This window comes from Nuphar pumila, chromosome 15, assembly GCF_984573655.1.
Source record: "Nuphar pumila chromosome 15, dmNupPumi1.hap1.1, whole genome shotgun sequence".
Classification (NCBI taxonomy): domain Eukaryota; kingdom Viridiplantae; phylum Streptophyta; class Magnoliopsida; order Nymphaeales; family Nymphaeaceae; genus Nuphar; species Nuphar pumila.
The window spans coordinates 89,169,441-89,313,619 of NC_143263.1; the positions used below are offsets into that span (position 1 = coordinate 89,169,441).

The window sequence follows — 144,179 nt, forward strand, 5'->3', positions numbered from 1 at the left end:
TCTAGGGTAACTTACCACACTGCCCTTTAGACATGAGCATCATACTACATATCCGAGTAGTTTTATAGTTCATTACATAACTCATTCAACATGCTCATGTTCTTCAAACCATTCAAGCATCTTGCCTATAAAAGCCATCCTATATTATTATGTAAACATGGTGTATTCATCTGCATATCTTGATGCACATCAGCACCCATTGGGTTATCGCCAAACCCCTTGCTCACTCATGAGCGATCTCGTGCACACACATGTTTTTACATGTGTATGGCCACTTCATTGGTTTCTTGAACTACACATCATCAATTGGCATGTGCAAGCATATCTCTCTATGTCTAATTGTACATCCACACATGCATATGCAACATTCACAAGCTTCTTAGCACAAATTGGTTCTTTGAACCCAAAAGTTAATTTGGCAGCCTTCTCTTGTAGAACATGCAATTCATGTGATATAGCGCATAACCATATCAATTAACATTATGATGCATGAATTAACATCATTTCATATACGTATGTTTCGTATTATTTTCATTAAACATATAGACATTGCAAGCATTCAATTATCCTTATAATTGCAATTAACAACATAAATATATATAATTACATGTTCCTAATCAAACGTCAGCATGATAAATATCACTAGGACCACATACTGTACTCAAATAAGGTATGTATCTAATTGGTCCAGCTCTAAAACCCCTTTATGTCAAAATGGGGAACCATGACACAACATGAACATGCTTTTCCAATTCAAGACAACATGGCAGACATTATAATTTCTTTCATGGTACAAATATAAGTCAAAAAATTTTAAAATTTTAACAATAAATGCTCTAATGTGTCCGCCAACCATAGCCATTAACCTTACCTCATTTGAATTCTAAATCAAGTCGAAACAATTATTTTTTCAAAACTGGTTTTTTGTTCTCTAAACAGACTTGTCTGGTTTGGTCATACCAAAGATGCATCAACCAACATCAATCCAGAATGAGTTAAATTCTACCATTTTTACTGGAGTTAGCCTTGCATGTTTGTCAAATTCTTTCATAGAAACAAAGTCTAAACTATATCCCATCTGTGAATTAAAATTCATGCAGCACAACCGATTCTTGTTTTTGGATAAGTTGTGTTCTAGAAATTTTCAGGTTTCAGAACTATCTTGCGTGATTTTAAATTCACATAATGTAATGAACTTGTAAACAAATTTTTTATTAGAGTTTCTTTAATGTATCATCTAACACATATAATTTTTTTAACTATAACATCAAAATTGGAGAAATAAAATTAACAAGTCTGGACAATCATTTACATAATTTCTATCAGGAGAGAAATTATATCCTCACTTTCAGAAGTCATATTTCTCAATCCAAACCTCAAATAGAGTCAAAAAAAATTATGAGACTTTTTCTATATGTCTAAAATAATTTCTTAAAATTTGGGTATTTTTTAATTCACCATTTAGGAGATCCAATAAATTTTTCATAACTGGACCAAATAAAATTTCAAGATAGAATGTGCATTTCAACTAAACACATTATTATATGCATGTTTTTTATAAAATAAATCATACAAGCATGTTTTTTTATGATTTTATTTCATATAACACATCATAAACATGATTGCATTCATTCAAGCATGCTGAAATCTTAGAGTTCATGTTCATAATATGAAACCACAAAGAATCAAGAACCCCACATAACTATTTTTTTCAAAAGAAGGCGTTTATGAACTGAAATTTGGTATTTTATAAAAACACATCATATTCATGAGTTTTTTACTACCACATGTTGTACATAATTAAACTAACACAAATCATGGATCAAGAATTAGAAAGTAGGATTTCCAGCCAAGAGGAATGGGCCCACCTAGGAGAGGGTGTCCCACTCCCTTGGGATTCCTTTTCATAATGTTTAAATAACTTAATTAATTATATTCCCTAAAATGCATATTTTGGAGTTCAAATCCAATCTTGATCAAATTTTTATTTTAGATTCTATATCCAATCCAAATCCACAATATTTTCAAATCCAATTTAGATACAAATCAAAATGCCAAATCCAAATTCGCCTGTAATTAAATCCAAATTCAAATTTATGTTTAATTTAAATCTAAATTCCAATTTGCATGAAATTAACTCTAATTAAATTAAAACTTTAAATTAACTTCAATTTAAAATTCAAATTTACTTGAGATTCAATTTTAAAACAAGCATGTACTTCACATATAAAGTTATTAATTTTAATTTTAATTTAAAAACAATTAAATCTAAAATTGAGATATAAAATTTATTTTTATTAATTTTAATTAAATGCCAAAAAATTGCAGGTATTCATATGAAATCAAGCATGTAATTCGCATTTGTATGATCAGATAAAAAAAAACTTTCAAAACTCAGTAGGCTGATGGTAGGCATCTACCAACTCTCTCTCTCTCTCTCTCTCTCTCTCTCTCTCTCTCTCTCTATATATATATATATATATATATATATATATATATATATATATATATATGAGTGGTAGGTTTGCAGCTACCTATGGGATCACGCTGGTGCAATGGATGGCTAGCATAAAAAACATGAAAAAAATACTGAAATTTGAGTTTTTTTTGTGTTGAAAAGGAATTAGCGGCGCTTTCTGAGTGTCACTAAAGGTCCCAGTTTCACTGGGACCTTTAGTGGTGCTCGAAACCACTGCTAAAGCCTATAAGGGATGCACTCATCCTTTTTTAAAAAGAACTTTAGCTGTGCTTTTGAGCACCACTAAAGCCAATTTTTGGCATTTTGACACTTTTTCGGTGTTTTTTCACCGAAAAAATATTGAGTGACCATCATGCTCGTGATGGACTCTCTGCAATGTCCCATAGATAGCATACACGTAAGGGTTGTGCAACTACAACTCTCTCTCTCTCTCTATATATATATATATATATATATACATATATATATATATATAGAGAGAGAGAGAGAGAGAGTATGAGAACTAACGAGTGAACCACAATTTTCATAGATTTTTTGTTCTTTTCTCTTGAATCCTACCGATGTGATCTACATGTTTGTTTTTATAAGAAACCACTACCCGATTTTGATGCATGAATGAGATTTTTTTAAGGCTTTAAAATCAATGGTTCATAATCTTCATAAATATTCAAGGAATCAAAACTCACATTTTTCATAAAATATACTCGATTCAATAGTTGATTCCTAGCAAATTCACCATGCCAAGCACATCCACATGGTTGGATTTGCAAAAAAAAAGTGTTGCAAATGCCAATACATCCTAAGGGTCTGACACCTAAAGTATCATGATGATTTTCGGACACTTATGTGCTGTTGATGGCGTGCACGATCAGTGGTGCACATTTTTCTAGCTTTTTGGCCTCTTTAGTGGTGGTTGAAAACTGCGCTAAAGACTCTTTTTGAGAAAAAAAAAAGAATGTGGTATGCATCTGCGCATCCAAGTATCATCAAATGTCTCCTTCATATATATATATATAACAGTGAGTCATCATCCACTAATTTAGTCTAATGATATCAGATAAAACGTATCAATGGCGCAGGCACATCTTTTTTTTCAAGTTCTAGCATTTTTAGCGGTGATCTTACCGCTAAAGATATATATGGGTTCCGCCCTGACTTTTAGTTCCAAGACCGCCTAAAAGTAAAAAAAAGTGGAAAAGGGGCATCTGATATATATTTATATATAGACAGTGAGTGATACGTAAGTGCTTAATCAATCGGTGCTTGAACACCTACTCGATGTTGCTGAGCATCCATCGCATGCACGATGAACACTCAACTTTTTTTATGCAAAAATATGTAAAAACGGATAAAAGTGGGTATTAGCGGCACTTCTACAGTGCCACTAAAGGTCCTAGTTCTGCTGGAACCTTTAGCTGCTTATAAAATGCCGCTAAAAACCTTTTTTTTAATGTTGTGTGTCCTTGTGGACCATTTAGAGGCACTTCAAAAGCACTCTAAAGCCTTATTTGGCACAAAAATCAAGTTTTTTTAGCATTTTTACCAGTTTTTTGTGTTGATCGTTCATCACATGCGTGCGATAGACGATTAGCATGATTAAGCACGGGTTAGGCACCTATTTATCAAGTACCTACACATTTTCCTATATATATTATATATATATATATATATATATATATATATATATATATATATATATATATATATATATATATGGGTAACTAAAATATGTTTACTGGTATTAACCAAGATTTTTATAGGTTTTTTTTTACTTTTTTTTCAAAAATTTCACCATATGGATGTGATCTAGATGCCTAATTTTTATAAAAATAAACTCTTGGATCATCCAGAAGGACCTTTTAAAGGTTGAAAATCAGTGACTTAGAAATTTCATAAATATTTAAGTATAAAATATTGTATTTTTTGATCTGATTATGATGATCCAATAGTCGATTCATAGCAAATGGACTACACTGATCAGTAGGGTTAAATTTGCAAAAAAACCTATAAAAATCTTATATATATATACTGCTACGCAAATCTGGTCTTGTTTCCACTCATGGTTTCTTCTATCTACAAAAGAAGGTCAACAGGGGGGAAAGGAACCCACGCCAGCTCTCACTAACACCATCTACGATAAGGTGAGGTCGTCTTTCTTTCTGGACGTCATATAGTTCGATCGAGAGGAACATAGACTTATCTATGTAATTACGTTGTTGGCCTTTCGATCGAGCACTCTCTTTTCTTTGTCCAAGACTTTCCGTCTTACCAACCAAGACGGACTTCTTACCAACCCGCGAAGGGTTTTATATATATATATATATATATATATATATATATATATATATATATATATATATATATATATATATATAAAGAGAGAGAGTAATGGGTCAATGCTAAATGAGTTTTTCAAGCTTTTTTCATTTTATTTTTAAATTCTGATCGTATAGATTTGATCTATGTACTTGATTTATAGGGATTTGACACATGGGTGAATTTTTATAACGTTCAAAAAATCAATGGTAAAAAATCTTTGTAAATTTTCAAGGCTCCAAATATCATTTTTTCATCAAAAACATGATCCAAGTGTGGATTCGTCGTAGATCGATCATGCCTAACACATTTATAAAGTCAAAACTGTAAAAATCCAAGAAATAACAGAAAACTCATTTAACACACACATATATATATACACACAAATTGGTAGTTGATCATTTGATAGGTGCTCAAACGAAGGTCACTCATTCTGTGTGTCCGTCACTAGGGTGATAGTATCATTTTGCGAAAAAAAAAAACTTTTGATGGTGTTAAAATAGAGACACTAAAAGTCACTGATGCTAAAACAGTACTACTAAAAATTTTCTCCATTTGAGCACCTCACACACACACTCTCTCTCTATGTATATATCCACAATGATTCATCAGAAGACCATAGGTAGACGTTAGGGTTAATGTTGTGGGGGATGGTGATGGTGCGTGTGTGTGATGATGATGACTGTCTGGCATGCCCACGCCGTTTGGATCGGCCAAACATGATGATGACCAGAGGCACGCCCCCTCGCTCCATCCAAGACCTACCCTCCCCGTCACCAACCCCCATCCATCATCATCATCATGATCTTTTTTCCCTTTACACGAAAAATCTGTATCCACCACCATCATCATCATGCTCTCATGCATGGCAACGTGCATGATGCCATCTATCGAATCACGAGGTGCGGGCCCCACCACGCCCCCCTCCCCATCCCACCACCACCCTCCAAAATGAGCTCGGGGATGTTTCTCAATTCCTCGCCCCGATTTTTTTTTCCCACGGCTAACACCGTACCAATCATGGCCCACCAACCAGGCACAACACAACACAATTTTGCCCCCCATAATGACACGTTTACGTGGCGTCTAACTATTGGTTTCACGCACTTCGGCGATTTTTTCTGTCTAAGCCTCAAAACTCCCAACTTAGGGTTCCATACGTAAATCTCGACAGTGCCACCAATCTGAGTATTGTTCAAAGATATATTATATACGTTTTTTTGTTCTTTAGGAAAATATTATAGTATATATAAGATTTGGAAAATACGTGCAACAAAAACGATCTTAGAATACGTTAGTATGAAGACAATTTATCTTTTTTTTTAAAGGCAGTTATACAACTATATCATTGGGTTTGGAACATGCAACCTCTCAACACAAGGTGACGTGCACTAGCTGCTCCTACCATACAAGCGGAGTCCCCATTAATGGTATCAAGACAATATCTCGATAAGACAACAATACTTCAAAAAATAAAGTATTTTTTTTTTAAATACCGTGATTTTGTGATGAGAAGTCTTTTTCTGAATATATCATGATAAAATCATGTTAGTTTTTCAAAAAGCATCACTGATATTTGTGACCTTGCTTTTGAGCCAAGCAGTGACTTTTGAGACCAATTTTTCAGTAGAAAAGCTAGATGTGGCAAGTTAGCCAATCCAAGCCCAAGATGACTTGATCGAGTCTTAACCAAATCTGTAAACAAGTGATCAAACAGGTAGTTTCAGGGTAAGTTTGACACAACATTCCTTTGAACTATCATAAGATTTTTGAAATCATCTGCTTTTTTAATTTCTTGTTAGAATATTTTGGACCAGTAGAAAAAATTGTAGATAATAAAATACTTGGTGCACGTTTTGATTGATATTAAGTTTAAATGAGATTTCCATTTTATATTATGTATATGTATTATGATTGTATGTGTTGACTGGACTGAACTTCCACTCATACAATAGGTCAAGGTCTCCATCGAATGAATAAGAACCAAGAACTGAGCAACAGGACTCTTTTCCTTGAACAACTCCAAGCGTGTCACTTTGTCAGGTCGTAATATTCTCTAAGGGCTCAAAAATTCTCTGAGTAATTAAACATTGGTTCTAGCAGCTCTAGTCAAGTCAAGATAGTGAACCAACCTGATTGGCCATCATAACTCATTGGTTCCAGCGAACTTGGCCAAGCAAAACCCCGTGAACCCACTTGCCTAACCATCTTGCCATATTGATCCAGAGGGCTCACCCAACTAAAGTGCTAGTAAAACTCGATCACCTTACCAACGGGGGCTCAGCTTGTCTGGCAGGAGCAGTTAGTGCTAGTCACCTTGTGTTGAGCCGTTGCAAGTTCGAACCCTGCCTAACGCCAGTTTTCTCTGTCGAAAAAGAAAAGAAAAAAAACTGTCACCTCACCAATCAATGCCATCTGATGCATCCACTTGGAATCTCAGGAGAGCATTGGCGAGTTTTTGCCAAGGAGTTCTGATGGGACGATTCGTATCTGCTAAGAAATCATGCCATTCATCCACGTGTCAGGATTTGATTGGCTAAGTTTGTGGGGGGTGGGGGTGTTTGAGGGGGCGGTTGGGAATGTGATGCTGCACTTTGCAGGCTGACTGAGCAGCACTCGAGTATGCCAAGCAGGGAAGGGACGATGATAATGAACAGAGACTCCTATCTTCCTGGCTGTCATCATCATCATGCACTCATCACCATCACACACCCATCCTTCTTTCGAGAAAAACCCATGCCGATTTCTCTCCTTTTCTTGCTGCACTCAAATTCCTTTGTGAAATCATCACCATTATCGATTTCTCTGCCACCACCCTCATTATAATACCCTTCACGCTCCCTCCTATTCTTCCCACTATCACTTCTTTCTTTTTCTCTTGTTTGCTTAAGAGTTGGAAATGGGCGATATGTCTGGTATTGTTGGCAATGGGATACATCATCAAAGCCTGGTTTTTGGTGAAGGGAGGAGGAGGAGTTGTTGGTATGAAGAAGAAATAGAGCAGGACCTGCGCTGGAGTTTTGCTTTGAATAGGTAGTCCTCACTCAATAGTTTTCACATTTTTCTCCATTTTCTTTTTCTTTATCTTGGTTAATTGGATCAAGGCATTAAAAAGGGAAAAACTAATCTTTTTCTTTCTTTCTTTTATTCTTGGTGGGTTTGCAGCATTTTGCATACAGGCTGCAGTCAATACCAGGACATTGCTCTGCTTGACACCAAGCCCTTTGGCAAGGTGCGTGTGTTAAGAGAGGGTGAGAGTAGTTTTTCTACTTATTGTTAAAGTACTCTTTTTCAATGAAGAAGAATTGGTATTGAATCTATTGATGCAGGCATTAGTTATCGATGGGAAGCTTCAGAGTGCAGAGATTGACGAATTTATCTACCATGAATCACTCGTACACCCTGCGCTCCTACATCAGCCAAAGTATCTCTCTCTCTCTCTCTCTCCCTCCCTCTCTCTCACATCTTGTATATGCTCATTATCTTTTTGGCAGTCCCAAGACGGTTTTCATAATGGGAGGTGGTGAAGGTTCAACTGCGAGAGAGATTCTCAAACACAAATCCATCCAAAGCGTAGTCATGTGTGATATAGACGAGGTATATTATATACGATCACGCATATGAATTCTTTCCCATTCTTCCATGGGCTTCTCTCCTATATATAGCCACTGAAAATATGGATGTGCTTGGCATGGTAGATGTGTGAGGAATCAACCATTGGATCTTGTATTTTCGATAAAAAAATGTGAATTTTTAATGCTTGAATATTTATAAAGATTATGAGTCATTGATTTTAAAGTCTTAAAAAAATCTAGCTTATGCATCAAAATTGAATGATTCAAGAACGGGTTCTTATAAAACCAAACATGTAGATGGCATCAGCATGGTTAGTTTCAAGAGGGAAAAAACAAAAAATCCATGAAAATCGCAGTTCTGACATTAGTTTTCGTATTCTAGTGATATATATATATATATATATATATATATATATATATATATATATATATATATATATATATATATATATATATATATATATATATATCACCCTTACCCTTGTTAACTTTCTCTCTCTTGTTCTTGAGTTAGGAAGTGGTGAATTTCTGCAAATCATACCTGGTTGCCAACAAAGAAACCTTCTGTGATCCCAGACTTCATCTAATCATCAATGACGCAAGGTGGTTTTATTTCTTTTTCCTTCAACTTTTCTTCTATTTATTTATATTTTGCTGTTCACTTTAAGACCTATATGTTCGATTCCTTATCCAAATTATGCAATAAATAAAGCTCTCCAAATTATGAAATAAAAAAAGCTCCTCCCACCCGGCGGTCTTTCTCTCTCTCTCTATCTATCTCTCTCTCTCTCTCTCTCTCTATATATATATATATATATATATTGATAATGCGTTCTCATATTATATATATAAGAGAGAAAGTGGTATCTGCTAAGGTTAATTGGGTTTTAAAAGGGTTTTCCTATGTATTATTTAAATCTGAGTCTTCAGTGATGTGTTCAGTGAGATCAATTTACTAGAAAATGACCCTTGGATCATGGTTTTTATGAAAAACATTATTTTGTAAGCCTTTACTATTTAGAAAGATCTTGGACCGTCAATTTTTAAATCTTATAAAAACTTATCTGTTTATCAGAATAGTATATGTACAATGCATCTGTACGATCAAATTTAAGAAAAACATTGAAAACTCCTTCAAAAGCCCGATTCTCTCTCTCTCTCTCTCTCTCTCTCTCTCTCTCTCTCTCTCTCTCTCTCTCTCTCTCTCTCTTCTGGGTTTGTTTTCAAGTCGTTTCACGCGTCTTGCTTCGTAAAATTTTAGAGGTGCCTCGCTTCCCACTCTCACTTCCCGAATTGCTTCTCAGTCCAACTTTCTCTACTAACAACTTTGGTTTCAATCTCATTGTTAAAACATAAAACTGCAAAGAACTATAAAACGAAAAAACTTGGTACTTGAAAAAGAATATATCAAATTTAAAAGAGGATTTTGTTGTTGCAGAGTGGAGCTAGAGAGCAGAAATGATCACTTCGATGTGATCATTGGAGATTTGGCAGATCCAATCGAAGGAGGACCATGCTATCAGTTGTACACAAAATCCTTCTACGAGAGCATAGTGAAACCAAAACTGAACCCTGATGGAATCTTTGTTACACAGGTAGGAGGCATCTGCAGTAGACAAATTTCTCATTTCTGTGACAATCTTATAACAATTTCACTTACATTTTCTGCTGTTTTTCAGGCTGGTCCGGCCGGAGCTTTGTCTCACACAGAGGTGTTTTCCTGCATCTACAACACCCTCAGACAAGTATTCAAATGTTAGTTAATTTTTCCCATTGATTTTTGTTCTTTTAGTTATTATGCTTTACCTGTTCTAGTGTTCTGTTTTATGGTAAAATTATCAAAATCTTCTTGGTTAATTAATTGATCCAGGGGCAAGTAAGTTTGGATTTTTCACCTCCCCATTTCCCTAATTTCCAAAATTAATATAAGCGACTTTTTGGGGTTAGTTGTTACTTCATTCAATAAATGGCAATACACCGTCTTCGAATGAATAAAAGGATGAGAAAACTACCATTGCAGTCTTATCTGAAATAGATTTAAAGAGCTTTCTTTATATTACTACCTCTGTCACATATTATTGTCGGAAAAGCAGAAAATCTCTCTCTCTCTCTCTCTCTCTCTCTCTCTCTCTCTATATATATATATATATATATATATATATATATATATATATATATATATATATATATATATATATATATATATATATGCAATCATTTTTTTAAGATAATTTGCTGAATCTAAGTTTCCTCTGCAGATGTTGTTCCTTATTCTGCCCATATTCCTTCCTATGCTGATATATGGGGGTGGGTCATGGTGAGTGAGTGTGTGTGTGTGTGTGTGTGTTACATGTTCTACTCCTTAAACAAAAAAATGGATATCTGCAGGCATCGGATAGCCCATTCACAGCTGATGCAAGTGAATTGGATAGGAGAATCAAACTGGGAATCAAAGGAGAGAACAGATATCTGGATGGAGAAACATTTGCTGCAGCTTCCACCCTAAGCAAAGTTGTCAGAAAATCGTAAGTTTTTTTCCCACTAATCCTAAGTTATTTTTACATCTCTAGTTTTGTTTAGTCTGCGTTCATGTTCTAGTATGCATGTACACCACATGCTAGAGTCACCATAGGTATGATAAGTTAATCTTTTCATGAAGACAATTGATGTATCATGAGAAATTCTTGAGCATCGACTGTCCAGTGGCAATTTTATAAAAAAGTATAGGGCGTGTGACATCAAATAACCCTGCATATATACGTGTACCAACTTGCAAGATGTAAATATTCTATTATGAATGAGTTGACCAACTCACGGCAAATTTTGTGGAGGGAAAGAACATGAAAAGACCCAAAATTTTTATGAAAAGCCCACATGGAAAGTCATTAAACTTTAATGTCACCAAACAAATCGAAGGAAAAGACCCGAAATTTTATGAAAGTATACATGGAAAGACAATCAGTATTCAACTTTACTGACTCCAAACAAATCAAAAGGTCATGTCATGTCAATCTTATTAACATGCTTGAATTTGGGTGCCTGTTCATGAATTTTTACTTTGTACATATTAACAGGTTGGCTAAAGAAACACAGGTGTACACAGAAGGAACAGCCAAATTTATCTATGGGCATGGAACAGTACATAAAGCCATCTAGTCTTAGCTGAGTTGGACGGGTTGGAGTTGGCGCCTCTATTTTGATAATGTTGGAGTTTAGGAAAAAAAGTAAAATATTTGAGTAAAACAGTATATTTATGATTATATTTATATAGATGTGAAATCATAGCATATGGACCAGGGGTGCCTTGTCATCAACAAAAGCATGAAAAAAAGTTACCTGATGGAGTGAAATGTACCACCAATGCGTGTACTAGAGCCCTAAAGTTTGGAAGGAAAAAAGGTAAAAGAAAGTTTGTGCAACACCATGCAGTTCATTGGTGTTTTGTTTATCCGCATCCACCCCAAAAGTGTCATGCCTTTTCCTTTTGTGCGTTTGTTTGTATGGGGATTTATTAGCATGCTTTTGCACAAAAGTGGTGGGCTGCCAGCACGCGGCTGTCATTGTGAAAAGCACAACCATAATTTTGAGGAAGCCCACCATGTCACTTGCCTGTTTATTCTTGACATGACTTGGGTGTTTATCCTTGGCATGAAGTCAGATATGTCTCTAGGAGAGAGAGAGAGAGAGACCTAAGACTCCTACATTGAGGGAAGAGGCATTCATTCCCTGCTCCAAGTGAATGCTTATAAGACTCTGTATGTGAATCTCTCATATGCCCCTCCCTTCGCTGTTTGGGGTCACAAATTGGGGAGATGAGACATGAAAGGGGAAGGGATTTGGTTTCCCATCTCTCAATTTCAACTACAACCTCCGATCCATCAGATCTTCAGATCTTATAACTAGTTGCCCCTGTGTAAAGGCATCTGATTGCATCTGAACCCGAAGGTGAGGTTTTAACTCTTAGGGTTGTTTGTTTCATGCCTACTTTTATGTGAAAGGCCCACTTTCACATGAAAGTGGTGCTCTTTCCCACCTGGCATGAAACAAACAACGGGCGAGAAAGAGCGAGTGGGACCCACCTTTGTTTTTTTTCTCCCGCAACAATGGGTTTCAAATGAAACCAGTCACACCTCCCCTCTTCCCCCCTCCCCCAGGAAGAATTTTCGGCCCAAGAAAGGGGCTTTGAAGTGATTTTCACTTCTGCTGATTGCTGCTTCTATGGCGTGAAACAGGCGAACCCTTATCATTAGGTAAAGGCAAATGCCTCGTTTCAAACTGCCTAGCCGTGGTCTGAAATGGAAGCTATCAACTCTTAAAAAAAAAAAAAAACTCTCACAGTCCATACCTACTTGAAAGCCTCCAAACTCTCACAAGTGTTTTCTAAATTTCTGGTCTAGACTAATTAGTCTAATTCGCCAAATCAAAGTTTCTGGAAATGTTGTATGGTTAAGTTCTAAAAACCTATACTTTTTTTATATTCATATGATGTTTAAAATCACAAATATCTGACATTGTTAGGACGCTTTTATCCATCACAACTATGAATTTATGCATTTTTGTGATAAAATTGTACTGCCTATTGAATATGTTCAACACCCACTTAAATCCAAAATCGCAATTTACGCCTTAAACTCACATAAATTTATTTGTGAAATCTCGATAAAACTGAAACTATCAAAATCATAAATATCATACCCTTTCACATATAATAAATATTTTTGCATAAAAGTCTCTCGCAAATAACATATTTTTACATATATCCTGAAATTGCATAAATTTATATGCAAAATATTTACTTTTAATTTTGCAAATAGCTTACATTTTTTCATATATTGCTCGCTCACAAATGAAGTTATTTGTGAATCTCTAGATATCGTAAATATCATACTTAAATATTTGCATAACTATGACAAATATGTGATATTTTTTATTTTTTGCGAATTTCTCAAATTATATAGAAACACGATGCGGTCCTCAATGTGCTTATTTTTTGCATAATGTAGGGCTTTTTTTTCTTTCCAACCAGTGGTCCACAACCTACTTTGCTTTCAACTATTAATTTTGGCAACTATTTTCAACTCATGCATGTATGTGTTTATATATCAATTGTTCACTAGTTTGAGAAGCTCGTTATAGTTAGTTGTTTACTAATAAAAAGTTATTAGGGTAAACAATATAATAAAAAAGGCAAAGACAGAGTATTCTACTGGTTGAGTTGTGGACAATTATGAATCTTTGTAATAGATCAAGTTAAACTTACATTTGTAATTAGATGAATCAAGTTATATTTTGTAATTGAATGAATCAAGTTAAACTTTTACTATAACTTTGTAATGAAGCTCATGTATTGAATGTAACTTTGTAATTGTTAAAATTCAAGTTATCTGATTTTGTGTAAACCAACTGTATTTAGATCTATTTTAATTATATTGACTATTCAATTTTTGCAATTGTTAATGGAGAAACAATTCTGCAAAACCATTTGATTTTTGCCGACCAATAAGATTTTTGCAAATATACTTCACGAGATTTTGAAACATATACGTAAACAAGTATGATATATGCAAATGAGTTAAAAATAGTCGTCGAAAGGAAAGCAGGTTATGGACCACAGTTGGAGAGAAAAGACAAATAAAAGCCCTAAATTATGAGAAAATAAGCAGGTTGAGAACCACAACAGGTTTCTATATAATTTGATAAATTCACAAAAACTAAAAAATATCATATATTTGTCATAGTTTCGCAAACATTTAAGTACGATATTTGCGATATCTAGAGATTTGCAAATAACTTCATGTGAGAGCGTGCAATATATAAAAAAAAAGTAACTTATTTGCGAAATTAGTGGCAAGTGTTTCGCACATAAATTTATGTAATTTCAGGATATATGTGAAAATATGTTATTCGTGGAAGATATTTCACAAATATTTTTATGCAAAAATATTTATTATATGCCAAAGAGTATGATATTTGTAAATTTGATCGTTTCAATTTTGCCGAGATCCGCAAATAAATTTATATGAGTTCATGATGTCTAAATTCACATAAAAAAATTATGATTCTGGATTTAAATGGTATTGAACATATTCGGCGGGTGAAATAATTGTACCCCAAAAATGCATAAATTCGCAATTACAAAAGGTAAAAGTGTCCTAATGATGTCAAATATTTGTGATTTTTGACATTAGGAGAATATCGAAAATTGTAAGGTTTTAAAGGAATCACATCAAATTAGCCGTATAGTACACTCATTTTCTGTCAAAATTTTCTATAGCTGATAACCAGCATAGAGTCCTCACCAAGGGTTCCGCTTGTCTGGTAGGAGCAGCTAGTGAAGTTTTAGGTTCAAAACCCAATGGTACAGTTGTATAACTGGTAGGGGTATGTCTAACCCCAGCTTACCTTTAAAAAAAAACATAGAAAGTACTCGAGAAAGTCTGACAAAATATGAACAAACCTTTGCATGTTCATGACTATTTTTCCCATGCAGATATGCTTCAGAAAGAATAGCCCAAGCAGATAAACATGACATTTTCGTTTCCACTTACATAATCTTCTTAAGCTTGATCATTGGATAACTTCTCTAGCATGGCAAAGGGAAGTTTGAACCACTATGGAGTAGTTTTGTCCATTCAGTTGGATAATTTCTCTAAGGGACACCACTTTGTACAAACCAATAGCGTAAAAAAGGAAAACAAAGATGTATCATTTCTCCCAACCCCCAAGAACACACTGTTAAAAATAAGATAGTTATTTATGGGTGGTTAATGCATGCGGACCTTGTCCTCTCAAAAAAAAAAAAAACACTACCAAAAAACATGTATGTGGACCTTGTCAACCATCCATAAAGTTGCAGATATGAACTTAATCACTTAACATGCTTTGAAAGTGTTGAGTACAGCTGATTTAGATCACATGCAAGATTTAGCATCTATCCAACACGTTTTGCAAGTGTGGAACAGAGCTGTTGATCTTATATGTGCACATTGTTTTTATAAACTATTTGGGTATACTTTAACTTCTGATAAAAAAAAAAGTAGCCTTGGCACTATACGAATTTCCATGCAGAATGCTTGTTGGCAATATGGCATCTCCCTTTCCATCACGTGTGTTCAGTGCTCAGCATGAAAGAGAGCTCAACATTTGTCTGTGACAAACATGGGATCATCCTCTCTCGTGACCCAGTCATTTATATACTAGTTCTAGCCTATTTACCCACCTCATTTTCACTGCTGTTTCAAACGATGTACAACCCAAGTGAATGAATTGTTATCCATGTCTGTTAAACGGGAAATCAAAGATCTGATGATTGACATATGAAACCCATTATTTTAGAAGAGAGAGAATCTCAAAAATTCCATGAAGAATTGCACACTAAGCTTTTCTAGTTTTTAGCAGGCCCTTAAGAAGCAATTTAGTTTATGTTGCACTGGATTTTATGCCACTAATACTTCTAAGGTTGTAATATCCAGAAAATTATTCTAGCCTTTCACACCACCAAAATATGCAATTATTCAGGATTGTACAGAACCATCTACTCTCCAACTTGTTCTTAATAAATAAATGGAAACATTTTTGTGGAAAAAAGATGAAAAAAATGAGAAATTTTAAATCACCCCATAAAAAAAACATGTTTAGCTTATATCACTTAACTGGCGAAATATCATGTAACCATGACTTTCATGGTAATGATGATATTGCACAACAAAGTTCATTCATCAAAAGAATAACAGCAAACAGAAATGCAGAGTTTTCAAGCTCCATACAGACAACTGCAGTAAAGGATCCATTTTTTATTAAATGTTCCTTTCAAAAGATCAATTTTAGTTAACTTGCAGTTCAATAAACAAGTTTGCATTTAAAAAAAAATCAAATCTCTTAACATTGTCAACAAAAGAAACATATTACTTTTTCTGTAGACTACAAGAGAAAATGATACAAAAATGCCTTTGTAAATGAATCTGTTTCATTGATTAGCAACACTTTTACCAAAGACCATGAGAAGCTCCACACACAGGAGAGAGAGAGAGAGAGAGAGAGAGAGAGAGAGAGAGAGAGTCCTTAACATTGCTTTGACTAGTGAAGGCATGCTCTGAGACTTCACAACATGAAGTACTCTGATCCATCATAGAATTCTTCATAAAGTGTAGAATCAATATTGTGAAGATCCTCATTGCCACTACCTGGATCACTGCCATAGCTACTATCTGATGAAACCATGGACAATGAGTTCTCCAATGACATGGGACTGAGTGTATAAGGTGTACTGGTATAGCTGTTTATTTCACCATCAATTGCTTGCTCTATGTCACTGAAGATAAAAGAATAAATCAACAGAGATGGTTTCCCATTAAAAAGTGTGATCTATAACAAGGAAAATGAGAGAAAGGTCAATAAAAGCCAAGGAACCTTTTATCTATGGGAAACTCAGCAACCAATTGGATCTCAGGTCTTTCTGCCAAAACGCGTTGAATAGAAACATAGCTGCGTAAAATGAGTGGAACTCTTAGCAAGGTGAGCTTCAAAATAAAAAAAGAGATCCATTGCACTTTTCTTGACCTTGGGTTATAACTTCTGTCAAACCAATCTCCAGCAGAAGCAAGACCATCTTTATTTGATATGTCCTATTTCCCAAAAAAGAAATAAGAACAAAGGCTGAAAGCAAAAATATCTTGACAGGCAACATGTGACTAAGAATAACTAATTGATTTGCTGTCTTACAAGATATCTGAGAAACTTGCACTCCCCTTTCAAAATTGCTGACAAAAAATTGTCAACTTCCACCTGTATACGGAGTTAAAAAGGCAAACAAAAATCTCTATCAAATAAACCCTGTTAGGAAGGATTATGATGATGACAATGATGATAATATATATGAAAAGCCATTCAATCAACGTAATGCAGATTCTCACCTCTTTAAGATGCATGCAGTCACGCAAAATTAAGACCTCTAGTAGTAGCTCATATGTGCGGTTGCTGAGACTCCTGATCAAGCTAAGCTGTGAGCAAGCCTTTGGAAGACAAAAAGCTTAAAAGGTATTTTTTATTGAGAATAAAAGAAACCTGAGATGAAAGCAAATCTTGGTCAGGTAGCCTGACCAAGTTGACACAACTCATCCTGAGTCACCTGAGCCTGTGCAAATTGCACGAGGACAGACAGGAAGCTGTTTATCTTGAGCCCAATCCGATCATATATAGGCCATTTCTATTTCAAACATTCAAGTTTAGTGCACTGGCAGACCTTAGAAACATCCCCGTAATTGAGTATGCAGATGAGAAATCTATAAGCTTCAGATGCCGGAATCCCTGCAGTAGGTGAAAGAACACTAGATTTCAGCTATATGCCTCAAACTTCCGCCACCTGTTGTTCAAACTCCTGGTATGAAACTTTTCTTAAACCATACTACTAAACAAACAGAAAGCTCAAGAAAAAACAATTAGTTGCCACACACACACAAAAAAAAAACAGCTTTGGATAAAAAAATCATGTTTAGATTTGGAAATCAGTAGTATAATAAACTGAAGACAACCAACTGAAACTTACCTTGAGAAGTATACGAACTTTGTGATCACTAAGCTTGAAACCACGAAGGGTCAAGGAGGATAAAAGAGGACATCCATTAACCAGGTCTAAACAGGTAGCACTTTTTAAACTTACATCTCTGCCTGTCATTTGCAAATCTATGAATGAAAAAGGAATATTTGGAAACAACTAATTAAAGATCCATAAGAGAGAGACTAGAAAACCTGTTCCAGAGGATTCAAAGAATAAACGCTCCAAACAGGGACAAAATGAGCTCAGAGACTTCAACATTTGCCTTAAGTCAACATTTCTGCAGAAAAAACCAAAGGATAAGCTCTAAATCCACTTTTACAAAATCATGATATACATCTCCCATTGTTTTAACAGGGACTATCTGCAACCCAAAAGGTCAGCTTATGAGCTCAACAGATGTAACTTCCACATTACAACAAGGGATATCTTCCAGTCTAAGAGAGAATTAAGAGAATGCCTGCAATGCTGATATCACATATGTTCAGCATGAGAACATGAAAAACCTTAAGTTCAACCAAACTTAACACCAACACGAAATTCATCCATTACATCATCCTGTACCAAAAGCCAGAAGGTATAACTTGAAAGCAGCCATAAATATCAAAATCGTGTTAATTCAAAAGGATTAAAATTTGCACAGTGAAAGTCTGAAGTAGTAAAGTTGAGCAAAAAACTTATGAAATTATGAAGTGAAATACCTAAACAAGACATGGCCACCAAAGACTTTAGGTGGTGCAACTGTCAAATTAAACAAAAAAAATACAGGACAAGCAGTGTCGACTTGGATTCATTGAAGTTCAGTAGAACTAGACACGTCTAGATGCACCTCAAAGATGTATTGAACTGTTTTTGCATGCACATGAGATACTTGTGATGCTGCTTGGTCCCACATCAGAATAAAGTAATGAACCATAAAGGGATACTTAAGGTATATACATATATAAAACCCTATCTATTTGAACCAGAGTTGCCAGTCGGGGAAGCGGGAGCGGGAAGCGATTCGGGAAGCGGAAGCGGGAAGCGGGAAGCGAGAAGCAAGGTACTTCCAAAATTTTAGAAAGCGAGAAGCGCGGGACGACTTAGAAGCGAATTAGGAATCGTCTCAAAAGTGAGAAGAGAAGCGAACCGAAAGCGACCTAGGAAGCGAGGGGAAAGCGAAAAAAAGAGAAAAAAGAAAGAAAAACAAAAATAAAAAATGAAAAAAAGAAGTGGAAGTGAGTTTCCCCTAAATGGGAAACACACTTCCCAGCACGTTTCAAAAGCGCAGCATTTCGTGCTTCCGAAATGCGCTTTGGAGAAGCATGCTTCCCCATGTCTTGTGGTGCTTTCGATAACCTTGTTTTGAACACTACAAATCTTTGTCACATACATATATGTGCATAAGCAACACCATCAATACTGACTAAACAATGAAAAAAATAACAAAAAAAAAAACAAAATTTAAAGTGTTGTACCATTTTTTTATTTAGTTAAACGGAGAAACCCAAAGCCTAGTAACAGGTAGATAATAGATCGAACCCCCAGGGGGAAAAACTCCGTGGCTAGGACCCTCGCCCCCATGGCATATGTGTTAAGATTATGCTATCCTTTTGTACATATTTTGTGTATATATAATATATTATATATATGTACATATATATGTATATATATATTTATACACATATAAAATATATTTATATAATATATTATATATATGTATATATATTAATTGTAAAGTCAATTAAAGTAGTTGTTGGGAACTATGTCCAACGACTAGTCTTTCTAACCACTGTACTAGGTCCAAGAGAGAGTCAATCTAGCCATTGTACCTAGTCCAACAGCTAGAGAGGACTTCCTCTCTCCTCTCTTTACTCTCTATATATGGGGTGTGTGTGTGATTACTGTGAGTGTGAGAGTGATGGGTAGGTTTTAGGCTTTTGAGTGTATTTTGTAGTGAGGTCTTTATGTATTTTTCTTTTTGTATTTTTAATGTTCATTATTAATGAAATCATTTATTCACAATATTTGTAATGAATTTATTTTAATGTGTCTTGTTTGTATCCAAATGCTTTTTGGTTTGGCATTTGAATTTCGGTTTGGAGTATCTTGGTTTTTGTGCCACTTCGTGACATGGTATCAGAATGAGGGATTCTTGATCTTGGCATCTTGTTCAAGTTTGTGCTTCGAAAGGAAAATTTGGATTGATGTATGGCTTGAACTCAAGGCTCTCATATTTCGGTATGTATCTCTTGTTTAATCTTTAAAAGGTATTCATGATATATTTTTCAAATTTGTTTTGAAACATTATGGTTATTTCTTGGGTATGTAAAATGTGTTTTTTTAAATCAATTGGAATTAGAGTTTTGTGAAATTTCTTTTAATGAAATATTGTTTCAATAGCCCTTGTGTTTGTGTTTTGACATTAACTCGATCGTTGGGGCTCCCAACGACTAGATGGGAGCCCCCTTGTGGTCCCTCCACTTTAGTTTCCTCCTCTATAAATAGAAGAGGCTCTCTCTTGTATTGTTATGGGTTTTTCACCCTCTTCTTTCTTTCTTCAATAATATCCAACTTATGACTTTTAGGCACTTTTCCCTTTAGTGGGTTTTGTATACACTTTTAGTGTTTGTGTTCTTGGTTCTTGGCATCACTCTTCTAAAAGAGTGGTTTGCTTTATTGGTGCTTCCGCCTTTTTCATTATAATGTTCACAAGATTTACCAACATTATCAATGGATTGAAAGCTCTCTGCAAGGAATACCCAAGCTCGAAGCTATTGAGCAAGATATTTCAGTCTCTTCCAAAGTCTTAAGAGTCCGAAAGTAACCGCCATCGAGGAAGCTAAAGATCTCAACAAACTATCCTTAGACGAATTGATGGGTTCACTCATTACTCATAAAATATCTTTGAAAAGAGAAGATAATGATGTAGAAGTAAAGGAGAAAAAGACTTGATTTAAAAGCAAAGTCATCAAATATGGATTCAAGTTCCGATAAAGAAAGAGCAAGTGAAAAAGAAGAGGTTTCCATGATAACAAGAATTTTTCTGAAATTCCTTAGATATCAAAAGAAAGGTCAATCAAGTGGTAGGAGATTCTCAAAGAAATCAACTTCTCCGAAGGATCAACCAAAAGATGAAATCATTTGTTTTGAATGCAAGAAACCGAGACAAATTAGAATTGATTGTCCCTCATTGAAGAAGAATCTCCACAACAAAGAGAAAAAAAAAACAAGAAGATTACGATAACAACTTGAAGTGATGAAGATGACTTAATCCGATGAAAGCGAACATGAAGTTGCAAATGTTTGTTTCATGGCCAATCAAGATGACCATGATGAGGTAATTGATGATGAACACTCTTCTTGTTCTTATGATGAACTTCTAGAGGCATTTGAAAGATTGTTAAATAATTTTGACAAAGTTCGAATTGAAAACAAAGGACCTAAGAAAAATGTTAAGTACTTAACCAAAAACATTGAATTTTGCAAAGTGAAAAGGATGCTTTACTAAATGAGAAAAATACTTTTTGTATTAAAAATGAATGTTTGCAAAATGAAATAAATGTCTTGATAAGTGAGAAAAATGCTGTTTATAGCAAGAATGATGTGATTGAGAAAAAGAATGTTGATTTATTGCTAAGTTTGTTGTTGATACCAAAATGCTAGATGCTATGCTTGGCTCACAAATAGGAGTTTTTATAAAAGAAGGAATAGGATATGTTCTAAAGAACACTCCTTTAAAGAGGCTTCTTGTTAAAACTAAATTGTCAAGTACTCCATTTGTCATTTGTCATTTGCAATTTGTGTGGCAAGAAGGATCATGTATACAATGCTTGTTGGTTTCAAAAGAATTCACACAAGGTGAAAGCCAAGTGGATTCCTAAGGATCAACTAAGATTATGGACTAGCTCAAATGGACTCAAACAAATTTGGGGTACCAAAAGCCTCAAAATGAACTTGTTCCTTTTGTAGGTATGTTTTGAAGTCAAGATTGATGATGATATATGTATTTTGGATAGTGAATGCTCAAAACATATGGCAGGGGACAAATCATATTTTCATTTTCTCATAATGCAAGATCGTGGATCGGTTGTCTATGGAGACAATGGGAGGAGAACAATCACTGGTATAGGTACCATTGGTAATGAAAGCTCTAAACTCATTGAAAATGTGTTTTAGGTAAAAAGGCTACAACACAATCTTCTTAGCATTAGCCAACTATGTGATAAGGATCATAGAGTTAGTTTTGATGAATCTTATTGTCAAGTAATTGATATTAAAACTAATGTTAAATTTTTTGAAAATCGTGTTAAAAATATTTATGTTGTTAAATTAGACAAATTGCATGATTCTAATGTGTATTTTATATCTAATGGCAAAGATGATTGTTGGATTGGGCATAGGAGACTTGGTCATGCAAGTTCTAGTGTTATTTCAAAAATCATTAAGCATGATCTTGTAAAAGGTTTACCAAAATTGAATTTTGTTTTAAACAAAGTTTACGATGCATGTTCTAAAAGTAAACACACTAGATCCTCCTTCAAATCCAAGAATTCGATCTCTACCTCAAGACCCCTAGAGCTCCTTAATCTAGATCTTGGTCCATTTAGGTGGTTTATATGTGTGCATGTAATTGCCTGGTCTAGAGGCGGCAAGAACAGAGTCATCTTCATTCTTCAAAATATGCCCTTTAAGCCTATTCTCCTCCATAGTTGACTCTTCAATAGTGTCAACAATAGAGGGAATTTTGCCTCTATGTAAGAGTGCCGATTTGGTACCTTCAAATTTCGGTCTCAATCTATTTATGAATTGATAAAAATGTTCTACATCAAGTTGTTTTTGGCGGAGCTCAATGTCATCGGGAGAATGCCACTTAGGCTCAAGAAGAGATAACTCTTTCCAAAGTTCGGACAAGGCATTATAGTATTATCTAATACTCTTGTCTTTTTGGGTCATGGTACGAACTTTGTTCTGTAAATTACATACATGTGCAATATCTTTAAGGAAACACATATTCTTAAGGTATTCCCAAGCCTTATCGGCATGCTCAAATTTGGCAAGGCTAGAGCATTAAATAAGATCCACGCTATTGACAAGGCAAGCCATAATCTTGTCATGTCCTATTCTCCATTCTTTTCGCTTTCTCTCATAAGTGACTAAAGCCTTGGTTTTATCATCTATGAGAGATAATTCTTTTCCGCTTTCTACCTTGGTGAGAACTAGTTTAAGTTTTGGATCGAAACCATCTACTAGTCCGCACAACCCCTTTCCCCAAAGGTGGTGCTTCACAATTGAAGACCACATTACAAAATTAGTATCGTTAAGTTTCTTAGGTATGATGGTGACTTTTACATGACCATCCATTCTTACTAGGGGTAAAATAGATAGAAAGATATACAAGAGATGAGAAAAGAGAAGAAAATAGAGGAAAGAAGCAAAAACATGTGCACCACACCACGAGCCACTCTTGTCTTCAAAAGATAGTCGTTGAGAGCTCGCAACGACTCTATGGGAGCTCCCAAGGCTCCCTACTTTTGCTTTTGTGTATAAATAGGGATACATTGTCCCCATCCATGTTAAGCTTCTTGTGAAGCATTCTATCAATAAAATCTTATATTTTTATATTTGTTGCAACTTGCAAGCCCTAGTTGGCTTTTTGTGTTGTCCCTAGTGGACTGGTGATTATGCACATTGTATTGTGCCTTTGTATGCCCTTAGTTGGCTTATATTTATCTTCCGCTCATTTCAATCACAGTTTTTATGTGCCATTAATGATTGTGTGGCATGAAGGCTTGACTATAAGATATTGCCCTATTAAAAAATATCTCATTGTGCAAAATTATTTTAAAAGACACCTTTGATTGGTTATGCTTGTGTATGATTTTGGATTTTGGATTTTTATATATGGCTTGTGTTCATTCCTCCTTGTCATTAGTATAACTTTGGATTAATGAGTTGAAAATGCTTCTTTAAGCATTCTAACTCCTTTGTGAGTTTTATTATGAATGAAATATTATGATTTTTATGATTGTTGTTCTTGCTCTTGTGCCTTAATGCATTGTATTGCCCATAGTGGCTGTTTGTATTGCAAATATTGGCACTTTGTATTGTCCCTTAGTGGATTAGTGCATGTGCACTTTGTGTTTATGTTCTTGTGATCCCTTGTGTGGGTGTTTGTGAGTATACCCCAAGGTTGCCAAACTAGGAAGTGGAAGCAGGAAACGATACGGGAAGTGGAAGCGAGAAGTGAAGCATTTTAAAATTTGCAAGAAGCGGGAAGCGAAATATCAATTTGAAAGCGAAATAGGAATAAAAAAATGAAGCAATATGGTAACTGAATAGGAATCGAACAAGAAGCAAATAAAAATTAAAATAAAATTGATTATTCTTTCAGTAAGAGTTAATTTTTTGTTAAAATCTAATAATGATGGTTACCAATTTAGAAAAAATACATGAGAAGTGAGTGAAAGTGTGAGAGGAAATATATGAAAAACATGAAAAGAGGTCATGCATGTGGGAAGAATAGAAAAAGTGTGGGAGAATCGAGATTCCCATGAAGTTTCAGAAGTGAGAAGTATCATGCTTCTGAAGCAAGTTTTCGGGAAGCACGCTTTCCACCTACCTAAGAAGCTTTCGGTAACTCTTGTACAGAGTTGCCAGTCGAGGAACCGGAAGCAAGAAGCGATTCAAGAAACGGAAGTGGGAAGCGAGGCGCTTCTAGAAGCGAACCGGGAATTGTCTCAAAAGCGAGAAGGGAAGCGAAGAGAAAACAAAGAGGGAAGCGACCTAGGATTCGAGTGGGAAGTGAATAGCAATCGAGTTTTTCCGATATTGGGCAAAAAAAAATTTGTTAAAGGTTCCAAGCCACCCAAAAAAAGAAAATGCTTTTCTTGATATTGGGAAGCGAAATGGGAAGCGTGCTTCCCCATAATGTGAGGTGTGTTTCCCCGTGCATTTCAGAAGCGACATATTTTGCTCTTCCGAAACGTTTTTCGGAGAAGCACGCTTCCCCGAGTCCTATAGTGTTTCGAGTAACCCTGCTCTGGTATACCCCTTTGTGGGTTTGTGAGTGAATCCCATAGTGGGTTCCTTGTTGATATTTGTCCACTTTTGTATCAATTTGGACTTTTTTGGTGATATTTGAAGGCTTTCATATCTTCATTTGTTATTTATGAAATCTTTTACATAAGGAAGCACGGAAGAACTTGAAGAAGTCAATGAAGACATTTTCTGTAATGGGTTCTTTTATAATTGCAAACTCACAGTGAGTCACCGTAAGTTTGAGGGGGGCATTAAGATTACTCTATCCTTTTGTACATATTTTGTGTATATATTTATATATATAATATATTTATATAGTATATCTTAATTGTAAAGTCAACTAAAGTTGAGTTTACACTAGTTGTCTAGCCATTCAACAGTGGGAGAGGACTTCCTCTCTCCTCTCTTTACTCTATCTCTTTTCTCTCTTTATATATGAGGTGTGTGTGCTTATGGTGAGTGTGAGAATGATGGGTAGGTTTTAGGTTGTTGAGTGTTTGAATGTATTTTATAGTGAGGTCTTTATGTATTTTTCTTTTCGTATTTTAATGTTCATTATTAATGAAATCATTTATTCACAATATTTGTATTGTATTTGTTTTAATGTGTCTTGTTTGTATCCAAATGCTTTTTGGTTTGGCATTTGGATTTCGGTTTGGAGTATCTTGGTTTCTGCGCCACTTCATGACAATATGCTGGGCAGGAAGGTGACACCCACAGGAATTGAATCTTAACCATCAGTACGATAGCCAAGGACCATCCCCACTATGTCAAGCCCCTTTTGAGCTCTAAAGTGATGTACTTAACACCATAATATCGAATTATGTAAAAAAAAACATCTATAAAAAGTAAATCAGAAGAATCCTTGAATCCACATTGTGAAAAAAGAGAAATAACTAGAATACTAGATTGTAAGATTAATAAAAGTGGAAAACAAATACCGCATCCCTTTCCTTCCTCAGGAAACAACACTTGGAAACACACAGGCAAGCAAGTTGGAATTAATGCAAGTACCTAGATCCTATATAGAAGCATCAGTAAGTTGTAACTAAGATGAAGATAAGCATGCACTTAGACACACATAGAAAATGTGACACATTGAAGAGAATGAGAGCCAAGACAATCAACACTGTCTTGGGCCTCTTGGTTTAGCAGATCATCCATGTCTTACTTAACATAAAAGTATAACAGCCCTATGTACAGATAAGATCTAGCCAAACATGACTGAAATAACAAAACTGCAATAAACTGTCCTTTGTTACTGCTTATCATAATTACCACTTACAGGCCAACTACTTCAATATCAATGAGAGAGAGACAGACAGAGAGTGCTGTGAAGAGGGCCCCACTATCCATTCCATCAATGTTGTAGAGGTGCAATCGCCTCAACAGCACCCTTGCAACATTTATAAACAACTGTCAAGCCAAAAAATCTTACTTCCAAGACATCATTCTCAAGTAAAATCAATCATACCCGGTTGCACCATTGTCAAAACTCAGGGGCAGCAAGCAAGATCTTGTAAGAACACATGATTCCTTTCCTTGTTTGGACTTTCTGTCATGCCATGAAAAAGATGGTGTATCTACAGGATTATGAGCATGAGAAACCATTGATTGATAAGGTCTTGCCTCTCCAAAAGGAACTGGCAATATCCCCAACTTGAGCGACCTAATTCAGACAAATTTATTCTCAAAAAGTTAATCATGGCACAGACGAACAGGTTGATCCACTATAACATATCAACAAAGAATATACTAAAAAATTAAGAAAATATAAAGCGAGATGCTAATAGCAAGTGACAAGGCAATTGCTTTGAAAGGAATTAAACAGTGAATTATGTGAAAACTAACTCCCATCCGCATGAGCCAGTTAGCTGTCCTTTTTCTTTTTAACTCAAAACAGAGTTCACTATTAAGCAAATATGCAGCGGTAGTGATAAGACATCACAATACAGAAGATAGCATAGAGGAAGAGTATATGATATGGAGGATGGTTAGCAATAAAGAGTGAAGACCAGTCCAGTTCCTACACAGCAGAAGCCAACCCATGTAATGTCCAATTGGAGCTATAAGAATTTTATACATGAGTTTCTCATATTCTTTTTAAATGACCTTGTAGCAACTTCCTGTGCTTTATTTCTCTTTCTTTGTTGGTACAGGCCAGTGGGTGTAGATATACATGTGGGAATATGAGATATAGACAAGATGGATTATGTGCCACTAAGTACTGACCAATCCTGAAAGAGCAAGAAAACTCGCATGGGTGTCATTGCAAGTTCCAATACTGTGTTACATCCATATGCATGTGTGGTGGGGCATACCAACACTAAGTGCATCTAAATGTGCAAAAATAGGTGCATTTGCATACAAGATGGCATACAAACCATAGAATATATGCAGGTCTACATGTCTTCATGCCCCTTTTTTCGAGGCCAAGAAACATTAATTTTATTAATAAAGTGCAAGGAGAAGAAACATAAAGGAGCAGATGGATGATGAGAAGTCTTCATGACAATAATTGTGCTGATATATCTGCATATCTATATCTAACTATGTACATTGACACAAGCAAATAGAAATGCATACCACAATATAAGTAATCATGTGCATGTAAAGATGCATGAGCGTGTATGCGTGTTCATTCATGTCACTGGGAACAGCAGTAATGCATAGTCAATTCTGTCTTCTACATAGCATACAAAAATGTCATGTGTAATTTTGTTTTTGTTTTTCTTTTTAAGTAACTTATAGCTCGAGACTAGGAAAAACAATCAAATGACGAAATTATAAATCTATCATGTTATGTTTGTGTTCCTTAAGGGTAAAAATGACATTGTTCTAAATAGATATCATTGAGGATTTGTTAGGATCTGAACTCCCGCAGAGAACGATCCTACGAATTCCGACAATTTGGACATGAGGCACGACTCCAGAGAGAGGTGCGGACCACGAGCAGGAGGGGCATGTAGCATTGGAGGAGAGAGAGACATCTCTCATGGTTGGCTACACAGGGAAGCGTGAGGTGGATGAGGGGTTGATGGCAAGAGAGGGAGAAAAAGTGTTCCCTTCGGGTCGATGACGGGCGTGAAAGAGAGGCGAAGGAGAAATATGTTCTCTCGGAGAACAAGAACATGAACCAAGAACAAAGCTTAGAGAGATCTTTGAATAAACTTCATTAAAAATAAACTAAACATGATACATCTATATATAGCTTTACATGAGGGAAAATTAGTAAAAGTACAAACACACTCCCACCCTGGATGGGATTCCAGGGAGCATCCCACCATAGTCCAAGCATGGATAGGACTCCGGGTTGGGCAAGTTTGTTTGGAGATTCCTAGGAAAAGGGGGACTCCCTCTGTGCAGTCCAAGCTGAGCGAGACTCCAGCTAGGCGGATCCTGGGTTGGGGCGGATTCTCCTAGTCGAACCTCGGGCAGAAAAGGGCTTGCAACAATCCACCCCTCTCAAACATGCCTTGAGGAAACTCCAAGCACTGCTGCAGTCATTCATCTTCAACCTCAAGATGTGCGCAGTGGCAGAGTATGGTCCGCTTTCGTTTCTTCCAGTTTCGCTTGACTTCTAAGAGCCATGAAGGAAACACAATCTCCAAAGGATGCGGACCAATCAAACATTGATTCGGAGAAGCTGGCGGTAGAAAGATGTTTATTGATTATCCAAATAAAGAGGGTGGCAGGTGCATAACAACCCCAAAGGGATCCACTTGTAATGTATGATCCAAAGTACTAAGATCCATCTGCAGTGACTTTTGGATCCACTTTAAGGGGGAGGTGGATCCATGTCCAAAATCGGTGGCAATTGATTTGGGGTCTAAGAACCAGTAAGGATCGGGTCAAAACCGGCCTGAGCCACCTCTTGGTTGATGCCCCATGACTCGGCAAAGGTCTGATGGACAGTCACAAGCGAGCGGGGTGTCGAGCATTGTCCTGACCTCCACTTCTTATGTTATTCTTCGTTGAGAGGGAGAGGGATCTCCCCCAGGGTTGGGCGGCAAAGCCAGGCCTGTCGAAGCTAGACGTTGATTCCCCGTAGTTGCATGGGTCGAAGATGTAAACGGTGAGCGACCGAAACTCTGGGTTTGCGGGGCTCAGTGCCTCATTGTCATAGAAATGGAGATCATTCTTGAACCAGGCGATGGTCGTCCTTTGGCCGTAGTCATCGTCGGGGGAGTTATTGAGCGACGGTCGTCGTTGAGGGTCTGGTCAACTCCCTTCGAGGTTAACTGAGAGGAAGAACAAGGAGGAGCGAAAGGGGGAGTTGGCCTGGGTGGCTCGACTGGATGGTTAACCTTCTTGGGTGGTACTAGTTGGGGACCGCATCGGAGCCAAGTCTTGAGCTCATCGTACAATGTCGTCAGTTTCAACCTTGTATCCTCTAGGAATTTCGGCGTTAGGGTCTACTGGAAAGATCGAGTGCACATCTACACCCATTAAAGTTCCCATCTAACGTCCCACAAAATCTCTAATTTCACGATTCTGAATTCATCATTGATTCGCGCTTACAACAACTCAAGGGCCTTTCAGGGGCGTTCATTCACTTTTCTATAGAGCTCTCGAGAGGGCTCCTTGATTGCGATATGGAGCAAACCCAACCACCATAACAAGTTGTTTAACAACTCCAGGAGACAACGAAGGTCTGTTGTCACCCTACTGTTCCACTTGTCAATTGGAATAACGCGAGCCAGGAACTTTGTGCGGAGTTCACCAACCATATATTGGGCCCATGACATCTCAAGGCCCTCCAAAGTTGCTACAAACTAAGGTTTAAGGTTGACTCTAGGTTTGGTCCTCTGGTCAGAGGTATTAGGTACGTAAAAATAATTTTTTTTAGGGCTTTTACAAGGTCAAAACTTAACTCCGCCTGTGTATAACTGTTTAGTTATACACTGTCGGTCCCAAGCCCGGATAAAGGAGGGGGGTTGCGGTAGGCCAGTGACAGCCAGCGTAAAAACTTAGTCATACCCTATGAATATGAACCAATATGAGAATTTTGTTGGGGGCGTTCCCTACTGAGCTACGCGTTGTACTCTATAGGCCCGGAGGCAGTGATAAATGGGCAAGGGTTGCTAGGTCGTCGTCCGGAAGCGACGCGTCACACCGGCGCCCGGGTGTGGTGTCAAATAGGCAAGGGTTCCCTCACTTTGTTGGACGGGTGGGGATAAGGAAGTTAGTCAAAGACCATAAAATTAGGTTAGCCACTTGGAACATAGGGTCTTTAACTGGTAAGTTGGTAGAGTTAGTAGATGTTATGTGTAGGAGAAAGATTGATATTTTATGTCTACAAGAAACCAAATGGGTAGGTGAGAAGGCAAAAGTGATAGAACCTTGGGGATATAAGATTTGGTATACAGGAATAAATAGAAATAGGAATGGAGTAGGGATTGTTATGAGTCGTGAGTTTATAGATAATGTAGTTGAGGTCCGTAGGAAGGGTGATAGGATTTTACTTATTAAATTAGTATTATGTACGGATATTATTAATATTATTAGTGTTTATACACCTCAAGTAGGTTTAGATGATTCCATTAAGCGTCAATTTTGAGAAGATTTAGATGGAGTAGTACAAGGGATACCTTATGGAGAAAAGTTTTTCATCGGTGGTGACCTTAATGGACATGTAGGCATTAGTAGGGATGGATTTGAAAGTATCCATGGAGGCTATGGTATAGGAGAAAGAAACGAAAGTGGAGAAAGGATTTTAGATTTTGGTTTGTCCTATGATATGATCTTAGCAAACACTTGGTTTAGGAAGAGGGAGTCTCACCTAGTAACATTTAAAAGTGGGATTAATACGAGTCAGGTAGATTTTTTCCTACTTAGAAAGAGAGATAGGGGTTGTTGCATCGATTGTAAGGTTATACCGGGAGAAAGTGTAGCTACACAACATAGAGTCTTAATTTTAGATCTTAAAATTAGACAATATTGCAAAAGGGATAGATATAGGATAGATCCTAGAATTAAGTGGTGAGCACTGAAAGGAGCTAAACAAAGAATGTTTGTAGAGCAAGTAGTTAAGGAATTTGATTGGTGTCTCGAGGAGGATTCAGAATCAATGTGGAATAAGATAGCGGGTGGCATGAGAAAGGTGACTAAGGAGGTATTGGGTGAGTCAAAAGGCGGTGCACCGCTAGGTAAGGATGGATACATCATGGTGGAACGAGGATGTCAAATTAGCTATTAAAGTTAAAATAGAGTATTATAGAAATCTAAGTAAGAGTCGTGATAATGAGAATTTGGAGAAGTATACGATAACAAAGAAGAAAGCTAAAAAAGTAGTTCGAAACGCGAGAGATAAGGTATATAAGGAGGTTTATGACAAGTTGGATACCAAAGAGGGCGAGAAAGATATTTATAGGCTTGCAAAGATGAGAGATAGGAAATCAAGGGATCTGGGTATGGTTAGATGTATCAAAGATGAAACACAAAGGGTTTTAGTCAAAGATTAGGAGATTAAGGAGAGATGGAAAGATTATTTTGATAAGCTATTTAATGAAAGTCATGCTCAGAATCTTGGAGACTTGTCCATTCCTTTTCATGAGATGAATCGTGACTCAATGCGCAAGATTCAAAAGAAAGAAATTGCAGAGGCTTTGAAGAAAATGAAATCAAGAAGGGCAGTTGGCCCAGATGGTATACCTATCGAGGCTTGGAAATGCTTGGGAGAGAAAGGTTTAGAATGGTTGACAAATCTTTTTAACAAGATTTGGCGGACAAATAAGATGCCTAATGAGTGGAGGAAGAGTACTTTGGTGCCTCTATATAAGAATAAGGGTGATATACAAGATTGCAAAAACTATCGTGGTATAAAACTCATGAGTCATACTATGAAACTTTGAGAGAGGGTGATTGAGTCTAGGTTGAGGAAGGTTGTCATGATATCGGAGAATCAATTTGGTTTTATGCCTGGAAGATCAATTATGGAAGCTATACATCTTCTTAGACAACTTATTGAGAGAAATAGAGAGAGGAACAAAGATTTGCATATGGTTTTTATTGATTTGGAAAAGGCATAGAGTACCTAGGGACGTTCTCTGGTGGACAATGATGAAGAAAGATGCTTCTCTCAAGTACATTAGTATAAATAAGGATATGTATGAACAAGTAGTAACCAATGTCCGCACTTGTGGAGGGGCGACAACCAATTTTCCTATAACGGATGGGTTACATCAAGGATCTGCTTTAAGCCCTTTCCTATTTGCTATAGTGATGGATGAGCTTACGAGATCAATTCAAGAAAATGTGTCGTGGTGTATGTTGTTTGCTGATGATATTGTTTTGATTGATGAGTCTAGAGCTGGGGTTAATGCTAAGTTAAAATTATGGAGACAGACATTGAAAGCAAGAGGTTTTAAGTTGAGTAAGAGTAAGACAAAATATATGGAATGTCGGTTTAGTAAGCAACGAAGTAGTGATGGGAGTGTAGTGAAGCTTGGTGAGCAAGAAATACCGGTGGATGATTGTTTCAAATATTTGGGATCTATCATTCAAAAGTATGAAGAAATTGATGGAGATGTAAATCATAGAATAAAAGTTGAGTGGATGAAATGGAAAAGTGCAACTGGAGTGTTGTGCGATCGTAGAATGCCATTGCAGTTGAAGGGAAAGTTTTATGGGACGACTATTAGGCCCGCTTTACTATATGGTATGGAATGTTGGGCTGCCAAGAGACATCATATTCAAAAAATGAGTGTAGCTGAGATGCGTATGTTTAGATGGATGTGTGGAAAAACAATAAAAGATAAGATTCGGAATGAGGAGATACGTAAGAAGGTAGGCGTTGCACCCATTGAAAATAAGATGAGAGAGAATCGTTTACGGTGGTTTAGACATATTTGGCGAAGGCCTAATGATGCTCCAGTTAGAAGGATGGAGAAATGGGAAAATATATTAGTTAAAAGAGGTCGGGGTAGGCCTAGGAAGACTTGGATGGAGATGATAGGAAAGGATATGAATGCTTTGAACCTCACCGAGGACATGGCATTGGATAGAAATGATTGGAGGAGAAGGATTCATGTGGAAGACCCAGAATGATTATCTTTGTTGGTTCATATCGCCGACCCCAATTGTTTTGGGATGAAGGCGTAGTTGTTGCTGTTGTTGCAAGGTCGAAACTAATTTATTTATGTGGTTAGATCAGGACATTACAAGTTCAATTGGTTTTCTGGGTTTTGACAGGTTCCAAAGGTCGGACCAAATCTCAGTAATTCGAACGAATTTTTGAGATCTGTAAGTTGGGTTTGAAAGCTAACAAATGTACATTCCTAAGATAAAAATTTCAGGATTTATGGATCTAGGATCAGGCCTAGGAAATTTTTTGAAGTTTAAAAATATTAGGTCGTCAAGATCCACTTGTTTGATCTAACAGGTATCGGTAAAATGGTAATATCTATAGATCAGGGTATGATTTTTTCGATTTGTAAATTGGGTTCGGTTTAGGACAGATAAGACTAACTAGGGTGAATTTTTGGGGTTTTTTAGGGTTGTCAAACTATCGAGATGAATTTTTGAAAACCAAACTTGGATGCAAGCCTGAGAAAAAATTTAGCCACACGACTACCAAGCCTCTAAGACTATCCTCTGGCTCTTGGTGACAGACAAAAATGTCCTAGGGAACGTGAATCAACCTGAATCTTCCAGATTCATGGTAGATCAGCATTGGGACTGATCTAAACATCACTCATGATAAAAATCCGATGCAACTGAATAAAATATGATTCAGAAAATAAACACGGGTGTTGAATCGAACATGTACGAAAACTGTGAAGGGTGTGGGAACTTGCTAAGTTGTCCAATGTAGTGAACTTGATCAGCGTAGGTCCCGAAATGATGCTCTGATACTAGTGTTAGAGCCTGAACTCCTGCAGAGAATAATCCAATGAATTTCGGCGAGCTAAAAGTGAGACACGACTCTAGAGAGAGGCACACACCACGAGCAAGAGGGGTGTGTAGTGTTGGGGGAGAGAGAGAGAGAGAGACGTCTCTCCTGGTGGGCTACACAGGGAAGCATGAGGTGGATGGGGGGTAGATGACAAGGGAGGGAGAAAAGGTGTTCCCTCCGGGTCGATGATGGGGGTGGAAGAGAGGCGAGAGAAATATGTTCCTGCACAGAAAAAGAACACGAACCAAGAACGAAGCTTAGAGAAATCTTTGAATAAACTTCGTTAAGAATAAACTAAATAGGATACATCTATATATATCTTTATTGGAGGGCAAATTAGTAAAAGTAGTAGTACAAACACACTCCCACCCTGAATGGGATTCCAGGGGGCAACCCACCATAGTCCCAGCCTAGATAGGGCTCCGGGTTGGGCGGGTTTCTCTGGAGAGTCCTAGGAAAAGGGAGACTCCCTCTACGCAATCCCATCTGGGTGGATTCTCCTGGTCGAACCTGGGGCAAAAAAGGATATGTAATAGGATCTACATAACTTTCACATATAACTCCATTTTACGTTTGAGAACTTTAAAATTCATATCGTGTTTCTCTAATGAACAAAAACAATCAGCTAATTGAACCATGAAGTATTTACCAGTCATAAATATTTGATCATTTCTTATGTAAATCGAGTTTATTACAAGCTATAAGTTATCGGAAAGACACCTAGATTGAATGGATTGGATGCAACACAAGGATTTTTTGTATGTTAGTTGTTAAAATGTATCTCTCTTATGTAAATATTTACATATATATATAAAGAGAGATACATATACATATATACATGATGTATATATGTATATGTATCTATCTTTATATATATATATATATGTAAATATATATGTTTCCTTTTTTCTTGTAAAACCTGCAAGGGTATTTTAGTCATTTCCCTTCCTTTTGCGCATATTCATAATTATGAATATGTTGTAATATTTTTTGTATTTTTACTTTTTCTTCTTTTCTTTTCATTTTTTATTTATTTCTTTTTGTTGACTCAAAGTCAACTTGGAGGGGGCTCAACACTAGCTGTTGAGCCTCTCTAACGGTTAGAATTCTAACCGTTGGAGGGGCTCCAACAGCTAGTGGAGCCCCTCCAAGGCTCCTTTTCCTCTTATAAATAGGGGAGTTCCCCCCTTGTAAAACTCACTTCTTGGAGCTTTTGTTCTCCATTCTTCTCAATAAAATTCTTTATATTTTGTATGCCTTTGTGCATTTGAGTTTCTTTATTGTACCTTCGTGTACATTTGTTCTAAGTGTTCTTGTGCATTTGTGCACATTGGTGGTGTTGTGCTTATCGCACACTTTATCTCTTTTTTGAGATATTTTCACATGGTATCAGAGCTAGGCTTAAAGGAAAAGAAGATCGTGCTTTTTTCTCTCTTTGTTGGAGTACCTCGTAAAGCGTGCCATTAAGTTGTGGTGGTTGGAGTGAAGACTCGGTCCTTCATTCTATATTTTAGAAGCTTCCTACATCAAGAAGGGACTCATTTCGCATTGTGGTACGCATTTATTTCTCTTTGTATCCTCTCTAATGGGCGAAAAGGATGAGAAAAGGCTTTTGAAGATTACAATAAGAAACATGAAGAGTAGAAAATAAAAAATTACAAAATACTCTCATGGTTCTTCTCTTCGGTTGAGACCAAAATTAATGCCAACATTCTAAAGTTCAAAAAGGCATATCAAGTATGGGAATATCTTGAAAGAATGTATACTTCAAGAGATTTGTCCCATAAATACTATCTCCAAAAGAAGGCTTTAACCCTTCAACAAGGAGAAATGTCCATTAGAGAGTATTTCGCCGAGTTATCCACTATTTGGGATGAGCTTGCTCTCCAAGAACCTAAATGGAGTGGTGAGGCTATTGAATTGAGGGCCAAACAATTAGAAGAGGATCATTTCTTTAACTTTTTAAATGGGCTTAGACCCAAGTTTGAACAAACTAGATCCTCTCTCTTGTCTTCTTTCTCTTCTCCTTCATTGGAAGATGTGCTAATCAAATTAAGTGGAGAAGAAACTAGATTGGGAATGAATAAAAGCAATCTAAGTGTGTTGGCCGTTCCCTCTAAAGATGAGGATGAGGGTGCTTATGCCGTCTCAAGACCGGGGAATAATGTTAAAACCTATAAACACCCTCATTTTAACAAAAATCAAGGAGGAAGAGAAAATGGTGGGCATTATGGAAGAAAAGATTATAGTAAGATCATATGCCATTTTTGCAAAGAACCGGGTCACATTAAACCGGTATGCCCTAAATGGAAGAAGATGGTGGTTATGCCTACTACTTTCCAATCAACCAAGGAGGAAGGTCCATCAACTTCCAACCATGCTACTTTGTCTCTCAATCAAATCATGGAAGCTCTTCAACCACTCCTCAAGGGATCCGTTTTCGGAGCCGCCATGACCACCTTCTCTCCTCCCGGTAAGACTCTTTGGCTCTTAGACTCGGGTGCATCCTTTCATATGACTCCAAATGTTTTTGCACTTTCTAAATACTCAAAAAATTTGTCACCCTCTTTTGTCTCCACCGCGGATGGGGTTTCTCTTGAAATAAAAGGAATTGGTGATTTTGAAAGACAAGGTTTTTCTATTCCTAAAGTTAGATTTATACCAAAACTAAATTTAAATTTGCTTTCCGTCTCTCAACTATCGGATCATGGGTGTGATATCAAATTCTCATCAAATAAATGTTGGATACAGGATCGTCGGTCCGGGAAGTTGATTGGGAAAGGCTCTAGGAAGGGAGATCTTTATCTCATGGAATTTCTTCAAATTCCAAAAACCTTTTTTTGTAATGTTGCCAACATAAAGATATAAACGCCTTGGGCATCCAAATATTGTCAAGCTTTCTTATTTACATTTTGCTAAAACTTTATGTAAAGACAATTTCAATTGTAATGATTGTATTCTTGGTAAAATGAGAAGCTTATCTTTTGGACAAAGAACTATGTTTTCAACTAAGCCTTTTAAAATTGTGCATTCGGATGTTTGTGGACCAGCACCCGTTGTGTCTAAGGGAGGTTTTTCGTATTATGTTATTTATGTGGATGATTTCTCAAGGTATAGTTGGATATACTTCCTCAAACATAAACATGAGGTTTTCTCTACTTTTAAGGTTTTTCACATGTTAATACAAAATCAATTCAATAGTAAATTACAAATTCTTAGAACCGATTCCGGGGGAGAATATCTCTCAAATGATTTCAAAAGTTATATTGAAAATAATGGGATTGTTCATCAAAGGTCTTGTCCCAAAACTCCTCAACAAAATGGGTTGGCCGAACGAAAACATAGACACATAATTGAAACTACAAGAACTTTGCTCATTTCTCAAAAAATTCCAAAAAGATTTTGGGCCGAAGCGGCTCTTGCATCGGTTTATCTCATAAACCGACTTCCATCCAAAAACTTGAATCAAATATCTCCATATGAAATCTTGTATAAAAAAGAACCCGATTACAATAGGTTAAGAATTTTTTGTTGTAAATGTTTTGTTCTCACCGATAAGAATGATAAATTATCTCCAAAAGCTATTCCTTGTGCGTTTTTGGGATATTCGGAAACACAAAAAGGTTTTAGGTGTTATGATATTAAAAATGATAAACTATATGTTTCAAGAAATGTAAGATTTTTAGAAAACATAAGTGGTTTTGAAGAACACAAAACTCATAAAGATAACGCCGATTACTCTTTTATTTGAACTATTATCTAGAAATGAAGATTTTTTTAGCGATGATGAATTGAATGAGAATGAGAATATAAGTGAAAGTATTCCTCAAACCATTCATGATGAAGAAGAAATGATAAATGAACCAATTACCTATACACATAGAGATAAGAGCACTTTTAGAAGTGCAATAGAGAAATATAGTGACCTTAGTGAATCTTCCAACCACTCTCGAAGAACTGAAAGATCTAGGAAAAATCCTTCTAGATTTATATCCTATGAGTCTTTTTCTCCAAAGCATAGGGCATGTCTTAGTGCCATTCACTCATATCAAGAACCTAGAAATTTTAAAGAAGCTAAGGAAATGATAGAGTGGAGGGATGCCATGGACAACGAACTTAGAGCCCTCAACAAAGCCAAAACGTGGGTTTTTCAATGTCTTCCAAAAGGAAAGAAAACAATAGGATGTAGATGAGTTTTTAAAGTCAAAACCAAGAGTGATGGCACTCGAAAGATATAAAGCCCGTCTTGTCGCAAAAGGATATAGTCAAGAATACGACATCAATTACGAAGAAACCTTTGCTCCTGTTGCACGAATGGTTACTGTTAGGTGTTTGATCACCATTGCATCTATTAAAAAATGAAATATTTACCAAATGGATGTTAAAAATGCCTTTCTAAATGGGGACCTTAATGAAGAAGTCTACATGGATGCTCCTCCTGGTATGAACGTACCAAAGGGGAAAGTCCTTCGTTTGCAAAAAGCGCTTTATGGTTTAAAACAAGCCCCTAAAGCTTGGTATGATCAATTTAATGATGTGACGGTTCAAAATGGTTTTACCTCATGCTACACTGACACTGCTCTGTTCGTCAAAAAGTCTGATACAGGAATTGTGATTTTACTGTTGTATGTTGATGATATGTTGATAACAGGTAGTGACATAAAGGACATCAGAAACATTAAAACCACTTTAAAAGAAAGGTTTGAAATGTCAGACTTGGGGTATCTGACTTACTTTCTTGGTATCGAGGTAGCCTACTCTCATAGAGGCTATTTTTTGTCTCAAACTAAACTTGCTTGTGAGATTCTTGACAGATCAAGTATTACTGATGATAAAATCTGTGAGACCCCTGAAATTGTGGGATCAAAAATGAAGATCGATGATGGGAAACCTTTGAAGGATCCTACCCCCTACCGGCAACTTGTGGGATCTCTAATGTATCTTAGCATCACAAGGCCGGACATCTCTTATGTCGTGCATACTGCAAGCCAATTTCAGCATGCTCCTACATCCGTTCATATGAGTGTCGTTCTCCGAGTTGTCAGATACATAAAGGGAACTTTAAACAAGGGAGTTTTCCTTTCCTCATCTTCTGAGTTAAATTTAATTGCATATACTGACTCTGATTGGGGAGGTGATCCAAATAATCGTCACTCCACTACAGGCTATATATATATATATAAAGGGGGTCGGGGGAATAGGTGGGCTTTTTTTTCAAATTTTGCAGTTGTCAGCTGCTGTCAGCAGCTGACAGACAGCTGCTGCAGCTGACAGAACAGCTGCTGCAGCTGACAGACTGTCAGCATAATTTTTAAAAAAAAAAAATTCGAAGCCCATTTTGGCAAATTTTAAAAAAAAAAATGACCTTAATGATCCTGGGTGCGGTCAACGCACCCAGGATCGGGTTGACCGCACCCGGTGCCGCACCCGGTGCCGCACCCGCGTCGAGTCGCGTCGACGCGGGTGTGGCACCCTGCTAGTCGAATCCCTGTGACATAGATGATGTATATATGTATATGTATCTATCTTTATATATATATATATATATATATATATATATATGTAAATATATATGTTTCCTTTTTTCTTGTAAAACCCGCAAGGGTATTTTAGTCATTTCCCTTCCTTTTGCGCATATTCATAATTATGAATATGTTGTAATATTTTTTGTATTTTTACTTTTTCTTCTTTTCTTTTCATTTTTTATTTATTTCTTTTTGTTGACTCAAAGTCAACTTGGAGGGGGCTCAACACTAGCTGTTGAGCCTCTCTAACGGTTAGAATTCTAACCGTTGGAGGGGCTCCAACAGCTAGTGGAGCCCCTCCAAGGCTCCTTTTCCTCTTATAAATAGGGGAGTTCCCCCCTTGTAAAACTCACTTCTTGGAGCTTTTGTTCTCCATTCTTCTCAATAAAATTCTTTATATTTTGTATGCCTTTGTGCATTTGAGTTTCTTTATTGTACCTTCGTGTACATTTGTTCTAAGTGTTCTTGTGCATTTGTGCACATTGGTGGTGTTGTGCTTATCGCACACTTTATCTCTTTTTTGAGATATTTTCACATTAGCATGGTATCCTAAATTCAAAATTTGGAACTTAAACAATAAAATTATGGCAATCTTTCTGTTGTCAAATGAATGGACATTTTGCATGCACCATACTCGTATGGGCACATAGGGCGTGTCCCCAGAAAACCATTACTATGATAAAGTTTTTCATACATTCTGAAGTTACTACTAGAAAGAATTATGGCAATTTTTATGCTGTCAGGTGAATAGACATCACGTGGATGCTATACTTATACAAGCACATGACCACCAAATACCTGTCAACTAAAACATCAGATCCACAACAGATCAATGTGTTCCAAATTGGGAGCAACAAAAAGCTAGGTAAGGTCACAAAAAACACTTAAATAAAGATGACTACAACTGGACATGAAGATTTTTAAATCATTAAGCAAGATGTGATTTTCAGATATGCCCAAAAGTTAGAGCTCAACTTGAAGTCCAACTGTAACCAAACCAAGCAGACCAAGTGCCTCATGCTATATATCTATCTGGGCCACCTTGATTTAATTCAGTCAATAAATTTCAAACCAAGTAAAAATCCAAGTTGAACACTCTAATTTCGCAAATAACTATATCACCCTTGAACTCAGAAACTTTGGAGCTTATTGGACAAGATTTTACAACAAAATTACACCATGTGGTTTAGTTAATCATTTTTTGTTTAAGAAAAAAATATTTATAATTCTCTCAACTGAGGAGACAATAAAAATATTTTCTTTCGCTCACAAAGTTTGAAATCATGCCCTCATAACCAATGGAAAACAAAACTAGGTAGACAGGAAGAAACTTACTGCAAGTTTTTTCCTGCCCGCAGGATCATTGCAAACACAACCGAGTTATTCACCTTTGGTTCAACAGATGTTAAATCAATATCTGCATAGCATAACGAGTCCATTGCACACTTATTGAACAGTGAACAAGTTGATGCAGCATGGCAAACAGTCCGCGTGTCAAGCATGGAGAATACCTTCAGTACAACAAAAACCAAACTTATTTAATGGAATAAATGTCTAATGAAAAAAGATAAAAAACTAATATTTGAACACAAATTTAGGTGTGCACACCAAAGACACAGAAGTACCTGCATACGTAAATATGAGTGTAAACTATAAAGAGCCACATGGACACACATCTATATGTGTGTGTGTGAAAAGGTAAAGATAAAAAGTGAATATTTAACAATAGGCTTTGCATCCAGACAATATAAATAGAGAAGCATGCATATATATATATATATATATATATATATATATATAGAGAGAGAGAGAGAGAACGTCTGTAAAAGAAAAAACTTACAAATTTTATGTGTCCATGTATATAACCCATAAATATTGCTGATGCGGTAAAAATGCCATGAAATAATGGAAAAACAAAAAGGAAAATTATTGTGATATTTTCAAAACATAGGCAACTTAAAAATAACATGCTATTTCACATTAATTTTTCGTTGTTCTTATTTTTATATGCTTTAAATAAGATTTTTTTCTTATTCCTTCTGTTATATCTTGAAAACTTTTTGCCTTTTTACAATTCTTGTAAAAATATTACTAAAAAACCATTTTTTGTATTGTTTTTATCCCTTTTCTTATTTAAATGCTAAGTTTTTATCAAGATCTTACCCAGATTTAGAAATAATCCCATAATATTCGAAGAAATTGCCCCAGTCACATATTGCCCAGACCAATACTGATTACTATCATATATTGCATGTTCTGCGTGTATGTGTGTGAGGCAAGTCCTTTTCGTGACATACATATAAGGAACCTGCAATTGTTTCCTAAAATACATACTTTTGAGTCATGAATTACATTTCTTTTTTTTAAATACTGAGAATTTCTCAAGTTTTTACCCAAATTATAATTAATCCTATAATATTCCAAGAAATTGCCTTGCTCATACATTGCCAAGACTGTTACTGGTGACTATGATATATACAAGTGCAAGCACATAAGTGCATACGTGTGTGTGTGTGTGAAGCAAGTCCTTTTTATGATATACATGCAAGGAGCCTGCATTTGTTTCCTAAAATACACACACTTGAGTAATGAAAAGTAATATTCTGGAGATAAATCTCATTAACTTTTGCCCCAATCATTCCTCAGTCTTCTTGCTAAAATCTCACACATTATCATCACCATGTCTTGCCTCATCTACATGGACTCAAATTTATGAGTCTTATGTCTCCACTCCTTCCAATAATCTAACATAATACTAAGGCAGAAAGAGACCCCTGTGTGATGCCTTGTTTGGCATTTTCTAGCTGGTAGCAACGTGTGTGTTGTGGAGGAATATTAGCAGATATTAAGATTATGGATGGTGTGACACTTACAACGAATTAGAGATCTAGAAAGAGAGAGAGAGAGAGAGAAAATGTTGTATGCCCTCTACAAATGTGATTGTTGATTTGTGATTGAGAGAGAGAGAGATGTTAATGTGATGGATGATGTGCAATGAAATATGCGGAATCACAAAACACTAGCCACTGAAGGCTTACAAGATCATAACATACAAGTGCACATGCACAAGTCCACTATGGGACAATACAAAGGCCAATAAGGCAACAATGAGAATCACAAGAATATAAAAAATTATAAGCCTTTATTGAACAAATACTTAACACAAGAATTAAAGAAACAAGAGGAGTTTTACCCCTATTTATACAAAGGCACTAAAGGGGAGGCCATTGGGAGCTCCCAAAGAGTCGTTGGGAGCTCCCAACGGTCATAAATATGACCGTTTGGCAGCTCCAACGACCAAAGAGTCCCTAAGTCTTTGGTAAAAGACTAAAAAGGAAAAAAATAAGAAAAAATAAAAAAAGGATAACAAACTGTCCCTAGTGGACAGGTTCTATTACAAGGGAAAAAAGACCAAAATATCTCTGACTCAAAATATATATTACACACATATATATACACTATTTTAACACCCCCCCCCCCCTCAAACTTACGATGTAAACACTGAAAGTTAGTTGAGAAAAAACAAAAGACGTAGAGCAACAGGAGCTTTACGTGACAAAAAGCAACTCAGCAGTTCCTCTCAAGAATTCATCATGAACATAATGACAGTTCATCTCGATGTGTTTGGTGTGCTCATGAAAGGCGTAGTTGTTGGCAATGTAAATCGTACTTTTATTATTGCAACATATTTTCAAGGGTTTGGAGATGTCAACACCCCTATCTCTGAGAAGATTTCTTAACCATACAAGCTCAATAGTTGTTGTTGTCATAGCCTTGTACTCAACTTCAAGAGAAGGCAATGAGACATTTTGTTGCTTCTTGCATCTCCAGGCAATCAATGAATCTCTTAGAAAAACACAAAAACAAATAGTTGAGATTTTATCATTGGGCTTTCACCTGAATCGACATCAGTATAAGCAAGTAAATCTAAAGATAAGAATGAGGATAAAAAGAGCCCTTTAGTTATGGTGTTCTTGATATATTTGACGATCCTCGATACAGCACTCATGTGCACAGTCGTTAAAGCATGATGAAATTGACTAGCAGAGTGAACTGCATGTGTTATATTTGCTCTGGTGATAGAAAGATAAGTTAGAGACCCAATGAGTTGTTTATAAGATGTGGGGTCTTCAAGAAGAGTCACATCTTCAAGTCTTAATTTAGCATTCACCATTTCAAGAGTTTTCACTTTCTTATCATCTGATATTCCAGATTTAACACAAATATCGGCAACAAGTTTCATTTGAGAAATAATGTACCCTCTGGGAGAATACGCAACTTCAATTCTTAAAAAATATCTTAAAAATCCTAAGGCAAACATATCAAAATTTCCTTTAAAAACATTTTTAACATTACTAACACCATGTTTGTCATTTTCTGTTATTATCATATCATCTACGTAAAGTAGAAGAATAACAATATTGGTACCTGTACTTTTAACAAAAAGAACAGTGTCAGTATAACAAGAATGAAAACTCAATTTAATCCTAACATTACTGAATCTATCATACCAGGCTTTAGGAGTCTGTTTAAGACCATACAATGCCTTTATAAGTTTAAGAGTCTTTACTTTTTCAATATCAAATCTCGACGGAGGATCCATATAAACTTCTTCATTTAGTTCTTCATTAAAGAAGGCATTTTTTTACATATAATTGATAATATAGGTCATTTTTTAGTTGAGGCAACGATTATTAGGGTCCTAACACTAGTCATTCTAGCTGCAAGTACAAAGGTTTCTTCATAGTCAATTTCATATTCGTAGGAATATCCTTTAGCTACTAACTTAGCTTTATATCTTTCTAGGGTACCATCACTCTTAGTTTTGACCTTAAAGACCCATCTACATCCAATGGTTTTCTTGTTTAAAGGCAACATAACTACTTCCCAAGTTTTTGCTTTCCTAAGAGCATCTAAATCTAAATTCATGGTTTCAATCCAATGAAGAACATTTTTAGCTTCATTATAATGTGAAGGCTCATATTAGAAATGAAATGCTATTAGGCAAGTCCTATAATTAGGAGACAATAAATCATAAGAGACAAACCTATTTGGTGGAATAGACACTCTGTTAGATCTTCTAAGTAAAGTTTCTTTTGTAGGCACACTATATTGAGAGAATTTTTCTAAGGCACTAGAAGGATTATTTTGCTCACACCGGGTATAAACTTTAATATTTTTGGAGTCATTAATGATGTCATCACTACTTGGTGATGACTCAATATTAGAGCATTCATGATTGTTATCATCTACGATTTAATCATTATGATTCAAAGAATCATCACAAGTATATGTATCTTCTCTTGGAGAGAGGTCACACATAAACATATAGTCTATTTCCTCTTTCTTATCATTCTTTTCAAAACCATCTTTATTTTCTAAGAATGTCACATCTTTAGAAACATAAAGTTTATTATTTTTTAAATCAAAGCATCTATATCCTTTTTTATTTTTGCTATATCCAATGAAAACACGTTCAATTGCTTTTGGGGATAACTTATCTCTTTTGTGTAAAAGTACAAAACATTTACAATAAAAAATACGTAGACAATTGAAATCGGGTGTCATTTTAAGCAGTTTCTCATAAAGAGAAACATTTTTTAAAGTAGATGATAGCATTCTATTTATCAAATAAGTAGAGGTTAAAACGGCTTCTGCCCAAAAACGTTTGAGAATATTTTTTGAAATAAATAGAGTTCTAGCAGTCTCTATTATATGTCTATGTTTTCTTTCCGCTAGTCCATTTTGTTAATGGGTCTTAGGATAAGGTCTTTGATGAAAAATTTCATTTTACTTTAAATAGTTTTGAAATTCATTGGATAAGTATTCCCCACCTGAATCCGATCTAAGAATAGATATATTGCTTTGAAATTGATTTTTAACTTTCATGTGAAATTCTTTGAAGAAAGAGAAGACTTCTTATTTAAAATTAAGAAAGTAGACCCCTCTTGTTTTATTTGTTTTTGTCTAAGTTTCACATCTTCAATGGCTACCCACTTAAACTCCAAAAGTGACAGTTCATCTCAAAAGGGGTTTAAAGCACTATAAAAGTCTTGGACACTTAAGTTCCTTTGCTTGGTAGTTCTAACCTTTTCTTACAAAAAATATGTTCTTGCAAGATCTTTTTGGGTATACATAACCTTTATGAAAAACCAAGCATCATTTGTTTTTAGAAATTTAGCAATGTTAGCACATACCTTAAGCTCAACCATGTTCATGAACCATGCAAGAATTTTTGCATCGTCACTCTCCCAATCTTCCGCTTGCTTATGATGATCCTCAATGGCCTTTACACGAGCATCTCTAAAGCCTTCTCTTAACCTCTTAATTTTGTAAGCTTGAGTTGAGGCTTGGGGATAGTGCCCATCACATATGCCCAAAACATCTTTCCTTTGAGATTATTTTCCATGGTGGAAACCTACATCATGTAATTTTTCCCATTGAACTTGACGTCAAGGTCAATTTTGGTCTCCATTGCGTGAGAGAGGAAGAGGAAGAGAGTGAAAATTGGTGGAAGAGCACGAACCCTTTGGATACTTTGTCACAAACACGATCACTTGATGGCAACTTTCCACAAGTCCAAAAGCACTATGGCTCTAATACCATGTAATGATATATGAGAAATCATAAAATACTAGCCACTAAAGGCTTACAAGATCATAACATACAAGTGCACACATGCACAAGTCCACTAGGGGACAATACAAAGGCCAACAAGGCAACAATAGTATTCACAAGAATATAAAAAATTATAAGCCTTTACTGAACAAATGCTTAACACAAGTATTAAAGAAACAAGAGGGGTTTTACCCCTATTTATACAAAGTAAGGCACCTAAAGGGGAGGCCATTGGGAGCTCCCAACAGTCATAAATATGAACGTTGGGCAGCGCCAATGACTTTTTGGTCCCAATGACCAAAGAGTCCCTAAGTCTTTGGTAAAAGACTAGAAAGGAAAAAAATAAGAAAAATAAAAAAAGGATAATAAGTTGTCCCTAGTGGACAGGTTTTATTACAATGGAAAAAGACCAAAATACCCCTAACTCAAAATACATATTATAGACACACACACACACACACACACACACACATATATATATATATATACTATTTTAACGTGATGTTCACTATAGACATCAACAAAGATACAAGGTGATGATTGCATTAACATGCACATGCTATGTGCCATGCATATGCATGTTTATGTGATGGATGATGTTCACCATGATGATTGCATTTACATGCACCATGCATCTCGATCTAGGGATGTAGAACGAGCCGAGCTAGCTTGGGCTTAGCTCGTTTAAGCCTGGCTCAGACTCGTCCGAGTAAATAAACAAGTCGAGCTTGAACACAAGCTCAAATTCGTTAAATATAAATGATTTGAGCTTGTTCCAGAGTTAGAGCTTAGTTAAGCTCGGTTAATAGTCATACAATGGCTAGTTTTAGGATATGTATAATTTTTTTAGATAAAAGGCGCAAACAAAGGTTTCATCCAAGTGAGTAGTGTATTTGACATTTGTGTGAAAGGTGGGTGTTTCGAATCCCACCCTTACTTTCATTAAAAAAGTTTTTTTTCAAAAAATCAACTCGGCTCGAGTCAAGCTCGACTCGAGCCGAGTTTGTACACATGTTGTTCAAGCCCAGCTCGTGTGCATCCCTATCTTGACCCTTACAAGATGGAAGAGCTTCTCATTACATTGACGGTGACCATGAGCGCTTACACGTACAATGCCTCGTATTCACCATACACTTCCAAGTAGAGCTTGTGAGTGAGTGAGAGGCACTTAGCATGGGTAGGCCAGAAATATACCCTTGAATTTGAGGCTCGAGCTGATTAACTCATGTGGGTGAGACACGCAAAAATCTAGATAAATGAAAACTCTTTCTTTGTGAGGTCAATATTGAATGTGTGAGTCGATGAGGGAGAGAAATGGCATTTGTGGTAGTTTGTGTTGGCACCTGGTGGTGGATGTGGCAGTTTCTTTTGAATGGGATGACAGCAGCTGCTTTGGGAAGCTGCTATAAAAGAGAAGTGGTATTCATCATAGCCTTGACATAGCACAAGAAAGACAATCGAAACTGGTGTTGGTTATTTTCTGTGTAAGAAGTTTTAGGTGCTGGTTTATGGAATGTGCCAAATAGAAGGCTTAGGTCTAAAACCGAACCCAACCTATTCACGACATTTCCCGTATCTGAAATTCCTTGGGTTGGCCAATGTTGCATGTGGTTCAGATCCAATAGATATGCATGATAAATAGGATTTTGGTTTCCTTTATTTAGCTGAGTATGGCAGTTTTGCTCTTTTGAGTTTTTTCTTTTTTAATTTCACACTAATAGGTCAGCTATTTTGAGAGAGAGAGAGAGAGTATATGTGGAATATGTGCAAGCCAAGGAACAATGACTCACCATTTTATACTAATTGTTTATGTGATGCTGTGGCAGTTACACAAGTAATGAGAAGATGAGTCATTAGGAGTTGTGTTATATGGATATAGGTAAGAAGAAATATAATTGACAACAACTGCTTCTGAAAGCAGGTATAAAAGGAGGAGCGTATGAAGAACTGATCTTTGAAACAGAGTTCACAAAAGAAGAGACAAGGGATAGTAGCAGTCAGTCTTCTATTATTATCTGTTGGCCTTTTTGGACCTGTGCTTTTGTGTTGCGGTTTTGAGTGTATTTTTTGAACTCCACAGACTGTCTTATATCTTCAGTTGTGGCATATGGCTTCAGGCTTCTGTCTGGCTTTTAATCGGAATTATTATATACTTGTTCTATGGAAATGGCCATACAGTTCCTACAGGATCTCGTGCAAGATAAATCTAGCTTTTTTTCTTTCCATTCTCAGGAAAAAGATGCCATTATATGTTATATATAGAGTACCGAATTATCTGATCAGCTCATTTATTTTCTAATTTCTAACTATATTTTGTCATGTGATTCATGGACTGAACCCTATAGCTGTGGCATTGATAGTTATATTTAGGAAAAAAAGTGTTTTAGATTATGACATTTGCTATTAGACAGGTTTGTATAAAATTACCAAGGGTTTGTTACTCGACATGATTATCAGTAACTTCTTCCCAAGACCTTTGTTAGGAGAAAAAAAAAGAGGCATTTAACAAAATTTGGCTTCAGAATGCAAACCCAACCTGCCTAATTTGACAAAGTATTTATTCTAGCCTTCCTTGGCAGATGGAATCTCTCATAAGTCATACCACAACTCTCTCTCTCTCTCTCTCTCTCTGGGATCACCTGTCGCCACAGTGTGTGTATCTTGTCACCTGGGTATGGATGCAGGTGCGGGTACGGAGGGTACGACATGGCAATTCCAAAAAATGTGGGTACAGGGATACAACTATATATATATATATATATATACAACAACAACTACGCCTTCATCCCAAAACAATTGGGGTCGGCGATATGAACCAAAAAAGAAAATTATTCTGGGTCTTCCACATGAATCCTTCTCCTCCAATCATTTCTATCCAATGCCATGTCCTCGGTGAGGTTCAAAGCATTCATATCCTTTCCTATCATCTTCATCCAACAACTATATAAATATATCACATAAATACAAACTAAACTGAATATAATCTAAATATATATGTTATATCTAAAAATATATATTAGATACTGAAAATATAATTATAAATTATAAATTGAATACAAACTTGTATGTACAGAGCGTAAAATGGCATGTCTAGGTGTCGACGTGTGTCGACACGGGTACAGAAGGAAAAATGGCATGTATGGGTGCCATAGGTGTGAACATAGTTGGCAAACCTGGCGAGTCGACTCGGAAATCGCCCGAGTGACCCGGATCGGACCCCAACTGGGTCACAATTCAGGACTGCCGATCCTAATGCTGATTATAATCCTTTTATCATGTATTTTATGATTTTAATGCACAATTCTTATATAAAGTCACTTGTTATGAAGAATCTAATATTGTTTAATGAAAAAAAGTTAATAATCATGTATAATTATATGTTTTTGTAACTTAGTTATTGACATATTGCCTTGAAGTTTAGTTATTTTCATGTCTTATTCATGTGCTTATACAATAAGCTATAGAGTTCTGACTCGTCCGAGTCACCTAGTCAATCCGCGGACTTGAGAGTCAAGGATTGGGCGATCCGAGCCCGAGTCACGAGTTTGCCAACTATGGGTGTGTATGTGTGTGTGATTGTAAGAGTGTGTGTGCCGGGAATCGTTGGGGTGAAAAGGGATAGATTTGCTCTTAATGATGTTGGTATTGTATCCAGAGATTGGCGCGTCCAAGATTTGACAGAACAACAGAACATAACAGACATAATGCATGTTTTGTCTGTTCTGTAACAACCGTGCTACGTCTAGCATTTGTTTCGATTGAACAAGAAGTTGTGTTCTTTGTATCCAGCGTTTGGTTTTTACGTTGTGCAGACAACTTGGACACATATGGATAATGGGTCATATAACTTCGTTTTGGATCGTACGACTCAATCCACCTAACCATAGAAGCGTTTTAACATGTTTATTATGGATTTTAACCCCGGATATGGATCTCGGATTGGATCTAAAAAATATTTTTTTTAAAATTGAGTAATTTGAAGAAAAATAAAAAATGATATATTTTTATATATAAATGCTTTAATGGTGTCACATTAGATCTAATTATTAAAGTTTATCAAAAAATTATGGATTTTAGCCTCAAATATGGATCTCAAACTGAATCCAAGTACGAAAAATGTTTAAATTTTGGATAATTTGAGTATATAAATGCAAAAACTATAAATAAATCATAAAACCCTAAAATATAAGAAAATAAATCATAAATAAGCCAAGAAAACATTAAACTACAAGAGAAATAAAGCATAAAATCAAAGATACTATAAATCAACTATAAAATTAAATATAAAAAGCCCTAATTCAAACCCTAATGAAAGAAGATCAAGGAAAAACAACCCTAATCAAATACAAGAAAAACCCTATTCGAATTAAGTATAAGAATCCCCATTTAAAGAAATTTGATTCAAAACCCTAATCAAAGAAAATCAAAGAAAAAAACTCTAATAAAATCAAAGAAAATCCCCAATAAAAGTAAATAACAAAATCCCTAATTAAAGATATTCGATTAGCCCTAATCAATGAAAATCAAAGAAAGAAATGCTAATCAATGGACAACAAAGAAAAAAATCCTAATCAATGAAAATAAAAAACTTATAAAAAAATCAAAGAAAAAAAAGCCATGATAAAAGAAGAAGATAAAGAAGAAAGAAGAATGAGAGAAAGAGGAACGAAGAAGAAGGGGAAGAAAGAAGAAAAGGGAGACAAAAAGAGAGAGAGAAATGAATGAAGAAGGGGAAGAGAGAGAGAGAGGTGAATGAGGGAGGGTCGGGGTTAGACCCCCCTCCGCTAGAGCAGTTTTTTTTTTAAGTATTGCTCCCCTCGTCCGGTTCTCACCGTAACAGGGGGTGTCTGAGTCCAATGTTTGATCGTCGTTTCGGGCATCCGCGGCATCCCACGGAATGAACGATGAAACACACCCTAAAGGAGCACATGTATTGATGCAGTGAGAACACAAGGTTTCATACGTTTGTGGGAGATAAAATGTATCCTATAAATTCTAAAGGTTTTGTTTTGTTGCTTTTTTTCAGAGGACATGCAGGGTATGCTTCATACAGTCAACACAAGTGGCTATTTCTTGTGAATTTTTTTTGGCTTCTCATGCATGTTCTACAGGACACAACTATAAGACAAGTTCTCAAGCTTTGTGATCTCAAGATGTCACTCTGTTTCCATTTTTTTTTTTTGAATCCAATCTACATAAGTTTTAAGTGATAATAATGAATCTTGTAATTAGAAAAGGTTGGAAAGAAGTTTTTTACATTTAAACAGTACAAAGGGATCACATTTGATCCAGATTCGAACAGATAAGATCCAAATAGGATTACCAATCCAGTCCATTACCCATAAAAATGAAGGCCCGAATTTGGACAGCAGCTCCGCTCAGACCCAATCCAATTGCATACCCACTCAACATACCTTTTTTCCATTTCAAATTAGACTAAATGACAATGGTTGATACTAAATTTTCCGGTAATTATAACTCCATAATCAGTTTCAACTGGATGTGCAGCCCATGTTTATGGATTTTGGATAAGCGACCATCGCGACTGGTGTATGCTATGGATCCAATTTGATTAAGAACAATGGTCCACAAAAATCTGTTGAAACAGATAAGTCTTGATTAGGGTTTGTTTTCGTGCATTGCACGTGACTTCCACTAGTTTAAAGCTAAATTTGAAGTCTGCCACAACTGTTGATATTCTAGAGATAAATCTCACTAATTCTTGCCCTAACCGTTCCTTAGTCTTGCTCCTATAAAATTCATCATCATCACCATGACTTGACCAGTTGACCCATCTGCATGGTTTCAAATTTATCATACATCTCCATTCCTTTTTATGTTCCTATTTAAAGCTAAATTTGAGGAATCCCAGATCCTTTCATATGTCAACTTGCTTTCTCCCTTGAAGCCTTTATTACTTTTATTCCTTTTCTTAGTTCTTTCAACATATATATCATTGTCTATTCACATCGGCACTTTTTTTCAGTTCTCATAACATGTCCATATCATCACTATATACGCCCATTAGTTTTCTGTTTCTTGGTGCTACACCTATGTCTCCTCTCATATACTCATCAATTAACTTATCCTTGAAACCTATAAATATCAAACTTTGGAGTAGAATTTTCATAAACATTAAGAATAGTAGTATTATTAATTAATTATTATAATATCATAATTTTTTATAATTAATAACATAATATCAGTATGTGTCAACAACTTATAGTAATATGTTCTTTTTATCTAGAAATGTTGATAGAAATGAGTTTGATAATCATACCTAATGTGTGAAACAAATTACTATCAATCATGATATAAGTTTTTTAATTATTTGGTACTCCCATTAGCGGTTTCTAGAATGAGTTTCATACCAGTATCAGGCACTACCATGCTAGTATGCCTCATGAAAGTACATTAGGGTCGACCCAGTACCAATGCAATTATGCTTCTGATATCTGCCTTAACAAACTGCATCTCACCTACATGTATACTCTCTTCTTGCCGCTTGTTTGATACAACATTTCATTGTCATTCAAAACTTGATTAATCCTCATCAAAGACTAATTAAGAAAATTAACAAAAATAACAACATTCAAGAACTTATATACATCTGTGTGTGTGTTGCAGTAAAAAAGCTTCAACTAATCCAAAACTAAATGAATAGACTACAATGATGCAATTTGTTTAAACTTAAAGTGAGAGGAAAATTAATCAACTTTAGAAACCATAGGGGTTAAAGTTGCCCCAATTGGAAGGTGAAAATTTAGAAATAAAAATAATCTTGTCCTAATTTGTTCTATCAAAAATACATTTTTCCAATCATGTGTTAAGTAGTTAAAAGCGCTAGTCTGCGACTAGGTGCTAGTCCTCTAAATGGTCTAGTTGGTGCCCAGATGGGACCGGTTGGCCAAAATAAAAAATAAATTTTCAACAAAATATATGAAGCTAAATAACTGAAACTAGAAAAACACATAATTCATGAACGAAACTAAACAATTAAAATTGCATTTAGAACATTCACATCCATCTAAACAAATATTCTTTTAGCTGCTTCGCCTAGTGACCCCCAAAAGAACATAATTATTTAAAACCATTAAAAGAAAACAAATGAAAAAAACTTAAATGTTTCAAAATCCACAATCGTTTCAAAATACCCAACCAAATATTATTATAAACATTATAAGAAAAACACATATAAAGGACCAATCTTGCACCCCCCTGTGATCGTCCCATCCCCCTCCAACCTAGTACTCGCCTAGGCACCTGGGTGCCTAAGCGGTAGGCGGCCTAGGTGGAGTCCTAGGTGGAATTTTAGCTACTAAGATTATATGCAACCAAACACTCCCTTAGGTTGTTGAATTGACGTAGCCTGACTCAATGTAGATTGCACCTGAAAACAGAAACAATTTCTCTCAAGATAAACAAAATGCCTAGAAAAAAAATCTTCAGCAGTTAGCGTCCACACAGAAGAAAAATGAAATATTCTAGGATCAAACACTAGCAATTAAAAAAAAACTACGATCACAAAGAGTTTCTTTTGGATAATCCAAGGGGAAAACCCCACATCACGGACAGCACATTGGCTGACCTCCGGTTGGTGAAACCCTTGAGGTCCTCCATGTCCACCAGGGAGTACACCCAGCTCCGATCTTGCGGCAAGGGATGCCACCCATGGGTTTCGAATATAACTGATTGCAGTGTGAAAATTTAGAAAAGAGACCATATATATTACAAAAATAGAAACGATTATCCTAAGGATAAGATACCTCTGTTTACCATAAAATTTGTTCTCAACGCTTATCCAAGGATAAAAGACATCTATTAACATAAAAATTCAAAGACAAACCCCATGGATTAGCCCAAAATGAGAATAAGATGACCGTAATTTTACAAATTAATCGCAGAATCCATCAAAAATTCAACACGAGAGGATGACCACCGAATTTCGAACCAATAACAAAGAAATTCTTAATGATCAGAATTCTAACATTAAAATCGTCCACAATTCAAGATGAACTACGGGAAATTCCACCTAGGAAACGAGAAAAAATAGAAAAAGAAACATAGAATTTTGGAAAAATGGAGGAACTCACTCTCACGGTGAGATCGTGAGGGAGAGTCCAGGCGACCGAGTTGTGTACGGACGCCTGCTTCCTCGCCGACCGTCTCGCGGCCTCCTGAATCCTCATCCCGAGGGACAGCGCTCTCTCTATCACCTCGCTCCGCTCCGAGTGGCCCGCTGCCCGGTCGATGAGGCGCTCGAGCGAGAGCTCAACGACGCCGGGCTCCGACAGCCCCAGCAGCGCCTCCAAAAGTCCGTCTGCCTCCCCGAACCGCGAGTAAACCCTATGCTCAGCCGCCTCCATGGCCGGCCGATAGCCGACGGCTGCCACGCTCCGCCCGCAGACCAGAGAGAGAGAGAATGCCGCCTCCTCATGCACCGGATTTCTTTGTAGTTTTTAGCCTTCTTCTGCATCGTACGAACGAAAACGCCTCCAAAGATGCACGATGCGCTTTACCGTACAGCCTACCTTGGAAGTAACGTGACTGAGTTGGGTATACTCTGACTCGACCCGACGTCTCCGATTATACCTAACCCGACCGGATTTTAATGGACCCATGGGTTCAGGTCGAGTCTAAAATATAAACCCGCAGTGAAAATGAAGACTCGAATATGTTTGGATTTGACCTTTTTTGATACATTAGTCATACATTGTATAGTTGCGCTTAGAGTCTGTTTTGCTTTTGTTAAGTCTGATGTAAGCTGCCCAGTTCAGGTGAATCAATATCCCGAAGAAGCAGCCCGTATACTTGAACTGTAATAGCCTACGAGAAAAATTGTGAATGAAGTAAATGCGTTGAGTTTTCTTTTGTTCACCCTTGTTGTGATTGCTTCTTGTGATTGCAATTTTTCTCCTTCAATTCTCTCTTGCTATCTTGCACTCTAATTACAAGCTTTCAAGATCGACAAGCGAGCTGACAAGTAGATTTGCGGCGGTGAGGAAAGATCGTTGCGCCGCGCTGGCCCATTGAAGGAAATAATCCCGTGACAAGTGGTACCAAAGTCTGTTTTCGTACTGAGAAATTGACTCCAGAGTCGGTGTCGACAGACACGCCAACAAGCTGCGATTTGTGAGCAAGACATCGTGACGTCTTATCAAAACTTGCACAACACCAAAGGCAAGACAGTTGTCAAAGCTGAGGAGATGGGTTCACCTCGGGGCCAAGAAGAGTTGGTTGCAATTGTTAACAAGCTAGTGGAAGATGTGACTTCACATAAGAAAGCGATTTCACGCGCATGTGAATCATTCAGTGGATTGAATGATGTGATGGAAAGCCTGCAAGAGCAGATAAACTTACTAATAGGGCCCGTCACTTCGTTGACGACTACAGTGGCCGACTTGCAGATTGAAGTAGGGGAGCTTCTATTGAAGAATCATACATTACAGCGGACGGTGACCCTAAATGGCAGAAACGGTGAGAGGCCATCAAGGATTAATGTGCCAAGACTTGCGAAATTCAATGGTTCTCGTGACAGCAAGGCCATTGAAAACTTTTTGTTCTAAGTAGAAGACTACTTGGATATCCAGAATGTGACCCTTGAAGATATGAGGATTAAGACTGCAACAACCTTACTTGATGGAGATGCTATCGCTTGGTAGAGGCGAAAACACAGCGACATGGAGAGGGGTCAATGTGTGATAAACACTTTTGATGACTTCAAAATGGAGTTGCGCAACTATTTCATGCCAAGAAATGCGTAGAGGCAGGCGTACTGGATGGTTCGTGAGCTCAAACACTCTGGTTCATTGCAAGACTATGTTAGAACGTTCCAAAAGCTTATGCCGGAGATACCTAACATGCCAAAAGACGATATGCCCAACTGGTTCATTGTGGGACTTTAGCCATGGGCACAGTCTGAAGTGGAAAGGAGCAACCCCCGTATTTTGGAAGATGCATATGTGGCGGACGAGCACTTAGTTGTCACTTAACGCAAGCCTTTCACCCCATCAACCAAAGTTGGGAAGAAGCTTGACCACGGAGGCAAGAAGGATGAGCAGCGCAATAATAAAGGTGAGGCGTCGACACACCATCAATCCGAAAAGAAATAGAACTTCACAAAGCATAACAACAACAACAACAAGGGTGCGGTTGTAACATATTGGTTCTGTGGCGATAGACATATCGTCAGGCAGTGCCCAAAGCGCCTTGTAAAGGACGACGAGCAAGTCAATGCTGCACAGAAAGAATGCAGCGATACTGAATGCAATGACACTGAAGCGATGCAACCAAGGATGGGGCCATGAGATCGATTAACGCAGTTAGAAGTTGTGTGACTAAGAACATGCAGGTCAGTAAGAAACTTATGTACTTGAAAGTCATTATGAATGAAAAGTCTACTTCAGCAATGATAGACTCTGGGCCCACACACAACTTTGTCTCGCAGGAAGAGGCAGAACGGTTGGGCTTGAAGCCTGGGCCAAAGCAGAGGACCATAAAGACGGTAAACCTTGAGGCCAAGTCCATCCTTGGCGAATCAAGAGATGTGGCTACTCAAGTGGGGAGTTGGGTCGGCAAAGCAAACTTCTCTATGGTGCCCCTGGACGATTTTAAGGTGATTTTGGGTTTGAGTTTCTGCGAAGCCAGAATATTATGCTGCTGTCAAAGTTTAACACGTTGACGATCATGAGGTCAGACTTGTCCTCCATAGTGCAGTGTCTTACACAGAAAGGCAAGTCTTCGATGTTATCGACAATACAACTGAATAAAGGTGTCAAACATGGGGAGTAGACATTCTTAGTTGCAGTGCACGCAGAAGAAGGGGAGGTAAAAGTAGCAGTGTCGCCGATCCTAGCCCCACTATTGGAAGAATTTTGGGGGGTGATGCCCCCGGAATTGCTGAAGCATCTTCCACCAAGACGTGAGATCGACCACAAGATTGAGTTGACCCCAGGAGCGAAGCCTCCTGCAATGGTTATATATCGTATGGGGCCAGCTGAGCTGAAGGAGCTACACAAGCAGCTAAACGAAATGTTGGACGCAGGCATTGTTCGTCCATCAAAAGCCCCATTTAGTGCCTCGGTCCTTTTTCAGATGAAACATGATGGATCCAAACGGTTATGTGTGGATTACGCTACTTTGAACAAGGTCATGGTGAAGAAAAAGTACCCATTGCCACTGATAGCAGACTTGTTCGATCAACTAGGCGGTGCCCGTATCTTTTTCAAGCTAGATTTGTGATCAGGTTACTGGCAGGTGAGGATTGATGAAGGTGATGAGCCGAAGACAACTTGCGTCACCCGCTATGGTGCTTACGAATTTCTAGTAATGCCATTCGGGTTGACAAATGCTCCAGCCACATTCACAACTTTAATGAACTAGATCTTCTACCCTTACTTAGACAAGTTCGTGGTAGTCTACTTGGATGATATCGTGATCTACAGCAGCAACATGGAGGAACATGTTCGGCACTTGCAAACAGTGTTTCAGATGCTGAAGGAGAATGACATTTGTGTTAAACGAGAGAAATGTCTCTTCGGGTAGGAGGAGATCAGCTTCCTTAGCCATGTTGTGGGGCGTGGTATGCTGCGTATGGATGGGCAGAAGATAAGGGTCATCCAGGAATGGGTTCCGCCAAGCAAAGTGCCAAAATTGTGATCATTCCTCGGTTTGGCAAACTGTTATCGGCGTTTCATTGAAGGCTATTCCCTCATTGTTGCGCCCCTCACAAATTTGTTAAAGAAGAATCATGTATGGCTCGGGATAGGAGCGTGCCAAGATGCCTTCGATGGCTTGAAGAAAGCCTTAATAAGGGAGTCAGTGTTGTGACTGCCTGATCATTCGAGACTCTTTGAAGTCCATACGAATGCCTCCGACTTTGCCATTGGCAGAGTTATTATGCAAGATGGTCATCCGATCGCATATGAGAGTCGCAAGCTGAAAGATGCAGAGAAGCGTTATACAGTGCATGAACATGAGATGGTCGACATTGTGTATTGCCTCAGGACCTGTCGGCACTACCTCTTGGGTGCTGAGTTTGTCGTCAAGACAGATAATGTGGCCACAAGCTATTTTCAGACACATAAGAAGTTGACGCCTAAACAAGCTCAATGACAGATGCTTTTGGCTTAGTTCGACTTTGCCTTGGAGTACAAGGTTGGAAAGACCAATGGTGTGGCGGATGCTCTGAGCCGTAGGGCTAAACTGGCAGCTGCGTGCGCAGAGCCTTCTGAAGTGCACTTGGAGGGCGCATTGTTGATCCGCATCCGTGAAGGTATGCAGCAGGATCTGACTGCACAACACCTTGTTTCTCTAGTGCAGACAGGGAAGACTCGACGATTTTGGCTACAGGATGGCCTCCTCGTAACAAAAGGAGGAAGCCTTTGCCGAGAATTACTTAAGGAGTGCCATGATACACTATGGGCCGACCATTCTGGTCAGGAGCGGATCTTAGCACTCCTTGAGCGCGACTACTATTGGTCGCATATGAAAGACGACGTTGAGGGGTATATGCGGATATGCCTCATCTGCCAGCAAGATAAGGGAACAAACCAAAAGGTTGTCGGTCTCCTTGATCCTCTATCAATTCCAGAACGTCCTTAGGATAGCATCTCCATGGACTTTATTGTTAGTCTGCCAAAGGTAGAGGGCCTTAGTTCTATTTTGGTTGTAGTGGATTGTTTCTCAAAGTGTGTCACCTTCATCCCAGCTTCCAAGGTGTGCCCTGCAGAGAAGACTACAGAGTTGTTCGTAAAGCACGTGGTGAAGCACTGAGGCATACTAAAGAGCATTGTGAGTGATCGCGATGTTCGCTTCACAGGCAAGTTTTGGTGTGAAGTATTTCGGTTACTTGGCTCTGATTTGTTGTTTTCAACAAGCTTCCATCCGCAGGCAGATGGGCAGACAGAGCGCATCAACGGGATACTTGAGCAGTACCTTAGGCACTTTGTTAGTGCCAATCAGAAAAAATTGGGTGAAGCTTCTTGATGTATTACAGTTTTGTTACAATCTGCAGAAGAGCGAGTCTTCAGGCCATAACTCGTTTGAGATAGCCACGGGGCAGCAACCACTGACCCCGCACACTCTTGTCGCACAAGAAAAGAGAAGGTCATCCTTCACCTATCAGTTTGTTCGCGACTGGCATGAGTAGAATGAGTTGGCGAAGGCATTCTTACACAAGACGACAAAGAGAATGAAGAAGTGGGCAGATAAGCATCGTCGGCCCGCGGGGTTCCAAGTTGGGGACCAAGTGTTGGTGAAGTTATATCTTGGTCATACAGGCATCTTCTGTGGGTGATACCGCAGACTGCTCATAAAGTATGAAGGACCCTTCACCATCACAAAGAAGGTGAGCAAGCTGGCATACAAGCTGGAGTTGTCCCCAGACTTCAAGGTGCACCCGGTGTTTCACGTGTGAAACCTCAAGCAGTTTCATCCGGATGATGGAGACCCGGAACACAGTGTGCCACAGTGTGCTCCCATCATGCAGAGGGCCCCGACAGCACAACGGGGTGAAAAACACCTAAGTTAGATCCTTCGCCACAAGGTCAAGTACTTGGGGGAGGCGAATAAATACTTGGTGTAGTGGGAGGAAACAACAGAACCAATGTGGGAGCCTGTATTCTGAATGAACAGCCGCTACCCGACTGAAGTCAGAGCTTACCACAAAATAGAAAGCATCGAGGACGGTGCATGATTTGAAGGGAGGGGCATGTTCCCTTGCGACTTACTTTGTACAGTTGCATTTAGAGTCTGTTTTGCTTTTGTTGAGTCTGATGTAAGTTGCCCGGTTCAGGTGAATCAATACCCCGAAGGGGCAGCCCGTATACTTGAACTGTAATAGTCTGCGGGCAAAATTGTGAATGAAGTAATTGCGTTAAGCTTTCTTTTGTTCACCCTCATTGTGATTGTTTATTGTGATTGCAATTTCTCTCCCTCAATTTTCTCTTGCTCTCTTGTACTCTGATTACAAGCTTCCGCGACCGGCAAGCGAGCTGACAAGTAGGCTTGCGGCGGTACGGAGGGACTGTTGCGCCGCGCTGGCCCATTGAAGAAAATAGGCCCGTGACACAAATGGTTCCCCATATTGTAAAATTGGACCTGATGTACCCAAACCTATTTTATTCATGAACCGACCTGAACAGAGACAGATTCTATACCCAAACCCAACTATAATAAAAAAGAAGCCAAAGAAGATGACAAAGAGGAGAATAAGAAAATAATTTGAAATAATTGATAAATATTATCTTATATAATCAATTAAATATTTAAAGATATTGATAAGCTTAGAATTAATATGCATTACCTTTTAGTAATAAAAACTTTATTTCATTTTTTGCATATACCTTCTATTTCTCTTCTACCCTGGATATTTTCTAGTTGAAGTGAAACTCAATTCTAAAGAATATTATGCAATAACTCATTGAATTTGATATGTTTTAAATATAATATACCATTAATGCCTTTTTATTTCAACTTGATATGATCGATTGGCATGAAAATATTCTTTTTATAACAAGATTTTGACACTATTTATAATAGTTAATAAATTTCTTGTTAGCATATAGTCTTCTCAATTTATAATAGTTAGTAAACTTCTTGTTTGTTAGAATATAATCTAATGAATATCTTTTACATATTTTTTAATCATGTATAATTAAGTCTAAAATGCCAATCATATCAAGACACGAGATGAAGTCCAAATCGATCATACCCAGACCCGAAATTATTCCAAATCAAAATGAATCTATTGAAATGCCGAGTCGATACATCCTTTCACCAGTTAACCCATATGGTACTATAATTTTCAATAGTACCCAAAGTCAAATTAGATTGAGTCGTCGCGCTTAGGCCTTACTTCTAGGAATCGGGTCTGATCAGATCCAATCGAATTACACCCCTAAGCCTATGAGGAGCTGTCAGAAGGTTCAGATTTTGGATTTATGGGGTTTTGGACCTTATTCTTAACGATGGGGAGTCTGGATTTTCACGGAAATGTCACGGGACTCATGATTAAAGTGAGAAAATCCTGGCAAAGAAAATCCCGTGATAAAATGGAAAAGTCTCATGTTTAGAGGCGAAACATTGAAAACACATCCATGTATAAAAAACTAAAAAATATATAAGAAATATAAAAGCACTAAAATATAAAAAAGAAAAACTAATTACTGATTTCGTCATGGTAACATCGTGATACAACATAATACCTTCAAAATAAGTGATATTTTGAGAGTGTCCCGTTTTGAAGATTATATTAACTTTTTGAAAGTATTACGATAAAATCATGATATTTTCTGGAATATTGATTATGTTTCTTATATTATTTTGATATAACATTACTTGGTCTGGATCCTGATACCGAAGCACGCTTAGTTGGGGCTAAGCTTTGGCCTAGGGTTACAAGCGAAGTCAGGTAAATCTCTTAAATTAATAAAAAAATTAATTGTAAAACTTTTGAACGTTTTTTTTTTCTTTTTTCTTTTTTCTTTTTAAAGGCTAGCTGGGGTTAGGCAGACCCCTACCAGATATCTCTTAAGCCCCATGTGGCAGAGGGATTCAAACCTAGGCCTTCATCTTGGCATAGGACCCCGCTTACCACATGGGATACCACCTTGTTGGTGATGGTAGAACTTTTGAATGTTAACTAATCCAGATCTTAGGATGGTTTCAAAGTGAAAAATCCCTAGTTCGGTTGGATTTCTAGTATGGGTCAGCTACATTTTTCAGATGTGGCTTTAAAATTAGTTTCCAATATCTGTTTATGAAATATCTAATAGATCAAAAGAGGAAGATATGAGCCCCACCCGGTGTTTTCTTCGCTTCGGCGTAAAAAAAAGAAATAAGCTCCCCTTGTCTAGCAGGAGCAGTTATTGCATGTCACCTTGTGTTGGGATGTTGCAAGTTCGAATCCCAATGGTATAGTTGTATAACGGGGTCTGACTAACCTCGGCTTTTTTCGCAAAAAAAAAGAGAGAGAGAAAGAGATAAGACTTGTCACATCAAACTTGTTTGGATTTGAATCACGATAAGAAATAACACTCATGCTTAAAATCTATATCAAATTTGCCTTTTTACTTTTTGCATGTAAAATGGAAGTTTCCCACCTTTTCTCTACCAGCTTCAATGACTGATTTGGTTGCACCCATAGATAAGTTGGACTGATGTTGGTTTATCAACCTCCAAATGAGACTAGAAAATGACGGGTCACACTGACAATATAGATTTTGAAGGCCATTGCTTGAAGAAGATGCTAAACCACAGATAGTATGCAAGAAGGCAGTTTGCCAGTTTCTATCACGTTGAGTTTATACCTATTCATAAGATGGATTTTTTTTCCAAAACATTGAGAATAAAAAGGTTATGCATATTTAGATAGATTGAATAAAAGAATGGATGCTGCACATGAAGTTTAAAGGGAAACAATTTGATAGGTAAAACACTTCTCAACCTACACTTAAAGAATTAAGTAGCAGTTTGTGCAAGTCACCAACGTTGCAAGTTTGAACCCCACTGGTACGGGGTGGTTGTATAACTGCCCGGTTGTATAGTCACCAGTAACGCTTATCTACTTGAAAGGAGGGGGGCTCAATCCCCCAGCTTAATCATAAAAAAATCAAGTGATGTGAAATATTTGGAAACCAAGCAGGAAAAAAAATATAAAAATAGCATTAGAATATAACCTCAATCCAAGGCAAATGTGCAATCTATCAAAGCCATGTCAACGTCCTCTCTCCAAGGTTCATGAGGTATTGCTTGATTTACATAGTGTTGTTTTGCTTTGTACAATCAGTCATGGGGATCTTTTCTCAAAAAAATAGGAAAAGGAATTTTAAGAGAGCAAAGAAGAGAAGTGCCGGATTTATTGGTTTTTGTTCCCAATTTTATAGTCCTCCAAGTGTTGTTGAAGTATTGATTTTACGTGCATCTTCCTCCTCACATTCATGATCTTGTTCTTCATGATCATCGCCACCTCCGCCTGCGCTTCTGCCTTTGATATTGAATTGTAGGTGCTGGATGACAACTTGGATGGTGGTTTTGAGCTGCTACAACATCTAGATGATGTTGACTAGGCTAGTATCAAATGTGACTATTTGGTTTTCAATACCTCTGATTTCGGTGTTTATGTCTTCAACGAACTTGGAGAGGGTTTTGGGGTTCATTTTAGGATCTTGGTATTGAGGCTTTCTTGGAGGCATAGAAAGTTTGCTTTGATACCGGTTGATGTTTGGTTGGGTATGGAGATTAGGTTTTATGGGCTTAGGTGGGTTTGGTTTGGTCAAGGGTTAGGTCAAAGTCAAATTTGAGTAGACAGGGTTTTGTTTTTTTAACAAGTTTTGGCAAAAAATTTACTACGCCTAAACGATGTTACAGAAAAATCCTAAATTTAAAAAAAAAATTTATACACATGGGACTAGCTTGGGTTAAATTTTTAAGGTCAGTGTGTTAATATTCTGGGAGATATGATTAAGACAAGTGGTAGGTTTTTTAGGTTTTCTGTGGGCAGAGTGGGTTTTGGTTCTGGTAGACCAGAATTGTAAAATAGACAACTCATAGAGATCTATAAATTTTGAAATTTTGGGGGGCTGAAACTAGATATCCTAAGATGGGTTGAGTATAAATTTCAGACTTAGACTTCTTACAGATTGGGTCAATTGATTTTTTTTAATTTTGACAAAAAATAGAGTTTGACAAATTTTCGATTTTGAGCAGATTGGATTCGAGGCTTATAAACTCGATTTGGGGTTAAAGCAAGGCATGGAATGACTTACTAAGGTTGGGTTGAGTAGGTTGGGGTCTGCTACAGTCTTGGTTTGGTTGGGGAAGGCTAGCATTTCACGGTTTGGGCTTGAGAATGTTGTGATCACCAATGTGTTAGAGTTGACTGTACTAGTTCGAGCAGGCCTAAGCTACCACCTAAGTCCACTTGGAAAAACAAATCCAATAGGGATCAACCTGCTCAAAGAGAGAAGAAACTTGCCCTTAAAGAGAGAGACGAATCTAGGGGGTAGGGACTCACAATAGAGAGAGAGAGAGTGAGACAAGTCAAGAGAGACTCAAGTTAGAGAGAGGAACGCGAACTAGAGAGAGAAAGTGAGAGATGATTTTGAGAGAGAGAACAAATTCAAGTTCTTTCATGCCTTTATACTACAAAATGAGGCCATATATATACGCCTAGGTAGGGCTCTTAAAGCCTGGACAAGTTATAAGCTATAGTAAATTATAAAAACTTAATTCTAGATAACACTTTGAGAGCTTAGGCTAACTTTGGGTAAGCCTAGTTGGATCAATCCTAAAATAAAGTCTTCACACAAATAATAGGTCTAGCCCTTGGACACCCTCTTAACTATTTTTAAGGAGAGCCTTCAAGAGCACTACACGAGTTTCCTAGACTACAAAATTGGGTTAGGGTGCCCAAGGTGTGGGTCCCACTGCATCTTGACCTCCAAAAATATGAGGCATCCCATAAGTGGGTCCCACTTGACCTTAAATGCAGAGCTGATGAGGTGGTGCCCCAGGGGTCGGTCCCACTACAAGTAATTGGAGCTTAAAGTTTGGAGTTGGATCTAGATCTACAGGAAATGAGTCTACATCAAGTACTTGGACTCCTAGATTCAGATCTTCTTCTTCAGCTTGGTCCTCATCATCTTAGTACTTGTATCTAGGTAGCATGTCAATCCGTAGGACTAGGGTTCGTAGTGGACCAAGGCGGGGGTGGGGGACAAGGTCTCCACCTCCACCCTATCTAAAAAATTTGGCCCCCCATCCTCGCACGAGTTTTGATTTTAACCTTCATCCTCAGTCAATTCCCTATTTCATGTCCTCCATCCCTAATCCAAATGGGGGGGGCTATTTTCCCACTGCTTCCGCTGATGTCACCTTTCGCCTTCCACCATTAGAGGAAGGAGGTGACAGAAATGGGAGTTCGCGCAGCTAGTTAAAGGACGGAGAGGAAGATGAGTTTTGAGATTCAAGAAAGGGTTTTATGTTAGGGTTAGGAATACATATAAATATAGGATTTTATATTATGCATAAGGGTATAACAATAATTTTTTAACGGAGATGGCCGGGGAGGTGGCAAGAGTAAGTCCATCCCTTCACGGGTTTTGATTTTAACCTCCATCCCCGATCTATTCTTCATTTCATGTCCTCCATCCCCAGCCCAAGTGGGGCGAGAAGTGGGTCGGGTCCCACCCAGGTCCACTGCCATCCCTACATTGGACTAGTATTTTTAGATGACCTAGATACTAGCTTTATTGGAAGGAGGATTTGGCTCAAATTTGATTTTTGGGAGTCCATATTCATTTTCTTTTCGGTTTTTAACCTTTTTTGGGACTCCGGTACGCCAAGGATAGGGATTCTCTGAGAAGAGATTAGGATTGCTATCCAAGTGAGCTTCGAGTTGGCAAAATTCAACCCACCTCTTTTGACTGTATAGGTCCTGCCAAAAAAGTTCAGGTGACCCACACCACGCTTGCTCGTGGTGAAGTCCATTGAGAGCTTGATTTTACAATTGCCTCCAATCTTCTTTCATTTGACCTTGGGCCCAGCATGCGCTTTACTAGTTTTCCCTCTTCATCATAGTCTTGATTGACCGTCCTTTCCTACTGAGGGTCTTCTTAATGAGTGTAGCCGAGGTAAGTTGCTAAGGTTCTAACTTCTGATCTAACACTCAGTCTGGCTTCATCTGGTCTTTTGAGGTTTATTGAGATAGGTGGTTCAAATTTGAACAATCCAAGCTTTGTGGTTCGCTACTTTAAATAGGTCAAGTTATTTTCATCATTCCTTGCTAGTTCCAAATTTTTGAGTGCACAATCCATGTGTGATTCCCATTCTAAGGCTCTAAAGCTTTCATTGAATCAGCCTCAGATTTCTTTTTCCCATTGATCATAATCAGCCTCCACCAAGGCTTGACGTTTGAGATGGTTGGTCCAGTAAAGGTAACCCAACACATTTGCAAATCTTCTGAGCTCGAGTCAAACTTTCTTTATTTATTGGGGGAGATATTGGTGTATCCGACTCTTCGGTCAGCTGGTTGATGCACTGCTAGAAGTATTCCTCTCATATTGTCTCTGGAGAATCAGAGAGAAAATTCTCTCAAACTTGATTGGTCCAATTATGGGATCTGACTTTTACCTCACATTCTAGGTTATACTGTCTAATCCAATCTTGATGTCCAAGTACATTACTAAAAAAAATTCTACCTGAGTGGGGAGAATAGAATAATATGGTCCATCATATTGATCCTCCAGATCCATCTCAGTATCGGATTCACTTAGCATCTCTGGGATGTTCTATGCAATATTTGCATTTGGTGCCAATAAAGCCAGAACATATTCTTTCTCTTGGCTTTTCTGGATGAGGGTGGCTATCATGTTGTTGTGCAGACTGACATCTTAGAATAAAGATGTCAGGCCCTCCAAGCTCAATTCTTTGGATGGCTTTTCAGGGATGAGTGATCTTGGGATTTAAGATTTCTCCTTGAATGAACTTGGGAGGAGGTTTCAACTTTTTCTGGGTTGTCACCTTCCTCTTTCCCTTCTTATCATACCCTAGGCCTTCTCTAGATTTAGTTTTGGAGGGCTGAATAGAAGTTTGGATTCCTTCATCCTCTTTTCCTAATCCTTTGAAGGGCGTGTATCTCATTCTTAACAACATTGGCCATCCTTTAATGAATTTTGCAAACTCAGGATATTCTTCACATTTCTTGAACTCTGAATCGTCAATTCTTTCGGCCAATTTAAGGAACTTGAGCAATTTTGAACATTCAACAATGGCTACCTTAAATGTTTTTCCTATACTAGACTATGACAAATAATGAAGTCTCTCGTTTTTCCTAGATGGAGGGGATGTCTATTGACTTATCTGGCCGAAGAATCATGGGTTGTGCAACTCTAATATGTGGGTCATCAACGAAGATGATGATGATTTTATAATTCCAAGGGATTTGTATACACTAATGATAGATGGAGGGGATTGTCTTTAGGTCATGGATCCATGGTCATCCCAAGCGAAGGTTATAAGAGACAAGTATGTCTACCACATAAAATAAGGTCTGATGGGATATCAGGCCGATCTCCATATATAGTATTATCGTCCCCAGAGTTATTGTGATATTCTCGTTGTAACCAATGATTTGAATGCAATGATCTCCAAATTTTGAATGGGTAATATTGAGCTTTCACATGATTATGTAGGAATAGATATTCAGATCACCATCATCCACCAAACAATTTGGAATAAAAATCCCTTGATCTGGATAGTGATGTATATTGCCTTGGTATGAGGAAACACAAGCTTTGGTGAGTCCGCTTCTGAGAAGGTGATGGGCATTTGGGTCATGATTTGACACACTAGTGCCACCAAACTCTCTGGTTCTATAACTGTGGGAGCTTTGAATTTGTTTAGGATGTCTACCAATGTTTTTTATGCTCTTTTAACACCCTGATTCATTCTAGTATGATTATAGACAGTGTGATCTTGGACAAATGACCTTTGATGTTGTATTGCCCCTTCTTTGGAGGATATGCCCTAGTAGTAGTCTGAATTTTGATTTTTGGTACTTATTGTGTACGAGATCCCATTTAATGGGGAGGATAGGCACTCCCTTTTGTAGGTCCTCTAGCTCATATATCTGTCTCTATCGAGTGAGGTGGTCGACCCGTTTGCTTGAGACCCAATCTGAGGGGATAGTGAGAGGGTAGTGTCCTTGACTCCTATTGAATACTACTTGTTTGGTTGGCTTGAAGATTTTCCCTGTGGACTAATCCAAGTACATAACTTCCTTCTAACTTTTTTTGTTTTTCATGCACAGCCTATCCCACCTTGCAACTAGGACGCTAGTCCATTTTGGAACTTATTGGTATTTATTTTTGTTATCCTTGCTAACAAAGACCTGAGAGAGTATCATAACTTGTGACCGCCTATGGTGCAATGACTGCTGCAACTATCCTTCTTGGTCAATAACTTCTATTTGTTTGTTCATGGTTAAAGAATTTTTTGTGATCAATGCAAAAATTTTTATTTTCTTGTTTAATTGATTTGTGTTAAGTTACAATGTTCCTAAGTTAACTTTGGTACAATTTACAATTTGTGGCTAACTAGCAAATAAAGGAAGAGATTTGATTAATTAGCAACTAAATTAAATTATTAATTTATTGGTTGAATAAATTAATTTGGTGGCTAATTACCCTATTAAATCATAATTAACTATGTAATTTAATTGAACTATGGTTAGTAGAAAATTAATGTGAAGTGATGAATAAATAGAACTATTTAGACTTATTAGGTTTGGATTGGATCCAATTGAGGATCCAATGTTAGTTGGCGTAGTGTTAAGAGATTAAAAAAAATTATAAATAGGCAAAAAATAAATGATAAATAAAGATATAATAAATTATTATTTTTTGGATTGTTGAAGTTTGGATTGGTCCAACCCATTGGTCCCCATTCCCAATGGGGATCCAAGGAAGGACACCTCCTCAATGCCATGCGCATGTGAGGGAGGAGGGGCTTCTTGAAATTAGTATGGAGTGTTGGAAGGAAGTGGGGTCCACATGATGGGGACTCAAATAATACATGCATAACATCCACACCCGCCTTGACTGGCGGAGTGCTCATATGGGATAAAAGCGCTAGAGCAACAGAAAATGAGTTTGGGTACATATTATTGCATCATGATGTGCTTGTTGCCCTAGATGGGTATTTGGGCTTCTGCATCCTTATTTGCCTCGTGAAAGGAGTTACATGAAATGATAAAGCATTTAATTAAGAAAGACCATGTAACCCATTCACACTGATGATCTACCTTGGAGAAGGTAGGAAGTACATCATCGAGTGACATCAATACATGTAGATTCATCTGCATTTTTTATTGAACGCTTTATGGGAGCAATGATGTCTCTTTGGTCTCCAACCACTTAGAGTTAGAGAGGTCATAGATATCCAAGTGTTCTAAGTGATATACCCCTACTATTATGTTAGTCTTGAATGCATCCTTACTGAACATTTACACCACTGTGGAGGTTCTCTCGACCATGGTTCACACTTTTTGGAAATTTGGTCAGTTAGGGCACTTCAGAAAAATAAGTCATATAGCATAATAAACACTCGTCATGACCTAAGAAGTTACAAAGATGATACCCATGTATTCGGGGATGTTAATTAAGAAAAATGAGACTTGCATTGACAAAGTGAATGTTAATTATTCTCTAATGTTGAGATATGTGTTTGCTATTTGCATTGATGCTGAGATATATGTTTGCTAATTGCATTAATGCTAAGATATATGTTTGCTCTTTGTTTTGCTTCAATTATATCATGATTATGTTAAATGTTGAACTGTGATATCATGTTTGTGGTGAATGTTCTAGCATGTGCAATCGTGATGTTAGTGATATAAACTTATCGGTTTTCATAAATCTGATCCCATTTCATGGAAAATATAGGTGATGAATGATCTGTAATATGGTGGCGCAATGCAGAGGCGAGGCCAGCAAACCATGTTTCTATCCTTTGCTGATCTTATGATATTTTGTCTTTTTGGATCTTAGTTAGACTAAGATGATTTTGACTCTTATGTATGAACATATTTTTGTTTAAATGAATATTGTTATATCATGTTTTAAATTGGAATGATATTGCATTTTATTTCAATTCATGTAGAGTTGGATTCTCAATGGAATCTTTTAGTGCATAGACTTGGATCTAAGTCCAAATAGGAATTGAATCTAGTCTAGTTTACAATTGTTAGTTCTATAACTTGCCCAGGGTTGTCCAATTCAAAAACCAAAACTATTTCTATGATGTATCGATCCTCTCATTCGAACTAGATTATATTTAAAAAAAATGGTTAAAATTTTATACTTATTTCGAGTTGAAAATTTTGGGGTGTTAGAGCATTGTTAGAAAATGGTTCATGGCTCATCCAACATCGACATCACTTTGTAAGTAACCTTAACTTTAAGTTCTTTACTTTGTATCATCTATTGTATGATAGTTTAGTATACACATTCATAATTTAGAAAAAAGTTGCTTGTGAATAGATGTCATGGGAGTATAGATGCAGTGAAATGCTAGGGGCACTTCAGCACCTAGCCAGAGGTGCAAATCATCTGAAGATTATTGTGCAAATAGTAGAGCGTAGCCTCCACATACTCATACAAGAAAAGCCTAACGCTGGGGGGTTTGGCGAAGTACATGCTTATAGGAGATGTCTCTAGGTCCACATGGGACAAATATGCCTGTGGTAACTAGGAGAGTGTCTCTTTTGTGGCGAAAGGGGGTATTCTATCCAGGAATGCCAGTTAAAAGTGGCCCATGACATGAGGCAAGTGAATGCTGAGGATCTAGAGGATGTATTCTCTCGTGTTAGCCAGCCATGTTCCAGAACCACTAACGATTGTAGAGCCAGATTCATTGGCAGATATTGGGGCAGTAGCACCAACTTCGCCAATCTATACACCGACATCCCTTGTCTACAACCTAGCTTCATGTGACTCTCCTCCATATTCATTGAAATACACACTGACAATACCTAGATATCATCCTTCTTCGATCTCGAGATGCACGAGAAACACGAGGGTATACTGCAAACAGTACACAAACCACCATTAGGCAGAATTAGATGCATTTGTTTTGTCAGGAATCATGTAGATGAACTCCTAGATTTTGGCTTCTTTGTTTACATAGTTTTCTAGCACTGCTATTTTTTGAAAACTTATATTTCTACATAAGCATGTTTTGATATATATGACTAATATATATTTTAATTCTTCTTTGCATGCTCTTGTTCTTAGCAATGGCAACAATTATGTGTTACATTGTGAATTTGAGAACTTAGTTTCATAACTCTTGCATGTACTTCTATGATAGTATAGATGGATTGTCAAGGTCAGTGCAACAACATTATGGGCACCCTCAACATCCTTGCAGATGTTGTGGGCTAGTAGGTCAAGGCCTTGAGGATGATGGGCAACAACCTTCAGTAGGTTGTCCACGATCGAGCATCAGTACGCGGTGTGGTATCTGATGCAACTTTTTAAATAAAGCATTTTAAAACAATATTGTCAATAAAACATTTGTGCAAACCGTGCATTAAATCATAAAAACCGGCCCGCATGAGTGGTGGAGTCCGGGTTGATCTCAAGGAACAAGAAAAATACTTTGTATTCCACAAAAAAGCTAAACTACTCTTTGTTGCCGAAAAAAAACAATTAATTAAATAAATGAGACTGTGACCCTCTACAAAGGGCTTAAACAAATAAAAATAAAGTGTCTTATTACAAACCCAAATTGAATTGAATTAAATAAAATAAATAAAATAAACCCTAATCTAAAAAGAAAAGAAAAGGTTTTCAATGCTTAAGCTTCTTGTCCCTTCCTTTCATTTGGTTTCTAATTTTTGAGGACTCCCAGAGGGGCTCTTTGAGGGCCTGAAGGGCCATTTGAGGGGATCTTTTGGGGACCTCAAAGGGCTCTTCGAGGGTACTTTCGAGGGCTCACCGCACAAATCAAACACTTTTCTGCAAAAAAAAAACATAAAACAAGAACAAAACAACGAAAAACTAGACAAAAAATCAAGGTTAGTTTGAAAAAAAATCATAAAAAAACAAGAATATGACTATTAAGAACAAACTAACTTAACATGCAACAACTATGAACTAACATGAACAAACTAAATACTAAATGACAAAATAGTAAAACTAACTAACTAACAATCAAGAAACTAATTCATGCAACAAACTAACTATACATTAATTAAGAAATCAAGCTAGCCAAAAAATCAAGAAAGGAGTCAAACCAATATAACTGATTAACTAATTAACTAATCTAACCTTAATGAGTAACAAAAATTAACAAGAACTAACTCCCAAAAAATTAACTAACACACAATACTAATCGACTAACAAGAATCAATTAAGATGAGTTATTAAACTAAATGCAAGATTGATAACTAACTAATAGACAAATGATGACTAATAAAACCTGTTGTACGACATTCCAGATTGAGCCAATCTAATTAACAAACTTGGAAATACTATAGTATCTAACCTAAGCTATTTAATCCTCAAGTGAAATAATGAAAGCAAAACTGGCTATCTATTCCTATGCATAACAAATCACCAAAAGAAAAAGAACTAAATCTAATGTAATTACGTGATTTGAATCCGATATAAACTAACCACAATCAAGTAATAACTATTCTAAGCTACAAAAGAATTTGTTTAACAAAGTATTCTACCCCATGCTGAGACGGTAACGGAGAAAGAACACACATCGACTAGATATATTTCTAAAAAAAATGGTAATCAAATTCTAATAACATAAACCAATTGGCATAGACTGACGTGAATTAAATAAAGCTATAACTGACTAAACGAAATAAAAGCTGAAATTAACCTAAAACTTAAGCATGAATATTAGCTATACTAATTAAACACAACACATTACTTGAAAGAAAACATAATTCAGCTACCAAAATAATTTTAATTCTAATCTAAGCAACATTTTAAAAACTACTAAAACGAAATAAAATAATTGTTTAACTAAGAAAAGATGACATAAATCAACGCTATGTTATGTGGCTGATTACAATAAAAAACGCTACTCTATATTTTACCGATTTTTCATAATCTAGTAAATAACCCAACTAACTAAAAAAAAACTAATCTAATATTTAATGAAAGCTTAATGGTATGTATTGAACAGTAAATGACTAACTTAGAATTAAATTCAAACAAAGAAAATAAGATCTACTTGACGCCATCTAAAAAGATTTAGAAAAACTATGCAAGAAACTAAATCGGCTAATAGTAAAAAAAAAAAACTATTTAGGTAATCTAAGAAATACCGAATATTAAAAATATGATGTGGACTAACTCTAACCTAGATCTAACCTAAACTGAATTAAAAATCAAGAAAATATCATAAAATGCTAAGTGCAAACTATCGATTTGAATAAAATAATGTTATCCTATGCACAAATCAAGAAAAATGGCTAAATAAATTATTATATATATATATATAATATTTTTAGATGCTGAATCTAAACTACTCTAATCTAAATATGACAAATATGCAATGATCAACAAAACTACATGCAATGATATGATATATGATATGCAAAAACATAAATCTACGAAACTACAGAGAAATGGGGAAGAAGACGCAAACTGCACGATTCGCTTCCAGAGAGGAAGAAGGTGGTCTTTCCCGCTACAATCAAACAGACTCCGCTCTCTTTTTGACAGAGGGGATGAGAAGAACCGGCAACAATGAAGTTTACAAGGAGTGAAAAGCATAAGAAGCAAGAAGAAGGAGATAGGCAATCAATCGATCGAACAAGGGGGAGAAAGGAAGAAGGGGAGGTAGAGAGGAGATAGAGAGATAGGGGAGCGCAGGTAACAAAGGGAAAAACATATGCTTTGGCTAAAAAATTACTATTTATACTAAAGAAATTATGTTTACACAATTTTTTCAGAAAATTCCAATTTATTTTTAAAAATTTCAAAACAGTGCTTCTAAAAAAACATGTTTCACAAAAATACCTTTCCTAAACCAAATAAAATATGACTTAAACAGTTCTAAGCTAATTAGAACACTAATTAAAAAGTCCTAAACAAAATTAAACATTGAAAATTGCAGAAAAGTATTTAAAAAATATGGTTTTTTCTTTTATTTTTAATTTAAATGCAGTTTCTCAAAAATACCGATAAGACTGGGTTTTTAACAAGATTTTTCAATAGATCATGCATAAAGTTGAATGAATAAAATGCAAAAATTTATGCATCATCAAATTCCCCCCATGTTTATCATTTTCTAGTCCTCGAGCAAACTGAAACAAAAAGCAAAAACAACAACTAACCAAAACAGAAACCTAACTCACTTTCGTAGGAATTACGATTGTATTTAGCATATGCAACAAGCCCTTCAAACCCCTGAGTTACCCTAGTGGACGAGTAAGGCCTCGTGAGGGTTGGTAGTAATGCTACCCACAAACATCTCTGTTATGTATGCATAAAAATTTCAAGTCGCAAAACATTAGGCAGTTAAGGAGTTTATTTTTACAAATATTTCATGTCATTACATTTTCAAAACATAATTAGAGCTTTTTACAGATCACCACAGAATAAAACTTTTTCTTTTACTTTTCTAAATATCATAATCATTTATGTTCTCAGAAAATCAAATATATACATGTCATTATTTACTTATCCTCACTCATATGTTTTCTGCACAGGTTTTCTCAATACTTATTCCGAAGCAGTGCACTTTTTCTTTTATGCACTTTCTTTTCTTTTTCTTTTTTTTTTAGATTTTCAAATTTTCCATACTTTTTTTTAGCACTATATCAAATTTTCAATTTTCATGACCCATGTAACGAGCTTTGGGTCAGTAACTCTTGGGCCAAATGACCTTAGGGCATCAGATACAAAGTATCTCTCGAACTTAATTGCTCGAGTCCCTAGACCTTCTATTTTCATAGTTTACGTATAACTTACTTTTTGTCATGTGAAATGTCAACATCTATTAGGCTCTTTATAGAGTCCATGTAACGGGCTTTCAGACAGGTGGCTCCCAAACCAGATGGTTTTAGGGCACCAGGTGTAAACACCCCTCAGGCTCTACTTGCTCGAATAAAATAGGCCACGGATATTAACTTAGACAAAGAAGTGACTTCCTTCGTTATCCTTTTTGACACTGGAATCAAACACTTCAACTTGTGTCTGAAATCAAACACTTCAACTTGTGTCTAAGCCCCGCTACTAAGGAATGTGAAGAGATCAAACAACTAAACGTATGCTCTTTTTTACTTTTTGAACTCTTCTTTTCAATGTTATTTATTTGCTTAGTTTTAAAAAATAAATTATGCATATTCATACTTGTGATTCAAAATAAACTCCAACATGCATCTATCACCATTTCCTTGAAATCCATATAAATAACTATGTTTTTCTATATCAGTGTCAAAAAAAATTTTGTGGGGCATAAAAATTCTCTAAAAACATTAAATTAGATTATGTAAAGCATTCATATAAGGTCAAACTCATTCCTTAAAAGCTCATTTTTTATGAGTTTTCATCAATGTGCAAGTCGACAAAAAAAATTGGGTGTGCAAACTACACCCACTCCCATACTTGAATGACACTGTCCTCAGTGGCACTCCCCCATGCTTGCATGAAACTATATAAATGCACATGAGAAACATAAAATATTGGAGGAAAGTAGTAGAAGTCACCTGATCCATACTGTAGAATCTTACCTGATGTTGCCCTGTACTGACTCTGCAGAGATTCCACCTGTCTCAATGAATATAACTCATAAAAAATGTACAAAATGCAATGCATACATGATCTGACACTCATGCTCATGAAATATGTCACAAATCCTAAGAAAACTATGAAAGAACAACAAATCTAATCCTAAGAATACAACATACAAACACTGTGTACTGCCTCACTCATCAACGAGGTCAATGACCCCAATGTCCTAACTAACCATGGCATCAGAAATATAGGGCTTCATCCATTTCCCATTGACCTTGAACATGTTTCCCATTCAAGGGTTCAAAATCTCAATAGCATCATGCGGAAAAACTCTCTAGACTATGAATGTGCCATCCCACTAAGACTTTAGCTTCACTGGAAAAAGATGAAGTCGTGAGTTATAAAGCCAAACCCTCTGCTTAGGCTCGAACAATTTTTTACACTATGTGGTTATCATGAAAATGTTTAGTTCGAGCCTTATAGATTTTAACGCTCTCGTACACATCATTTCGCAACTCCTCAAGCTCACTCATTTGTAACTTAAGCTCCGCGCTAGCTTGGGCCATATAAAAAATGAACTTCTTAATCGCCCAATACGCTTTATGCTCCAACTCAACAAGGAGATGACATGGCTTCCCAAAAAAACAATTGGTAAGGGGACATGCCAATCGAGGTCTTGAAAGCAGTCCTATATGCCCATAATGCATCATCTAGGCACTGGGACTAGTCCTTTCGGTTTGGCCAAACTGTCTTTTCAAGAATCTGTTTGATCTCCCTATTGGAGACCTCAACCTGTTCACCTGTCTGCGGATGGTATGGTGTGGCAATCCGGTGATGCACAGAATACTTCCTAAGTAAGGAAGCAATCTACACATTTCGGAAATGCGTACCGCCATCACTAATCATCGCTCTCGGAACACCAAACTTACTGAAGATATTGTGCCTGATGAATTGAAGTACCTCTTTATGATCACTGGTTTGGGTGGCCACGACCTCAACCCACTTGGAGACATAATCAACTGCTACTAAGATGTATACAAAACCAAACGATGGCGGAAATGGGCCCATAAAAGCAATGCCCCAGACATCAAAAATCTCTATGAAAAGAATGGACGAAAGGGGCATTATATCATGCTTGAAAATACTCCATGTCTGTTGACATCGTAGGCATCTCCTACAAAAATTATGAGCATCTCTATGAAGTGTCGACCACCAAAATCCAGACTGGAGAACCTTCATAGCGGTCTTTTGACTGAAAAAGTGGCTTCCACAAGCTAGAGAATGACAGAAAGCTAGAATGGAATCATACTCCTCCTCAACAACACACCTCCGGATCACTTAATCTGGACATAATCGGAACAACTCTGGATCCTCTAAGAAATAATGTTTCACTTGCACCAGAAAATGATCGCGCTCATTCTTGGCTCAATGCGCAGGGAACTGTCTGGTCACCAGATAGTTGATGATATCCGTAAACCAAGGTAAACGCCTAACATGAAGAAGTTTCTCATCCGAGAAAGAATCATCAATTTGTCTTTGATTAGTGGATGTCTCTACCGTCAGTCTGGACAAATGATCTGCTATAAGGTTCTCACATCCACTCTTATCTCGAATCTTGAGATCAAATTCTTGTAGCAGAATAATCCAACGGAGGCACGGTTTAGCATCCTTTTTACTCATCAAATACCATAAGGCAACATGAACGGAGTAAATGATGACTTTAGAGCTCAACAAATATGAACAAAACTTCTCAAGTATAAATACTACAACTAACAATTTTTTCTGTGGTCATATAATTCATCTGAGCATTGAAGAGGATCCTATTGGCATAATAAATGACATGAGATCGTTGTTCGATCTTCTGGATAAGAATGACTCCAACCGCATATTTGGAAGCATCGCATATGATCTCAAATGACACTGACCAATCAAGAGAATGTAGGATGGGAGTTGTGGTCAGGGCCTCCTTCAAAGATAAAAATGCCTTCAGACAGGCACCATAAAAAACAAACAGCTGGTCTTTCAACAACAGGTTACATAACGACCTCAAGATTTAGCTGAAATCCTTGATGAACCACTGATAGAAACCTGCATACCCTAGGAATGACCGTACTTGTCGTACTGAGGTCAGTGGAGATAATTTTGCAATGGACTCCACTTTGGCCTTATCATCCTCGATCCCTTTCTCGGACACGATATGTCCAAAAACAATTCCCTATTGTACCATAAAATGGCTCTTCTCCCAGCTAAGCACGAGATTTGTCTCCATACAACGTTTAAGCACTCACGATAATTTCTGGAGACAATCATCAAATGAAGAGTCATAGATCGGAAATTCATCTATGAAAATCTCAAGGACATCATCAATCATGTGGGAAAAGATCATCATCATGTACCGCTGAAATGTTGTCGGGCATTGCAGAGCCCAAACGTCATTCTCCTAAATGCAAAAGTGTCATATGGGCAGGTGAATGTAGTCTTCTTCTGGTCCTCGGGGTGAACGACTACCTGATTGTATCCTGAATAACCATCTAGGAAACAAAAATAATGTTGGCCGGCGAGTTTCTCCAAAATCTGGTCTAGAAAATAGAAAATGTGGAAAGAAATGAAGAACAAATACGAAGCAAACAAGGTCTCACACAAAGTGATGATTCTAACTTATTAGAGGTTGATAATTTTCTTAAGAAAGTCTAAATGACATACAATTTCTCCAACAAGGGTTTCAAGATTATATTCCCTAAAACTATAAACAAATAAGCAAACACCAAGTCTACCTAGGGTTTCTAGCTATAAAGTAGAGAAATATACATGCAAAAATGCTAAGTTTTTAATAAAAAAAATATTTTATGTGGGAAACTACTCAAAAATCGGGGTAGGCCTAGGAAGACTTGGATGGAGATGATAGGAAAGGATATGAATGCTTTGAACCTCACCGAGGACATGGCGTTGGATAGAAATGATTGGAGGAAAAGGATTCATGTGGAAGACCCAAAATGAATTTCTTTTTTGGTTCATATCGCTGACCCCAATTGTTTTGGGATGAAGGCGTAGTTGTTGTTGTTGTTGTTTGTAAACTACTCTAAAATAGATCAAATATTGATCTAAAGAGAGAAATTTATCCAAAAGGTCTATCTAGATCCAAACACAACACACAAAACACACAAAACACACAAGAGTATAAAGCAAATATAGGTAATAGAATCACGGGATTCTAGGACCCAAAAATGTATATTCAATCCAAAACTAAGTTTTTTACCAAATTTTCTAAAATCCAAGATCTGTGACAGACTTTGCCACTGATTTTAGACCAAAAAAATAAATTATTCCAGAATAACACAAAAAATAATAGAAAAACTAGACAAAAATACTTTTTTCATGCTACCTGATTCATCGAAAAATGATAAATAAGCACTGAGATACAACCCTAACAATATTCCTAAAATAGGAGATGAACAAGTGCAAATGCGCCTATCCCGACTGTTCTATGTTATTTTATGGACACCTACACTAAAAATTTGGGGAAATAGTAAAAAGGACAATACAGATCAAGATGTTTGTTGTTTAATGCCACAAAGATCACCTTTATCTGATGAGCGATTATGGAGAAACGTCCTTTGGAAGATAGATTGTTTGGTCATTACAGTCTGTAGGACAATTTTTATTTCGATTTTAGAACTTAGAAACAAGACCCCTATAGTACCCTAAAAGTTTTTATGGTTTGGTTTGGATGAACCAACGTTGAGAATAGGAGAAGGCCCGGTCAAGAATCTGGGGCTTACGGTGGATATGTACCCTAATCGAAGTTCAACGAACTCAAATGGATCGAAGTTGCAGTATTTTTTCCTTGGAACCTTTGGGTTGGGTGTCCTATGGTTTGTACCCTTGTTGACATGGTCGAGGAGGGGTCGAAGGTTCCTCGATGTGGCAAACAAGGCAGTACAAGGCTAAATGGCTAATTTGGGTGATGCAGTTTGGGATCAGTTAGGAAGCCAGAGGTGGTTTGAGGTCTATAACTTGTAGGACTTGGTATAGGGGCTCTAAGGAGGTCTAGGAATGTGAAGGAAGGCCTGAGGCATATGCTGGATAGAAGGAGAGGCGGTAGAAGATTAGAAGATCTTGGTTTAGGTGAAGCGATCAAATCAAGTACTCGGTAAGGTGCAATTTTGGCTTTTGGGTTCCATATATTAGAGAAAGAACTACAAAATAAAGAGGTAATATATACAAAGTATTAACTACGACTGCTGAAAGTCATAGTTAAAATTAGTTATTAACCACGGTTTAATAAAGAGCCATAGCTAATAATGGGTTTTGAGACTTTTAACTATGGCCTTTTAACTTTTAACTATGGCTTCAGGCTGCAGTTAATACTTCTGTCAAACTTTTCACCCAGCAGGTAAAAAGAAAGTATTAACTATGGCTAATTGAAGCCGTAATTAAAAGTCAAAGAGCCATAGTTAATACTCCTGCCAAACTTTTAACTATGGCCCGTTGGAGTTAATACTCCTGCCAAATCTTTTGCGAGATGGGTAAAAAAACTCTCTTCCCTTCAAGGGCTCTCCCTTCTCCCTCTCTTTCTCCTTTCTTGCGTTGGACCGTCGTCGAGCTCGTTCCCCACTCTCATTGTGAGGGTCACATCGAGCACCATCAAAATATCAGGTTCGTCATTCTTCCTCTCTCTCTCTTTCCCTCTTCCTCTCACTCTCCTTTTGTAATGCCACAGTTGCCTGGCTTTTAAAGTTACGAAAAGAGGAAGTGTCAGGCGGTTATGGGAGAGGGGAGCGTTACCCCTCTCCCTCTCCCACGAAAATGGAAAGTGGGAGAGGGAAGAGGGGAAACGTTACGGGTGAAGGGGTAACAGATACCCCTCACCCATGACTATAAAAGCCATGGGTGCTCCCATCTCTTCCCATTCAATTCAGCACCATAGAGAGAGAGAGAGAGAGAGAGAGAGAGAGAGAGAGAGAGACTCAAAGAGAACGAAAGCAGGAGAGGAGGAGACACAACCACTGCCGACCACAGGTAAGTCTCGCTCCCTCTCTCCTATTTTCTCTTTAAAGCAAAGGACGTCGACAACTGTGAGATTGCTGGCGAGTGGCAAAGATGTAGGGACAGAGAGAACCCTGACCCTGCTTCTCATAAAAGAGTGTAACAAAAGGGTTTCCTTCTTCTATCGCTACTAACAACTCGTAGGTTTCCGGTGATGAAAAAAAAGGGGGCAGGCAGTCACTGACAATCACTGATTACTAGTGGGGCCGCCCTATTCACCTTAGGTTACAATAGCCCGACAACAGTGAGGTTGCCAAAACTACCGCACAGAAGAGAAAGGGGGGACTGAGCCTCGACCCTGCACGAGAGGCGACTCGGTCTGCATAGAACGACAATGTAATGACCCAAAATCCGAGGATTTTTTTATATAATAGCAAAAATATTCAATTTAAAATGGGTTAAGCATCTCGGGCACGTCAAAGGAAAAATCAAAGCAATACCATCCATTCCATTTCTAATGAAAATTAATAATAAAACAAGTGTTCTGAACATTGTAATAGTAGAATTAAAAATAACTAATCTATTTCTAAACATACCAGGAACATCAATAACTCATATATCATGGCCTATACATCATCCCACAATCGCTTTGATTCCTTTATTCTTCTCTTGAAAAATGGTAAAGTAATTGAATCAGACTACAACCAGTCCGAGTAGGAGAATACTATGATTTTGCAGATGTACTTTGTAACAAGCATGTAATGTAATTGAATATTCAATAAGAAGTAAAAGTTGAGATATGACATGACAGAAATAAAAGAGTAACTTGGAATCATTCAATTGCATATCACACTTCTAATTCATGAGTAGCATAAAATGAATAATAACAAGTTCAAGTATAGAATATCCTAAACTTTTATATGGCTGAAACACATAAAAATTTTAATTTAAGTTTCTCTTGATTTGTCCTGCAGGTACTTGCAGGCCAAAGCAACCATAACAGAAGAGGACATTAAGAGGTTTATTATGCTTGGTGTTTTATTAACCCGAATGTCTATCTGAAATTGAAATACTAAGGGAGCAGTGGCTAAATAACTGAGTGAATCTTCTGAAGGACAAACAAATATGATGCATCCCTAACTTCTGCAGAAGAACTTAGAACTACCACCTATGACAAATTGGTAGTCTGGGTCTCCTAACTCCAAAGACTGTGGACCAATGAGCCATTGACACTCGAAGCAAAACAACACATGTCCCTAGAGGGGTGTACCACCTACCATCTCTAAGGTAAGCCCAAGTTTGAGTGGTTGTTTACCTTATTAATTTTGTTACTCTACTTTTTAGGGTTTCCCTAAGCTGAATCCAATAGCTCAACCTACAAGTGTTCACAAAAGTTGTGAATCACACTACATTATTAGCATATTCCCAAATATTCCTACCCTAGATAAGTGGGTCAAGTTATTTATAGAATTCTCACTTAGACTGCCTTGGTACCTTTAAACCAGTCAGGCAAAAATTATAATATTTAAGATTCTCTTATATATGAGCTATACTACTCGAGGAATCCACTCGAAACCCTCAAGTACCAAACTTGACACTTTAATTGCCAGTATTAAACCATGACCTGTATTAACATAAAAGCCCCTATTCATGAATCACCATGATAACCCACTCGAATTACAAACTCGATTATGAACTTATTTTGCTTGATTAGTAATTGACTTAATTCAGTAATGGATAAGCATGAATGCAATTATAAAGTTTGATAGCAGCGACACCTGTAATGGTCATAACTCCGCTATTGTCATGTCATCAATTGAAATTCTCACGTGCACCAGTTTAACCAAATATTAGAGGCAAGACATGAGATTGTAAATACCTTGAAGTGTCCATAACTACATAACATAGGTACGGACTAATTGTAATAATAGACAGAGTTATAGCACTTTGCAGTATATTAAAATGTAGAACACAAGCATATAATGTTTGTATTAATATGCATAAAAAAATATCATTTTAAGTACAATAGTATGTAAAATCATGGCACTTGCTGCTTGTATAATGTGCAGAAAAATAATATTTTTGAAGTAACAAAAAAAAATGCAGAACACAGCAAATGCTACTTGTATTAATATGCAAGAAAATAACATTTCTAAGTATATAAAAATATGCAGAGCACGTCACATGAAGCTTGTATTCATTTACATGAATTACATTTTAAAGTATATTACAAATATGGATTACCGCACATGCTGTTGGTATTCATATGCAGGAAAATAACAATTCCAAAATATATCAAAACTGCAGGACGTGCATATGGTGCTGGTATTCTTATGCAGGAAAATAACAATTCCAAATATATATCAAAACTGCAAATCACACATATAATGTTGGTATTCATATGCGGGAAAATAACATTTCCAATTATAATATGCTACTTAAAATGCAAGTTTTCCAACACCCATAATATAGCAAAACAACAATCACAACTTATTAAAAATAATGAGCTTCAGAAATTCATACCATAACTAAAATTAAATCTTTTACAACCTACAATTATTCACGTGCACAAGAATCAGATTTTTTTTATCACCGCGCCTTTAATAGATAGTTATATAAGTTTTTCCCCAAAATCAAAACATGCAAACTCCATTGTTCCATGAATAGCACATACGCAGAACAAGGATTCTGCATTTGGACAGTTTTAACTTCCACAAATGGGTTGTATTGTCATAGATTACATATTTGAAACAAATACACTACAGAATCATAGCAACCCTACCTTTGAATTGCAAATCTTCAAGTTTTTATCGATTTCTTCCTTCCCACTGTCGTGAATCTAAGCACTCTTCACGTTGATCTGTGAAAATGAAAGAGAGTACCGAAAGAGAAGAAAAATGAGAGAGGTAATGAGAGAGAGAAGAAAGATAACTAGAGGGAGGGGATAAGGGGTTTAAAAAAAAATGCATGAGAGGGGGTTTGGGTGAAGGACATACGTAAGAGGAGAGGAGTCGTGGGGGTCGATTCCCCCCCCCCCCCCTCATTCACGAGTTTTTTTTTTTAACGTGAGTTACCATTTTAACGTGTATCATTTTCATTTTTTTTTTACAAGTTTGGGTCTCCCACACGATGACCCGCGACCCGTTATGGCTTGGGTCCGAACTCGGGCTATCCAAATCTGTTCAAAGATCTGAACCATTTTAATTTGAACCATTCCCTAATGGGTCCATGATCCAACTTGTTCATGAATTCATATAAGCAATCCGGATCCACCCAAAGATCTGAAGCTTTAACATTATATAACTCGGATTTAAAATTGCCAATATAGATCCAAGTAAATTACCATGGATCCATAAATAAAATTTAATTGGACCATATGCTTCTAATGTAAAATTATAAAGTAATTTGGATCCAAACCTTTTCAGCATAAATTTTTGGGATCCAAACATCTGGTAGAATACTAGAGAACCAAATAAACTACTATGGACTCTATATAAAGTTTTTTCCATTTAAGATCCAATTAAAAGTTTGTGGATCCATAAATTATGCTTTAGATCCAATATCAAATATGACTATGATACTGAGGTTTCGATATCAAGGATCCGATCCATTTGACTAAAATCTATTATTAGATATCCAATTAAGATGTTTGGGATCTAATATCGAAGAACCGAATAGGATATTAGGGATTCAACATCGAAGATCCAAACAGGATAACTAAGATCCAAATAAGAATAAAAATAAAACAATGAGAATATCCTCGTACCAACTTATGAATATGAAATTCAAGTTTATTTAGCCAATAAAATTCATAAGTATTACAGGCAGATCGAGTCGACCGTGTCGACCTTATTGCTCAGTCTGGGCATGACCCAAACCGAGCTGGGTCAAATGCACCTGACCCAAACCGAGTAGTAGAAGTAAGAAAAAAATTAGATACTACAGACAACTTGGTCTGGACAGACTAAGTCAGGTTTGTGTATTAGCGACAGATCGACTCGGTCTGAACAGACCGAGTCAGATCTAATTTATGTTGGCAAACCGACTCAGTCTGAACAGACTTAGTTAGGTATGATTTGCTTTCGCCGGATCGTCTTGGTCGGTCTAGACAGACCGAGTCGGGTCTATTTTCTTGACAAACCGAGCTTGATTATATTTAGGGCAGACCGTCTCGGTCTAGGCAGACCAAGTCGGGTCTATTTTCTGCAAACTGGCTCGGTCTAGACCAAGATAACCAGATTTTTTTGAAATATATATATATATATATATATATATATATATATATATATATATATATATATATATATATATATATATAGAGTTAGAAGGGTACAATGGAAAATCGAGATGGCGAAGTCCTCGATTTTCTAATACAAACCAGATCCAGGTTTGGATCCAAACTCAAATGAGATTGCGAGTACCCAAAGTGGATCCAAAACTAAGTGAATTTAATTGAGTTTACTTCAAATCCAAGACTTTCCAACATGAATGCCATACTTGTGCCAAACCATCACGAAAAAGTTTAGATCAAGCGTACCAGATCTAAGATCAAGTCACATTTGTTGAAAAATCTAAGTGATTCGCTTTGATATCAGAGTGGATCTGGATCCAGAATTTAATACAAATTAGGTATGGTATAAAGATGTGGTGTGAAGACAACATAAATCAGAAATATTATATAGAACCGCGGGTGATCAAAGAGTAAAAAGACTATTTTGCCCTTAGTATGCCCGATTAGTAAATAAAACATAACTTAGTACCCCGAGGTCAGATTCAAGTAATTTTTGGATCCTTGGATTCTTTTTAGGATCCATTAGTAGGGAATGTGATGACAAACTCTGAAAGAACGGGGTTAGTGTTTGGCATTAAAGCTCAAGGGTAAATTTTCATAAAGATGAGACTTTAAATGATAATTCAGGATATTCGTTGATTTCAGATCAAAACTTGCAAGAAGGCTAAGATATTTTTTTAGAGTAGAAATTTAAGGATTTTAGGTAAGTGAACATTTACAAATTTCTCCTTAATTGAAAAAAATACATGCTAGTTGATTTAGGCATCATTCAATGTGATTTAATGTGTTTTAAAAATGCTAGTTTTATTTATCTTGAATAGAACAATGTTTAACATGCTTAGGGATCCATAAATTGTGATGTTCAGTATGATGCTTAAATATGATGATACATATTTCATGTCTCTTGATTCATGGCATGATTTATTTATGAATATATCCGGTGTGGAGGAAATCATGACATTACTTCATATAAAAGATTAATGTATGATTTTGAGAATTGAGTGTAGAGTTTTAGAGCTTCGGGGTAGGAACTATCCTGAGAATGTCATGCTTATGCCTTAGAAGGGGCATTGTAAGTGTCATAATTTAATAAGTTTGTGGTGAGTTGCTATCCTTAAAGTTCTGACTTGTAAACACGTGTTAAAAAATAGTTAGTAGACATACATTGATGATTGTATAATGCACTAACTTTAAGATATGAATGCTGAAAGAATAAGGATAACCACATAGAGCATAATAAGGAACTCTACTAGGAGGCATGATCTAGGGCATTGTTGAAGTGTGTACTTCGTGTGTACTTTGAGAATATCTTAGACGTTTTTAGGTGACCCTTAGGAGTTAAAACATTGCTAACTAGACACATTTAGGATGTATCATGAACCACAAAATCTTAGGAGCAGATATAGCTCCTTGAGACACCTTGGGGGCAGGTATAGCTCTTTGAGTATTTTGGGGGCAGGTATAACCACCCTGACTCTTCGGCTAGCTACCATTTGAGCTCTTTGTGGCTCTCGACTTACAACCGGTGAGCAGTTGCAGCACTTGTGTCCATAGTATGGGCCGATTTGGACTATGTTGTTGTGAATGGTTCATATGTTTGGTCAACACCATAGACTCTTGTTTATATGGGTTGCTACGCCCGAGGAGGCTATGTCTGGAATAACCGATTAAAATAGAATATGAGTTTGAGTATGATGATAGAAATATGGTAAAAGAGAAAAAAATTCATAAACAACATGTGTGTATAATTAGCAAACTAAACTAAGACTAGGAGCTTAGAGCTTACTACAGTTGTAACGATCGTGTCTATTTGTAAATAAAAACTTACTAGGTTGTAGACTCATCCCCTCTCATGGTTGCAATTGTAGGTTCAAGAACTGCTGTCAACCACAAGAATTAGTCAGACTTTGACTCTACCACCAGATTTCATCACGTTCGAAGCATGACTCACTTTCACTCTTCTTTTTATTCTGCTTATGATAGTGTATTTGAATGGTTATGGTTATTATAAATGGTTGTATGAACCTTCGGCAATTGAATGGAAAAAAATCCTACTGCGATTTTTGAGGTTATTGTGGTAATTTTTCTTGGGAACTAACGTTCACAAACCCGGGCTCGAGAGGCGTTATACCTTTCTTGTCGGACCATCATCGAGCTCCTTCACCTGCGTCGATGGTCGTTGAGCTTCTTCCCCAGCGGTGTATCAGGTGTGTCCTTTCCCCTATCCTCTCTTCCTCTCTCATTTGTTCCATTCACAAATCGAAACCCTCTCTCTCTCTCTCCATCTCCCTGCTATCATTCATCTAGTAGAAATCCTCTCTTTATCTTTGTTATCCATCTCCATACATCGATTTGTAGCTACTTCGAACATACGTCACTCGCCATCTATGGTTTTTGGTTTGCATGCTGGCATGCGTTGGAGTCCAAGTAGATCATAAAGGAGCCCAAGAATGCTCCCACCTCCTATAGTTCAGGTAATCTTCCTCACTGAATATCTTGAGATACACCACTTAGGCTCTGTCTTCCTTGGTGTCCTTGGGTTTGATCACCACATAAGTGTCTTCTAATCCCTAATCTGTGATTTTGAAGAGGAATCATGCTCGATTTGTTGGAATTTTTTGTTGATTAGGGTTTCGAGAGTGTGATTGTCAATTCCTTTCAGTATTTTTTATAGATCGAATATTTGTTGATTTTCAGATGTTAATGAATTTATGCAGATTCTGTGTTAGTATGTTTATCTGTGTGGTTTCCGATTAATTGGCATTTGATGATGCAAATGAGATAAATCATATATTTGTCAAATATTTGTTGCTTTACTTATTTTTGTGTTTTTTATTCTTATCAAATGAGTGCTATATATTGCTTTAGGTATGTGGTGGATCCCTCAAGTACAACTCCTCTCATTTTGTCAATGCTCGAGGTATTCTAGAAATTTTATGATAGGAACTGTGTTGAATCATGTTATCACAAGAACTGTGTTGGATCATGTTATCAGTGTCTTACTATTAGTTCATCTTTCAGGAGATGCTAAGCTCTTCAAGTCTTGCCACTAGGATTCAAGCGTTTGATTTGATATTGGATCTTGGGGTTCATACCTAGTTGCTTGAGCCTACATTTTCAGAAGATTCTCCTATATTTGAAGAGGAGAAATTTTCTCATGAACAAGGTTTTAATGGTGGAGTTCAGTTTGAAACTCTAGGAAAGAAAGATTCAAGGTTGCCCATGCAACACAGAACATCCTCTTAAGTTGATTGCCTTGAGTCATGGCTTTTGAATATTTTATATGAGATTCTTGTTCTTCTTGTTCAGGTATGATGAAATCTCTCTCATTTGTAGAGCTTCAATATCAAACATATTCCTCATTTTTTAATTCTTTCATGTACTACAAGGGTGTATTATGATTGAGTTTCTGAATTGTGTGGTGAATTTGACTTTCCCATATTGAGTTTCTGAATTGTGAGGTTAAGTTGACTTTCCCAGATCGAGTTTTTGAATTGTGAGGTTGTGCACTTTCTCAATGTTGATGTGGACTGATTGAGAAATAATAATTAAATATGTGAATTGGGGACTATTGAAGACACAATTCTTTCTTGATTGCTAAATTTATTTGCTTAGATGACATTTATCTTCAGGTATGCTGTTAAAGTGGACTATCTGAATTTTTGGCATTCAGTGCTCAATTGTTTTTTTTTTTTTTGCTTTTTAGAGAGCATGTAGATCTTGATTCATTTCTTGATATGCTTATTTGGATCATGCATAGAGACATTGGTGATGCATTCATCGATACATGTGTTTTGGATGACAAGGTAATGAGGACTTTGGAATGTGATTTCAGTGATGCATTTGGTGAAAGCAATGTGGGGCTTCTTACTGGTGATTCTGCAATAAAAAAAGATGCACCGATTTTAATCATGACAATAGAGATTCTACGCAATATGTTATATCAGAGGTATCTTTAAATCATGTACCTACAGGTCTTGGCTCCATTGCATATTCTAGATTTCTAGTTACATTTTGTCAGCATTTTGTTGTACTTGCTGGTGATGATTAGAGTAGTTATAAATTTATAATTTTGTCACTTTGTGACTATTTTGGGTTAACATTTTAGCAATACTTAGGACTATATCAAGGGGCCATTTTCCTGTTCTTGATTTCTCAAGAAACGTTGGTCGAGACCGCCTTTTCTCTCTTTTTTATTGTTTGGTTCCTCTTTTGGTGGGATGGGGATGATTCCTACTACTTCTATCTCTATACCATCATTATTATTGGCATGAAGTTTTTTTACCCTTCTAGTGATTTTTTTTGTTTGGTTTGGTGTGTTTTTGTAACATAGGAAGAGAGAAAGGAAGAGGGGGCTTTCACCATGACGAATACTTCATTGAAGCTGGAACATCCTCTTGGTTGAAGACTTCTGATGAATTATCTTAGCAACTTTGTGTTTGGAATACTGACACATGTGAGAAACGAAAGTCAGCCATGATTCAAATGTCAGTGGGAAAAGCATCTGGTGGGGACACACGAGTTCAATTCCACTCTGATCAGATCCGCTTGTTGGTCATCCATGAGACTCAGCTTGCAGTGTATGATGTCTCTAAGTGAGAACAACTCCCAGATGATATTTGGTAGCTGCTATTTTAATTCCTAAGCTTGATCCTTCCTGCAGTGGGTACTACATGATCTTTTAGCTGCTCCTATTTCTTGTGTTGCATATTTGATGCTGATAGCTTGAGGCCAAGGTGTTGCATATCTCCATCTGCATACTTGGCTTCCACAGCAGCAAACAAGTAAGATTCAAACTCTGCACGCCAGAGCATAGTTTTTTTTTCTTGGATATCTTTGTCCATGAACTGAAGGTGGTGTTATTTCAGTGTCTTATATCACTTTACTGTCCACGAATTGAAGGTATTATTTCAGTGTCTTATATCGACATTAAGCTGGTGTCTCTTATGATTCTTTGATCTAGACCTTGTGCTAATTCCCTCTTGATGTTACCTGAATTTGAATAACCACATTTTTTCCCTTTTACTTCCTTATCATGAACTATAGTTTATTTTAGTCTAGTCATCTATGCTGCAACAATGCACCTATAGTGGTTAACACTTAATAATCTGTGATTTCTTAATGCAGTTTGGTGTACCCCCTTTAGTTGCTACACCCCCATTTGAGTAGAATCAGTTTGCGATAGGGTTAACTGATAGAGCCATCTGAATCTGAAGAAAAGTGGGGAACATCTGCTCTTGTTGACAATGGACTATCAAATGGTGGATTGGCTGGTTTATCCGCAATCAGTAGCCAAGCTGTTGATCATGCCTCAAGGTGATGATGACACCTTGTATTGTAATGTTCCTTTTTAATGCAATTTGTACCTGTGTTATATACTTTGTACAATAGTAGGTACCTTCTCTTAATCTTTTATTTGATAAGCCTATTGGAGTAAGGGCTGGGAAAGGGGTTCATTAACAAGTTTTCTTTTATTAATGATATGATTATTTATTGCACCATTGGTTGTGTACTAAGTCACAGGGATTCAGCTAGCAGGGTGCCACACCCGCGTCGACGCGGGTGCGACACTGGGTGCGGAACCCGTCCCTAGGTGCGTTGACCGCACCCAGGGTCATTTTGGTTCATTTTTTGGATTCTTTTTTTTTTTAAAAAAAATTGCCCTATGAAATGGGCTGCAGAATTTAAAAAAAAAATGAGGGGGGGGGGGTGCTGCTGCCCCCCTATAACCCCCCGGGACCCGCGTCGGGGGGAGCCCCCAGACCCCCCTTCCTGCAAGGGCAAAAACTATCAGCATTATGGTCAGACACTGACTTAGGGAAGATAGACAAGGATGAGTGGGGAAATCTGAACATCCAATGGTCATTAACGAAGCAGCGATCGATCCTACTGGCACGATAGTTAGGACCAACTTGCTTGTTATGCCAAGTAAAACAAGAAGACCCACCGGGGGAGCCTCCGGACCCCCCTTCCTTTAAGGGCAAAAACTATGAGCATTATGGCCAGACACTGACTTAGGGAAGATAGACAAGGATGAGTTGGGAAATCTGAACATCCAATGGTCATTAACGAAGCAGCGATCGATCCTACTGGCGCGATAGTTAGGACCCACTTGCTTGTTATGCCAAGTAAAACAGGAAGACCCATAATCAATCTCTATCAATCCTGCTAAGTCTATGAATTCATTGGCACCCATATGATAGGTACTCAAATCCCAACATTTAGAAATATGTTTGGTAACCTTCTGATCACTAATGAGCAATCATGGATGCGGGACTCGCACTGGGGGAACCCCTGAACCCCCTTCTATATATATATATACATTTTTGCCCCTGCCGCACCCCCGCACCCAAGGTTTTGGAAAGTGCCACACCCCCGCACCCGCACCCATGTGACATAGGTTGTGTATTGTTCAGTTTTTTTAACTGTACATTGTTGGTCCTGATGATCCTGGTACTTTGGTAAATCAGATGATTTGCGAAGTTTCACCCCTCCACGGTGGATTGTTTGATTTTCAACTTTTTTACAAGGCTTCAAGTAAATGTATTCTGGAACTAAACATCCCCGATAACTTATACATCCAGTGCTAAACAATGGGAGCCACCTACTTTTGATGTTGGGGAAGCTTTTGCCATGATGATGGCAGCATTTGTTGTATTGCAACATCTCATGTTGTTTGATGCCTTTTTAAATCCAACTTTCATCTTTGTTTCTTTGATCTTTGTAGATCTGATCATGTTCTTTATTTCTTGGATTGCTTGTGATCAACTATCAACTGGTATATTGTTGATCTAGTATGCTCTTTGTGGTGTCGTTTTGAATGTGGTCCATGATGGGTATGTAACTATTCCTGAATTGTCATTTGTAAGTTATTGGTTTGTCACGGTTTTCTAACTTCGTCTAGATCTCTTTCACAAACAAATTTTTTTGTTTTACCATTTGTTTTCCTTAGGAAAGGTATCTTATTGTGTTCAAATTTATTGAAAGTGGTTTGCTTCTGCTTGCAGTATGCTCATAGGAAATGCATACAAAGATGGTGTAATGAGAAAGGGGATACTGTTTGTGAGATTTGCCTCGAGGTTCGGATTTTTCTCTTGCGCTTGTTTTTCTTCTTTTTCCTTTTGGGGTTATATATATATTAGATGTTTTTTTGGGGTTTTGGGGAGTTTTTTGTTTTGTTGGGGGAAGATTTTGAGTTTTGGGAGGTTGCAGAAATTTGAACCTGGGTACACAGTACTTGCTAAAACAAACAGATGGTCATATTTTCTTATCTTATTTTTGTATACTTTTTTTTCTTACCTGAACTCATATTGCCAAATCCGTTATTGGAAATTTTCAATTCAAATTTCATAACTCGGCTAAGTCTGACAATCAAATTGGTTCCATCTGTAACGCCCCGAAATTTTCAACTTTGAAAATGTAGAATTTTAACCATTTTTTTAAAATAGCACAGTGGATATAATTTGGGTTTTAAAAGTCGAACAATCCCAACAAGTTACGTAAATAAAATAGTTGCTTGAAATATAGATCCATCATTATCTCACAAATTGAAAGAAATGATTTTCATTCTATATGTCACACACAATTTGAAATATTACAAATCCTCAAATATCATTAAAACATCTCATTTATAATGAGACACCCAAAATCTTGTCCAAGATCGTAAGGATAGTTAGGAAAGGATGGTTCATGGCCTCGCCGCACACCGTGCTTTCGCACCACATCATCAATCATCACCTACACCTCATAAAATGGGGTTAAAACTTTTGCCAGCCGGTAAGTAAATTCACATAATATGCATCATGACAATTAATCAAATATCTATTATAGATATCATAGCATGCTTTATGACAGTCATATAACTGCAAATAATTCATCATGTAACTTTAATATCATAGCATGCTTCATGATAGTCATATAATTGCAGATAATTCATCATGTAACTTTAATATTATGGCATGGAATCTTAAGTAAGCAATATGAATACTCATGAAGAAATATTAACTATGTTAGTCAGTTAGCAGTGTTAGTAACTTTAGTTTCGATAGGCTTACCACCTCTGGGTACGTAGAGGTAATTTTCATCGTGCCAACTAAAGTATACTATGGTGTTCATTATGCAAATTGTATATTTGTTGTAGTATCTTAATTATTGAATAAACCAACCCAAGCTTGTGATTCATAATCGAGAGATTTTCAGCACAAGAGCAAACCGGATTGCAACCCCCTACTATTGCAGCAGCTGAGGTATACCACTTTTGGGCAACCTCGACCTCCCTAACTCTGATCGGAGGTTCAAGGATGCCTTTGCTCCTTAATTCAAGTCGGTATTACATGTAGCTTAAACCTACATGCGACATCGTCACCCGAGTCTGTACCGTTCCACCCTCTCTAAGGTGGACCATGGTGTGAATGGGTTACATAGGCAATTTTATCTTTATTAGGGTAGTTAGTATTCCATGCCCTCACTTCACAAGGCAAATAGGCTCAATAGCCTCCATACTTCCCTCATGGTAGTATACATGTCATGACATGGTTTTGCCCAACCCAATTCACATGCTCTGGTGCCTTTAGCCCATATGATCACCTCGTCGGTGAAGACGACAATAAAGATCTTTAATGTGTGGATGTTTGCATGCGAAGTGAAACTTCTTCTCACAATGTGGGGTCACAGCCCACCCAAGCTCACAATAGAGCATTAATCCAACAATGCATTTCAACATTTAGTTCATTTTTTAAACAATAATTACACATAGGTCCAATGATGTTTATACATGCCTCAATGTATCACATCATAGCATAATATTCAAATGCAAATAGATGTATCTCTATAACATCTATGTATAACATTTTTGTGTAGGCTCCATAGCCAATTCGGGTGGCACAATTTATGTTACGAACATGAACATCATCATCACATGCTTCTATGCATCATATGCTACTTATGCAAGTTCTTTGAATCAAGTATAACCTTCATGTTATATGCATCTTTCATTTTTTGCATAGCCTTAAAATTTCATAGGCAATTTGCATTTAACATAACATGAACAATTGTTATCATATGGCACTCGTCCTGATCATAGACATTCCCTATGCATTTTACGACATATTGCATTTGTGTCAAGAATAAGTATAAATTAAGCATAGTTATTCCATGTATTATGTCACTTTGTATTTATCATAAGTATAAGTATAGGTAAACACAATCTCCATGAGTAATGTCATATTGCAGTTATCATGAGCATAGACTAGTGTGATAGTTTCATATGCAATGTCACCTTATTTTTATCACAAACATATGTATGAATATGTTGATTCCATGTGCAATGCATCTATCATATTTATGAGTATAGACAAGTATGTTTTTTCCATGTGCAATATCATATTGCATCTACCCCAAGTATGAGCATAGTCAAGTATGTTATTTTCATGTGCAATATCAATCGCAAACATATGCATAAATCTATTGATTACATGTGCAATGTCATATTGCATTGATCATATACATATGTATAGGCAAATTAATTTCTTGTGAATATCGTATTGCATTGATCATAAGCATAAGCTAAAAATAGTAATTGTCATAAGGCAATTAAATTTTTATTTTTGAATATTACGTGCATGAGTATCTAACTCACTATGCACTTGACATGATGATATTTCAATGTTCACGTGTGAAAACTAGACTTACGCATGAACCTCTCAAGTATGCGCATAAAGCAGTTTTCACAAAGTAGTTTGCTTAGGTTTTTGTGTATAATATATTTAGACAAAACAAGTTGGTATGTGCAACTATAGAACTCCATTCTATCCATTGCCACAAAAACTATTTTCGCATTGAAACTTCTTCATCTTCCCATTTTCTTTCGATTTTTTTTCTTCCTTTGTTTTTCTCCCTTTTTTTTGTTTTTGCAATCAAGGTGCCGACTACTGGTTTGCCCAGTCTGTTGAAACTGGGTTTGGGTTAGACCAGTTGATCAGGCCCGATTCAGACCCTAGTTGGACTGAGCCATTCGGTCCAGCCGGTTTGAACAGGCTCGACGCAGACCGCCCAAACCGGTCTGCTCAGTTCTGGGTTGATCTATGCTGACCCAACTGGACCAATTCTGAACCAGCTTGCTAGTTCAAACTTGACCAGTATGTGGGGTGATTCATACCTGGTCTGGACCATGACTGGGTCTCTCCAGCCAATTCTAACATATATTTTCCTTTTTTTTTTCTTTCAATGATTCAAAACATGCATAGTGGGGTACTTGACACCTGAAATAATTTTGTTGTTTCAAGCTTTCAATAGTTAAATCTCAAAAATGTAGGAAAATACTATATGAAATATATATATATATATATATATATATATATATATATATATATATATATGTATATGTATAATTTTTTTTTTTGAAACAACCTTTTTTCTATCACTATCATGTGAGACCATTTTTTTTTCTTTTCTTTCTTTCATCAAATGCTTACTCCAAATAATTCGACTAGGACACAAATAAAAATAATAGTTATCCATTATGTTTTTATTCATAAATTATTTTGAACTACCTATCCATAAAAATCACTTTCTCTTTTGTGAATTCTATGATATTCACACGAATTTTCAAGACTACTACATATATGAAAAAACTTATATATTTACTTGTAAGAAGTTTATTAAGCATGAGAATCTCATAAGTATGACTTTGTTAGAGAGAAAAACATATTTCGTGAGATGCATATCTATTATTTCAAGAATGATAAACATTTCACTCATAAAAACGTAAATTACTATTCTTGATTGAAACATGGTTTTGAAATGATGAAACACTATTAGAGTTGGTGAATATCAATTTCAACCATGTTTTTTGCCAAAATCGGGTGTGAGCCAAGAGAGTATATACATGAGTATAAAAATCATGTTTCACACCATGAGAATTCCTTCTTCATACCCACATGCATTATGAAATACATGTTTGTATGATTGAGGAGATAGAGAGAGAGAGAAGAGTTTGAACGAAAATCAAAATGCATAAAATATAAATTAACTTCTCTTGTTGTTGCAAAGTAGCTTGATCTAATTTACCCTTTAATCTTCAACTCGCAAGTGGTGTATTCTCAAGGGCACCTTACTACACTCAACTGGAGAAGATGAAAAAATCCCAAAATAATGGGAGAGGGAGAGAAAAGAGAGAGAAGAGAGAGAAGAGAGAAAGAGAAGGCTCTTGGATGCCTCTCTTCTTCTTTTTTGAGTGGTATTTATAGGTAGGAAGTAATTATTACAATGAGATGTGTAGTTTAGATCATTAGTAATAAGCTGAAGGGTTCAGATTGGTCCAACCCTCTTCTCAAAAAAAATCTCTCAAATATGACCCTTGACTTCCATAAACACATGAAGACTTTCACCAATTTGAAAACCTACAAAAATGCTAAGGTTTCTAGCCTTTTTCTCTTTTGATTTTCTTATGATTTGTAGAGATTCATCTTGGGATCTTGGTACAATGCTATTGGCTATAAATTTTAAGGCAATGATTAGACCAAAACTACCCCCCATTGATTAGCCTATAGTTAGTTCCATTTCAACTAATTCTAACCATTTAGTTACTTTTTAACATATTTTATTACTTGTTAGTTTCACTATTTCCTTGTATTACTTTTAGGAACCTCAATTTATAAAATTTTTATATTAGTCCTTACTTTATTTTTAGAAATTTCAATTCATAAATTTTTCTACTCTGGATCTTTGAGTCAGATCCAATCCATATACAAATTAGATTCAAACTCTATAATAACACTTTAATAGATTTTTTATTAATTTAAAATCATAATTTAGAGAATAATTCAAAAGTAATTAGTCACTTAAGGTTAATTAGACATAATTTCTAATTAATTAAGATTATTTAATAATTAAATACTGGTTTAATTATTTTGGTTAGTTAATACTAAAATTTTAAATTCTAAAAATATGAACAAGATTAATTATCTAAGATAAACATTAAATCAATATTTTCACAACTTTGATTTTTCATATTAAATTTTTTTCTTTATTTTGATTAAAATCTCAAAAAGATATAATAGCACTCTCCTTGACATGGTAAGATCCATGTTGTCCTATGCTTTGTTACCCAAGGTGCTTTGGAAAGAAGCTATTTATACAACTATCTATGTTTTGAATAGAGTTTTATGTAAAGCCGCTATCTCTACACCCTTTAAATCATGGACTGAAAGAAAACCAAACTTAAGTCATCTTCGAATATGAGGTTCAGTAGCTCATATAAAAATTATAGATTGATTAAGAGATAAATTAGATAACAAATCTATAAGATGTGCCTTTATTAGATTTCCAAAAGAATCCAAATGATATAGATTTTATCATCCTAATAAAGGTTTAATTAAAAGCAGAAACGTATTCTTGCAAGAGCAAAACAAAGAACCAGTCATTCTCGAAATAAATGAAGATGATCTATATGATCTCATCCATGACTGATGATTCTCAAGAACAATTAGTTAATGATGAACCAATTTTAGTGATCCTTTTACTTTGCATCAGACACAAGTTGGCTACAAAAAGTCAAGAGCTCCTCCTTCATATATGGACGACTACTACGTTAACCTACCAAAGAAATTATGTTATTCGATAGACCTTGATGACATAAAAGATAACCTATAATATAGTGAGACAATTAACTCACTTGAATCAAAGACTGAATAAAATCCATGGATGAGAAAATTGAGTCTATTGAGAAAAACAAAGTCTAAGAACTGACTGGTCTACCTGAGGAAAGAAAATTCATTGGATGCAAATGGATATTAAGAAAGAAATTCAAGTTCGATGGTAGTATAGACAAATTTAAAGCTAGATTAGTAGCTAAAGGATTTTTTCAAAGCGAAGGGTTAGACTATGTTGATACATATTTGTCAGTTATTAAATTTGCCTCTATAAAAATAATCTTAGCTATTGTAGCATATTATGAATTAGATCTATATCAGATAAATATTAAAACCGCATTCCTAAATGGTGATCTTAAAGAAACCATCTTTATAGATCAACTTAAAGGATATATTGTTAAAGGCCAAGAGGATAAAGTGTATAAGTTAAAAAAATCTTATATGGACTTAAATAATCACTACGACATAGATACTTGAAGTTTAATAAGGCAATTACTACACTAGGATTTGTGACAAATAGATTTGACCACTTGTTTAAGTTTTAAAAAGTGCAAGTAAATTCTCTATCCTTTCTTTATATGTGGATGATATTCTTTTGACTAGAAACGATAATAAAATGATTGCCAAAACAAAGTCATGGTTAAATTCTCAATTCGAGATGAAATACCTAGGAGAGGCATCATATGTTCTTGAAATTAAAATTACTCAAGACAAATCTAAGCTTTTGAATTTGAGTCAAGAAAGATATATCAATCATATAATCAAGAAGTTTAGAATGAGTGATTGCAAGCTAGTTAGAACCCCCATAGTAAAAAAGGGTAAAATTAAGTAAAAATGATTGTTCGAGTAAAGGACAAGAAAGTTTGAATGTCTCTTACACACAAGTTGTTGAAAGTTTGATGTATGTTATGCTATTTACGAGACCTTATATTAGCTTTGTTGTTGGCCTCATTAGTCATTGCTAGAATAATTCTGGTTGGCCTCATTGGCAAGCAGTTAAGAAAATATTTATATTTGAAAATGACTAAAAAATTGTAATTATATTTTCAAGTAAATGACTTAGAACTGATTGAATATTCTGATGTTGATTTTGTTGGCAGCAGAGATACAATAAATCCACTTCTACTTGTATTTTTTTCTTTTGAGAAGGTGTAGTTTTTTGGTCATGTAAGAAACAAAGTTGTGTAACTCAGCATACCCAAGAAGTTGAGTATGTTGCATGCAATTTTGTTGTCACCTTTGCCGTTTGAATAAGTTGCTTCATCAGTGATTTGAAGCAAGATATAAGTAACGAGCCTATGCAAATTTACTGTGACAATCAAGCAATTATCGCTCTTATGAAAAGTGGAGCAGATAGTTTGAAAAACAAAGACATAATGGTAAAATATCATTATATTCATGATATGATTGAAAAGAATGATATTGTAGTCAGTTAATTACCTACCACTGATATGGTTATTGATCCTTTAACCAATGGCATATTTGAAGAATTGTTTTCAAAACATGTATCATGTATGGGATTGAGATGTCTAAATGAGATATGTAGCTTGATGGGTAAAAGAGAAAATACATCATTGCCAGATTTTTTTTTATATAAGCATAAGACTCTAATAGTGGGAGGAAAAACCTTGCATCATAATTAGACTCTTATGGCCAAGTGAGAGATATTAGCCTTATATGGCAATATGAGGTGGCCATGTCGCCCCTCACATGTATCATGTATGAAATCCATCCGTTAAGGTGAGAGAGAAGGTCTCTCTCTCTCTCATTAATGCATGGATCGCCCATTCAATGGGCAAATCCAAAATGATTCCTCAAAAGTAAATACAAAATAGTGTCAAAATCATGAATTAAATCTAATTTTATTTTCTCTGGATTTTCTGCATGCATGGATTTACATTCCCATTCAAAGCTAGAGAAACGGCTACCAAGAGGAGGGCTATGTAAGCCCCCATTCCCTGCGCTCTACAGGTGAATCTGAGCAGCATTCCCCCCTGAGCAAGCCGTTTGGAAAACCCCCTCTCTCTCCTCGCCCTCTGTGCACAATCAGCCGATCCTCCAAAGACCAACAAAAAACTGTTAGGTGCATTTTTACACTATTCAAAACTTAGGTGTATCTTTTATTATTGTCAAATTACCAAAAAACTGTTAGGTGCATTTTTACACTATTCAAAACTTAGGTTTATTATTGTCAAGTGTGGTTTTGAAAATTTCCTTGAAAAACTCAAATTGCTCACACCCAGTTGGATTAGCAAATTTTATAAGGCTGCGGTAAGAAACCAATCTAGGAAAAACTTCACTCCCCAATGTCCGAAGGCTGGCCACAAATAATGAAACTCAACCCAAGTTTATATTTAATGTTTTCTACAGCTCAACGGTTGTTGGCCAAAGTAAAATTACAGCACGGGATCTCTGATATGGACAATCTCACAGCCACCAATAAATGCAAACAAATTGAGCTGTTTTGGGAATTACCCATCTTTTGGGGAACCATGAAGCACAAGATTGAAGTCACCGACACAAACAGCCAGGGTCCCACTCTAGATCTGATTGCTCTTGCTCCAAAGAATAGAGAGCGTGGAATGGAATCTAAGGACAGGGTAGCTCTTTAATTGTACACCAGAAACCTGGATATCTCTGCTTGACTGTCAAAAAAGCAGTGAAGCCTGTGTGATCGCAGAGGCGCGAATCCTCGTGGTTCCACATGTCAACAATTCTTTCTTTCCCATCACCAAAATCCTCATTGAAAAAGATGTCAGTAAATTAAGCTTCTACTGGGTCACAGCCTTCTCGGGCTGACTCGTTAGAAGCTTTGTTAACAAGCATAATTGAGTCGAGCACAAACAAAGGGTGTTGTGCTTGGCTCAATATATAAGATTTATGTGTAACAAGGGCAAGATAAAACAGCTTCATGACCTAGATGATTAGGGTGCATGGCATGCAAAAAAAGAGTTCTGGTTTTCACAGTAAGAAAACAAATGTATAATTTTTTGCATGAGGTAGCTCAGGCTCAGCACGAGCTCGATTTTCTGCTCTCACCTCACCACAAGCTTGAGCTGGGTCTAGAAGTAAGCGAGCTTAGACTAAGCACCATATGTTTGGTTTCTTCCTGCTCATTTATCAGCCCAAAACAAAAGTCCAGAACCCATCAGTTTCACCATGGAACTGATCCTCATAAAATCACTGTAGCTGACCCACCCATATCTTTGTAGGAGATTTACCTCCCTCTGGGTAGCAGTTTACCCCAGCAATGCTTTCTGTTTAAGAATGAGAGGATCATTCTGGATAAGGCCACAGTCTCAAATGTTAAAGAAAGAGTGGGCCCTCCTCTCTCTTTAACGGTTGAAACAACTCCGTGAAACATGACCAACAAGGTTACTTACAATCTTATGGGTCTAATTTATATTTTTATAGCTGCCCACTTAATGAGAGTCATGAGGGATAGAGGGGACGATATGGCTGGCGAGAGTTTTCCTGATTCTGCACCATCTTCTTGGACACGGATCTGGTTCGAGTTGGAATATGATCTTGGGAGGGTATTTACTAAGCGAGAAAACAAATTGGATTGTATTTAACATTCCCTACATTACAAGCATGAAACGGCTGGTGCAAGGCTTGCAAGTACTATTAGGGGGCCCACCCACCACTTAAACCACCTCCATGCAGTCATGCTATTTTAGCTTGTAGTTGGTTGCATACTTTATGAGAAGCATGGGACATGTCATGCCAAGCGTATAAAGACATAATCCTATTAAGCAAAAACCACTTAGGTGGCGTACCTATCTCAACAATAACCCCTTTCACCATTGAAGGGGAACAATCCCTAAATAGGACCACAAAATGGGTTCCTATCTCGATAATGATCCTTCTCACAATTGAAAAGAGTTAATCCCTAAATATGGCAACAAATTGGGTCAACTTATAGGTCCGACCCGGATCTATTCAGTGATTAGCCAGATCACCCATTCAGATTATGAGATATCTTAGTCAAATGGTGGTCTGATCACTCTAATCTCAGCACAACTTAATTACATATTTGTGGTGGAAGATTTAGGTCAAGGCCCGGATAAGGACTGGGTCAGTCCGGGCTTAGCAAAGTCCAAACAAAGCAGCAGAGCCTTCATAGGCAAGATCCGCTTCCACCCACAATATAGAACTTCGTGTTTCACCGCCCATAGGGTTGTCCATTATAATCCGCATTATCTAGTTATCAATTATAATCTATTGAATACATGCAATAATAAATGAGATGTCTCTATCATATGATGAACGTGCCACTATAGCAAATTGGGCCTAATTATACACCCATGAATAGAATATAAGAAACCCACTAGCCTAGTTTATTTAAAGTGTCCACTAATGACAATATTATCCCAAAGGCCACCATTGACACCATTTGAGAGAGAGAGAGATTAATCAAACACGCCTACATTGGTTAGTAACAATCTCACAAGTCATGGTCTTGTAATCTTCTTGGCAAGGAAAATCCCTCACGATATTAGAAAACCTATTTTATTTTATTTTTAAATATCACACCCTTTTAGGTTAGGTAGGAAGTTGTTAATAGAACAAGGGGCTCAAATTTTTTATGGAGATGTACTTTGTGGCAAGGTGACGGCAGTTCACAATCCTTGTTTGAAAGAAAAATCAATCAAGGCCTTAAAGTGAAAAAATGAAAAAGTACATACTCTATAGCCTTTCTGCCTTTAAAAAACCGATGCCAAAAGAATAATAAGGATAAAAACTAAGAACATACTTATTTATGTACATGATCATTACTTTCTAAATATACACAATTAAATGCTCCGCTCATCTTGTTAGAGGGCAGCTTGTGGCATCCCAAGTAAAAGGGAAATCACGAGTTCAAAATCCGAGGTGTCTGTGTAAGAGAGATGTTAAGAAATCACGACAATAAGATGAATAACAACAACAAAAAAAAAAAGAACACAAAACATGTGGTTTTGTCTATGACCTGCTTTCATAGGCAAAGTTTATAGAGGCGTTATATTGCTCTCTTAAAACCCTTGGTGAAACCCAATACACCCAAAACTCTCATAACCCTCTTCAAGTAGAACAAGATTTTCCAATTAATCACTTTGATAATTAAGAAATATAAATAAATAAAATATCAATCAAGGCTGTAAAGTGGAAAAATGAAAATGAAGTATGATTTGGAGCCTTTCCAACTTTAAAAAACTGATCTCAAAAGACTAATAAGAATAAAAATTAAGAACATATGTACCTACAAGATCATAATCTTTTAAAATAAAAATAAAAATATTAATAGAAAGATAAACTTATAATTATTTTCTAAATACATACAATAAAATGCCATAAGTGCTCAACTCATTTGGCTAGAGGGTGGCTTGTGACATCCCAAGTTAAGGGCATGTTTGATGGTGCATCCCGCAAGATGAAAAACACAAAAATAACACAAATTCTAACAAGTATTGGATACGGCGGGGGCGCAGAACGCCATCCACGATGTCCATAATAATGTGAAATTTTCGTTTCACCCGGCTCCCCTATCACGAAGAGAATAGGGACGGAGGAAACAAATTAAAAAAAATGGGCAGAGAGGGAGCCTCTCTCTCTCTCTCTCGCTCTCTCTCTCCTATGTAGTGGCCAAAGGGGTGAAAAGGTCACCGACAGAGGGGCAGAAGCGAGGCCGACAGTGATCTCTCTCTCCCCCCTTTTCTTCTTTCTTCTCCTTCTTCTTTGTTCCTCTCTCTCTCTCCCCTTCTTTCTTTTTCTTCTTCTTCTTGACTAGGTTTTTTTTTGTTGATTAGGTTAGATCTTTTAAATAATTAGGATTTTCTTTGATTTTCATTGATTAGAGTTTTTTTTTCATTGATTAGGGAGTTTTACTTTGATTTTTATTTATTAGGGCTTTTTTTCATCAATTAGGGGTTTTTTTTTCATTGATTAGGTTAGATCTTCTAAATAATCAGGATTTTTTCTTTTATTTTCATTGATTATGGTTTTTTCTTTGATTTTCATTGATTAGGGAGTTTTTCTTTGATTTTTTATTTATTAGGCCTTTTTTCTTTGCTTTGAATCAAATATCTTTAAATAGAGCTTTTGTTATTTAATTTTATTAGGGCTTTCCTTTGATTTGATTAGGGCTTTGAATCAAATATCTTTAATTAGGGTTTTAGTTATTTAATTTGATTAGGACTTTATTTTTTATTTTTTATTAAGGTTTTGAATATGTTTTTTAAATTAGGGCTTCTTATACTTAATTTGATTAGTTTTTTTTTCTTGTATTAGATTAGGGTTGTTTTTCTTTGATCTTCTTTCATTAGGGCTTTTTATATTTAATTTTATTGTTTATTTATGGTTTATTTTTCTTGTAGTTAAAGATTTTTTGTTTATTTATGATTTATTTTATTGTATTTTAGGGTTTTTATGATTTATTTATGGTTTTTTTATTTGTATATAAAAAATATGAATTCTTATATTTCTCAAATTACCCAAAAATTTAAACAATTTTTTTGTACTTGGATCCAGTTTGAGATCTATATTTGGAGCTACAATCCATAAATTTTTGATAAACTTTCATAATTAGATCTAATATTACACCAATTAAAGCATTTATATATAAAAAATATCAATTCTTATTTTTTTTAAATAATCTAAACTTTAAACATTTTTTAGTTTTTAGATCCAATCTGATATTTATATCTAAAGTTAAAATACATAATAAACATGTTAAAACATTCGTATGGTTGGGCGGATCGGGTCATACAATCCAAAATTAAGTAATCTGACCCATTAACCATGACTGTCCAAGTTGTCCACACATCGTCATCAAACAATGAACATTTGGAACACAACATTCAAGTACGGTTGAAACAAATGCTCGACTTGCTACAATTGTTATGGAATGAACAGAACCCAATGTTTTGTTCTATTTTTTTTTTGTTCATTTTGTTCGATCTTGGACAAGCCATCAAACATACCCTAAAGGGACATCATGAGATCGGAACCCGAGGTATGTCTTTCTGCAAAGCCAAAGCTAGTTTACAATTTCTAGTGAGCAAGGGAGACTTAGGGGATGTTTGCTTGACACGAAAAACTCCTCTTTTCCGCAAAAATGCAATGACGAGCGTGCATTTTTGCAGGGCCCAAAATGTCAAAACAAACACAAGACCACTGGTTTGCATCAATGGGCGTGCTAAAATGCATGCTAGACCCCTATTTTTTGTGAAAAGCATTCTCATAGAGGGTCCAATTTCGTTTCCATGGCAGATGAATCCACGAAAGGGGTGCAACAACATCCCATTCCGTGACAAGCAAACGCACCCTTAAGGTTTTACATTGTTGGTCATGTGAATAGGCTATGGGTCAACTAATTATACATTCCAGCAAACGGAAAATTGATAGTTTTATCCTTGATTATCCAAAAATTATATATATATATATAACAATTTCAAAATATTGTTGATATTACGACAAGTTAGAATTCAGTTTATCTTGTATTATTGATAATGCTTTTCTACATTTAATTTGAACTAGGTACGTAGACAGGGCAACTAGTGACAAGTTGAATTGTTCAAGCATGCATGCATTGATAATACAGGAACCAAGTTTGATAGCCATGCATGTTTTAGCCCATATTTGAGCTCAAGATCTCCTTTGTAAAGCTGTTTCAAGTTTAACATCATGCCAAAAATATTTTAATATGTCTTTTGATTTTATTATAGGAACCAATTGGAATATGTTTATCTATGGCCAGGTGGTGTAAGTTTTATGAAATAGATTTTTAAAATATATTTTTGATAAAAACGGTTTTGTGAAAGCCAGACTCCAAATAATAAAAACCGGCTCAAACTAGGGTGAGATCCGGGTCGAACTCAGGGAACAAGAGAAAACTTTTTACTCCACACAATGACAAGCGTTATTGCATTGAAAATAAAAATAACTAATTATTACAATGTGTTACCCTCTTGTAGACGATTCAAAAAGAATAATAAATGGCCTTTTTATAAACCCCAATTAATGAATTAAATAAACCTATGCTAAAAAGAAAAGAGAAAAAGGGTCTTCAGTTGTTTGAGTTGTAGTCCCTTTTTATCTTTACTGCTTCCCTCTTTTGCTTATTGTTCTTAGACTTTATTGATTAAGGTCCTTTTGAAGGGTCTTCCTGAGATCTCTTTTAAGGGCTCGAAGAGCCTTTTGAGAAGACCTTTTGGGAACCTTAGAGGGATCTTCAGAGGTACTTTTGAGGGTCTATCACATGTCTGACCGCTTTCCTGTAAAACAAAAAATACAAAATGAGCATAACCATGCAAAGAAACAATACCAAAATTTAATATTTCAAACAAGAAAAATCAAGAAACTAATCTAACAAACTAAAACAAATTAACTATCATGTAAAGAATAAACTAATATATAACAAACTAAATCACTAAATGACAAAATAGCAAACTAACTAACTAAATAACGCTAAAGAAACTAACTAATGTAACAAACTGCTAACAAATTAGCTAAATGACAACTAACTAAATGACAAAAATGAATAACAAACTAACACCTAATAAATAACAACTATAATGTACGACAATGATAAACTAACTAACAAATAAATCAAGAAACAGTAAAACAAAGAACTAACTTAGAAAGTAATAAAAAAACAAGAAGGACAACTAACCGAATTTCAAGATTTGACTAATCAATTAACTAACAAAAACAATTATGTTATATGGAATCGCTAACTTAACAAGATTTGAACAATGATAATAATTAACTATATCTAATCTATCTAACTTAATGACAAAACAAGAATCGACTAAGAAATGTATTTCTATTCTAAATGATTTTCACAACAAAAATTAAAAGCTAAACTAACAATTTAACGTGAATCTAATAAACTAACTAACTATTAAATTAAAACTAATATTAACCTACAACTATTTAATGAATTAATCAAATTAAACTAGGAACATGACTCAGCTATTTAAGAAATATCAAAACTACTATGCAAGATGGAATCAAGAACTAACTCAGATTAACTAACATGCATCAACTAAAAATAATCTAATTAATACATTAAACTTGAATTAACTATAAAAATTATGATTAATCTAGAAGCAGCAAACTAAAAATTAACTATTCAATAAAATGATAATTAACTAATATAGTAAATCGACTAAATGAGAAACACTAACTATGCAAGATTTCTAAAAAGTAAAAATGATTAATTTCTAACTAAGACTAAAATCAAAATTTTGGAACGAAAACACAAAGATTTAACAAATTAAAAGCAAGAAATTAACTTATTCTAAACAACTGAAATAAAGAGAATTGAAATAATTAATTAATCTACCTATCAATTAACCTATTATACTAGAATTAACTATTATCAATAATTAAAATTAATTAAAACTATTCTAATATTCTAAAAATTTTACAAAGACATGATTCAGTCAAATACGAACTAATCTATTAACAAGGAATAAGCAGAACTATTACCAGAAATTAAAAAAAATCAAGAAAACTACACAAAACCTAAATCGGCTATTTCAAAAATATAAATAAATTAAATCTAAACTAAATCTAACATAGATCTGAACCTAAACTAATCTTTTAACAGCAAATTAATCAGGAAATAACAATATTGAACAAATAAAAATTAAAATGATTTAAAAAGAGTATAAAAATCTAGTCGGCTAATGAACCAATTAATTAAAAAAAATACCAAAATTAACAGAATATGATCTAAACTAACTTAACCTAAATCTAACCTGAACTAAATTAAAAATCACTAGAACATTAAAATACTCTATGCTATATCTATAAATTTGAATAAAATAATATTATTCTATACAAAAATCAAGAAAGTTGACTAAAACTAAATTAAGCTATTTTATTTTATTTTTTTCTTTTGCAATGAATAAAAATAAGTAATCAAAACTAAATGCAACATGTGAACGAAGATTAAACTATGTTATATGCCATGATGAAATATGATGCATGTATTCTTACGAAATAAAAAAAAACAATTTAACTAATAATCTATAGAGAGACGGGGGAGAAGAAGAAAACCTCATGATTCGCCTCCGATGGAGGGGTTGAGAAGAAGATCGTGACATTCCTCCGGGCTACACGTAGCTCCGATGATGGGGATAAGAAAAAGCCGGCAAAAGCAAGGATTAGAAGTAAGATGAAATAAGGAGGAAAAGAAGAACCAAGGGAGAAACCGACCAAAAGTGAAACAAGGAAAGAAAAGAAGAGAAGAGAGGGAGGGCGACAGAGGTTGCATGAAATCCAAAGAAAAGTCGCCCCTCTATGCCTGGAAAATGAGTTTTTATATTACAAAATTTAGGTCACACAATTTTTTGAAGAAGTCCAATTAAGTTTTAAAATTTTTGAAAAGCGTCCTTCTAGAAAAACGTGTTTCCATAAAAGACACTTCTAAACAGAATAAAACACTAGTTAAACACTTCTAAACTAATTAGACTAATAATTAAAAAGTCATAAACTAAACAAAACTCTGAAAAATGTAGAGAAGAGCTTGAAATGTGTGATTTTACCTTTATTTTAGAATATAAAGCAGTTTCACAAAAACACTAATAAGAATGAGTTTTTAATATAATTTTTTAATGGATCAAGCATAGAATAGTATGAATAAAATACAAAAATTATGCATGATCACCAAGCATGCTCGCTCAATTCTTGTATGGTATTCGCCTCGAATATGAGCAAGTGAGATCTTCCTTTCTCTATAGATCTACTTCTCTTTCCCTAAAGGATGTCATTGCCGAAATATGCCCAGAGAAAACTCGTCTTGACATGTCTAAAAAGGAGAAAATAAAGTGTTGGTGGTATCTAAGCCCAACAACCTTGTGAAGTCTTACAAGCCTCCACACTTTGGAAGGCAAAATAACCATAGTCATAATAATAACTGTAATGGTGGTAACTATAGTGGTAGAAAAGCTATTTGCCACTATTATAATGAGTCAGGACATATAAGGCCTAATTGTCCTAAGTTCAATGATAATTTCAAGAACAAAGTGGCTTCCATTGAAGAATTCATACCCAAAAAGTAAGAGACAAGCAAAAGAGGAGACTCTAAAGATACATTTTCTCTTTCTCAATTATCAGAGGCACTTCAACAAATACTCAAATCATCATCTACATCCAGTGCCACTATTGCCTCTTCTTCTCCTCCAAGTATGTGTTCTTGGATTCTTGATTCAAAAGCCTCTTTTTATATGACCCCTTATAAGGACTCTATTTCCGATATATACACCAACCCAAATTTATCGTTTGTTTCAACTACCGATGGGACCTCTTTAAAAATTAAAAGCATTGGGACTTTAAATTCAAATTACTCCAAAAAAGTCTTTGTTTCAAAAATAAGAGTTGTTCCTAAATTTAATTTAAATAATTGTTTTATTTCTCAAATATCCAATTATGGATGTGAAATCTCTTTCTCATCAAAAGATTACATTGTGCAAGATCTCCGGTTTGGAAAACAGATTGGGCAAAGAACTAGAAGAGAAGATCTTTATTACATGAATTTTTTGTCTATTCCCTATAAGTCATTTTGTAATTATGTCCAAGAAAAAGATATTGAAATATGGCATAAAAGACATAGACATCTTAGCTTTTTCAAGATGTATGTATTCTCATTTGCGGAGACTTGTTGGAATGAAAAAGATATTACTTGTAAATATTTTATCTTTAAAAAAATAAAATGTATCCCCTTTCCTCAAAGAAATTTTATTTCAATGCATTGGGATGTATGGGGACCCTCTCCAGTCATATCAAAAGGTGGTTATTCTTGCTATATTCTTTTCATTGATGACATCAGAAGATATGCATGGGTCTACTTCTTTAATTTAAAATGAAATATTTTTTCATTCTTTGAAGAATTTCATATGATGGTCAAAAATCATTTTCAAAGTAACATTTCTATCCTTAGATCCAACTCAGGTGGAGAATACATGTCAAATGAGTTTCAAAATTATTTAAAGAAAAATGGTATTTGTCATCAAAGATCGTGCCCTAGAACTCCATAATAAAATGAGTTGACCGAAAGAAAACATAGCCATATCATGGAAACTGCTATAACCTTACTTGTTTGTAAAAAAGTTCCTAAAAGATTTTGGGCCAAAGTTGTCTTAACTTTAACATATTTAATAAATAGAATGTCTTTCGGTTTTGCAAAATACTTCTCCATTTGAAAAATTATTCAAAATAACACCTGATTTCAAACCATTATGTGTTTCAAACCATTAGTAAATTGTTGTGGCTTTACAGTTAGCTTCAGATTTATCTAGTTAATTTGTTTTAACCTGATATATGTAGTTAGTTTTAGTTTTAATGAAGAGTTGATTTTTCTTTGCCTTGCATAGTCGTTAATTAATGCATAGTTGTCGAGCTCTTGTTTTCATTTGTGGTTGCATAGTTTATTAGATTAGGTAGATTCAGTATTTAGGTTATTTAGTTTTCAGTTGTTATTAGTTACCTTGTATGTTCGTATAGCATGTTAAGGAGTAATGGTTAGATATTAGGCTAGTTAGTCTATTAATTTCTTGTTTTTGTGGAGTTAGTATTCGTAATTTTTTAATTATGGTTAGCCCTTTGTTGATGGTGAGATTTCTTTAGTTGTTAATTCTTAAATCCGTACAGTATGTGTATTGTTAGTTGTTAGTTTGTTCAATTCTTATATACGGTTAGCATATTTTGTCTTCTTCTAATTAGTTAGTTTGTTACATAATTTGTTAATGAGTTTGTTTAATAGTTTATTTAATTTGTTTTCAATCTAGTTAAATTGATTCATAGTTGTTATTAAGTTAGTTTGTAACTAGTTTCAAAATTTGTTTAGTACTTTGTTATATTAGTTAGTTTTTTTAGTGTTATTTAGTTAGTTAGTTTATTAGAGTTTGTTAGATTACTTTCTTACTTGAAATATTAGATTTTGGTACAGTTTCTTTGCTTTGTTCTGCTCATTTTGTGTTTTTGTTTTGTAGGGAAGTGATCGAATGTGCAATAGGTCCCCAAAAGGTTCTCTCAAAAGGCCTTTCGAGCCCTCAGAGAGCCCAAAAAAGGTCCCCTAAAGGCTTCTAAAGGGCCCCTCAAGGAATGTTTCATCAAGTGAGCAAAGAGTAAAGGAGTCTACAACTCAAATACTAGTAGCTATTATAAGCCCGCTGGTTCAATTGAAGTATTCAAGGAGAAGCAGTGAAGATTAAAGGAACTAAAGTACAAGCAACTGAAGACCTGTTTTTCTTTTTCTTTAAGATTAGGTTTATTTAATTCATTAATTTGGGTTTGTAATAAAACCATTTATTATTCTTTTTGAGCCCTCTGCAAGAAGGTAAGACATTATAATAGTTACTTATTTTTATTTTAAAGGCAATAAAGCTTGTCATTCTATGAAATACAAGGTTTCTTCTCTCGTTCTCTGAGTTTGACCCGGATCTCACCCTAGTGTGAGCCAATTTTTATTATTTGGTGTTTGGCTTTCACAAACGTTTTTATCAAAAATATTTTTTAAAAATCTATTTCATAAAACTTACACCAGATTTTTTTTTTAAAGGTAAATATATTATCTCCCAAATATGGGCCTTACGAAGTGCTTTAGTTCTAAATTCAGAGCCTCAATCCAATGAGAACAATCTTTGGCTTCACTATGATGAGAGAGTTCATGATAGAAATGAATAGTTAGATGACATGTCTTGTAGTTTAATGAGAAGGATTTATAAGATACAAACCTATTAGGTGGAATAGAAGTTCTATCAGATTTCCTAAGTGTGGTGTCTCTATTTGACAAATCTTGACCAAGAGTGTCATCTAGCGATAGGTCTTGAGAGTGTCTCTCAAAAGCATTTGTTTGGTTTTCTTGACTACGCTGGGTATAAACTTGAATATTATAAGATGGGTTCTCAACTAAATTATCATTATTATTATGAAATAATTTCAAATTACCATTATCAATATCTTGATCATATAAGAAAGTATCATTCAAAGAGATATCATGACTCAATTCATACTAATTTGATTCGAGATAATCAATTTTATGCCTTGGCAAGAATCAAACAAAAAATCATAGTCTACTTCTTTGTTATTTTTTTTATCGAACCATTTTCTTTTTCTATGAAAGACACATCCTTAGACAAATAAAGTTTGTTATTTTTATAATCAAAACATCTATATTTTTTTCGAGTTTCTCCATATCACATAAAGACACATTTAATTGCCTTTAGAGATAATTTATCATTCGGCTAAAACTAAATTAAGCTTTTTTATTTTTTTATTTTTTTATTTTTTATTTTTTTATTTTTTTCTTTCTATATTTTCAGATGATAAAAAAGAAACTCCTCTAAACTATATGCAATGAATATGCAACAAATAAACTAAACTATATGCAGTGGTGAAATATTATGCATGTATTCTATTAAATAAATAACAACTAATCTAAATAGTAAACTATAGAGAGATGGGGTAGAAGAAGCAAACCTCATGATTCACCTCTGATGAAAGAGTTGAGAAGAAAAACGCGGTCTTCCTTCGAGTTGCACGTGTCTCTGACGATGGGGGTAAGAAGAACTGACTCTAGAAGATATTAGAAGCAAGAAGAAAAAAAGGGGAGAAAGGAAGAGCAGAAAGGAGAACCGATTGGAAATGAGAAGAAGGAGGAAGAGAGAGAGGGAGAAGAGGAACATGTTTTTTTCTGGAGGAAAAGATGCAACCTATGGCTGGAAAAATACTTTTTATTTTGCAATTTTAGGTTGAAACTAAAATTTTGAAAAAGTCTAACTAAGTTTTAAAAATTCTAAAAACTACACTCATCTAAAACCGTGTTTCATAAAAAGACACTCCTAAACACAGTAAGATACTAGTTGGAATTTTTAAACTAATTAAACTACAATTGAAAAAGTCCTAAACTAATCAAAACACTGGAAAACATAGGGAAGTATTTAAAAATGTGATTTTATCTTTATTTCGAATTTCAAAGCAGTTTATCAAAAACATTGATAAGAATGAGTTTTTAATGCAATTTTTCTCTGGATCATGCATAAAAATATATGTATAAGATGCAAAATATATGCATGATCAAGTTCTCTCATGCTTATCATTTGCTAGTCCTCAAGCAAACTGACTGGTGTGAGTTTTATGATAATGATTTTTAAAATAATATTTTTAATAAAAATCAAGTGAAAGTCAGACACCAAAAATATAAAAACTGGCTCGCATGAGTGGTGGAGTCCGGGTCGATCTCAGGGAACAAAAAATACTTGTATTCAAGCACATAATCTAAACTACGCTTTATTGCTTTGAAAAATAAAAGATTAATTAACTAAATAAACAAGAGAGTGTTGCCCTTGCAGAGGGCTTAAACAAATAATTAAAGTATCTTATTATAAACCCAATTGAATTAAATAAATGAAAGAAATAAAATCCTAATCTAAAAATCAGAGAAAAAGTTTGCAGTGCTTGAGTCTTTAGTAGTCCCCTTGTATCCCTTCTTTTGCAGTTGAACACCTATGCATTTTTAGTTTAAAGGACTCTCTGAGGGCCTGAAGGGACCTCAAAGGGCACTTCAAGGGCAGATTTGAGGGCTCACCATCTGTTCGATCACTTTCCTGCAAAATAAAAATCACAAAACATGAGAACGAGAAAAGAAACTACGAAGAAAACTAAACTAATTCTAGACTTAAAAATCAGCAAGAACAAGATTTAAACGAACTAACTACAACACTAAAGACAAAATAGCATAACAACCTAACAACTATATAACTAAGCACATAAGAGAAAAAGTTGCGTATGAAAAATAGTCTCAGAAACAAATTAATAAAATACCATATGAACTAAATGGCTAATGAAATATTAATAAATTCACGTAATACCATAGAATTGAGTTAACCCTAGTCAGCCTATCTAGGATTTAGCTCGTTTGAACTCCAGATTTAGTTCACCTTAGTTTAGGTGATTGTGATTTTAGCTCAAACCCAGTACATTGTCGTTACTCACTTCACTCTATAGTGAATTTCTCACCATTTCACTGAGAATTGTGTCTGTTTTCAATCACCTGATCTAGGAGTCTAGTTGAGTCAGTGTCTTTTTGGTTCACCTGAGTTCAAAAACCTTAGAATCTAGTTCAAACTTTGTGTCATTCTTCACTATACTTCATGCTTCTGCCCAGAAGGAAAAAATCGTCCATACTTGTGCTCATTTCTATTCATAGGGGCAGTTGAGTTAAATTCTAAATCAGATGTAATTCCAGTCTAGATTCAGATCAATTCTTTTTTTGAGATTATATCCATATCTGTGATCCAACTCATGTTTTAATTTGGATATTTGATATCTGATCCAATCCAATATTGGATATGATATCCAGTATCCATGTTTTATTCTGGAATTAGATTTTTTTATTCAATTTATTCTATTATCTATTATCAAGGATTCTCAGACCTGGATCCCTTATCCGAACTGCTTTGTTATTTGTATCTAAGGTCCAATTTATTTTTTTGGACCTAGATTCTTTCATTAGATATCTAGAGTCCACTTATCAATCATCTATTATTCAGCATCCGTTCTCTAATTCTTATTCAATATCCAAGATCCATTTTCACTATATTATCTTGATTCAGGTTCTACTTTTGCAAGCTCATCAATGATCCAGAATCTAGCTTATCCCTTTTAATATCCAGGATCCACTTTCCAATCTTATCTTTGATGCAGGATTTGTCCACCATTTTAAAGTATGGATCATGCTCATTGTTTGAGATCCAGATCAATTTGTCATTTGAAACCTTAGATCCAGATCCGAATTCAAATTCTTTCTTCCAATTTCAAACTTGGGTTCAAAATTGATTTTTATATTTTAATCTAAACTCGGTGTTTTACATTCGACATTTTGAAATGCCTTTTCAAAAAAAAATGTATCAGATCTTGATCCGGATTGGATTTTGATTTGGATTTTTTGTCAGGCTCGAATTTCAAAATGGGTCTTAGATCCAATCCACATCAGATGGGACCCACCTAGGTGGCATGAACTTCTTGATTATTCTCCCCATTTGGTTTTTCTAGTCTTGTTATTTCAGAAAACTAGTTGATTTAGGACTTTTTTTCGCTTTTTATCTTTTAGTTTTATTCTTTTATTTTTAACTTTTTTAAAACTTTATTTTATTTGCTTTAAAATCAAATGTGGACCTCACTCAAATGGTGCCACATTTGGATTCTTTCTTAAGTGTTTCAATTAGGTTGAAAAAAGAAAAGTCAAAAATAGAATCAAATGAGGTCTCTTCTAAGGGGAACAATTTCCCCTAATTGTGCTAATTAATTGTTAATTAGAAGATCTTTATCCTCTACCAATCTTTTCTATAAAAGGGACTCAAAGGAGACGTCCAGCCCAAGCAAGTCAATCCAGCCCATGCTCTCTCTCTCTCTCCCTTTCTTTCTCTCCTTCTTTCTTTTTCGTTTTTCTTTCCTTTTTCTTTGCGGCAAAAGAGGAACCGGGTAATTCCTCTCTCTCTTCTCTTTTCTTTTACTGCTTTTTATTATTATTTGCTGCATTTTGTTCTTTTTTTAAAGCCATGAGAAGATATGAGCTCGGTTTCTCATAAAACTGTGCCCCTAATTCCAATCGGCTATAGCAAAGCAAATCTCATGCATTCATTTCTTTCTTTTATAATTTATGTGCATCGTAGATATAGGTTTTACATTATTGTTTGCATCCATACAGAATCAAGAACATTCATCTTTTCTTTTTCTTTTATGCATGTCAGATTAGGTTTTAATTGTGTTTAAGAGTCTTGATTCTGGCCCTCGCGTTAGCATTATTATTTTATATATTTATTTTTATTGTTTCGAGCTGATTTTTTTATAAAAGATATATTCATATGCTTACATAAATCTGAAAAAATTTTATGATTTTTGGGCATCTATTGACCCATTTTAAAAATCAAGAACCAAAACTTGTTTTCTGCACCATCAAAACATTGTGCACGATCTGGGTCAACTTGCCAGAATCATATCTTCCTAATCGGAGATGTTTTTTTAGATCCGTAAAAAGTGACTTTTTTGCCTGTATGTCTAGTTTTTTTGTATAATTTTGGTAATTTTTTATGACTGTTTACTATTTTATTTTAGTCAAAAACCAGAACCTATTTTTTTGCATCATCAGGCATTATCCAGAATCAAGATCATCTTGCCTGATTCATATCTCCCTAACTGGAGATGATTTTTCTGATCTGTAAAAAGAGATTTCTTTATTGTCATGTCTTGTTTATCTCTAGAAAAATTTGTGATTTTTTATTTCTGTTTGCTATTTTATTTTAGCCTAAAACCATGATAGGTACAAAATATCCTATTATGTAGCCTATTTCTACTTTTTAATTTAACATCTGTTTCCAAAAAAATTATTAAATTTATTTTTTTATTATATGCCATTTTTAGAATTGTTAGGGGTGTTCATGTCAATTTTCAAAAATTTTGAAGGTCATTTATTATTTTATCTTGTAATTTTCTAAGAACCAATTTTCTTACAGAGCCATGTTCTATAGACATACAGGCAGATTCGATCTTTTCTTATTCATATTATCGTTCTCATAAATAGTTTTTATGGTTTTAAAGTTTGATTATTTTTTTTATCATGTCAGAGTGCTCTCCACCTGATTTGGTATCTATTTAAACTCGTTCGGTCTTCGGATTAGGCATACTTCAAAAAACATTTCTAAAACCTTGATTTTTAACATTGTTTTGCAATTAATATCAAATTTTAGGGGTATTTTATTCTTTTTGCCTTCAATTCTAAAATTTTATTTTCTAAAATTTTATTAGTTTTATAGTTTGTTAAAATCATGCATCATCACTTAGTTTATTTAGGAATTTTATTTTATGAATGCATAGGAAAAACTTATTTCAAGATAATATCCCTTAATTTCTAGACATTGTTGGATAAATCTCAAAAAGCCTACATTTTTCTATTAATATGTTTGTTAATTTTGCAGAAAAGTTCAAGATTTTATTTTCTTTATTTTTTTTTCTTTTTTTATTTTATTATTTAATTTCCCAATATAAATTATAATCGAATTTTTCTTTTCTTTTCTTTTCTATTAATATGTTGGATAGCTTAGGATTGCATAAGCATATAGTTTATTTCTTGATATTAATTGCTATGGTTTGTCATGCATATGCACATTTTCAATTCCACAATGGTGAAATACGAATGACAGATGCACTTTCTTTTAAGAAATTAATAAACTTAGTAGAATTCATGTTTGTGACCATAGTCAGAATACGAATATAATTCAAGTTTTATTAATCTTTTTTAAGTTACAAAAGCCTAAACACTTAGGTTATTTTAAAAAATTATTGCATATTTCCAAAGATTTTCAAGATATTTTCCAAAACCCTCCTCTTAGAATTTAAATAATATATATTCAAAATCTATTTGTGGTCATAGTCATGTATATATGGAGAATTTATTTCATCTGAATTCTATAAGGCATAAAAACAATGATTTTTCTCAAATCGTTTGGAAGACATTTTAACAAATTGCATCCATGCATCATTTAGACTTAGGCTGCATCAGCAAGAGCCCACAAGGTCACACGCCCAATCATCTGAACCTTTCAAAACTTTAATTTCAGAATATCTCAAAATATCTTCTTTTTCAAAGTATTTTCAACAATTCCAAGCATGCATCATGTTTTCAATAAACTTCTTTTTCCAAATCATGTCACGTGTGTTTGATTCTTTCTACATTTTAGGATTCAGAATAATTCCTTAGTCATTTAAATAAAACAAGGCATATTGTTCAATCCTTATTTTGATTACCCCTGGTTAAGGCACTAGGAACGGTTGAACCTCATACCGACAGGCAAGTTTCCTCTCTCAAGTTTTTTCGTATTTTTCAAAATGAAGGTGAGTTTTCTAAAAACTTTTTTAAAAGGTCAGTTGAATTAAAAAAGTAAAATTTTGCATGATAACACATACAAGACATTAATTCCCTATGCTGGTATTTATCAAATAGCCCCTAAGAACATTATAACCATATACGTATAACTAACTATGAGTTGAATAACTAATAAAGTAAATAACTATGAACTGCAGCCAAATATGAAATAAACTACCTACAAAATAAGTCACGTTAACAAAACTAATGAAATACGCACACCTAAAAAGAAAAACGTTAATGTTAAGACTACAAAAATCTAAGTCAACTAAATCAAACATACACTCAGCAAAAAAAAAAACTATCAATGATGCAACCTCAAGCGTGTTTGACGTTATCATGCTAAAAACAATCCTTCACAGCGTGAAACGCTGTGCTGGATATAAAAATAAAATAAAAAAAGTATTAAGAACTAGTTAACCAATAAGACTCTAATAAAGTCAATGACACTACAGGTTGAATCTAAACGATAGAGACCTTATTAACATTTAACGCGATGCTTACCTATAAAAAAAAGGTTAGTTGCTAACCTATTTATAGCATGTAAATCGACTTTAGTAAAAATCATTATCAACGTCAAATGCCTTAATCAATGAACTACAAGTTTAATACACAAATGTATGCAGATCTAATAAAAACTATATGCTGAAAATAAAACAAGATCAAATCATGCAATATGCGATGAAAATAAAAACAAAAACTAACTACGATGCATGTGATGCCATGATCCTAAACTATAGATATGGGGGAGAAGAAGATGGTTTTTACCTTGCTATACCCAAACAAACTTCATCTCTCTCTTTGGTAGAGGGAATGCGAGGAACCGACCATGACAGGGTTTAGAAGAAGGAATAAAAAGCATAAAAAACAAGAAAGGAAGAAGATAGGCAACCGATCGATCAAAAAGGAGGGGGAAAGGAAGAAGGGGAGGCAAAGAAGAGAGAGAAGGGCACAAGATCCAGGGCTGGAAAAAAACAATGGTTGCTGCTGGAAAAGTTCTATTTATAAGCTATTCTAGGTCAAAACATGAATTTTCAAAGAAAGTCTAAAATATTTTCGTAATTTCCAAAGAGGCTCTTCCTCAAAAATATGTTTTCTAAATGGTTTTTTTTCCTAAAACTAATTAAAAACAATTAATTAAATCCCAATCTAACTAAACTATAATTAAGAAAAATCTAAAACTAATAAAAATACTAAAAAACATAGGGCCGAATCGAAAAATATGATTTTTCCCAAAATTCAATCTCGAATCGAATTCTTGAAAACAATGATAAAGATGGTTTTTAATGTGATTTTATCATGGATCATGCATAAATAAATATGAAAAAAATGTGAATATTATGCATGATCACTAACCCTGAATAACAAAGCAAAACCAAATTAACAAAGCAAAAACCTAACCCACTTTCGTAAGAATTACGGTTGCATTTAGCATACGCAACAAACCTTTTAAACCCCTGGGTTACCCCAATGGATGAGTAAGGTATCATGAGGGTTTGCAATGATGCTACCCACAAACATCTCTGTTATGTATACATAAAGATTCCAACTTCACTAAGTATTAGGTAGTTAAGGAGTTTGTGTTTACAAACATTTCATGCCATTACACTTTCAAGACATATTTAGAGTCTTTACCTGCCACTACAAAATAAAAGTTTTTTCCTTTACTTTTCAAAATATCATAATCATTTACATTTTTAATTATACATGTCATTGTTTATTTATCCTCACTTATATGTTTTTTGCATAGGTTTCTCAAAAATTGTTCCTAAGCAGTGAACTTTATCTATATGCTCTTGTTTCTCTTTTTTTTCAGATTTTCAATTTTTCTACACTTTTTCTTTCTTTTTGTTGATCACTATTTTAAATTTTTAGTTTTCGTGACCTATGTAATGATCTTTGGGTCAGTGACTCCCAAGTCAGACGACCTCCCATTTTCATAGTTTTACGTATAGTCCGCTTCTTGTGATGTGCAATGTCAACATCTATTAATCTCTATAAAGTCCCTGTAATGAGCTTTCAGGCCAATGGCTCCCAAACTAGATGACTTTAAGGTACCAGGTGTAAACACCCCTCTAGCTCTACTTGCTCAAACTAAATAGGCCACAAATATCAATTCTAGGTTAAAACTAAATTTTTTAAAAAGTTCAACTAAGTTTTAAAAATTCTAAAAACTACACTCCTCTTAAAACGCGTTTAATAAAAAGACACTCCTAAACACAGTAAAATACTAGTTGGAATTCCTAAACTAATTAAACTATAATTAAAAAAGTCATAAACTTATCAAAACACTAAAAAACACAGGAAAGGATTTAAAAAATATGATTTTATCTTTATTTTGAATTTTAAAGTAGTTTCTCAAAAATATTGATAAGAATGAGTTTTTGATGTAATTTTTTATTGGATCATGCATAAAAATATATGTATAAGATACAAAATATATGCATGATCAAAATCTATAGGATGCAGGTAGGTTTTTAAAGTTAAAACTAAAAATGATAGAACCTTAAAATGATACAAAACTAAGTCAGTTGCCAAAGGTTATTCACAACAATATAGAATTGACTATGAAAACACATTTAAACCTGTAACCAGAATGACTACTGTTAGAACTCTCATAGCTGTTACATACACCCAAAATTATCCTATTTGCCAACTAGATGTGAAAAATGCATTTCTTAATGAAGGTCTTAATGAGAAAGTCTACATGAATTCTCTTTCGGGTTTTAAGATTGAACAAGGAAAAATTTTAAAATTAAAAAAGGCTTTATATGGTCTTAATCAGAATCCTAAGACTTGGCATGACCATTTTAGTATTGTTATGATATATTTGGGTTTTCGATCATGTTATACTGACACTGCTCCCTTTGTTAATAATACAGGTACAAATATTATGATATTGTTATTATATGTTGACAACATGATAATTATAGAAAGTGATAAAAAGAAAGTTAGTGAAATTAAATATGTTTTAAAAGAAAAATTTTATATGTCTGATTTCTTGAGATATTTCTTAAGTATTGAGGTTGCCTATTCTTTTAGAGGATATATCTTATCGCAGATAAAGCTGGCAGCTGACATTTATGCTAAGTCACGTATTTTTTATCATAAGAAGGTGGAGACTCCTAAGATTGTCAATGCAAAATTAAGACTTGATGTAAAAGCTGACAACTAACATTTGTGCTAAGTCAAGATGGAGACTTCTGAGGTTGTCAATGCAAAATTAAGACTTGATGTAATATCCCGTAAATTTTTTCTATATTTTTAAGTTCAAAAATATATTTTTAATTAAATAATTATATTTATTATTAAAAAATAAAAAACAATAAATATGGGCTAACATCAATATAGGTCAGGACATGGTCTAGGGCCCATTGATGAGATCCATATATAAAATGTAACACTTACGGATTTTATTCATTTTAACTTTTTAATTTAAATGAAATTCAAGTTAAATTCAGGTTAAATTCTTGCAAAATTTGGGAGTGAAATTGATCTAGGACCATTGTTAAATTTCTTATGAAACGTAAATCTCGTAGGAGATCTGATTTATCGAATTTGGATATGGGTTGGGTCAAAAAATGCATTTTTAAAATTAAACCGACCTCTATTTTTGGGTCTTTTTCTAATTCGGATCGGAGTACTCCAATCTATATACATTTGGATTGATGTAAATATAGATTTGGACCTGGTCCAAAATCCATATTGACTAGTGCTTATCAATGGGTTGAGATCCAAATGAATATAGATTTGGATCATGGGTCTAGCCTAGACCCATAATCCATCCATATTTTTTTAAAACAAAATAAATTTAAAATTTTAATAAACATATATATATAGTAGTTAAGATAGGTGGTAGAACTCTACCCTAAATAAGATGATCTAGGGGGGGCATTTTCCTATATAAAAAGAGAGGTCCAAAAATGTCATCTAGAGAGACAAAGAGAGGGAGGGAAAAAAAAGGGAAAGAAAGGTCATCACCTTCTTCTTCTTCTCTTATTCTTTTCACATATTTCAGCAAAGCAAGGTATCTGTTCCGCTCTTTTTTTGATAGAACGAGGGTTTAGCATGATTTAAATCGTATGTGTTTAAAGACTAATCATATCTGAATTTTTTTGCATGCATATGCTATGTATTTTTTTATATTCTTGATGCTTACAATTAATTTTCTATATCCTTAAACATGACAATAAATTTTTGCATGCATATGTTATGTATTTTTTATGTTCTTGATGCTTAAAATTGATTTTCTATATCCCTGAACATGTCTGCAAATTTCCGTATGTATATACTACCTATTTTTTGTATTCTTGATGCTTAAAATTGATTTTCTGCATCTCTAATTTACAAATTTTTGCATACATCTAATATGCAATTTTGCTGTCTTGATGCTTAAAATTGATTTTATGCATTCCTAATCATGTCTGATGTTGTATGTATACCAAAAATATTTTTATTGTTCTTGATGTTTAAATCAAAGTTTATGCAACTCTAATCATGAAAGAGATGAAACTTTGGCCGCTCTTTTTCAGATTTTGGACTTCCATGGTGCAAATTGCATACACAAAAACAGAGAGAGAGTTGTTTCTCTCTTGAATGTTTCTTCTCTTATATAAGGTAAGAATGAAGAGAGAGATAGAAAAGTGAGATTCCCTTTGTATAGATAATGTCTATTGAAATAAGAATGCACATGCATTGCACGGTCGAGAAAAGCATACGATTTTCTCTCTTTTTTTCTTGAATAAACCAAGAGAAAGGGTTTTGTCCTACTAAGAAAAATAGCATTTTGCCGCCCATGTGCCAATAGACCTTTGGATCACAAAGCTGTTTGACTAGTTAGTACCAACAACAGCTCTAAGCTCGAAGATTTGAAGTCCTCTGTATAGATTACAAACCGATACTCAAGCTACACTTATTTGATATGATTCACTGCATTTTTCTATCCTAATCATTATTCATGGAAGAAGACAGAAGCACCTTATCCTGACCCTATAAGGTTCGGTTCAGGTAGGGTCCAGGTAAACCAAGCCCATTCACCCCTAATCTTTGGGAGAAAACCTGTCAGGTGTGGGCCCCAAGACCTGATTGAGGGTGATGGGGGTGCTTAATGCATAATCATATTGCACCCGATCCTGACTCCATCCATCCATCCATCTGCTTTTAAACCCCACAACTGACAGACTGCCAGCCCAAGATGAAGGGCAGCCAGGTGCAGACGCACACTCAAAGTGTGCAATGTACCTGACCAGGCGACCCTTAAATCTTTTCAACGTTCTTGTTGTTTCTTGACGAAGCCGATCATGGTACTTCAATCTTTCGAAAGATAGCTGGAACATTGTTGGATTAGGGTTATGAAATTGATGGACGAGAATCCTTGTTTCAAAAAAAAAAGATGGATGCAAATCTGCTGCCAACATATTTGTTGTTTCATTTTAACGTTGCTTTAATATCTCCTTTTTTGTTTTTCTGCTTTGATATTTGGTTTGTATTCAAGTTTTTACACGAAGACAGATTCTGGGTGCTTTAAAAATCCCAGATTTTTGGGCTTTTAGAAACCTCAGTTTTTGGGGCTTTTATTGAAACCAAAATCTGTATATAAAGTAATAACTTTGTTAGGGCGAAAATGGTTAATATATGATTTGGCGGTGGAGGGAGAGAAATAAAGAACCATGAGTGCTTTTGTAATATTTAAAGATTCATAAGATGAATTTTTATGTTTTCCCTTGTGTGATTGATAAAATTGGAAAGTTTATTTGGATTTGGATTGGAAGGTGAACTTAATTTAAATAAAATTTGATCTCATTTGGAGTTTATTTAGGAATTAATTAGGAGATTTAGTTAAGTATAAAATTTTATTTAGAATCTTATGCAATTACAAATATACACTAATGAGAACGTAGATATGGATTCACCTACATTGATTTGGATCTCAATTGGACTGATGATCCAAAATAATAATTCATCGGAAAATTTAATTAAGAAAATAAGTTGGAATGAAACTTAACATTTAGCTAAAATTGAAGATTTAGATCCAATTGGATCTTTAACTGTGAATTACATAAATTTATTTAGATCCAGAGAATGTTGTAAAGGATCAAAGTTTGAAATTGGACCCAATCAGAATAGGATTGTGTTTGGATCTAGAGTTAAAACTAATTCGTGTTTCGATTCGGATAGATTTAGTGCATAATTGGATCTGGATTCTTAATGGTGAAATTAGTGATTTTTGTCTGGATCTAAATATTTTAGTAATGGATCCAGTGCAAATTTTATTCTATGTATGCAATAATCCAATTATAGCAAATTAGACCTAGATAGCTTATGAGATCCATTTGGATCTAAAATTTAACATAAGGCCCAAGAGAGTGGGACGTTCCCACCTCTCTTATATATATATATATATAGGGGTGTATATAAAATAAATGAGATATGTTGTTAGAATGAATTTAAGGTTTTAAGGTATATTTAAAGTATAATTAAAATAGGTTTGTTGTTAAAAAATGAAATTAAAACCTTAAGTTAGTTAAAAAAAATTAAATGAATTTAAGAGGAGAATGAGAAAGGTCCCATTAAGTGGAGGAGGGTTGCATAACCCCTCTCTCGCATGTGTACAAAAAAAAACCATTCGCGTTTTTTATAAGCCCCCGTTCACACCTCTCGCATTACACCCCTTACCCCTCTCACTCTCATGATTCTCTCTCATTATATCCCTTTAACCCTACTCATGTTTTCTCATATGTCTCTCTTACGTACTTCCCATAATCACCCTCTTTTCTCTCTCTCTCTCTCTCTCTCTCTCTCGTTTTCTCGGGAGGGTGGTGTGTGTTCTCCCCGAAACACAAATTTGTGTGTTCCTGTGTATATGGAGGAATATCTTGGGAGCCGTGATAATTCATATGCCAATGTTGCCCACGATGACTTTATAATAAAATAACATATAAAAAAGGTAGATATGCTTTTGACGGAAATGTCCTCCGATAAGATAGATATGTGTTGGATGAAAATGTCCCTCGAAAAAAAAATTGGGCTTATGTTAGAGACTCTGTTTCTTATGGATCAGATCCAACTTGTTTAGGTTTAGGGTTGTCGCTCTTGCCTTGTATAAATTCTTTCTTTTCTTTCTCTCTTGTAACTGTTGAAAAGAGCAACAAGATTTCTCTCTGAGCGGCCATGATTTTTTTATTCTCTTTATTGAAAAAAACAATTTACAGTAGAAATCGAATCAGAGAGTAGCGATTTACAGTAAAAATCAGATATAAGAGTAGCAATTTACAATAAAAATCAGATAAGAGAGTAGCAATTTACAGTAGAAATCAAATCAGCGAGTAGCGATTTACAGTAGAAATCAAATCAGAGATTAGCGATTTACAGTAGAAATCAGATCAAAGAGCAACGATTTATAATAGAAATCAAATAAGAGAATAACGATTTACACTAAAAAACTGATTTGTACTGTAAATCGCTATTCTCTGATTTGATTTCTACTGTAAATTGCTACTCTTTGATCTGATTTCTATTGTAAATTGTTACTCTCTAATTTGATTTATACTGTAAATCGTTACTCTCTTATTTGATTTTTATTGTAAATCGTTAGTCTCTGATTTGATTTCTATTATAAATCGCTACTCTCTGATTTAATTTCTACTGTAAATCGTTTTTCTCTTATCTGATTTTTACTGTAAATCGCTACTCTCTGATTTGATTTCTACTGTAAATCGCTACTCTTTGATCTAATTTTTGCTGTAAATTGCTACTCTCTGATTTGATTTCTACTGTAAATCGCTACTCTCTTATCTGATTTTTATTGTAAATCACTACTTTCTTATCTGATTTCTAGTGTAAATCGCTACTCTCTGATTTGATTTTTACTTTAAATCGCTACTCTTTTATCTGATTTCTACTGTAAATCGCTACTCTCTGATTTGATTTCTACTGTAAATCGTTACTCTCTTATCTGATTTTTATTATAAATCGCTACTTTACTCAGTTTAACGTTGCCATCATTATCTCTGTTGTAAATTGTTATTCTTTGTCTACTCAGTTAGATATTTGCACTCTCGTATCATGATAAACAATAGACAGAATGCTGATTTTTCTTGTAATTCAACTGTTTCCCATGAACAGACAACGACAAAGGGTGCTCTGGCGATAATAGACGACAATAATGGCAAATGGTGCTCTGACGACAATAAACAACGACAAAGAGTGCTTCGACGACAACAGACGAAAACAAAGGGTGCTCCGGCAGCAGCAGACGACGACAAAGGGTGTGTCGTCAATCGGAGCTCCTGTTACAGTAGATGGTGCATCTCCAAAGGGTGATCCATAACGTTTAGGGCGACATATTGTGAGGAGATCCTGTTAAAGCAGAGGAGTTTACTCCTTAGGGCGAAAATGATGATGATTTTAACCCTTTCTGGCGGGAGGACATTTTTGTCCTTTACTCAAAACATCATTTTATGGCGCTAATGGCAGGAAAGGGTACTTAAGTCTTTGTAAATGCACCAGACTCTAATGCTAAGTGATTCTGACACACACAGGGAAATGAGCCCCACGTGCTTACATACGTGGCGCTTATTCATATTCGAGAACATGCACCTGCGTGTTCTAGGGGGGGACATATAACCTACTTTGTGTTTTCTCATAACATGCCACTCACATCTCTCTTTTAAAACCCCATTTATGTTCCTTTCGTAACCCCCACTCACATTCTCTCATAATCTCTCTCATCGAACCCTCCCCCTTCCAGAAGCAGATCATGTCATGCTAAACATGAGGGTTTTTGCTCATGACAACATCGTGGTCATTAGATTTGCATTTTAAAAAGCTCAAAAGTCAACAAAACCACGTGGCATTCATCCAAAATGCAAACAGACGGCCACGATGTCGGCATGAGCAAAAAACGCTCATGTTCAGCATGACTTTATCTGCTTCCCCCCTTCCTTATCATTTCAGCATCCTCCACTCCTCTCCCTGTTGGTGAGAGCTCCCATTCATGAAAAAGGTACAGTTGAAAAGGAGTGACCTGCAGTGTTAAAAGGTAAAGTGAATTTGCAGCCATCAATTCCTAAATAAGTACAGATTGAGATGTGAATTTGCAGATCCTACCATCCACGGTTACTTTGCAGCTCCTGTGAACATCTTTTGTGAAATCTAGACTGATTTGATTCTACAATGGGTAACAGATATGAGAAACAAGCAAAGTTTTAAGATGGTTGGACTAAGTAAAAAATGACTGGAAACATATTTCAAGGTCTTTTTTAATCTTTGAAACTTTTAGTACAAGCATGTAATGGAAGGAGAGAAATAAAATCAACGATAGATGCCAATTTTGCATCCAAAGTCAATTTATTATAGCACGTTATCAAGCTGATTTCATAAGACCATTATGCAAAAAAATTAGAAGGTTTTTTCTCTAAACAATTTATATACCTTTGGGTTTACCTGGAACACCCACATTTTAGGTTTATCTAAAATCCATGGGCATTTTCAGAACCGGTTTGACCCAGGTCTTATTATTTGTCATCATACCTGTTGACACTCTTACCAGTAGGGATGGCAAAATCTGACACGACCTGCCAATCCGCTTCTTAGCCGGGTTCGGGTTTGGCTTAAACGGGTTTGTATCGTAAACGGGTCGACCCACCTAACCTGTTTGTTAAACAGGTCGGGTTCGTGTTAGGGGTATGCCAACCCGAATGACCCGTTTAATAAACGGGTTAAGCAGATGGGTCAACCCATTTATCCGAACCCGACCCACCAACCCGCCCGCCAACCCGCCCGCCAACCTGCCAACCCTTTTACCCGTCCCGAACAGTTTATTAAATGGGTTAACCGTGTCGTGTTGGGTCGGGTTCGTGTTGAGGTATGCTGACCCGCCAACCCGCCGACCCGACCCGACCCGATTGCCACCCCCCTACTTACCAGGGACCAACAAGAGGGTATTTTCGTAAACTTGCGTAATCCAGAGCTATATAATGGTCCGCCCCGGCGGGCTTGCGAAGGCCTGCGAACGGCGAAAACTCCACCCCGAGTTCCGTGTTTGGGTTTTTTTCTTACCTTCTCCGCGTTTGGGTTTAACTCACGACGACTTCATCCTCGTGTCTGCTCTGCGGAGAGTTTCACTCCAACTCGAATTCCTCCGTTTCATCTCTACCAATTCTCCTTCTCTCCCCAATTGACGACGCTAACGTTCCTTCTTCCGGCGGCACTTTCTTTCGGAGAAATAGGAAACAGAGTTCTTCCGTTTCGCTAGCATTAATCGGAATTCCTCATTTCCTAAGCAATTCAATTCCAATCCTGCTTCGGGGAAATTGGAAATCGGAATTCCTCGGTTTTTTGAGTAATTGAATTCCCGTCCTTGCAACTCTTCCTCTGGAAAATCGGGAATCCGAATTCCTTAGTTTTCCAAGCGACTCCACTCTCGGATACTCTTCCTGGCGAGGAAATTGGGAATCCGAATTCCTGAGTCTGTACTGTTTGTCTCCTTTTTCCTTTCGTATTTCCCTTCTAATTCGAAGAAAACAAAGGGATTCGTTTCTTCATTCGAGAAAAAAAATAGTTAACCCTAATTTTCGGAAGCAACATTCGGAATTCCTCTAATTTTCACGCAGAATTGAGAAAAAAAAAAACTTCGTTTTCAATGGAAGTTTGCAACTCAATGAAGGGCTCTGATTCTTTCTTCGATTGCCTCCTTTTCGGTAGTTTTCTCGCTCTCCATCCTCATTTTCGTCGTTAGAATTGCCGATTTTTTTTCTGGTTTTTAATTTCCTCTTTTATTCTTATTTTTTTGGTAGATCTGGATGATACTTTGTACTCCTCTGGCACGGGAATGGCGGAGTTTTGCAGGAGGAACATCAATGGTGAAAATCAAAATTAAATATCCGTTTAATTGAGATAATCATGCTTACGTTTGGGATTTTCTACTAATCTTTGGCTGACGGCTTGATAATGTTCCTCTTTTCGCATTTTCTGCAGAGTTTCTCATGCAGACATTCGGATTAACGGCTGAGGATGCGTCCAAACTCCGCGTGGATCTGTTTAGGGCGTACGGCAGCTCTCTTGCAGGCCTCAGGGTAATTTTACGCCTTTATATCGTTTGAATTTCGTTAAAATATTCATATATTTTGCAATTTTTTTGCAAATTTCCGATTAATTAGCAATCTCTACCAATTTTTTTGAAATGATTTTTCTAATTTTTCTTTTTTCTTTTTTCTTTTTTCTGGTTTAGGCGTTAGGCAACGATGTCGATGCGGACGAGTATCACAGGTACTGCTATTAATTTAAGATGTGATAATTCCTTTTGTGCTTCTTTTTCCCTTTTTTACAGAACTTTTCTGATGGCAATTGCACAATGAAATCGTCAAACGGGAAAAAGAAAAAATCCTACAATTTTTTGATGTATTGCATTATTCTGAAAAATTTTCATGAAATGTATAACCTTTTCCAGACGACTGTTTATGTGCTTGCACTATTTGTTTTGTTCCTTTTTTGTTTTTGTTATTTTCTTCTGTTTTTTTGTTGTGTTAAGCTCTTTCTTCTTCCTTCCTCTCTTTGGGGTCATTTTTACTCAAGCCCGTAGGCCAATCTTGGAGAAAAAATCTGAATTTTTTTCATAAATTTTAAATCCTGAGAAAATGTAAAATAGATTTAAAGAGAAGATGAACACGATAGAAACTCTCGGATCTCACTTGTACACCGTGAGATGAGAAGAACTCAATATATATTAAAACACTGGATACAGACGGAGTCTAGGATAGACGTCCAGCTAGTTTACAGAAACAAAAAAATTTCAGTTTACAAAATGATTTCGGAAATGTGATCACGTAGATCACTTTCCTTTTCTTTTCCTAAGAATCAGGTGAGGTAGTTGAAGCCCACGAGATTTCCTTTCCTTATCACTTTCCTCATCACTTTGGATAGAGTCCATTGAATTCGTTTGTCTTTCCTTGTGGTGTGGATCAGTTTCCTTAACAAGTTTCTGGCAAACGCTCTCTCTCTCTGCTTTTCTTCCTTTTCTGATATTTTCGCCTATTTTTATTGTGCTATGTTTTTTTCTGTACTGTTTTAACAGTTTCGTGCACGGGAGGCTTCCGTATGAACTTATCAAACCGGATCCTGCACTGAGGAATGTTTTGAAGAGCATTAAGCAGAAGAAATTGGTAAGGGATTTCAGAATATGGCATGCTTTCCCTTGCACTAGAAAAACTGGCTCTATTTCGATCAGTATTTTTACTTTGCAAGGTCTATGGAGAGAAAAAGTTGGAATTTTGAGTTCCAGAGGGAGTCTTTGGTGCACCCACTTCCCGAAAAAGTTGGAACTTATCCTACTTTTCCCCGATGAGTGGTGCATCCAAACACCATCTAAAAGTGTTGAGTTATTGCTACATGATTGTTATTCCATTGTCTCACATGTCTCCAAGCATTTTATATATATATATATATATATATATATATATATATATATATATATATATATATATATATAATGAATCAACTCTGGTTTTAGGATCAAAAGGAACTTTGACTTTGACTAGACCCAATTGTGTTCAAGCCAAGTCAAGTAGGTTTAGACCAGGTCAAGTTGGTTCAAATCAGGTCAGGCAGGCTCAGACCAGGTCAGACAGGTTCAGACTAAGTTAAGCAGGCTAGGTATGGAAGGTTTTAGAGAGAGAAGGAGAGCTAGAGAGAAAGTAGGGTCAAAAATATGAGAAAAAAGAGAGAGGAGGGCTATTTATATAGCCCAAGCCCACCCAGAAACCTCTTACCCGAAAAGCTCCTTGGCTTTCTGGATTTGACTGGAGGTTTCTTTGATGTGGGGCCCTATATATATATATAAATCAACTTGTGAATCATTTTTCAGTCTTCATCCTTGTCTGAAGTTTTAGATGGAATTTAATCCCTTGACACAAATAATCTGTAGGAAAAAATTGTGTTAATTAGATTCTAGAGGATTGATAGGGTGAACTGCTAATTTCTGCATACAAGATATCCATCCTAATCACTATGGACATCAGTCCCCATGGATTCATCAGATTCTGATATTATTACTCAATCGGGTGGATATGGAAATAGTCTCTGATTGTCACATGAATTTTTAAAGAAACAATACTGTGATGCTTTTTGGATTATATTAGCTTCTGAAGAATATTGCAATAAAATTGTTCAAAATATTGCTGACATTTGTTACATAGGTTGGAGCTGGTTATGGGTTTCAAGTCGAATCTGACAGACCCAAACTTCATAAGGCCTCTACATAGCATGTATTCGATTCAGTTGGGAGTTTGTTCAACCTAGTTTAGCCTGGATTTTTTAAAATGCCAATTTTGGTTAGTCCAGAATATGCAATGCTTTAGATCTGAAGTGCGATCAATTTGTTGTGATTTTCATATCTAGGGCTGTGAATGGGTTGGATTCAGTTCCATTTTTTACATAATTTAATCCAGCCTAGCTGGTTGATGGGTTTTTAGGTCATGTCTGATAATGATCCAAACTTCTTCATAAGGCCTCTACATAGTCTGGGTTGTATTCAGTTGGTATTTTGTTAAACTTGGTTCCAGTCTGAGCCTGGATCTTTACAAATGCCAGCTATGGTCAGACCAGATTCATACTAATTTAGATCTGAAGTGTGATCAGTTTGTTATGATTTTCCATATTTAGGATATGAATTGTTTGGATTCAGTTCCATTATTTACACAATTTAATCCTTCGTAGCTGGTTCTGCGTTATCCGAACCAAGTGGAGTCTGAGAATTGGACTTGATATTGTAGACTCCTTCTCAGTCAGGTAGGGGTTTAAAGGGTGTCCACATTGTTTTGATATTCCCCATTCAACAACAAAAAGAAAATCTTATCTTGCTACTTGACCTCAGCTGTAGCTCTAAATGGGCAGTGCAACATGAATTGTCCCAACAGCCCACCTGTTTGTACCCCATCTACTAATGAGGAACTACTACTTAGTGTATTCTATACCGACAGCCTTGGTTATAACCATGTTAATTTACAGCCAATAATCTTGCTTTACTTGAAAAACTTGAATTATGTTGCCTATGATTGGATGCGCTCAGAGTGTAAATATGGTCTCAGATGTTGTCCATAGACTGCATTAAGTTCCATCATGCATTCCTAGTAGTTGGAACTCTACCATGTCAACCCGATGCCATTCACAGGGAGTGTAAATGAGATCATGCCCCCAGTCAGACAGGGATCAGGTCCGGTTGGTTGGCTTGCTCTTACCTCATCTGTTAGGCTTGATGAGTTGATTGATGTAGTCTCATGGCTAAATAATTCCTTGTGTATTTGGAGAACTAAATACGTGCCACCAGCATACATAGGTAAGGCATTGATTGACTTGCTCTCAACCAGAGTTGTCAGTCGAGGAAGAGGGTGTGGGAAGCAATTCGAGAAGCGGGAAGCGAGGCACTTCTAAAATTTTAGGAAGTGAAAAGCGCAGGACAACTTAGAAGCAAACTAGAAATTGTCTCGGAAGCGAGAAGGGAAGCAAACCGGAAGCGAAGAGGAAACAAGAAGAAAGTGATGTAGTATTCGAGTGGGAAGCGAATATGAATCAAGTTTTTCCGATATTGGGCTTAAAAAAATTGATAAAGGCTCCAAACCCCGCCAAAAAAGAAAACTTATTTCTTAATATTGGGAAGCGAGCAGGAAGCAAGTGGGAAATGATCGGGAAGCGAAATGGAAAGCACACTTCCTAATTAAAAATGGTGCTTCTCCGCACGTTTCGGAAGCGCCATGTTTTGCGCTTCCCCATGCCTTTGAGCACTTCTGACCACCCTGCTCTCAACTCATTTGCTAGACTTGATCTATTTACTCTGGTAGCTTCACATGATAAAGGCCTAACAAGGGATCCTGTTTTCTATAATGGAAAGTGTTGATTTTGAAAACCAACACTGAAGATCATAGCATGTGGGAGTTTGAAAGCCAATGTTTCACATCATAGCAGGTAGGAGTTTCTTTTCTTGTGCGTATAGAAATCCACTTGTAATCATCAGTTGTGAATCTTGGACAATTCGAACTGGATAGATGTTATTGCTTGGGTATGGGAACAATTCTCATAGATGGTGGTCCACATTCAGGGTGGTTATATCACTACTACCAGCAACCACGCAGAATGGCATCCATTTTTTAGCACCATCTATCTCTACATTGAAAATGCTAAAGAGCTCACTGGTGGATAATCCCATCGAAACACCGAACAGAAAGGCATGATGTTTGATTAGTAGAGGTTTGGTAAAAGCGTTGCTTTCCCAGAATAAATTTATTATAGTTGAGTTGTTCCGGTCATAATCTTTTCATGCTTATCGTGTGAATTGTGATAGTCTTTAGAAAATATATTTAGCACCTGCATTTCGAATTCTAGGAAACATTAAAGCTCTGTTTTGGAGCCTTGAATCAGAGTTTTGTGGTTTCCCTCAGTGTTTTTATGCCCTGCTGTTTGGGAGAAGTGGCTTTGCCAAAACACTGCATTGGAAATGGAGTTGGCAACCCCAATACCACATTTCAGCACCATTCACAAGAGGATGTTTTTGGAAACTCCATCCTGAACACCACGTTTTGTCAAAACCATATTTTGGCAACACATGGTTTCTGTCTCAATGCAAGGCTCCCAAACACGGCCTATGCTACAAAATTGTATAGAGGAATGCATATAAGCTTGCATTATGCCTGATAAGACTTGGAAAGTCATGGTTCACTATCGATTATATACTTCTGAAGGTGGTAACTAGGAGAATAAATACCTAGGTTTATCATAAGAACCGTTTACTCTTTGAGTTGCACGCAGAATTTCTGGTTCACTCAAAACCATATGATGTGCTCAATTCACAGGTGTTCACAAACTCGGACAAAGTCCATGCTCAAAAGGTTCTGCAAAGTCTCAACATAGATGATTGCTTTGATGGCATCATCTGTTTCGAAACACTTAATCCCTACATCTCCATGAGCCAACATCCAGATGAGTACCCTGTGATTCTGAAGCCTTCAAAAGAAGCCATGAAGACTGCGATTGATGTAGCTAAAGCAGACCCTCAAAGAACAGTAAGATGATACAGTTTGTTTAGGATTTTCTTTTGTTGTTATTTCACACAACTGAAAATTTTGAAATTTGCAGCTTTTCTTCGATGACAACATCCAGAATGTTGCAGCAGGAAAGTCATTAGGTCTTAATACTGTACTGGTAATTCTCTCATCCTTTGGTTCAAAGACTTGGGTCAAAACTACGTCTGCATATTGATGTCAAGAGTCCATGATCCCTGTCAAGCCTGACCCTGGCTGAATTTTTTCCGATCGTCAGCTAGACTTGGTGGGTGCACAACCTTGCCTGATTGGCTATTTTGTGTTGTCTGTGTTACTCGGTCCAAGTCCATCAAGACTTTGACCGAGTAAATTGAAGGTCTGTTTGGATCAACCAAATCACAGCGGCAGTTTCATATGTTCTTTTTCCTTGATTTTCCAGATAGAAACTGACTTGGACTTTTACAAAGGAGCCGAATCAGTTTGAGCCATAAAACTGCATTCACATTGTTCATTTGGTTGCTGGAAGTCTTTTTTTTCTGAATTTTCAAGTTTCCTACTAGAGGAACTGTGGAAGTTTAGAATATGTTAGATCCATCAAACTGGTTTTTGTCATTCAACGACAAAATTTGGAAATTGCAGAACCTTTACTTTTTAGTGGCATAAAAGCACATTTTTACTTGCTCAGAAGTTAAACTTGAGATCTTGGTTCCCTAAGGAGCATTTATATGCTAGACAAGTGCCGCATGGACAGAACGGGCAGCGTTTGTCCAGGATGCGCCAGTCAAACCCTTAGGATGCAACACGTCTCCCATGGTCCCCTTAAAAAGGTGCTGCACGAGGTGCACTGCATCCCGCATGCAGGCATATCAAATGTACAACACTGCACGGGGACCTTGTTTTCCCTGCGTGGCATTGGTCCCACATATCAAATGCACCGTGAGGTTTATTTACTTTTTGTCAGTTCATATTTCATAACTGGATCCCCAATCCCTGAAAAAGAGAACAAAAAAAATACTTAGCTTTTAAAAGGGTACAGTTAATTCTGGCTTATATATAAAGTAGCTTTTGCATCCTTTGACATTTAATATGTGCATACGTTCGTTCCTTGTTCTCATACTAGAGGCCATCATCAGCCACTATGTAGTTGCTTCATAATAGTACTCAAAATCCTTGGATTATTTTGCCGAACATGTAAGAATGGTATTTTTTATTTTTTTATTTTTTAGTTCTGTACAATTCTTTGATAATTATCTGCTCCTTGTTCCATTTTCTAGCAACTTGAACAAGAATCCATTTTATGTATATGAAAATGTCTGTGACCGTTGGCTTAATTTGCCTGTTATGCATGTCTGGCCATTGGAGAAACCAACTACCTTAAACCGTTTAGACATTTACTTTTTATACTTATTCTTGCTTAATGAATAAATCTTGCCAATCTTAAATTTAAAGTTCTTATCATTTCTCCTGTTAATTGTGGAGATCACTATCATCTTAATTTGCATCTTGCTCAAGGAGACTAGTCACGAAAAGACATGTCAGAACAATTGTCTTAAAGAGTCGTTCTAACTCTATTACCTTTTCATTAATTCTGTCCTCGTCATAAAGTCGTTTGTTCGTTTACTTTGATCTATATGTTTCATCACTCTTTTCTCGTTTTATTTCCATCTAAATAGTATTTTGAACCAGAGCGGTGTTTAAGAGTGTAGACTATCAACTGCATGAGTTCTTTCATCGAAGTCGGTTTAGTTTATGATCCGTTTTGTTAATTTATTTGTTTCCTTGTGAATTATTTGTATTCTTCAAAGTTTTTTGTTATAAGCACTTAAGCAGACCATCCATCGTGGCCTGATGGACGGCCAGCACAAAAAATGCTGAAAACAGCGTTTTTCTGTTTTTTTAAGCTTTACCGGCACTCAAAATCGTCAGTAAAACACTTAAATACATGGGTGCCTTTTTTAAAATCCGCTAAAGGTATTGGGACCTTTAGTGGTGATCTGAAAGAGCCGCTAAAGGCTAAAAAAGCAGAAAAACTCACTTTTTAGCGAGTTTTTTTTTTGCATTTTTTCAGTGTAAGGTTATTGTGCACGATTTGATTTATTTAGTTGATGGCCAGATTTAATCTTCAGGTTTATATCCAACATATCGCTTTTTCAATAGTTTGATAGGCTAACATCGAGGGCATGTGATGGTTTTTTTCTGTTTCTTTCACACGGATATGCCATTATGATTTCGATTTTTTTTTTCAAAAAGGGAGTTGAATTTTGCAATTTATTGACTATTGACCTTGGTAGACATGGAGGCTCCAAAACAACTTTGATTGTGCTGGCTGTTGAGGTTGAGACTTAAGAGAAGTTATTTCGACGCTTTAATTCCAAAATGACGCTGGTGCTAGCTTTAGGCTCTGTTTGGGTAGAGGTGCACAGCAAGCTGAGTTTTTTGTGCGAAGCTTAGGCTTGGCTCATTAAAGCTCAACTTGTGCACGCTCATTTATCTAAACAAGCGAAGCTCGAGCCTAACCACACACACATACAAAGAAGACATGGGCACAACCTGAACTTAAGGTTGTCAACATATCAAGTTTAGGGCTTCGGCCGGCTGGCTCTGATGAGCCCCATGTTGGGATTAGGCTGTGGGGTATGATTGTTGGGGTTGTCAAGAAGAAAATTTTTTCTCTTCCAAATCCTGCTGTGGCTGGCGGACGTGCAACAGAGAGCCTATTTACGCTGGTGTTGGTCTTTTGCTACTATGCAATATGAGTTGCTAAAGCTTTTCTTATGAATTTTGGAATTCCAAACTGGAATGGTAACTATTTGTTTTTTTTAAATAAGGATCGGAAAGTAAGTTTTTTAAAATGTGGACACAAGGGTATCACTAAAATCACCGGAAAGTAAGTTTTTTAAAATGTGGACGCAAGGCTATCACTAAAATCACACGTTGTTTCACCTATTCAACGGATCCGACATGCTAGCCTCCTAAGAGGCAGACTATTTGGTTGGTGAACTAAAAGTTTAAATAGCAAGTGCTAAAGTCAGTAAGGACGACTCAACGCGTGGCCATTTGAAGATTTCAAAACTCCAGGCCATGTTCGTTTTTCAGCAGTTTCAACACTTATCTGGAATCTCTAGGTAGAGGGGTGCATATGAACACCAGGCTAGTTTCCTATTACCAGCAGGAAAGTCACACGCACAAAAAAGAAAAAGAAAAAAAGAAAAATAGTATCGTGACTGCATCTATGGTCACGAATATGTGGCACCAGGACGAAATCCAAAACTTCAATGGGATCTTTGGAGTTCGATAAAGTAAATTACAAGAGGTCACCCAACTCTTGCTTTTTACAAGAAGACTGCGCAACTTTTTGGTTAAATGCCTGCTTTCATCCAAGTGCATTTCTAAATGGCAACCTTGTCTGTTATTGCTTTATCGTTTTGTGTTTTTTGTTTGCTTTTTACAAGAAGACTGCGCAACTTTTTGGTTAAATGCCTGCTTTCATCTAAGTGCATTTCTAAATGGCAACCTTTTCTGGTATTACTTTATCTTTTTTCGTTTTTTGTTTTCGTTCAACTGAACAAAGGACAGTCATTGGTTTTAGGACCAAGCGAATCAAAAATGAAAGAGTAGGCTTAATATCCGCTGGCTTCTTGCAAGTAACTGATAAGCTGGTTAACTTTTTGTAGGGATGTCAACGGTTTGGAGTCAGGTGGAATATCTGAAAATGTTCATTTACTCAGATTCGATTGAACACAGTATCTGACTAATATTCATATTCGGATTTAGTACGTAATATTACGTCCAAATATGAATTTGGTAGGTGTCTGAGTGCAATTACATGGAAAACCCATATCCAATTAGCTATTTAAGCTAGCCTTATTCCGACACACGGTATTAGCTTTTTTCCTTCTGGATCTGAATCCGATTATGCCGAATCCTATTAGTTTGGATTCAATATTACCTGCATCAAAACCAAATTTGACCCTTTTACATCCTCGTCACTGTGTTATGTGTTCACCCCGAAAAATGGCATTACGGACCACATCAGCGTTCCCACAAATCATGTTCTTCTATTTCATGCGAGTAAGATCTCGTAAATCATGTCATGTACTTACTCAGGTATATATTTTTTATCTTTGACGTTTAATCTCTCTCGCTATATATATATATATATATATATATATATATATATATATATATATATATATATATATATATATATATATATATATAGAGAGAGAGAGAGAGAGAGAGAGAGAGTAATGCTAGAAATCATGGTTGTAGGTTGTATCACCAACCTTATGTATGTACTCGACATAGTTTATTTGATAGACATCATGCTTTGGATTATGTTTTGGGACATAAAAATAAGTTTTTTTAAGTCATGAAATGTTGATACATTGTGAGCTGTTGATTTTTAAAGGTCTTGAAAAACATACATGTATGCTATAATCACATGATCATAAACTTGATTTCTACTAAATAATACTTATAGATCATATCTATAGGGTCTGATCAACAAAAAAAAGGTTTAAGAAATTTGAAAATCTAAAGCTTCTATTAGGTGGGTGTAGGTACACCGGCAGCACCTTATCATTACCAATATATATATATAATTTTCTAGTTTCAGCTTGTAAAATTTCTCATATATATTCTTTGTGCTTTGAAGGTGGGGAAGTCCACAAAGAGCAAAGAAGCAGACTATGCTGTTGAGAGCATCCATGACCTCCAAAAGGTGATTCCAGAGATATGGCTGGGTGACATGGAATTCAAAGAACTTGAAGGTACTGAATCTGACTACCAAAAAATGTCGTGCAAACCAAGCAAGAGCTCCATTTCAACAACGACGCTGGTGGGTGCATAACTGATCTACCACCCACTTTAAGATCAAACTTGTCTCCTTTGGGGAGCATAAGAGGAAGGGAAGGGTCCAATCTTACACTAAGTGATGGAATAATGTTTCTTGTAAATTCAACCATGAAAAATTGTGCAAATACTAGTTCAGTATGCCAATGTATCATTTTGAGAACTGAAAGTACCTTGTGTGTTGTGGTAATCGTCAATTGTCTTGTTAAAGGTAGATTGATCCAATAACCTTTTTTTTTTATAGGCAAGCTGTAAATAACTCTCATGGCTGGCTCTCTCTCTCTGGATATTTTATATGACCTTGCATAACTTTTGATAAAATCCATGGATATTCAAATATGACCTTGATTATGTTCATGAACATTTGTTTTGGTATTACTTGCAACTATGACTTCTGAAAGATACTATCTTGGTTTTACCAGCTTTGGTTGCAGGGTTAGCTCATTTTGAAACTTATATAAATTGTCAATTTGAACACAAGAAAAAATTATGCCCTCCAAACTTTGGATACACTTCATTTGATGTCTCACATATGTTAATGGTAAATCTTAGGTGAGTTGAGGTGATCCAGTGTCTTCATTTATTTTTTCTACAATAAGGTCTTTTAAAGATAGACTTACTTACGACGCCAGTATGGGAAAATCACCCAAGGACCCAGCAAGAAACCATGGAGCATGCAACACACATAATTGCATTAGACCCGACACGAATTAGACAATTTGATATGCGTGGGGGCAAATAACCCTATTTGATATTAATGTTATTAATATCAAGCATTGAAATAATTTATTGAATATAAAAATATGCATCAATATTTTCTCTTGAATTGTAAAATTAAAAAAAATGCTACATGTTAAGAATTTGAGGGGTTTATAGTTGTCATGTTTAAATTTGATTTAATCTCATAAACGAAAATGAGAGATTCGTACATTCTACAAGTTTTATTATGTATAATATTATGAATTATTTGAATTTGAAGCTATTTATTTTTTTTAAGAATGATATTTATAATTTTAAGAGATAAATTGTTTAGTTGTGTGTGTAAGAATGTATCTATAAGTTATTTTGTGAGTATTGATAAGTTTAAACAGTTGTATGAATTTACTTAATGCCATAAAGTAATTGGATGCAATAAAAAATGCTTGTAACCACACCAACGTGATTATTTGATATCTTAGAAGGATATACTTTGGCAAACATGTGTTAAAACATATAGTTAATCATTGTATTGAAAAATGTAAAAACTTGTTTAGTAAGTCAATGATGATGAGATATTCTTTTCAATGTAAAGTTTATTTTTCTTTAAATTTTATTATTTTATAGTCTTGAATTGCATACAATGCATGTTAAAATTGTTTTTTCATATGAGTGATGTTATAAGAAAATGCTTATATTTTGCAATTAGAAGTTGTTGAAACTATTCAAAAATCACATAAAACTTAATTCTTTAGAGATAAGATAAACATTGGCATATAATTTTTTTTAAATGCTTTTGTTTCTTGTGGATCATTATATGAACCAATATGAATACCGCATATACCACAAAGTTAATGGGAGCAATATAATCTATATTTGTGTTTATATAGAGAAATTGTGATTACTCATTTGAACTCTACTAATGAAACAAAAGAATGAATTTTTAATCATTGTTCGCTTTTATAAAAACTTTTATGAAACTTTGATAAACTTTTTATTTTCTTGTATTATAATTATTTGGTTTCTTTATATCTCAAAAAGTTATTTGAGTTGGGATTGAATAGATATAACATGACAATTTTGAAAGTCTCATAATGCATTAACAATGAAAGCCTTAATCTTAGTGATAAGATAAAGATGTAAAGATCACTATGAATACAAATTTCAAGTCAATGTTATATGTTAACTCATATATGACATATTTTTGAATGATACATTACTTTTATTAAATATGTCTTATCAATTGATGTTCAAGTAATATAGAGTCAACATTTGACAGCAATCAAGTAATAATATATTAAAGAGATCAAATCACCTGCTTTGTGCATAAGGTCGAAAATCTTTTACTACATGGTTATGTAAATGACATTGGTAAAATCATTAAGATAAGTATTTTGCCAATTTTTTCATATATATTTTTATATAGTGGAGGTGTGTGTTTTTGCAATCTAATATTCTTTTATCCACCATAAGAACAAAAATTCATGCATTTTTTAAGTTAAGAAAGACTCTACTTATATGGATTAAGACCACATGATTGATATGAATATTTATGAGAATGCATTTATATGCATCATTGTTTGTAAGTTTTTTATGTGGAATTTTCCCTTGGTTAGAGAAATATGTGAACATCAAGTTGAAGAGATGTCACAAGTTTAAAAGTTATAGGTGCATGTTTTTTTGTATGGTAGAGGTGCATGTTTTTACAATTTAATATAGTTTTATCTATCATATGAGCAAAAAATAATTCATTCTTTTAATTAAGAAATAATCTACTTATGTGGATTAAGAACCACATGATTAATATGAATATCTATATGGATGCATTTATATGCATAATTGTTTATAAGGTTTTCATGTGGGCTTTTCTCTTGGTAAGGAAAATATGTGAACATCAAGTTGAAGAGATGTCATAAGTTTAAAAGTTAAGAGTAAAGTTGGTTTTGCTTCTTAATGGTCAATAGGGACTTGTAATTTTTTTACTAATAAACTCGTGAATGATCAAGGTGATATTTATAAAAATTTATAATTTCATGTCAAAACATATAACATGTTGCTATTCGTTAAATAGATTTATGAGGGATAAGTTACCATACTTTTTATTTCTTACAACTTTGTGGACTATAGCAGTTGGCATATATATGCTTTTTGACATATGAAATTATGTTCTCTTGAAAAGGTTATTTAGGCCAAGTGAGATATGTTGAATATTTTTATATATAACTTTTGATAAAAAATATAAATATTCAAATATGGTCTCGATTATGTTTATGAACTATTGTTTTGGTATTTCTTGCAATTATGGCATAAAGATATTATCTTGGTTTAATCACTTTTGGTTATAGGATGAGCTCATCTAGAAACTTATATAAGATATGCCAAATTGGACACAAGAAAAAACCTAGCCTCAGAACTTTGGATACACTACCTTTGATGTCTCACATATCAGGTTAGGTGTAAATCCTAAGTAAGTTGGGGTGATCTAATTGGTCTTCTTTTATTTTTTTGCACTACAGTCTCTTTAAGATGAAGCCTTTTAGCCCTACTCACAGTGCTGGTATGGGAAAATCTCCCAAGGTCTCTGCAAGAAACCATGGAGCATGAGATACATATACTTACAGTAGACCTAACATTGTCGCTCTGCCAATTAGGCAATTTGATATGTGTATTAGCAAGTAGTCCTATTGAGAGACTAATTGATAACCATACTCGTTAGTGGCATTCGAGATAGGATTAGCTATATAAACTTTGGTCTTGGATAGTTAGAGTATCCTATATTGGTAGTATATATTTATGTACTAGGTAAACAAAGCTTGTCTAATGGTTCTAATAGTGACTAACATGAGTGAATTATATTAAAGTCAAACCTCTAGTATGTCTTTCAATGCGATATCAATTAGTATATTAGTAAATAAGCATGTAATGAATTAAAGTCATGATTTGCCCAACAAGTTTTTATGTAAATCTTGTTTATGGGACATGTTTATAATTATTATATTTGTTACACAATTTTTTGTACCCTCAAAATCTCTAAAACTTTTAGAGGCTTATTTTAATTAAACATATTACCTAATAAGGGATGACCTTGTTAATTAAAAATGTATGGTTGGAGGTTGACATTAACTGAGACTATTTTTCTTAATGAGAGATTGAAGTCCTTATACTATATAAATAGAGGATCTCACCCTAGGGAGGAGTAATGGAGAAATCTTTTTGGGTAACCTTATATCATGTAGCCAAGAGGCAAGACCAAGTCTGCTCATTCGATGTGCTCTTAAACCAAGGGTGGACCCAAAAGCTTGAGATCAATTCTTTTTTATGGTGGTTAAGTTAAAGTAAGTTGATTAAGCTTTATGCTTTGTTTTTTTCTTTTGAAAGAGGTGCTTTCTCTTTTTCTTTTGATGTTGTTACCAACTTATTATAGTATTTACTCAATTTTTTGCTTGGATGTTATATCTAAATTTAGGTTGGATAACCTAAAATTGGATTACACTTGACATAGTCAGCTTGTAAAAGTCATAACTTCGCAATTGTATATCAGAATTCTATGATTTTTAATGTGTTAGAATGCTTATTCAATTCTTTAAATCATGTTTTAATCCAAAATCAAACTCCTCTTTTTTCATGTCTGGAATTGTATGACAATCAAATGGTTTCTTATTTGATAGATTTGGTTGATTATTAAAATAAGAAGAAAATAACCATACTATCCATGAAATTTGGTGCATTCATGCAAATACTTACTAATTTGCCAAAAGTTTTTACCTATCCAAAAATGTTAATTGTTTACTTTTCCTAGACCATTTTACCCTTTATAGGTGTTTTGCATGTACCTATGACATTCGCACCAAGATGATATAAATCACCTACCCAAAGTAGTGTAACATCTTTAAAAAATTTAACTTTTTAATTTTTTTCTTAAAACCCAAATTTTTGAGAAAATTTAAAATATATATATATATATATATATATATTTGTTATAAAATTTTATGACTTTCAAGAGTAATGTGTCAATGAGTTCATCTACGGCCTTGTTCCAACCATTTCAAATATTGGACGACCTACCTGAGTGCAAGCGCGAGTGTATATTACTCTCCTAGTATCAGATACAATACAGAACCAACTTTAGACAACCTGATTGAGGTTATTACTCTATGAAAAGTTATATATAAAAATATGAAAGATGAAATTTGTTTAAGAGTTAAGACAGTTGAGGAGTTATGTAAAAGTTAAGATTTTTAATCATATCTTAATTATTACATAAAAGAAATGACAACATCCATGGGTCTCTCTCATTCCAAAATATTTATAAGTCGTTGAAATAACAATGATTCAGAACAAAAGTTAATATTTACAAGTCTGAAAAGTAATCAAGTTTGGATCCTTTAAAGATCGTAATTAGTAAGAAAATCTCTCTGAGTGCGAATCAACCTGTTCTTTGATCTAATCTTTGAGGATGATATTTGTAATATGCTAAGGCAGTAACAATGTGCTCGTAGAAAACCCAAAACCAAACTTCAAGAATATAAATCAAGTTTGTAATGGTACAACCAAAGTGTGATTTTCATCATTTATAAAATAAGGTTGAAGAAAATCTACATCAACATTTATTCTTATTGCATTCGTTCATTCATTCACATTCATGACATTCATTCATTCATTCACATTTATGACATTTATTAATTCATTTATTCACATCCATGGCATTCATTTGTATAAATGAATAAGCAAACAAGCAACTCCACATATAATTGCAAAAAGTAAATAGGTCAAATCTCATTAACCGTATCCAGTATGAAACACATGCACATGCTTTTCAAACAAGTTAAGACATAAGAGTCTCTCAAATATAACATTTATATTTATAGAGTTGCATATGAAAAACATGTTAAAATTTTATTTGATCATTCCAGCGTTCTTTATACGCACTTGCTTTTCAAGTAAATAAAACCTACAAGTCTATGGCAACCTAAGCATTCTCATTTATTTTCTTAGAAAAAGCATAAACATGTCCATCTCATGACTATGTTATGCATATTTTATAGGTAATAAGTCAATTCTCATGATCACTTATGCACTTTTGCATTTTTAACAAATGAGAATAGGTCATTTCTTTTGACCTTTCTCGTGTGCCTCACACACACATGCACCTCACATTCATTTCCATCATGTTTGTAACCTGAATCATCAGGTTAACCACATGACCCTATACATGTCTTTTTCATTCACATGTATGCTCATATGCAATGACATATGTTAACATTAGAAATTCTACGTGTCTACATCTATATGTTTATGTGCATGATAGAAGTGATTTTACAAATCTAACACATTGCTTTTCTTGATTATTTTAAACCCAACTAGACAATAGAGGGTATAGCTGCCTAGAAACAATCATAGGACTATTTATTGTTTTATGTATTTTATTTTTCTCTACTATGGCTCAATTGGGTTTATCCCAGGCAATCAATCTTGCAATGCAACGATTGGTAGATAGACACATAGTTCTTGTA

At 35.6% G+C, this 144,179-nt stretch overlaps 3 protein-coding genes and 1 long non-coding RNA gene across 6 annotated transcripts; 3 read left to right on the top strand and 1 right to left on the bottom strand.

The window, feature by feature from the left end:
• The first annotated feature begins 7,694 nt into the window (after positions 1-7,694).
• On the top strand, positions 7,695-11,526 carry LOC149815944 (thermospermine synthase ACL5-like). Its single transcript, XM_089989975.1, has 10 exons — positions 7,695-7,828; positions 7,961-8,027; positions 8,125-8,219; positions 8,290-8,392; positions 8,885-8,973; positions 9,809-9,965; positions 10,050-10,125; positions 10,629-10,687; positions 10,759-10,895; positions 11,445-11,526. Exons 1-10 carry the CDS (start codon positions 7,695-7,697, stop codon positions 11,524-11,526), a joined length of 999 nt encoding a protein of 332 aa, XP_089846101.1.
• A 4,617-nt stretch (positions 11,527-16,143) lies between these two features.
• Positions 16,144-54,419, bottom strand: LOC149815945 (F-box protein At4g02760-like). Its single transcript, XM_089990666.1, has 12 exons — positions 54,076-54,419; positions 40,700-40,875; positions 26,418-26,612; positions 26,229-26,339; positions 18,118-18,203; positions 17,915-18,036; positions 17,612-17,676; positions 17,283-17,355; positions 17,092-17,154; positions 16,930-16,994; positions 16,780-16,854; positions 16,144-16,681 (listed from the first exon to the last, which is right to left on the bottom strand). The coding sequence occupies exons 1-12, from the start codon at positions 54,346-54,348 to the stop codon at positions 16,471-16,473; spliced, it is 1,515 nt and encodes a 504-aa protein (XP_089846792.1). The 5' UTR covers positions 54,349-54,419; the 3' UTR covers positions 16,144-16,470.
• A 34,770-nt stretch (positions 54,420-89,189) lies between these two features.
• LOC149815946 (uncharacterized) lies at positions 89,190-89,946 on the top strand. Its single transcript, XR_016427862.1, has 2 exons — positions 89,190-89,307; positions 89,651-89,946. It is a non-coding gene; the product is annotated as an uncharacterized LOC149815946 (long non-coding RNA).
• Positions 89,947-127,088: 37,142 nt separating this feature from the next.
• Positions 127,089-138,184, top strand: LOC149815947 (uncharacterized protein C24B11.05-like). Of its 3 annotated transcripts, none has more exons than XR_016427908.1 (9): positions 127,089-127,785; positions 127,882-127,947; positions 128,063-128,160; positions 128,316-128,353; positions 129,159-129,246; positions 132,928-133,137; positions 133,211-133,276; positions 136,791-136,995; positions 137,774-137,838. XR_016427908.1 is itself a non-coding variant. In XM_089988965.1 (8 exons), the coding sequence occupies exons 1-8, from the start codon at positions 127,728-127,730 to the stop codon at positions 137,966-137,968; spliced, it is 819 nt and encodes a 272-aa protein (XP_089845091.1). In that variant the 5' UTR covers positions 127,089-127,727; the 3' UTR covers positions 137,969-138,184. The 3 variants fall into 3 exon arrangements, 1 of the variants encoding a protein (XP_089845091.1); XR_016427909.1 differs by having other exon boundaries at positions 136,791-136,889; XM_089988965.1 differs by lacking the exon at positions 136,791-136,995 and having other exon boundaries at positions 137,774-138,184.
• Positions 138,185-144,179: the final 5,995 nt, after the last annotated feature.

Bases quoted from the DNA above. Each gene is read 5' to 3' on its own strand.
- LOC149815944 (XM_089989975.1), top strand. From the start codon at position 7,695: ATGGGCGATATGTCTGGTATTGTTGGCAATGGGATACATCATCAAAGC. The intron at 8,220-8,289 runs GTATCTCTCTCT...TCTTTTTGGCAG, and splicing joins GCGCTCCTACATCAGCCAAA to TCCCAAGACGGTTTTCATAA. The intron at 10,896-11,444 runs GTAAGTTTTTTT...ACATATTAACAG, and splicing joins AGCAAAGTTGTCAGAAAATC to GTTGGCTAAAGAAACACAGG.
- LOC149815945 (XM_089990666.1), bottom strand. From the start codon at position 54,348: ATGGAGGCGGCTGAGCATAGGGTTTACTCGCGGTTCGGGGAGGCAGAC. The intron at 40,876-54,075 runs GTGAGTTCCTCC...GTTGTACTGAAG, and splicing joins CTCACGATCTCACCGTGAGA to GTATTCTCCATGCTTGACAC. The intron at 16,995-17,091 runs GTAAGACAGCAA...TTTGGGAAATAG, and splicing joins GCAAGTTTCTCAGATATCTT to GACATATCAAATAAAGATGG.
- LOC149815947 (XM_089988965.1), top strand. From the start codon at position 127,728: ATGGAAGTTTGCAACTCAATGAAGGGCTCTGATTCTTTCTTCGATTGC. The intron at 127,948-128,062 runs GTGAAAATCAAA...CATTTTCTGCAG, and splicing joins TTGCAGGAGGAACATCAATG to AGTTTCTCATGCAGACATTC. The intron at 133,277-137,773 runs GTAATTCTCTCA...TGTGCTTTGAAG, and splicing joins TAGGTCTTAATACTGTACTG to GTGGGGAAGTCCACAAAGAG.